The sequence below is a fragment of the Stigmatopora argus genome, chromosome 9, assembly GCF_051989625.1.
Source record: "Stigmatopora argus isolate UIUO_Sarg chromosome 9, RoL_Sarg_1.0, whole genome shotgun sequence".
Lineage (NCBI taxonomy): Eukaryota > Metazoa > Chordata > Actinopteri > Syngnathiformes > Syngnathidae > Stigmatopora > Stigmatopora argus.
Window position 1 is genome coordinate 13,463,440 of NC_135395.1, and position 118,568 is coordinate 13,582,007.

The 118,568-nt window shown below is 38.6% G+C and overlaps 5 protein-coding genes and 1 long non-coding RNA gene across 13 annotated transcripts; 1 reads left to right on the plus strand and 5 right to left on the minus strand.

Annotated features, from left to right (window-relative positions):
- Nucleotides 1-10,203: 10,203 nt before the first annotated feature.
- On the minus strand, nucleotides 10,204-63,707 carry LOC144082786 (uncharacterized). Of its 3 annotated transcripts, XR_013303346.1 has the most exons (4): nucleotides 63,562-63,707; nucleotides 48,809-48,930; nucleotides 11,174-11,252; nucleotides 10,204-10,303 (listed from the first exon to the last, which is right to left on the minus strand). It is a non-coding gene; the product is annotated as an uncharacterized LOC144082786 (long non-coding RNA). The 3 variants fall into 3 exon arrangements; XR_013303348.1 differs by lacking the exons at nucleotides 10,204-10,303; nucleotides 11,174-11,252 and adding an exon at nucleotides 27,902-28,476; XR_013303347.1 differs by lacking the exons at nucleotides 10,204-10,303; nucleotides 11,174-11,252 and adding an exon at nucleotides 27,902-28,503.
- Nucleotides 63,708-66,235: 2,528 nt separating this feature from the next.
- On the minus strand, nucleotides 66,236-73,207 carry ddx41 (DEAD (Asp-Glu-Ala-Asp) box polypeptide 41). The gene is made up of 16 exons (XM_077609699.1): nucleotides 73,045-73,207; nucleotides 72,785-72,935; nucleotides 71,595-71,669; nucleotides 71,455-71,515; nucleotides 71,252-71,388; nucleotides 71,079-71,151; nucleotides 70,554-70,707; nucleotides 69,899-70,035; nucleotides 69,626-69,788; nucleotides 69,278-69,409; nucleotides 69,109-69,180; nucleotides 68,931-69,027; nucleotides 67,907-68,056; nucleotides 67,215-67,286; nucleotides 66,595-66,705; nucleotides 66,236-66,511 (listed from the first exon to the last, which is right to left on the minus strand). Exons 1-16 carry the CDS (start codon nucleotides 73,045-73,047, stop codon nucleotides 66,375-66,377), a joined length of 1,725 nt encoding a protein of 574 aa, XP_077465825.1. The 5' UTR covers nucleotides 73,048-73,207; the 3' UTR covers nucleotides 66,236-66,374.
- A 1,287-nt stretch (nucleotides 73,208-74,494) lies between these two features.
- fam193b (family with sequence similarity 193 member B) lies at nucleotides 74,495-82,584 on the minus strand. 4 transcript variants are annotated; one of them, XM_077609698.1, is made up of 10 exons: nucleotides 82,219-82,584; nucleotides 80,385-80,645; nucleotides 79,222-79,408; nucleotides 78,686-78,904; nucleotides 77,776-78,187; nucleotides 77,257-77,419; nucleotides 76,957-77,190; nucleotides 75,549-76,578; nucleotides 75,382-75,457; nucleotides 74,495-75,112 (listed from the first exon to the last, which is right to left on the minus strand). In XM_077609698.1, the coding sequence occupies exons 1-10, from the start codon at nucleotides 82,387-82,389 to the stop codon at nucleotides 75,016-75,018; spliced, it is 2,850 nt and encodes a 949-aa protein (XP_077465824.1). In that variant the 5' UTR covers nucleotides 82,390-82,584; the 3' UTR covers nucleotides 74,495-75,015. The 4 variants fall into 4 exon arrangements, with proteins under 4 accessions (XP_077465824.1, XP_077465823.1, XP_077465822.1 ...); XM_077609697.1 differs by lacking the exon at nucleotides 82,219-82,584 and adding an exon at nucleotides 82,114-82,132 and having other exon boundaries at nucleotides 78,683-78,904; nucleotides 79,384-79,408; XM_077609696.1 differs by lacking the exon at nucleotides 82,219-82,584 and adding an exon at nucleotides 82,114-82,132.
- A 692-nt stretch (nucleotides 82,585-83,276) lies between these two features.
- On the plus strand, nucleotides 83,277-88,063 carry mxd3 (MAX dimerization protein 3). Its single transcript, XM_077610374.1, has 6 exons — nucleotides 83,277-83,506; nucleotides 85,146-85,245; nucleotides 85,373-85,402; nucleotides 85,485-85,599; nucleotides 86,116-86,281; nucleotides 86,973-88,063. Exons 1-6 carry the CDS (start codon nucleotides 83,437-83,439, stop codon nucleotides 87,089-87,091), a joined length of 600 nt encoding a protein of 199 aa, XP_077466500.1. The 5' UTR covers nucleotides 83,277-83,436; the 3' UTR covers nucleotides 87,092-88,063.
- Nucleotides 88,064-88,187: 124 nt separating this feature from the next.
- On the minus strand, nucleotides 88,188-90,509 carry prelid1a (PRELI domain containing 1a). Its single transcript, XM_077610372.1, has 5 exons — nucleotides 90,368-90,509; nucleotides 89,560-89,785; nucleotides 89,375-89,488; nucleotides 89,152-89,230; nucleotides 88,188-88,771 (listed from the first exon to the last, which is right to left on the minus strand). The coding sequence occupies exons 1-5, from the start codon at nucleotides 90,457-90,459 to the stop codon at nucleotides 88,650-88,652; spliced, it is 633 nt and encodes a 210-aa protein (XP_077466498.1). The 5' UTR covers nucleotides 90,460-90,509; the 3' UTR covers nucleotides 88,188-88,649.
- A 2,373-nt stretch (nucleotides 90,510-92,882) lies between these two features.
- On the minus strand, nucleotides 92,883-97,614 carry npy7r (neuropeptide Y receptor Y7). Of its 3 annotated transcripts, none has more exons than XM_077610507.1 (3): nucleotides 97,513-97,571; nucleotides 95,931-96,174; nucleotides 92,883-95,811 (listed from the first exon to the last, which is right to left on the minus strand). In XM_077610507.1, exon 3 carries the CDS (start codon nucleotides 95,771-95,773, stop codon nucleotides 94,658-94,660), a length of 1,116 nt encoding a protein of 371 aa, XP_077466633.1. In that variant the 5' UTR covers nucleotides 95,774-95,811; nucleotides 95,931-96,174; nucleotides 97,513-97,571; the 3' UTR covers nucleotides 92,883-94,657. The 3 variants fall into 3 exon arrangements, with proteins under 3 accessions (XP_077466633.1, XP_077466634.1, XP_077466632.1); XM_077610508.1 differs by having other exon boundaries at nucleotides 96,103-96,174; nucleotides 97,513-97,555; XM_077610506.1 differs by lacking the exon at nucleotides 95,931-96,174 and having other exon boundaries at nucleotides 97,513-97,614.
- Nucleotides 97,615-118,568: the final 20,954 nt, after the last annotated feature.

Sequence of the window (118,568 nt, forward strand, 5' to 3'; positions counted from 1 at the left end):
TTGTGAGTATTGTTTACTCACCAGGAGACATGTGAATGTTTCACAAATTGGATGGTAATAATCAAATCAGACTCAAGGACCATACATCACTGAGGAAATTGTTTGCTTTGCTCGCAGATTACATTGTATTGATTGAGTCATTTCACAAAATAAAACGCGATACTATTTATTGGAGTACAATCCCACACAAAGGAGGGAGACTCATGAAAATGAAACTAAATGGAAATGCGACTGTGAGGCTGCTTCAAATCGTAGAGCGTTATTGTTTATGATCAAGTATCATCCGAATTGGGATTTTCGAAGTAATTTGGTGAAATGAAAAAGGAGGTGTGCACCTGGGAACGGCTGCCAGTCAGTTCTCTGTCCGGTAAGCTCGCACAGCGCACAGGGGAGTTCATCGTAATCGGCTCCCACTCTTATAGCAATGTCGGAAGACAATAAAAAGAGTAGAATGACTCAGCATTTTCCACAGTATTTTTTACAACAATTTTAACGCAGCGTAAAAGTTTGAGGGTAAGACTAAATTAAAATGGATAATGTTATACACAGTATTTCACAGCTAACATTAGATCTGGCCACAAAGGAGTTTAAAGGGTCATTTATCACCTCGTACTATAAATCACCTTCATGTGAAAGACTATGGTTCATAGAATCAAGTATGCAAAGTGTGAATTTATAGATCATTGAAAATATGCAAAAATATCTTTAAACAAAAAAAAAGACTTTGTGGCACTAAGTTTTTCCGACAAACAAACACAGACTTGAGCACAAGGCATGTGATAATGAGTGCAAAGGAATGACAGCCAATCTGGCATACTCGCATTAGGTTGGCTAAAACAGTATCAATATTCATGAAATGTCTGCCAGCAGGGTGGCACGGTGCCCAAGTGGTTAGCATGTTGGCCTCACAGTTCTGAGATAACTGGATTAATCTCTGGTACTGCATGGAGTACTGCATGTTCTCCCTGTGCCTGCATGTGTGTTTTCTGGGTATTCTGGTTCCTTCATACATTCCAAAAACATGCCTGCTAGGCTGGTTGAGCATGGTTGATGTGAATGGTTGTTCGTCTCATTGTGCCCTGTGATTGGCTGGCAATCAATACAGGGTGTCCCAAGTCCATGCAGACCATGGCAGGTGAGATCAATGTGAAATCACAAGGACAAGACACTCAGAGGGGAAAAAAACACACAAGACGTGAAAAACCCCTAAAATCAACCAACACTAACATTCCCGATATGAAAGCAGATAAATGTTTCCTCTTTTTTTGAAGTGCCTGCACTCCTGAAAAAAGCAAACTAAGTCATGCTTTGATAAAACAAATCCTCATCCTATAATACACTAAGAGACTTATCCTGAAACCAAAGCTTTGATATTTCTTTATGTCTACAAAGATGTGTCAGAAGGATTGCTTGAGATGGAGGAGGACTGCATTACGATACGCTGTTGATCATGGCAAGAACCCCTCTCCAAGGAGGCCTTGGGTGGCCTGTGGAGAGAGGTGGAATGAGTACAAATTGCAGGTGTCAATTCGAAAGGGGGAAACTGGTCATCTGTGAAAGAAAAGATGTATGAGCGCATGAGGATGGGTGATCCCACTCGTCTGCTAAGATTGGACACCACGACGGTGACATTCTCTCCTCCGGCATGTGACTGGACTTTAACCTCTTCTTCCATTTGGTTGTATTTCTTTGCGTTTTGCAATTTTCTGCATGTTTTGCTTCATATTTCAACTAAATATTTAGTAAGGAACCTGCATGTCTGGATGCATGTTGTATATTGTGTTTTTAGATTTGTGCTGAGCCCTGCTTCCTCCAAGTGAAGGGACATAAGAAGCAGCCATCAATCAACAGTAAGGGGAAAAAAATAAACACATTTTCCTACAAGCATGTTGAGGGACAGTCACGTCTTTTCCTCAAGGTCACATCGAACTGACAGCTGCAGGAAAGCAAATGTTGAACACCTTTTGATGCCACATTTACAAATTTGTTTAATGAGGAATTGATTTTTCCTTCCTCGCTCTCTTTACTTGCTTGGCCGGACAAAGCAGGCGGTCCCTCTAGGCCTGCTAACAGCAGGCGATTCTGCTCTGCAGGACTAACAATCAGAGAAGTGTCTTTCTCAGCCTGCAATGTAAGGGACGACTCACTGACAGGCCTTCACAGTGGAGAAAGATGGCCGTAGCCGGCACCTTGAGCGAATGCGGCAGGCTGCCGGTTTTGCACTGATAAACCTCTCCTATGCTAATGTTACGCAGACTAATGTTATGGGAACATATGGAGCTCTGTCATCAGGCTTGACTGAAAGAAGACAGAGATCTGCAAAACAAAGCCTTTGGACGCGTGAGCGACATGAAGACATCAAAGCGATTAGCGACATCGGGCTTGCCGCGCTTGATTGTGGCTGTCTGGATGAAGGAAGTATGAATAAAACATGGCTGAGGTCTTAGGTAACATGGCTGCCAACCAAATGGAGAGTTTGGCATATCAAAGCAAAACATTTATTCAGGATGACTGAGTTGAATACACAATGTAGTTTGAAGGGATGAGCCTTCCTGAAAGGAGGAAGAGGGATACAATGAATTTTACTATTATTGATGGGTTGAATATAGATGTATCTCCACTTGACTGAAATACACATAGGCTTAGTATATCTGTACCGTAGGCTGACTTTAAAGGATGACATTTAGTTTTAAAAAGTGTGTGCCTTCGTTGCCCTTTCACAATAATTCACCCTCAGATGGACATATCTTTCTCATTGGGCTCATTGAATCTCTGACCAAACTTAGATGGAAAAAGAAGCTATTGATCTCACGGTGGGGAGGAAATTCTACATCAACATGCCAGTTCATATTAATCAATGGAGGCCATACTGAACATTGCAGTATAGAATAGTAATGATTACACGCTGCTTTCTTAGAAGACTGGAATAATAACCAGGGAATGCTTGAACAAAAATAGAGAATGTGTGTAGCAAACGTGTTAAACGGATAGCCCGCAGATGTGAAAACCAATCAAGAGGTGTCTACCCCTTGTTAAAGCTCGTTGAATAATTTCCAATCACTCACCATGGTAGCGGTGGGCAAAGCTATCAAGTGAACTAATTATTTCCCATGTGTATACATGTACATTGGTGGAAACATTTAGTTGTGTTTGACAGAGGCTAATAAAAATCCTAAAGAACAATTTATCACAGAGTAAAGGACTTGTTAAAAGCAGGACATTTCTCAAGCATTACCCTGATTTAGATTCAAACCAAAACGGCGGAAGTAGTAGTTTTTGTCTGATTGTGCAATCAAACTCAATCAGATTTTGAGGAAAAGTGACCATACCGTTTATGGCCACCTTTTTATAGTCCCTGAATATTAATGTCCTTGCAAAAATCTTTGACGACCAGCCATTCTAATGTTAGTAGTTTGGCTGTCACATTTCCCTTTGCAGAGCCTTGTTTATTACACCATGGGAGAATGGCAGCACATGAGGTGGGGACCAGAACATGGCTAGCATGTCCAAGTTGAAGAATGATTTTTCTTCGTGATGTGATGGCTCAGCTTATGTAGCCAGACACTTGCCAATAACAACGCACAGTCAGGGATGGGAAAATAATGCCCCAAAGTAATTTAATTATTTTGTAAAATGTGCCCATCTTTATAATTAGTGGCCTTAAGAACTTATTAAAATGTTGTTTTAAAAAACTGTTTAATTGTATAATGGATATTTGAGGACCCAGAACATGTGGTATGTGCATGGACAGTAAGACCGACAATATGTTGTCACGTCTGTTTTGGCAATGAAGCAGACACAAGTCATTATTTTTCCACTTGACTGGCCATCAAAAACATTTCCCGTAACGGTTCTGTCATACTTTTTCACCATTAGTTTCATTTTGTTCCTCTTTACAAACTTTATAGTTATAGTTAGTTACCCAGAAAAAAACCATGCAAGCCCGAGACACATTGCAAACTGCACAGAGTGAGGACCCACCTCAGATTGAACTCTTGACCCCAGAACTGTGAGGATGACACACCAACGACCCAGTAACCGGGCCGCCAGATGTTTTATTTTTTATTTTTTAATTATTATTACTAATGGGAATGACTATTAGCTCACTGATGATGTAGTAGTACAATTGTCTAACTTTGGTTCAGGCAGTGTGGGTTCACTTCTCGCTGTATAATGACATTAAGGTGATTTGTCTGTCACTACAGTATATGTACCCTGCAATCGACGTCTTTAATGTGACATTGTGCCCTGTGACACTATCCAGTTCTTCCACCGACAGGAAGAATTTATGGAAATAAGGAGGCATGTTGCGATGGATGAAAGCTGATCATTGTCTTCCCAGTGCAGCAATCAGATGAAACCCAGCGGGCTTGAATCTAAAGCAAATGTGCCCTATAAATCTCCAGGTTTCTGTGGGCCGCTTAATGAAAACTAATAGACAGATGGTGAAAGGGGCCATCCATCGCATTGTTTCGCTGCCCACTAACGGGTTACTTTTCACTTAGGAGACTGGGTGAAGCTAACGTATCAGTTTTTCCTTTGCAAGGTCATGCGAAATGTAAACAAGCAAACAATTCATCTCAGATGAGATTTTCAACAATGCCATCCATCCTGTCCTGACCCTGAAATAATACTCCTCTATCAGATGTCTTTTTTCATGCGTCTTCAACAAAGAAAATGGAAAAGCAGAACTTGGAAAATTGATTTTTATGCCAATCTATATGTGAGTGTCTGTTTGTGCCCGCTCACCTTTTGTGGTAACTTTGCATTTAAAAGAAAAACAAAAAAAATCTATGTTGTGAAAAACCGAAGGCAACAATGCCAGCGATTGGTGATCCCATTCTCCTGATTGGCACCATGGAGATGCTCCCAAATAGAATGTGACTTTGATTTCTCACCTCATTTCACTCTCAGCTGTCAGCTAGGTTTCTGCTCAGACGACATCTCCTTCACAAAGATGCGCAGGAATGTGGAACGACTCCAAATTGAGGCAGCTGCTGCCCTACATGCCAGCCCGTCTCTGTGACATCATCACCTCCACTGCTCTCCCGAGGCTTAACAACACTCGAGCAACAACAACAGCTACAACACTTGAGTCTGAGCAATGCAAATGACGCACCGTGCCGCCTCTTCTACACCTCAGGAACCTTCTCTGCTTTTTTTTGTCGTCCTCCGTGAGCATCTGTGACCTATTTTTCTTTGATGTCTCAGCACTTTGGCTTCACCTGTGCCAACATTTCCATATGGACATATTGACTGTGCACACACCAGGGGATTAACAGAGGACTTTTTTTTCTGGGGGGAAAAAGTTTGCTCACTAAATACAATCCAATGGTGCATTGTTTTGATGGAGACTTACTCTTTTTTGTTGTTGTCAAATTCCTAATTGGTGTTTATTGGGAAACTAAAGTTCTAACAAAAAAAACAATGCAAATGTTCGCCTAAGACTACATCCGCATTCATAATGTTGGTGTATTGCAATATAATAATACATAAGCAAAAATATTGTTAATCAATTCAACAGAAGCCAGAGAGCTACAATATTAAAAAAAATACAGAAAAGGAATTATTAATTATTATTATAAGTCATGTTAAGTAGCCATAACTCACTTGTAATAAGTAACTTACTGTGAGCAGTACCAACTCATTTTCATCATAGCTAACATGATTAAATGAGATGAATTATCATACCTGATAAAATACTGGCTTTTATTTTTTTTCTTCACTATCACTCTTCAGAAAAATGAAATTCATTGTTTTTTTGTCCAGTCTATGAAACCAGATTATTTCTGCTAGGATGCACTTGATAGAGGTGTCCCTTTTTCAAGACATCTAAACGACCAGTGTTTCACTGTGTTGACTTTGACTTTTATGAAGCTTTAAACTCCCCCCCACACCATGTTTTTCCTTCTTAAAGCAATACCGCAAAAATGTGTATTAAGATTTTACAAAGCTCTATAGCACTGCTAAGCCATCAGTAAAACAAGAGCAAATACAATTAAGTAAAATGTTTACAAGGTATTGATGCCCATGTGGCCTTGTCAGATGTTGTTTGCAAATATTCCACCCCTTTGTGTCAATTTCAGTTTGTGCCACTTAATAGAACACAGCTTGCAAAATGTTTGGAAATCCTGCCATAGTTTATAATTGCATAATTTATATTAAATTGTGTTGAATGTGTCACAGTGTACCATGCGAAACAGTCCCGGCTTGAAAATGAAAGACAACAAAAGGCCGCTCCCAGCTAACGGTGATGCACACGTGTAGCCTGACCGCATACAATGAATAAGATATGTGTCCCATTCTGTAACTCTAGCCTATCACTGCTTTTGAACATGAATCCTGTTTTGAATCCCAGAGGGAGGCTTATAAAGATTGGGAAGAATAACCCGAGTCATCCGCCGGCTGACCTGTCCTCAGAATAAATGAGCTAAGGCTTCAGTATGAGGCCTTGATCCATTTAGCCATCAGGGACAGCTCTGCAACTGAATCTACTGAAAAGGCTTGCTGATGACATCTCTAATTCGTTTCTATGATCGGCCATCTCCGTTTGTGCAAGAGACACCAGCCTCTGTCCTTGTGAGGGACTCTTAGGGAAATGGAGACAGCGAAACAATCTGTCAGCAGTTGCTCAACCAGCTCACTTTGAAACCTGTTCGCCGTCGCCTCGAGGTGTCGTGAGACTTCCATGCCACCTGCTTTGGTTGTACACGCTGCAGATCGGATTGAGCTTGGCTATGAATACAGTCTCGATGAGACAGCTGGGTACTGTTAACTACTCTCCAATGTTTCATCAACAGGGATTCATGCGTTATTCATTTGCCCGCGCTGCTAGCGGGTGGCCATGTAATGACGGCTGATCACTGCGGTTGTATGCCCGTTCGAGGGTTCCACCCAGGCAAATTGTGCTCTTCATTATTCCTCACACAACCGAGAGCGAGGCACGGAGCTGTCGTCGAAGCCATATGAAGCAACTCATCAAGTCCATATCCTTGGGAACTATAGTGGATTCATAATTAAACTATCATCACAATCTCATTGAGTTTAACTCCTTCATAAAACGGACTTCAATAATTCAAATAGTAAATATGATATGAGAAGTCTTTGTTTATGATGTATGACCTGCCTGACACTCAACAGTGCTTACTTTTGGCCCCGAAGCAGCTTTGGGCGTACCGTGATCTGGAAAGGAGCAAGGCGTCTGGCAGCTACAATATTAAAAAAGCCAAAGCCACTTGTTGGCTGTGCACTATAAGTGTAAATATAGGTTCCCTTGAACAGCTGGCCAATGAATAATGGAGAAAGATTGTCCTTGGTATTCATGGGAGTGGAAACTGTCTGCCATTCAATTGAAGTTTCCAACCTCTCACTGCACTTCTCGCTCCCTTTATCTCATTATCATTTTAATACTAATTTAAATGCTTCCTTTTTCCATTGTGTTATGAAGCAACATGAAGTTTCTGTTTACCATGTTAGTATTTTACAGACCTAGAAATAAGATAACTATAGCCAATGTGTAAAACCTAGTGATGGGAAGAAAGAAAAGTACAGAGATTTTATGTTCTAGAATAAAAGATCGCAAACACATCGACAAACCATTCATGCTTCAAACTCATTATTTTGTAAAATATGCTCATGAAAGTTCCAACAACTCAACTATTGCAATGTTGGTTGATTGATTGATATCTTCAATACTTTGAGGATATTACATAAAAACAGAGACCACAGTGTGTATTAAGTTGAGGTTACAGATGAGAGAGGCAAGATAGTATTCCCCTCTATGGCCTTGTTTATGATATATATATATTTTTTTTATGTTGTCAGCTGCAAGGATGACTCATGTAAAATGTTTAGTTTGGTGCCAGTCTTATAACTGCCAACTTCTGATTTTCAAACTTTCTTTGTCCTAAAATTAAATGAGTGCTATTTATTTCTCATCCTAGTTGGATGAATCTTACTGCACGTTCAACAGCCCCCCCCAAAAAGAAAACAAATCTAAATCAAGATTCTAAATCAAATGCAACCATGGCAACAATTTAAAGTTTGCGTTATTCTGACATTTTGTTTAGCTTGCATAAAACACCAGCAAAGCATTCTAGCACTCGTTCTACATTATTTATTGCTAGATCTGTAATACACATTGCCTATGATGTTGTGAGCCAAATATGAATTAATCTGTGTGTCGTGTTAGGAAAGAGCCTTGAGAAATAAAAGAAAACGAAAACAAAACAAAAAACAGAAATGCAAAATTATAAATACTGATACGTGTTACAGCTAACACGAAAATACAATTCCTCTTTGTTTTCCTGCCTGATAGTCATCTTGAGAAGGCTTTTTGCACTTTTCCTCACTTTGGGAGGACGAGGCTCCCGGGCCCTGTGCTGCATTACTCTTGCAGCTTTTGTTCTTATCAGTCACTCCAAAGTCAAAAAGACTGCTCTCTGTTGCCATGGCAATGGTGTCTCACCATTAAATGAGAAAGGAAATAGGAAAAGGAAGTGGTCCCGTAACATACAACCATTCTCGTAGCTGATAATCTTAAATCTTTGTGTTCAGGATTTAGCCACAACCCTTTCTTTTAGAATGGATGTTACAATTGGTTCTTCACTCAAATTCTACATGAGCAAATAAATCTTTAACTTCAGCAGTAGCGGTTTGGTCACTGCAACATTCATCTTTACACTGTCTGTGCATGGTTATTGCAGAACAAAAACATTCAAAGAGCTAAAACTATATGGAGTCTAAAAACCTCATATGAAGACCTTTTCCTTTCTCTGTATGTCTCTTTTTTCCCAAGTCCTCTAAGTTGTTCATATTGATTTTTGCCTTTATAATTGGCACAATGATGTTTCAGTGTCAGATTTGAGTGTGCAATACTGAGTAGGCCAATGAATGTCAGGTCTCACGTTAGAAGTCAGTGAGACGGGCGAAATTAGTACATGCGGCGTGTGATATACACTTAGAAAAAATAAAATTCCGCTCTCAGAATAACCAGCCAAATTCCATGTGTGTTCAAAATGTTTGCACATTACATGCATTCACAGTTTAACGGTCTTCATTAGCACAAACCGAACTGACAGTGTCCCCAAAGACAATACCCTATATATATATGCATTAGCATGAAATTAACGCTTCAGCGTTGACATAATATTCTAACCCCACACTTTTCCCCTGTATTTTTTACATAAGCCAAACAAACCCAACCCATGTTCTCTCCGACTTAAAAGGAAAATAATAGAGAAAGTCAGAAACAAATGTGGTTTCTAGCAAATAAAAATTGTCTTACTTTCATATAGTACTCTACACAAATCTTCTGTGGGCAAAATGTTCTAAAACAAGAGGAACTACGGGGAAGTGATTTGAAAATGGCTGGTAATTAATGTCTTAATTAATGTAGATCCTAGTTTTAGAAATGAATCGAAACATGCCACTCATTCACATTTGTTTATTTCTATTTTATTCAAATGTGTGTGTGTGTCTTTGTGTTGGATCTCGAATAGATGAAGATGAGGAAAAACACAAACAGAAAAACAAAAAATCTTAAATCTCTAGGGGCAAAAACATGAACCTGTCATGATGTTCAAATAGCTTTTTCAAGCGTACTTATAGCTTTTAATAGTGTTTGCCTCATTACTTATTCACCAACAAAACGGGTTGTCAATTACTTCTGAATGTCGCTGTGCTGAGCTCATTCTGTTTTATACACTTCTACATTTTTAGAACAGAGTTCAAAGGTTAGGCGGGGCGGAGGGGAAATGTTTTGTGTATCCTTTGAGATGCTGGCTCTTGTCCTTAAAACATGGGGCTGCTAATGAGATTTGTCTGTGTAGCTGACACCTTTGAATTTAATCGAGCGATTATGAGAAAAGCATGCTCGACTGAGCTTGCTCACCACTCTGTTGTGTGTTGTAACCAAAACATCCATATATTAAAGCAGGCTGAGCCTAATGAACTTTCCCTTCTTATTGATGGTTCCTTTGTTGTACGAAAGGAATTTACATAATTTATTTGGATTGAATTTGCCTTCATTACAACATATCTTTTACCCATTACATCCCTTTGCTGTGATGCTAATGACAACTCGTGTACGTTTGAGTCTTTTTACGTTCTTGTTTTGTTGCTGTAAATCAGCTGTCAAAAACTGCGTTTTGTCAATGCGTTCTACACGCCACAAGATGGAGGATGATAATTATATCTCAGTATTTTTTGCTGATACTTGCAGAGTAGTCTTGGGGAGTGAGGGTGGCGGATGTGTGTGGTGGAGATTTTAGGCAGAGGAAAAAAGGAAGATGAGCGATAATAGCTTGAAGGCCGTGTCAGTGGTAGGCGGGTTTCAAAAGATATCGGGGCAGCATTGGGAGATTAAAAAAAAGGGAAAAAAAACAGGTAGAACACTATATCATCTCTTCAGTTACCACGCTTTGATATATTTTGAGGAAGGAAAAAAAATCCACTTATGTCCCTGCAATCTCTTTCCTGCATTTTTTCTCTCCTCTGACCTGTAATTACGGCATGTGATGCTCTGACAATTTAAAGTTAGAGTTGATATGATTCTGCATGTCTACTAAGTCTTGCTGGAGCTCCGACAAAGCAGAAACTTTACAATTCATGATATGACCCGAGGTTTTCCATGGTCTTCTGTTGAATCTTAATGAAATTGAATAAAACGCCTCCAAGCAAAGGGGCATTTTAGACCACATTTTGGTAATTTAGCCGACATTCTGCATGTATAATTGAAAAAAAGTCTAACCCTTATACACTGTTTGTCCTAGATATGAGGGAGAAGAAACTGGTTTTCTGCTTGGTAGGTGTATACTATGACAATACATGTAAAGTTTGTATGTGTAGTGTTTAATTGGGAAATAAATCTGTTAACTTGTTGCGTCAAAAGACAATAAGAAACCAACCACTTTAGTCATTGTAAAACACGGATGAGTAGGCTTTACTTAGTCTATTTAACTCGGATTAGGTGGAATACTTCTACTTTTAAACGGGGAGAATTTTGGGAATTGTGATCACTAAATTTCTCTCACAATTACAAGGTTTGGTTTGTCATGTGTGGATTTATTCCCCAGATACTCCTACTTACTCCCTCAGTCCTAAAAACATGCATGTTGCATACTTAGTGTTTTATAGGCAAATAACAATCTGTGGCAATTAAAATGAAACTAACCTGATAATGACGATGACACGGTAGGTGCATCTGCCTCACAGTACTCAGATAAAGGATCCAATCCCGGGCTCCAGGTTTTCTGCAGGAATAGACATTGTATTTATTAATTTATTAACTGGCTAGATCGCAAAAACATACATCATCGCTTGATTTAACAGTCTTAAATTCTCCATAGATGTGATTGTCAGTGTGAAAAGTTGTTTTTCTGTGTGTCCTGCGATTGGTTGGCAACCAGTTCAATGTGTATACATCCTGCCATGGTTAACTGGGAAGAACCCCAATCAACCCATGACCCTTGTGAAAATAAGCGATATACAAAATGTGTGAACCCCAACCTGGTGTTTACATACTGCGTGGACATCACATTTTGGGTCATAATGGCCACAATACGTATTAACATTTGGTATATGAGTGTAGCTAAATGAACCAAAATTTGATCGTAAATCCACAACTTCAATGCCATTGACAGCGCTAGACATCCGATCCATTTTAAAATGGATCGGACGTCTAACACGGTCAATGAGGTAACCGTACACTCTTTCCTTCCCTACTTTAAAGTCTTTTAATTTGTTATTCAGCAAATTTGCAATTTATGCCAAAAAGCTGGTTCTCTCCTTGCTGGTGAGCATTCCCCAACCTCTGAAACCTCAGGATGTCAGCACAACATCTTCTTACACTGACTAAAATGCTTGTAAGACAGGGTACACATGTGAATAATTATGCTTCAACACATATTAGGATTTAGTTGCTTGTGCCGGATCTAATAACAAGGACACAGCTGGTATTAAAATGTCATCTCCCCAATTCTTGCAGGTGATTAGACACAATGTGAGTTCCATGTAATGCATCGGTGGAACTGCCTGCTCACTAAACCCTTCTCTGCTTTGTCCTTTCCTGTCAGATCGTTGGTGCATGCTTTGTAACATTACTTGTAGTCCTATCGCTTGGATATTCAAATAGCCATCCACTTTCTTGGTTATGATTCATATAGTCCACATTTATACTTATGTGCAATGAATATATTGCATAGTAATTTTGGTCTGAGAAGTGGATAGAAATACTTTTCAAAGTAGGGACGATCATCTAGCAAGTACGGTTGTGTGTTGATGACAAACGGCACTACTACACACATATAAAACATAATCCTCTGAGTGATCTCATTCTGTTGACTCATTATCCATATGTGATTTTAAATCCCCCCAGTTTTGATGCCAGCTGCTATCCTCCACACAGCCCAATCGACTTGTTTTGCCTCCATCCCTCCAGTACTTATAGACCCACTGAGGCTTGTCGTCAGCAACTTATTGTAGACGAGGACACATGTCAACTTACAAGTGACTGCCACAAATATCAGATGACGCGGATAAAACACTTATCGTCTTTCATTGCTTTTCAAATGTACTCATAGACTAGGATAATGTGATTTATTTATATTCCCAAAGCTAACTTCCCCTAATTTAGTACTTTAACCGTGGATTACAGGAGTGTTGTGTTTTATTGAGCTTTGCATATTAAATGTTGTGCAGGACTTGAGTGGTGCTTTTTTCTTGTTATGAGTTTTATTTCTACCTTGGCCATAAATTATCTGACAAAGATAGTATTCAGTAATTCGTTACTTTATAAAATCAAAGTTAAAAAAAAATATTGGACACGATCATCATTAATTAACATTGTAATCGAAATGTAACATGGCTCCTTCTGGTCTAGCTGGACCACTTATCAGTACTATAATACAGTCTACTGTATATAGTCACCACTTAACTGTTTATGGAAATACATTTAACTAATTAAACTACTAACTTCTAATTAAGATGTTCTCTCCGGGCCTGCGTGGGTTTCCTCCGGGTACTCCGGTTTCCCCCCCACATTCCAAAAACATATTTAGTAGGCTGATTGGACACTCTAAATTGCCCCTAGGTATGAGTGTGAGCGTGAATGGTTGTCTTTCTCCTTGTGCCCTGCGATTGGCTCGCCACTGATCGAGGGTGTCCCCCGCCTCTAGCCCGAAGACAGCTGGGGTTGGCTCCAGCACCCCCCGTGATAAAGCGTTTCAGAAAATAAGATGAGATGAGGCTTCTAATTAAGTCCAGAAACACCGACTTATTCATGTATAAGAATACATTTTTCCGGTACAGAAATAAACCAGCAATTTTCCACTATATTATTTCACAAACTGTTAAATAAAAAGCACAACACAAACATACTCAATAACAACAATCAGTGTTGGGGCTAGTCACTCAAAAACGTCACATATATTACACATCCAGATACATTACTGTAAAAATGTCTCATGAGGGCAAGCAGTTTTAGCAGCTTCCTAGCCAGATAGCTGCTGTTAACGTAACGTAATAGGCAGTCATTGACTGCGGCTGTGGAATTTGCCAGCCCTGTACTAGCATTGAGTTTGTAAAAATATTACTTTTTATCAAAAGAGCAATGCCTTATACTGTTCATATATATTCATTTTCAACACCGCTTATCCTTCTCAGGGTAATGTTGTCAAGTTTTTCGATTTGTTTTCTTTTCCTTGATGAAAAATGTTTTGTTGGTGTGGAAAATAAGTCAGCTCTTGTAATGTGTGTACTGTGGCTTCAGTATAAGCAATTACAGCCCTGTGAAGCTTGTGGGAGTCTGGGTTACAGGACAAGGTTATCTTGGCGAGCTGCTTATCATGGAGAAAGTGGCCTGTTAGGACAAAGCAATTCAGAATTTTATTATCATTCAAATTAGAACATATAGAGGGGCTTCTATCCAATTGGTGAAATAATGGGAGTCATTTATCTAGGTCTCACCGACCTTTCATTTCCCATTCATGTCTTATTAGTGGCACATACATCATCATTCTGCCATAATTAAAAAGACAAAATGAAATTGATTGTGAGGAACAAAAAGGGTGCACGTATGTTGTTATTGTTGTAAGTTAGTTTTGTGTTGGTTTTCCTTTTAGCCCTCCACTTGGGAGTACACAGGAGACAAAAAGCATACGTCATTGTGTTTATGAGCTACAGGCGAGCCCTAGCCATAATCAGACAAAAAGCAAATCAGAGCGTCACTGATTAATGCACCATGAGACTGAAAGGAATGTTTCCCACGCTTATTAGTCTTGTTAATGGATTTTTAAATATATATATATATAAAAAAAAGAAAGTCCAGTGCCTGATTTCTGTGAAAAGCTAAGATTTCTTTCGAAAAAATGCATTTTTTTCCTGGAACGTTTTTGTTTTCCAAGGGCAAATGGCACTGGAAAAAAATATATTATTTAGTAAGAGCCATCTGACAGCATTATTAGAAATTAGAGGCGACGGTATTGTGCTACCCAAATGTCAACGAGAGCTGCACTGGGTGCTGAGCAACATGACAAAAGTGTGAGATTCCATACATGTGGAATTTTTTTTGTATTCGGAAATGTTGAATCAACACAATAACATCTGTAACAGAAAATGAGAGTATTTCATCACAGTAACAATGAGGTTTAGTATGCTTTCTCGGTTTATTTGAAGCTTGCAATGCACCAGGACTCCACAAGGGAAGAGACAAATATGGTCGAGAGTTAGTGTCAAAGAGGCTCATATTTTATCAGCAAAACAACTCAAAACAATTCTTCCCTAAACCCTCTTAAATGCTAATTGAATACTAATACAATGCCTCAGGCATGTTTTTGTCAGCAGCTTTGGCTAGTGATTTGTCTCAATCCGTCACAGCTCCGATTCTCATTTTTGGCAAACTCTTAATGTACTGCTCAATGTGCCATTGAAATTCAATTTCAGAAATCCTTCTGCTGAACAACTGCATCTTTGCCACGCCTGCGCGGCAGGAATTTCACTACATCTCGCAAGGAGATTATTTTACTTGAAGATGTCCTTGAAATCCTCCTGGTTCATGTTTATATATCTATACCGGGAACTAGGCACAAGCAAAACTTGTAATTTGCGCAACCTTGAAGGTAAACCTACTTTTAACACCTCACTCCTTCATGTGAAAATAGGTTCACCAATAAACATTACCCAGTCCTTTCTCAGGGTACTAATAAAAAAGATGGATGGCACACAGGGCTGGAGTGATTGCAGACAATTGGATTGCATGGCTATTATGCAATTTAAACAGTGCTGGCAGAACAAGCACATGTCTTAGGTTGATTTTTCTCTTCAGGTTGTCAAGAAGCAGTGGCAGAAATGGGAGTTAATTTTCCTACAACCTAACTGCTGTCAGCTCTCCCTTTTGTAGTATTTAGATGGCGTGAAGACAAGTTAACCTAATTTACTGCAATGGATTTTTTTAAAATAAATAAACAACAAAATAACATTAAATTTAATGCAGTAAGATTCAGCTAGCAATGTTAAAAAAAAAACTACAGTAATGGCGTGGGTTTGCTGCATTTATTTATTTATTGCCATGTGACCATTACCTAGAATGAAAAGGGGATTTTTTTGGGGGGGTCAGAGCTATGTTTTATGATTAAACAGTGACCAGGGCTTAAGTCTGCCTATGGGCAACAGGCAGAGGACACACCCTGAATCGGTGGCCAACCAATTGCAGGGCACAAGGAGACAGACAACCAATCATGCTCATACTCATACTCATCCACAGGGGCTATTAAGACCAGCTTACCAAGCATGTTTTTGGGATGTGGGAGGAAACCGGAGTACCTGGAGAAAACCTACGCAAGCCCAGGCAGGGGGTCGGATCATGCAAACTCAAACTCCACACAGTGAGGACCCACCTCGAATCAAACCCTCGACCCCAGAACTGTGAGACAGATATGCTAACCACTCGTCCAAAGGGCCGCCTAGTCTTATTAGTATTATTAACTTTAAACGAGCTTGATTTGACAATATGTACAGCATGTGACACACTGATACAATTGTATCAGCCGAGTATGTTTGGTACCTGACGGTCCTTTTACAGAATGATCTTGACACACAAATGCAAAATACTCCAATTAGTCATATAACACCTTGTCTGTCCCACTGACATTGCCATTATAAAGGTGAAAGTTATCTAACAAGACATGTGAAATATCTTATGAAGCACTTTCTGTCTCAGTGTCAGCCTTCATTTGCGAGCCTCACACCCCCATGTCGCGTTAAACTCCATTTACAACCTTTGAAGTTGAGCTCCGGTCCAGCCGTCGATTTCACCTTAGGGTGACTGAGCAGGTTAATTGCTGAATTTTGATTGTCATGGAGTAACAGATGAACATGGCAGAGGAAGTATGGTGTTAACAGATTGCCATTTATTGCTCTTGGCGCTCTATTGAGGCGTTATGGTGTCACAGTGGAGAGATTTTAATCACATAGGTGTGTAATGATGTAAAGCTACAGAGCATGAATGAGGATGCATAAAAAAAGAATGAACTTTTACCCTACATATACTGTGAGTCAAAAAATTGCACAGTCGCCTTTTCAAGCTGTTAGATATAAACCTGTAACTGAGGGTGACATGCAGCAACCACTCATAAAAAAATGAATCACAAAATAATAATAAAAAATAATACATTTGAATGTTGCCATCCATCAAAAGGGGCGACCTTGTGGATTTTTGAGGCCCAAAAATATTCAATACATGCTTGTGTTGAATATAAATCAACTCTTGAATTTTTGTTCTTTGCATTCCTCTTGGAAGTAGGTAGCACATTGGCCCGCAGCAAGACCCTTGCTTGGATCCTTCCAGTGCTATCTAGTATTTTGAATACTTATTATATGATATTTTCAGAACTTTTAAGTTTCTCTGGAGTATGAATCGCATCAGTAAAAAAAACTAAAATAAAAAAACATCACTAAGAAAGGAAATAAATTTTTCAAAACCACCAGACCAAGAACAGAACATTTCATTCATTGAAACGCAAATTGTAATCATAATAATCCTTTCACACATGAATTACATTTTTTTCCTTGAATGTTTTGATTAGATCCAGATAGGGTGGGGAGTGGGGTTGCTGGACTCTTTCACGTTTAACTATGCGGACCAGGCACAAACAAATACTCAACATTTCTGTATTTTAAAATTTTCAAAGCATTTCCTATAAGAAATTACAATGTCATCTTCAAGTGAGCTTTTTATTTTTTTTAAATCAGGAACTAAAGCTTTGCTGCACATTGAGATTTAGGGTCATTTTTTTATGCCTTGCTTTCTGTACAAGTCGGCCTCGGCTTACCTGTCGACTGAGGGGTCTATAAATGTTCCATGCTCTGCGTCCTGTGAGTTACAAGGCTCTGGGCAGGCAATAATTCACACCATTAAACATAACGAGGGCCTAGACATCAGCAACAATGAAAAATCCTGTCTAATCCTAAAATGATGAGATGTAAGATTCATTTCCTTAATGCATTCAAGTGGTAAGACTTTTCAAAGTGACTGACAGGTGCTCTGCCAAGAAGTCAAGACTTCAAAACTTTGCATTTGTCCTTTGAAACATGCTATAAAAACATACAGTAGACTGGATTATATTTTAAATTGGCAACACAAGCATCCCCGAAGTGTCAACAGACTTGATGACTTGAGTCAAAAATAAACAAAGCAGCACAGCAGAGATTTTTCTATATTGCTTATCCTGCTCAGGGCCTGGATTCTGTCCCCAGTGACTTTGTATGAGAGGCATGGAAGGCAATGATTCCCTGTCAGTCACAGGACTGACATTATCTATGCAGACAACCTGTCATCAATTAACCTAATATCCACTCCTACATTTACCAACATATAACGATTTATAATCCTATTGAAAGCGATAGAATATGTATTTTTGAAGTAACATTATTTTTAGTGTATGTGGGAGGAAGTGTGGGGTAAACATGCAGTAAACAATATATTTTCAACCTTGGATTCCGGATATATTCTTGGATACTGATGATTGAAAGTAGAGGTGAATCTTTATTAAAATTGCCTTATTTATTAGATGTTAATGTCAGAATCTGTTGGCAAAAACATGCTGAATATTGAAAATCTATATATGGAATGCTTGGATGAGATCAGAAGGCTTTTATGGATGCTCATTATGTTGACACTTATGCGAGAATGTTATTTTTTCAGTTTTGGACCCTTTTTGGTTTGGTAGGTTTCCTTATCAATAAATGGACAAAACTGTCTAATGCGGAAGTAAGAAATCACAACGCTGTGATACTAAGCAAACATTTCCCAAAATGGCTCTGGCTACAGAAGTCTGTTACATATAAAAAAGGTGTGTGATTTCAGATCTGGTGTTTGTTCCGCACCAGATTGCTGGTTTGTATTCGCACCACCTTAAAATGTGCAGAACATAGCAAATTAGCCCGGATCAAACAGTGCAGATGTCAATATTCACTAACTCTCTAATTGTTTTAGTGATGTGCTGTATGGTTCCCGGGTTTTTTGAACATACCACACAGACGTTTGTTTATTTTGTCCAATATGGTTATTTCAACATTTTAGGTTGCCGAACCTTGGGCTAGTTCAACTGTGGGATTACAGTTAAGGGTTAGTATCTTTTTATCAATTCGAGATCCCAACAGTGCTGGTGTGTATCGTATGCGTTGCAGTCTGAGCATCCATACTTAAACCAACATGATCCATGGCAGACCAAGAGAACCGCAATCTCGCCGCTTGCCAGAAGCATTGGGAGACAAGGATGCTGTGCGTGACATTCCGCTCAGTACGTTTCCATGGATACCACAACTGATTAGACAGGAAGTCATGCACGTGCTATCGTATGCGCAAGACAAGCAAAGCAGCCTACCATGTCTGCATGAGCCTATAAAAGTCAGAGAACAAGGGCCCAACAAAAAGATGCAGTTCATCAAAACGCAAACCTGTAGTTACTTCCTTTGTTTTCTGGCTTGCTGATTACACGGAGATGCTAACTTTATTTTTCCTTCGTCTCGTTTCCTGATGATCGTGGCATAAAATGTAGATTCGCATCTTCTCCCTCCTATCTTAATGGTCCCTTTAAATCCTCTATTCTATTTTCACATTGACTGGCAGCTTTGATTCTGCTCAGCATGCAGGCAGTGGTCGGAGCCCAAAGATCCATAATCCTCATACAGGAGAGAAGAGGATGACTTTAATGATTCAGATCTCGTCAATGAGCAGCTCTCTGATTTAAAATGAGAAATTTGAAGTCCTGCTGGAATCAGCCCCACTACTGCCACATTCAGCGCTCTTCTCAATCAATACTCATTGACTCGGGCAAGTAGGTGCTTAATCATTTTTAATCAGAGATAATCAGACATCTTGTCCATTCTGGTTAAAAGCGGACAAAATCGAGTCTCTTGAGTTCAAAGTTCTCAATTTGACATTCTGATTCTCTTTGAAAATGTCATTGCAGCGTTAATCCAATATTTATTCTAGCGTGCTGAGCTGATAAATTAGAATTGATAAACAACAGACTTTAGAAGCCAGTCTATAAGATTAAGGCTGCCTTTAATGTCCCGTGCGTACGTTGGAAATACATTAAAATGCTACAGTGTTTTCAACGGGTTGCAGCAATTAGTACTGAGCGAGCGCATCGAAACTCGTGAGCAGAAGACACTCTGTAAACTGGCAAAATGTGGGCTTTAGGGGCTTGGATCAAGACAATTAACAACATTGCCCCTCCCTGACCCTCTGCTGTACTCTAAAGTGCTCAATCACGTTCTTGTTTACCAGCAACAAAGAACAATTGTTGCTTTTAATTATTTTAAGTTCTAGGGTATAGTTGCCATTTTTTTGCTACATAAATTAATGCTCTGCGATTGGCTGACCACTAACTCAGGGTGTCCCCTGACTGCTGCCGTAGTTAGCTGGGATAGGCTTCAGCACCCCCACAACCCATGTGAGGATAAGCAGTTCAGAACATGAGAGAGAGAAAGTGAGAGAAAATTAATGCTAACTTTCAAGATACATCTCTATAGGCAAATGTTAAAAAAAGAAATGTATACACTGCATTATGGCAGGACATTGCCTTTTTGACAACACTGCTACAACGGTTTTTACAACCTCAGCCATACGGCATGCTGTGTTAGGGTTTCTGGTTACAGAGGGAATCCCAAAGTCGACACACAGGAAACAAAGGTAGCGAATGTTTGAGTCGAGGACGACTACCCAAGCAGAGGACACGTAGATCACGGTTGACAAATGAAGAACATGTCGTCAACTGAGTGTTGGGAGGCTGGCGAGACACTGATGAGGCTAGGTGAAACACAGGCTTATTCGTGCACGCAAATTATGTCCTGGGGCGAAAGCAAGAGGTCCTTAGGCGTAAATCAGAATAATCATAAAGAAATCGCTAGATGCAACTGACGGAAGAACCAGACAAGTTGATCAGGTGATGTGTTGGGGCATCCACTGGCTGATAACGTCCAACCTATCGGATAAAAACATTTCCACCTGCCCAATGTTGATCATTTTCAGGAGGGAAGGGCAGTTTCATGCCAAAGTATTTAAGTATTCCTCTTGAGTTTTACCTCTGAGCAACTCATTCACTTCGATGCCACTTCGCTTACTGGTGCCAGGGGACTTGCAGTGTTCCACATTCAGGAACACACATACAACTTAGTCCGACTGTTCGAATTTATCTGTCAAATGTGTTTGAGCGCAGCATAGATTGATGGGATAGGAGCAAGAAGTTGATATTGCTTCTATTTTGACAGCTGTATTATTAAAATGTGTAGAATCCACTTTGGGTGTGGCAGGGCGGCCTTTTGTTCTGCTCAAATGGCAATGTAATCATGGCCTGTGAAGAAACCCCTCTCACCCCTCAGAGGGCTCTCATACATCATTAACGTTCCCACATCATAGACCTGATAATTATAGCGAACGTGAATGTCACCTCGGTCACACTTTTTTACTGCGGGCGAGAGCTAAAAAGTCAGTGATCGGCCAGACGTGCCACGGGTACAATCCATGTATGTAGCGCCTATTCTGGACACGTAAATGTCTTCTGGTCTTCTGGATCTGCCCACACTTGCAAAGTGCCGATTTTTACTCCAATTGAAGCATAGGAAATAGGAAACTTGAAATATAGGGACAACTCTTATTTATTGCAAGGTTACAATTTACTTGTTTGCTACTGATGAGTGTCATAGGACTGTATCATGACATGAAACCTGTTTAGAATGTGGATGAATGCGTATCACAGATGTCAGAATCAACAGAATAGAGGTTCAAACCAATTTGGCCGGCAGTCAAGGAGGTGATCATTTGATCATTCAAACCCAGATGGGAATATTTATCAAGAAATTAGGTCATGTTCAAATGAAACGGTCAACTTTGCTGGACCCGCAATCACAATTTTGTTCCAGAGAAAAGTTAATATTTGTTCACTAGCCACAGTTGTCTTTTAGAAGCCGGGCTAGTTTAAGATTTGGATGATACATATTTTCATTTTTCTTTATTCTTCTCCATTTTATAAGAACATTAAAGCACTCCCTTGCCATTCACTGATAGTAAGATCTCTTTTTTAAAGAAGCTTATCAGATAGCTATGATCATATACTGTACTATACAGTACATATTAAGCCCTATCTAATTTTAAAATGGCTAAATAATGTGCCACCAGATATGAATACCTGCTAATACAGCTATTCATCCCCAAAAAATTCAATTTTTGGGGGACAGATGTGATCTTCATTTTGCAAAATAAGTATCATGTAAATTTCTCCTTGCTTCCCCAGATATTAATATTTTTATTAGAGATTATTTCACAAAAGGATCTATCACAAAGCTGACAATTTCTAAAATATTTGAGAGCTATATTATTCCATAAGAACTGACTGAGTCCATACATATTACAGTGTTCTTATAATTTCAAGTTCTGGGAACGCAATGATCTCGCTTTTTAATGCCACAACGCCAAGACTTAAAGCTGTAATTCTTTGCTACACAAACTGGGTCTATGTGCACCTCGGAAACTCACGAGTCCCGACTCCCTATAATAATAATGTTCCATCATATCAATTTTCCTTATATTAAATAACTAAAAACTGCTGTTTATCATTTCTTCCTCTCATGAGATGTTTGATTAAAAAAAGATTCAGCTAAAGTAAAATGTTGTAAATGTCAGAACACATTGACATTTGTCAGATACAGCTGAGAGTAAACAAGTTTTCAGGAGCTAAAAACTAAACTCCAATTTGCATCTGCACACACACAAGGCATATTTAGACATTTTGAACCATCCTTAGGGCAATTATTTTGCCGTTCCAAATTGTGTATCCTTTCCAAAAGCGTTTTACTGTGAATCCAAGGTCCTCTCTTGCCTTGCTCTCTTGAGAGACCTTCAGCCAGCTGCTCACACCTTACTGATAAGACAGTTTAACTCAAAATGAGCCTGTTTTGCCTCAACACATTTCTACCCACAAATCTTCCAGGGTTGTGGGTTTTATTGATTGCCGACCTCCCAGGAGTGTTGGTGCCTCCACCGAGCCACTCAACAACTCGACTGTGGACCGCTGATGGTTGTTAGCTTTGGATGGCGCCCACCTCGGCATATAGACTATTCCCCCGTACAGCGCTGTCTGCTTGTTAGGGGGCTACCAAAAATAGAGGAACTTATTTTTTAGCGCACATTCCTGGATGATTTAGTTGGACGGCTGGCATATCGTCACCTGGTATTTACCAAGATAGGCTGATTTCCAGAGCTGAAAGTGCACCTGCATGTGTCTATTATAAATATAACTGTGACCCAAGACCTGTCCTGTATATGTGTTCAAAAAACATAAAATAAAACAGACAACTGTGTTGTTTACCTCTACACTGTAAATTTTAGCCTTAGGGAGATGTCAAGAAACATCTCTGAGAAAGCAATTGCTGGCAGGAATATGTGCTTTAGTTGGGTTTGCCATACTGTTCAGACAGTGATTTTTTTAAGGAAAAATAATTGGTGTGATACCAACTAGTAATTAAAACACATTGATGTACAGTAGGGTTAGAAAGGTCTACCCTGCTGGGCCCAACACTATCAGATAAGGTGACCAATGTTTACAATTTGAATGAAATTGTAATTGCTAAGAACTCCCACAGGATTAAAGATAAGTGTAATGCTCGTAGGAATTCAACAGTTTCATTCAATGTATATTTGATTGTATTACGATATCATCATATCAGTAATGAATACAAAATAAATTACTTGACTCGCAAAAATTATTTTGTTTGTTCTGGGTCTGACCATTTATCCTTGTGGAAAAACTGGTTCACTTTTTTAAAATCAGGGGTATAAATTACCAATTTCATAACACTAATATGGATTTCTTTGGACAACGATATGACATCTCACAATGTTACAATGTCAGCAGGAATTGGATTGAAGAGCCTTAAATGAATTAATTAACACAATATGTAGATTACTATAAATTATGCATTTTTTTGTTTTCAAAGCGGTGTTGCCCAGTCTTAGCAATATCTGAATCTGGGTACATCAAGACAAAATACCATTGGGACATCTATAGACACGTATTACTTTAGTTAAACTAAATTGTATCTTTATTGCGGCAGGTTGACATAGTAGTTTTATAGCCTGCACACTGTCTGCTAAATGCAGAGTCACGGCGGCGTATGGTCAATGGCCTGACTTCTGATGATTGTCTTGAGTGTTTCATTGTTGTTTATTTTCAGGGCTTGTTAGCAAAATGAACCTTTTTAACCGCACATCTGCCTTTTGAAAGTGCAGCTTGTGCACAATTAGTCGCATCGGCTAGACTCTGAATAAGCACTGTCAGGCGAAGAGTGTATAAATATAACAAAGAGATCCTTGTTGTAAGTTTAACCAAAATAAAGCCAACTGTGGTAGAAAGCACTGATCTCTCACTTTAGAATATTCTTCAATGCATGAGTCAAATCAGCATTAGGAGACTGGATTTAATGAGTGGTCTTCATTTTTCAATGTGTAAAGCGCAAGCTACTACAGTTATACATAAGATATATTTGCTTGACTTACCCAGTTAATTCAGAATCCTTCCAAAAATATGTGGGCATGATCTCTGAATTAAGCACATGCAGCGACTATTGCAAGTGCACTCTGCTCTGACACTTTCCAATCTGTGATTGCCACTTGAAGATGTTGCCAAATGTGTTTTAAATTGTGGGATTTATTTCTGCATAAATGAGCAATAGCTTGGAATTCAGTTCTTTTGTGAAAATGTTAACCTAGAAAATGTCAGAGAAGAGCTGAGAATCTATCATGTGAATAGAAATAGTGGGGCCTGACAAGAAAAGTAACACATTATTTTTCTAAGAAGAAAACTAAAGAATCTTCGTTCGAGGGATGTAATGTCAGCAAGATCCAGTAAAGTTGAAAAAGCCAGCCTTGAGCAAGAATTTTAACAATTTGTCAGCTTGGCTAACTCTATCAAAGTGAATGGAGGGCAGGGAATCATTCCACCACAAATAGGCACAAGATTATTTATAAACACTTATTTTTCTAACAAGCAGAACTTGCTGCTCGGGCATGTCTAAACAATGAGAAAAGTATTTTCTTTACGGCCAAGATGCGCCAACGGATTGAGTAGAATTCATTGTATGGCTGGGGGAGAGGAAAAAAACACAAGACACGCTAGCCTTGACCCGTCCCATATCCATGAACTTATACTCTAAAGCAGGGGTCGGAAACCTTTTTGACAGAGAGAGGCATAAACAATTCCTATTTTCAAATTGAAGTCCTTGAGAACCATAATCGGAATTTAAATGTAAAAATACATGAAGATGTGACTATTTTTGTCACTTTACCACTTTTAATGCATAAAAAGTCTCTGAATTCTTTTGAAAACATTGTAACTCTGTTGCTAATCAATGAGTATCAATGAGTATGCATGCAGAAGAGTCTAATCCTATTATCTAATTCACCGACTGTAGTTTTAAAATCCTGACGAAATAGTCCATAAAATCAAACTACTTTCGAGGAGCTAATGCAAATTCCTTTTCGGTAATCTCTGCAACTAATTCAATATACTGAGTTAAGCTTGTCCATTTTGTATTTTTCCAGTTTCAGTTTCCTACGGTCATGAGGGAAAACCAGGGGACATGTTTTTTTTTTTTTTTTTCTTAAACGTATTACTGTAGAGCTAAAGAAAAAAAACATAAGAATGCATCATGAATTTATTCCAAAAAACTACAACATTTTCCATTTTGACCTGAATGAGAAACAGATCCAACACATTAAAAAAAGTAATAGTTTACAAACTTGGAATGGTAGTCAAAGGGAGGCCTGTTTTTTCAGAGGTAAATTTCCAATTAGAAGCCACTTTCCTCCATTTGTGATTAATATTTAATAAAGATCATATTGACCGGTATTTAAATATAAATGAGGTCAGGTAACACCTCTTGAAAATCGTAGACTGCACCGTGTGAAGCATCTCAAGCAAGAGTTCATTATTCTCTCAGCTCATATTTAAGAGCTTAAAAAAGCCTTTACCTTTGCAGTCTTCACTGCAGAGATGAAGAAGAAAAAACTATTCACTGAGCAAGGAATGTTACATTCCTTGCTGAGGATAGTAAGGCACCTTTTGACCTTCTCTCCACCCAAAAGAATTTAAATTTAATTAAATTTGAGATGACACAAAACCAGACATAAAGAGCTGCTGTTGGCATTTTTCTAGCCCATTGATTCCTCGTTACTGCTGTGCATTACAGCCCCAAGAACACTCATAAATCAATTCATAGCCTTTTGTCCTTTACAGAAAGAAGCTTGTCTTTTGGCTCCAACATGTCTGAGGTGACAAGAATCTATTGTTGCAGTTTGAAACAGTGCGTCACCAGAGGCCTTGGGCCAAGGACTGGATAGTGGTGGTTGGAGCAGCTAAATGGACATTGGCAAGATGATATGCAAAGTTGAGCTCTGTAAAACAAGTGATTCAGCTACAGGATTTTTTTTGGCAAGGGCTCTAAACACATACAAATGGACTGGAAACAAGCTGAAGAATGAGAAAAGCCAAGACAAGCTTTAACAAAGGCAAAACAATCTAAGATTGTTGGATTTATTACCTATTTTACTGTACTTTGAATTAAGGCCACTGGACTTTTATTTTATTTTTTTGTTAAAGACGTTATGTGGTTCCAACACATCTTTAATTGCAATATATTTCTTTTCAACTTTTAGCATTATTCATTCCCTTGCCACTCTTTCCATTGAGTACAACACTATGTAAACCAATGGTCACCCCTGAAATACTTTTGCTTTTTTTACTAGTACTTTTAGCAGTTTATTGCTGATTTATTTGCACTAATGCTCCATTCAGACCGGCCGCTTTTTGTCACGAGACAGCACTATGCCCTCACCAAATGCTGTTTTGTGTTCATCTCGACCTTTACATTGACCTGAGTAATGAAAAAGCCAAAAAGTTGTACTTTTTTTAAAAGTACAATCTACCTCATGAGAGGCGGCAAGGGTAACGTTGTTTCACAACGCCACTTTCACAGGGCGGAAGTAGGTTTCTCAGACAGTTCTGTCAAGTTAGGACTTGCAAGGTGTGACAGCCCGCAGCCCCCGATGTGGGTAAGGTGCCGCTGAGCACTGAGAGGTCAGTAAGGGCCAACCGTAGCCTGACAGCAGCCTGGGGCCACAGCTGTAGGCAAACCTCAAAAGGTCACCCCGGCATGATTGCACACCCCATCAAACTCTGAAGGCGATGCCCATAAAATCTTACGTGACATTGCCCTTTTTAGGTAGGTTGAAAGACAATCATTTTTGGGGGTCGTAAGCGCTGTTTCAAAAACTAAGTTGGGTGCCCATTTTGGTATGAGTCTTCAAAATGAATACAACAGAGTTAACATTCATCACTGAAAGGGCCAATTGAAGCTCAGATTTGTGCTTTATAGCTCATTGCATCTCCATTGGCCGCTTCTGTTTGACAAGCTGTGTAGTAAAAAATGGGAAATCAGATAGAAAAAGCAATGAATTTAATAAACACAAATCAAGACCTAGACCCTGACACGTTTTTTTCACTGGATTAAGACAAAAAATGAGTGGCAAATAAGATTCTTTGTCCTTGAATTCATCTTAAAGAACATGCCAATACGCCAGTGAATAATATTATGGTATGCTGCAAAACTACTAGATTTAATCATTCAAGAGAAACCTATCCAGTATAATTACAGACAAATATAGAGCCATTTAAAAATGTTGACTACAATGAGACCTCAAGAGCATATGATCCTGCGATTTCCAACCGATTTTTCACAATCATCCAGAAAAATATGCTGTAGAAAAAAGCTAAAATGTTGCTGCCACCACTTTTCAGCCATTCCGCTTTACAACAGGCAAAAGCCATTACTTGCACTCCTGGCTTTTTTCATTGTCGTAAAGTCATGTTGAAGGCCGTGCTGCATCGCTTTATTCCCTATCCTCATACATATACAATTCTTACAACTGTGCAGTTTGCATTGTGCTGCGAAGTAAATTAAATCGACTGGGAACAAAATTGCCACTTGAAATAACGACTGGACATTGAAGACGGAATTTGTAAAGCCTTTATACAAGGAGCAAAGTTTCTGCTCCTCATGAATTTGAGATCGACAGCTTTAAACCACAACTACACAATGTAGCAGATCATTTGAAAAGTTCCAGAATGTTTTGAACTGTAGCTCTGGATTTCTCTATGGAGTATACATTTTCTCCCCATGATCAAACAAGATTTCTGCCAATATTTGACCCTTCCATATCTTCAAAACATGCATACTGGATATACTCAACTCCATTTTTTGAGCATAATTTTTTTTTGTCCATATCAAGACGTTAAACTCATTGTTAACTTAGGGCCACAGTGCTTTTATAGTTTACTTTCTAGCCATTATCTTGTATTGTCATTAATATTCTATGTCGATGTTTTTGTGCATATCTACAGTATTGAGATTATCCTCTTTCGTGCAATGTTTTTAGTTCTATCACATGAAATGACTCTATGCATTTTGATTAATGCACTGTTTGTGTTTCCCGGCGTTGTAGCCAATTGCATTTTCTTCCTATGAGTTTCTTTCAGTCTTTCAAGTTCATTTGAGCAGCTGGAAAAGAACGGAGCAGAGTGAGCAGAGGACAAAAGGTTAAGTAGATAATATGCTGGCTGCGCCAAGCTGTCATCTGCTGCTTCAACACATTTGTTTGTTTGTTTTAGCTTCTCTAATAGGCCTTTTCGCGTGCAGTCAATTTCCAGCCAAGGCAGCGCCGTCGATGCCGGTCACTGTTCAGGGTGAGGCTGAGATCACCGTGGCCAAGGGCACGTCCGCTTGCCTGTGACTCCACTGTCAGCATTAATGCATTCAGGACAGTGCTACAAGCCTTTTCAGGTGTGTCACAAGCTGCACTGTCAGCAGATTGTAATCAAATCCAATCTGGTATTAAGAGACAGACTTGACACTTGACTCCATCTAAAGAAAACAGGCAAAGTTACCAGGCTATAAAGTCATTATAGACCCACTCATCAATGATCTTCTCTCCTCTGTGGTCACGTTAAATCTAGAGCAGCAGTGAAAAACAATTGGATTTGATGCTCCAAGAATCCCAAGTATTTAGAAGGAGTAAACAAAAACTAATGTACCTAAAAGTGCATTTAATAACAAAAAGGTATGCTAAAAAAAACATGATTTTACTTCATTCAATTTCCGGGCAACTTATCCTCACAAGATTCGTGGGGTACCCGAACCTATGGGTACCCAACATCAGTGTATAACAAGAATTGGCTGCCAGCCATTCGCAATATGATTATCCAGACACTTAACAAAGCTAGCTTTCCAATTTTATATGTTGCACACAACACAACTTTAACAGAGTTCAGTTGGGTATTTATGAAGGGAGTTAAAGGGTCACACCATCTGCGCCTGGAGTCTAAATCCGGAAAACAGTGTCCATAATTCTCGCCACAATATTTTGATAGTGCACAAATATTTAAAAATAAATAAATGAGCTACACGAGAAGCAAAATGGATTGTGACATGCTTGATTTTTTTCAACAAACAAGAAGAAATAGATTAAATTCCTGTGTATCAAAGCATTAAATTAAAAGTATGGTAAGGAAGATTCAGCTTTTTCTCCAGCCTTGAGACTTCCACTCAATATAACTCCATACTTTGATCTGTTGGTTGGAAGTAACCGCAACAAGGACACAAACACAAACACCTCAATTAATGATGCTGTATAAAACCACCAGTCAAAAAAACTTCATGTCTACCTAGCTGTCGTCTTTTTCGCCTATTCCAACTAAGAACTACACTACATTGAGTGAAGTCACTCGTGTTGTTGTAACTTCTGAGTCATGACTCATTCAACTTGGGTTAAGCAGTCATCTATGTCCATTCGTTCACATGAACGGTGTCACCTTACATGAGAAAGTGAATTCGGGAGAAAATCAATATGATAAACTGCCTCACGTTTTGTCGCGAAATTGTTTCAGTTTGGAGATCGATACGGGAGCTGGAGCTATTCATCACTGTATGAAAAACGTGGGCACCCCTGGGAAAATATACGGGCCTCCTGTTGGGGGAAAAGCAATGGGCGTAGGTAGGGAGAAATAAAAACTAAGTAAATAAATACAGAAGCCTAGAGAAAGAGGGATTTTACAGTCTTTGCAGCCTACCCTCTCCTTAGAGTCTCTGAAGAATGACATCATGGGTATTATCAGACTCTGACAGACATAAAAATAATAACCCTCACAGTGTGAGGCCCGCGTAAATTGATGTAGAGCAGCAGGCATTTGTGTGAGGTCAGTAGGAGGTTGCTGACAGCGCCACGGTGACCTTGACACGTGATATGGCGTTTATGTGTCAAAACCCCTGCCATGATCATTGGGTGACCTTAATCAAGCATCGTTTTGCTTTGCATTTAATGAAATAATATGGTTGCCTGTAAATTCTTGATAGTCCAATTCATCTTAGAATTTTGCAACCTGAATGTCTGACATTAAAATTACAAAGGGATGTTCACTGGGTAACAGGAGTCAGGTAAGTAAATATTAGAGAGCTTCTACAGTTGTAGGAAATCCAGTATTTTGAGTTGTGTACTTTAAATATACAGGGTAAGATGCAGAATTAATAATAGCATGTCCCTATGTTAGCCCGCTTCACCGATCAACATCAATCATTGTGTACTGTATGATGTAAAAAAATATATATATCATGGTGGTTTTTAAATAAAAACACAGACAATTCCTACTTACAAATAATGTAAACTTCTATGATTGTGGATGGATTTAGGGATGAAAAAATGATTATGGTTTTGTTAAATATATTGGGGTACTTGAATAAAGTAGGATGTCGTACGTGCCAGTTTTTCATGAAACTTAAACAGTGAATGAGAGAAAAAAATGTTTTATGCTAGTGATCTGTTTTTTGTGTGAAAACAAGTGCTGAAGGAAGCATTTAGAAGTCGACTGGAGGCAAAATGCAGTCCCTTCTTCATAGATTATGCAAATTCTAAAGTCTATGCAGTCATATACAGAGTGAATGTGAAGGACATGAACATTGCTCTTTTGTTTTGATTTATTAGAAAACCTGCTCTTGCAATGTGTACTTGGTATTTTGTTCGATTGAAAGATTCAATTAGTCTATACACAAGCAGAGGTACAAATACACAAAGTAATTTTGTTTGTAAATGAACTTGCTGCTAAAGAGCAAAACACAGGATGCCTACATCACTAACCATCAAATTGCATGATACATTTGCACATTACTGCTTCTGGGTGCTTTTAAAATTGAACTCAGGGGCAGCACTAAATTGCAGGTGGTTAAGGGATAGACTTTTGAATTTAAGAATTGAGTGATTTTAATTTTGACAATTAACAAATTTGAGCGTCTGATATTAAAAGCAAAGTATGGCCTTTTGTTTTGCTGTTAATTGGAAGCACGACTACCAGACAACTAATGGAAAATGTCTGTTTTGCACCGACAGTGAAATTGATTTTCTTATCTTTAGTACCCAATTGACAAGCATATAACGCTGTGTGCTTTTAAATTAATTTTGAACATGTTTTTTTTCTGCTCGAGTCTAAAACATCAGCTTCACGGTTGCAAGGGTTGGGGTTCTAATGTCAGCAAAGTGGTTAATTGTTATATACATCTGTGTATATATATGTGTGTATACATATACATAGACACATATACATATATATATATATATATATATATATATATATATATATATATATATATATATATATATATATATATATATATATATATCAGTTTTGTTCTAACAACATAATGTTATAAATGCTTTGTCTTGTTTAAGGTTTACTTTTGGGAAAGGCAATGGGAAAAAAATATGATATTCAGAATATATAAACTGTGCCAAAGGCTGAATAAATGCAAAAGTACAACAAAGTCGATTGAGTTCCACAAATCGAAAGTCTGAAAATGTTTTTGCAGGATTATTGCCGGTCAACCACCATGTAGCAAGCACATTTGAGTAATGACCAACAAATTTATTTTACAACGTCACTGAATTCATATCCACTCATTTGCAGAGGCGCCAAAGGCTATTCAAGGCAATCTACAAATCACATACTTGTCAAACTAAAACCAGGTCACGGACTCATTTTGGCCTATGTTATGCATAAGATTGTGGGGAATAAAATGATTTGTAAGAGGATCTTTAATGGATGTAAACATCCAACAAATGGCACTACTCCACTCATCTTTGCACAATGTGATATTCTAGACTCTCTTATCTAAGGTGAATTAGGACCCTTTGTCAGGTTCTGACACAACATTTTTTTTTTTATGTCTAACAGTGCGTTAGTCATTGCATCTGTGAGGTAATCTTTGATTCTGGTGCACTGACTGGTGCCCCATCCGGAAACAAGTGTTTCATTCTCTGAATAACACAGGATAAGGCAGAGTGATAAATAAATTAACAGCCATGGTTTGAGGAAGCCGTTGCTCTTGTACTTGAGCGGTAGAAGAACACTATGTGAGTCGCAAGGGAGCTGTGGCCTGAAACACACGCTCTTATGATCCAGACTGACAGGTGAAGAGGACTCAGAAAGACTGGCACGACCTGTAGTGATCAAAGTCAACAGCAAAACCTCTTTTTTCAATATTTCATAGAGCAGCACTGAATTACTACGACATGCCATCATCCAACCGACTAGTTTGATTGATACTGACTGAGTAGATGTCATCGAAATCCTGTGTGCACTTGAAATTGGATTGCCTTACGGGGGAAATCTTTTTTGTTTGTTTGTTTTCACTACTTGCTGCAAGATGAAGTAAAAAAAAAAATGCCAATGACACCGAATGATGCAATGAAGGACATGATCAGTACTTCGTGGAGGTACGGATGCTCTGCCTCAGTGTTTTATTTATTGGCATGGTTGGAGAAGGAAACAAAATGCTGAGTGGGTGAGTTTGAGAGAATGTGCCTCAGGCAGAGAGCAGGCAAAGAAAGACAAGCAAGTTTTGAAAAAAAAATCACTTGAGATTTTAAAACTGCATTTTTAAATCAACTTTTTAAGGAAGCTTGACAAATCACCGAAAGCAATGGAAATATACTTTTGGAACAGTCCAATCCCAATATAAACCACAAAACAATTGTTTCTTCCTATAAAATATCTAAGACCCAGTGCCATACTATAATTCAATTAGCTTTATAGCATTGTACTCTGATGGATGAGTAAACACTCAAAGGTAAAGCCCATAGCACGGGTCACCAACTCCAGTCCTCAAAAATAATATATAAAATATCCCAGATTTTGTGACAATACGAGGGATTGATTTGACCTGATGCATGTCTGTCCTAGTGAGTGCTTGGCAGAGAGCGTTCTGACTGGTTCAGTCAGCAAAACAACATAACTTCTCTATAAACTCTGTCTGTGAACATCTAAAGAGTTCAAACTGAGTTCCCACAGACCTGCGACAGATAGAAGATGAGCGTGAGTGTCTGCGCTCGTCCACAGTCTGGAAAGTGATTGGGAGGAACAAAGCTCCCAGGAGACGGCGCTCTAAGTGAGTACAATTCTCTGAGCTCTCCTCAAAGTACCAACCTACATGCCAGTGACCTTCTCTGAGCATGCAGGTGGAATTGGATGATTTCTTGCCATAGCTGAAGAGGAGTGGCAGGTGGCCTGAAGGAGAGCCAATCTGCTCAATCCACTTCCCGATCTTCTCATGTGGTCCGCTGTTATCAGCCAACATCACAAAACAGCATCACTTATTTATAGCCACGTGACAGGTTATCTTTCCAATCTCACTGGACATGTTGGATGAATCCATTTGCGACTGCCAATGGGATTTAATAAAAATGCAATCAGAAGTGACTCTGGATGCTTTTTCATGTTGGAAGCAAGTGATACTGACATTTTGTGTGGCATGTTTATTTACGTATTTAGTATATGTATATTATTTTTCTTTGAAGGTTCTGAAACGGTTCTTTCTTCCCGAATACAAATCTATTTTAAGTCTTTTTATTCTATTACTGTAAAGACATTAGAGATTCTCCCTTTGATGTCTGCACATGTTAGGAAGCGAGACTCTAATACGTGTTGACATGTTGAGACACCGCTCGGAGCTGCTTCATTGACCATGAATGGGAGGATGACTTTGACTACCCATCCAATGTTTGGATTGATACTGCTGGAAGTTGCAGTGCAATAAATAAACCCTTTATCTGTGATAGAGTACATTTATAATGCAGGCAAGCAAGATGTTGTTTCACAATAATCCACCCTAATAGGTCACCTAATGTTAACGTTCTGCTGTGCGCCAATATTTTCTAAATAAGTCTTCGGGATCCGTGCTTCTTTCAAGAAACATTGTCAGGACGAACAATGGCGTTACCTTTGTCTTCCTTCGTCTTCACTCTTAATTTGCTCAGCTTTGTGAGGGAAATCCTGCTCACACTGCTGTTCTATTCACAGACAAAATAAGGGAATAAATAATGAATTAAAACCCCAGGGAGGGCTTTTAAATCTACATAATCTCAAACTGTAGCGCCTTTCTTTATTGGTAACGAGGCATATTGGGTTCTGTGATGTATTTCTTGCATGACTAATTACCAAGATATGAATTATCTTGCGTCCTCTGCAATTTAACAAATAAATCCCAAGAGAGCTCATTTGATGCGAGAAATAGGCCATATTTCTTAGTGGAGAAACCACCGCGTATGTTCGGCTCCATGGGGGATTAGTGCAACCAAATCACTCCTGTAAAGAAAAGCCAAAAATCAAAGCACCGCACAACCACAGCCCTTTTTACTCGGAGGTGTATCTTAAGCTCAGACACAAAGATGACTTGGTAACAACTCCCACATATGTCAACACATTTGTATGCTTTTGAAATAGAACATTAATAATCATGATAACTCCGGCTTGGTTTCATTGTAGTCTTATGCACATCCGCTGTACTATTTGATTCTTTCAATTGATTGTATAGTGGAGCTAAACTTTTTCAATTTTCTTACAAAGTTGTGTCGAAAATTGTAACTTTTCCAAGTTAATTCTTTGTTCACTGTCAGATGTATGAATATATTAGTTGAATGTTCTGCTGTTTGAAACAATGAATGGTGAAAATGGCAATGCGAGTGCAATGAAGGCAATGAAATCAGAGCAGCTGCTCATACATTCTTTTTACCGTTGTATCGTGTAAAACAAAAGTCCATTATGTAGTTGAATTTGAACCAGTTTAGTCATCAGCAAACTTCTGTTTTTATTTTTACAGAATATATTTTTATAGCATAAATAACAGATGATTGAACGGCAACCAATCCAGTCTACCCAGGCTCTTGCCCAAAGTAGGCAACAGCTCACCCTTGGGATGAATAAGAACATGCTTTACAGTCATGTAGAAGTTTAAAGCCTAAGACCAAAAGTATTTCATCTCTACGCGCAAACTGATATTCTATGTATATGTCTAACTATTTATGCTATTAATGTCATAAATTTGATACTTGTATTTCTGTTTGGCTTCTATAGGCACTGCTGCAAGTTTATCGAAGAGGCAACTTAGGTATGTAATTGTGTCACTACTCTGCTCACAATGTAAGTGCCTCTGCGGGTGGTCACAGCACGAAATAGGCACCCTTTGCTCCTCTTCTTTTGTTTTGATGTTGTTCAACCCATCAAGTAATGGACAAAAGCAAGTGGACTCAGTACGTGGGATTCAGCCAGACACACACACACACACAAACACACCCTTGCAGTAAAAAATAAATAAATAAAAAGCTGCTGAACCTGGAAATGGAAGACAGGAGGAGGAGCAACTTTTGGCTCCGTTTTCAGACTACAATGATACAAAGGCAAATGTCAACATGTATAAAAACATGGCAAAATGTTGTGGAAATTATCCAAATGAATTACGGACGAAAACAATGTTCTGCAAAAACAGAGCGATGAGATAAACCTTTGGACACAGACCAATTGCCCAGGGGCAATGTTTACAGGTAAATGCCTGGCAGACAGTATCCAGTTAAATATTAGCTGTGAATAATCACACAAAAATGGGAAAGAAGCTGTTTCCACAGAAACTTTTCTTCCATTATGCATCTTGTAAACTGTGATTATTTAAAAATTATACATCCTAAATTTGTGAGGTTCATTATTTTTTAGAAACAGAACACAATTGACAACAATTGAATATTCAGACCACAGGCATTATTCTGTAGTCTAAAGTAGAAGGTCCCTCTGCATAAAAGGAAAAACCCCTACTGGTTTAAATTCTGAGTTTCATTTTAGTCAACATAATAAGCCATGCCATCAGGGCCGCAAAGCTGAATGCTCTTTTCCCAACAGACCTTGCTTGCTCTTCCAAAATGTGCAGTATCGCACACTGGCAAGTGGTATGATTTTTTTAAAGACAACTAGAAATAAGGAAATGTTACTCATGCAATCACTTGTATTGTTGATATAAATTTGACAATGTTGATAATTTTGGTCTGGAATCAATTCATTTACTGGACATGATTTCTAATGGAAACATTTGTTTTGGAATTTCTGTACATAAGAAGAGAAATGATCGATCATACGTAGTAACATTTGTCCATCTATTATTTTCACTTATGCTCCGATCTTGGGTCATAGATAAGATGTAGTGCATCCCATCTGAATAGAGGGAGAAGTGTCTTATATCTGTCACTCACTGGACTGACACGGAGAAGAAGGAAGAGGAAAACTGCTATTGGCCACGCAGTTCGTAAGGGCTCGGCCTGGAGCCAAAGGTTCGCTGTTTTGAGACCTGACCTGGCGATGGGAGGGGAAAATATTCCGGGAATTGGAACAGGTTGTGGAACAGATGTCAGTTCCATTCCTCAGCGCTGTCAAGGTGCCCTTAAGCAAGGATTCAAACACCCAAACACCTTACAATTTTGATTAGCCTCCTCTATTTTGACATCTCTCTCCCATGACTGTATTAGTGGGTGCACAGATTAAATCAGTGTGCCATGTATCTGCCGGATCGGAATGTGATACTCTACGGAATTCCCCATTTGTTTAATAATAACAATTCAAATAAACTATGTATGTTCAATTCTAAAAAGTAAATATGTTGAACGGCTAAGTGCACGCGGTCCCATACTTTAGAAAAATGACAATTTTTAAATTACATTATTTGTGAAGCATCCCCTTCACTACACCTGACTCCAGTTTTGCCCCAGAATTTCATTTTACATGACACCTTCGGACCAGCAGGTCAGTTATTCTGGGCTTTTCTGAGCACGCAATGGGCAGCCCTGCAGCAGCTGCTCTCCCTGGCTGAGACCACATCGGACAGACTGTGTTAATTTGCATTGACAAAGCTGTCAGACAAGAGGTTGCCTCCTGCGTGGTGATGGATGCCGACCTGGGAGGGTGGAGAGGAATAGGCAAGAGGCCCCGATAGGCGCGTACGCCCACATTTGACATGCGCACTACTGCAAGAACGTAAATTATACATATCATGATAGAATAACAACATTATGGATGGGTCCGCAGCGAAATGTTATTGATTGCCACACTACATCATTATTTGGCTTAGGGTAAGAATGCTAATGGAAGCGAATTCTAACCAACACTAAGGTAAAATGATCCAAAACAAGTTACTTTTTCTCGTAATGTTAAAAAATGTTTAGATTGAAACTGTTCCAAATACTAAATGTTGGAATAAAAAAGTAGGTGCCACATTTTGGCTTTATGGAAATGGATTGTCATTATGAAAAGTGAAAATAAAAGCCGTTGTACCGCCCCTTTACAGATTTTTCTTAAGGACGTTATTCTGTTTTTGTTTTTTCTACACCACTAACATGCTGCAGAAAAACAAATTACAAATGTAGTTCACATTTTGATACTTTTCATAGAAAAACTTTGCAGAAAGTCTACAATATACAGCATAAAAAAGTCTGTAAATTCCATTCAGATGAGGTATCTACATTAAGAATGATGCAAAAGAGCCACCATATTGCATACTGAGAACGATCACTCATTGTAGTTCAGGGACACTGTTCCCTGCTTTTGCCAAATCTGCGCCCAAGTGCGATGCCACAACAGGGATTGCCTAAGAAACTTCAAGAGTACAAAGCAAGCACAAAAGTGCAGGCAAGGAAAGGGAAGTCCAAGCCCTCTGTTCTAACTGTCATCATGGGGAGCATAAGATTTCTAGCAAATAAAATCAACCAGCTCAGAGCACGGATAAACGCAGCAAGAGTGCAGCAATTTATGCCTAACGTCAACGTGGACCCAACAGCACTGCACAGCACTGACTTCAGTTTGTTCTTTTTGTGAATAAGATCAATGTAGGATTTATCATAAAGGACCAAATATGGAACAGTGAGCGCGGGAATACATTTGTATTAACTTACAGGGGAATTGTCTTCAATCATAATCATAAATATGTACATTCCACCATCTGGTACAGTGGCAATCGCTTGTGAATATAATCCATGCACCTGTTGCCGGGTTACCAAACCTGCACTCCGATTCGCTTGTCATCGTAACTGGGGATTCTAAAAATTTCAGTCTAGACTCTACCCACTTTTGTCCAACATATCCATTGCATAGGGGACAATAAAACAATAGGCATGTTGTATACAGTAAATACCAAGGACGCATATAGTGATTTGACTGCTCCCACTTGGGTATTAGAGCAAAATTTCATGCAGTTAATGCTTTTGTATATTAGTGTTGTTCAAGAGCTTTCTTTAACCAAGAGATTTGTTGGAGGGAGATTCATGCTACAGGCCCCCATAAAGTATACTGATGGATCGAGCTCTATGATAGACATGAATAACACTAATGACCTCAAAGAATGTATCACTTGACACGCCAATTTCTGTGAGGACGTCATCATTCCAGCCAGACTCACCAGTGAGTTGAAGGAAATTCTCAATCAAGAAAAGAACCGTTTGAGTTGGTGCTGACTCAAGGTGAGAAATGCCAATGACTCAAATATGGAAAACGGGGAGAAAACTCTAAAAGGGGAACATCAGAGTCGTGAAGAGGGATGATGCACTTGGCTTAACACAAAAGGATGATCAACAGAGGGGAGAAGGCAGAGGAGTCATATACCGGGTAGGTCCAATGCGTTAAACTACTAATTCATCAGGTTTAATTTTCTTTCCACCTTGCGTTAACTGCCAGTTTGTATCCACGGCAACCATTAAACATCCTGGTGCAACACTGACAACCCCAATTACGTTCGCTTTTATGCATGATTTATCACATGATATTGACATACCCTGATGAGAAGACAACTTGAGAAACTCCATTCGAGCGGAATGCAGGTATAAATCCGAAAACCTCCTGCCTGATGACCCAAAAAAATGCTACCTTGTCCAGACCTATTTTGCTCTCATTGCACATTATGAAGCGAATGTAGGTACATGTTCTAGCCCACGCTATAAATTAACATATATATACTTATATCTCACATTTTGTTCTCAAATTCAAATGTCACTTTTAAGGTGCATAACTGTTGATAAATATTATGCACATTAACAGTTTTACGCACTACATTTAATGTTTTATAATTCATTGTATCTTTATATTGTATATCACTGTCAGGAATATTAAAATTTGTACTCTGCACAAATATTACTGTAGCATATTTAGTCTACATATTACCACACGTCAAAGTGCAACATTAATCATCTATTTCATGCTCAGATTCATTTTTGAGTGCATTTTTTTTACATACCACCTCAATGCCACCCGCTCTAGTATTATTCTTACTTTGTTGGTCATGTAGACATTGTTATGAGTGCATATATTAGAATATTGCTGCTTTTGCAGCTTAATTTCCCTTAGGGGCTGAAAACATTTTTTATCTGCAGTATCTATCTACAAACTGGAGACAAAAAAATTAATGAGCACTATTAAATTTAACTTACTAATATTTTTTTCCCAGATAGTTTCATGGTTCAGACTAAATATGTTTAAAGTTTCTTTGTTTTGAACAAATGTTTTGTTTAAGACTGTGCACTACAATTGTATTTACAAATGTAAGTTCTCAGTCAATTAGATGCATACAAGTAGACCGTAAATTATATGCAAAAAGCAATGTTGGATAATGAGATAACCTATTGAAAATCAAGGTACAACAAATCTTCTTAAATTGCAGCTGCCCTGATGAGAAGACAACTCGAGAAACTCGACAACACGTGTTGTCCTTGAACGTAATTCGCTCTTCCTACTGTCTTGGAGTGCGGCATAGAGCAACAAATGGCAAAAAGAACACATTCTTGCCTCGCACTCTTGTAACCTTACAGCAAAAAGAAAGAATACCCCCAGGTCACATGAATATTTGATGCCTTGACTGTGACAGTTGAGATGATGGAAAGAACTAAATCAAGTTACCGGACAGTAGGACAGGAAGGAACTTCCTACCCTGACTGCTTTAACTTCCTATGCAGAATGTGCTTACACCGTGTCTCCAAGGCCAACTGCTGTTCAGTCTCGTGGGCCCCCGGTGAGCAGCTCTCTGCGCCTGTCAACTCGACTAAGACCAGCCACATCAGCGGGAGTCAGAGCCAGAGCCTGGCACTGGAGCTTTTCCGTTCCTCCTGTCACCTGTCCCCACACGGGCCAAGGTGACTTTAATTCCCTCCTGTTGAAAAACTGTCTACTCAGTAAGGCAAACATCACAAAGTCAAAGACATGACCAACTAACCTTTGCGTGTCCTTTTGCATCATTCGTTATTTCTAGATTCCTGCAGTTTAACCACTACACCCCAAATTATACAAAGGGTAAATAACCTAAAATTACTCTGCCAAATAGTGATTTTTTCTTGATGTTTTTTAACAACACACCCTAATTAGCATGCTATTCATGAAAAACTCCTTTCTGTCTTACTCTTGCTTGACATGTTACGAAATCAAGAATTAATAGGCAGGGCCTTTTCCACATGACATTTTTCCCCCATCCAAATGCAATTGAAATCCTCCTTACCTCAGTGAGGGATTATTTCACCTGTCACTGTTCATTGGCTTGAGGCAGACCAATATGGCTGTCATGCCATTCAATACCTGTACAATCTCGGCTAAGGGATGTTGGGAATCCAAGTCTGCTGTTACTTTTTTTCCACTCAGTCACTTTCAACCAATGAGAAGCAGTGGCATTTGTTACATGTTCCTCGTCATTTTTAGGTAAGCTTTGTTTGTCTTGTAATAAAGACACATGTATCTTTATTATGATAACCATTGCCAACATATAGGTTATAAGATTATTTTACCAGTTCATAAAAATGATGATATGCTGAGACGTATAGCAAACTAAACTCCTCGGACATACATTTTTACATGCTATAAAGAACATACAAAGAAAGACTCGGGATATTAAGGGTTCAATTATAAATTAGATATTAAAATTAAAGATTTTTTAGCATAGTATTTTTTTAATTTGTATTAAAATACATAATTATTTATATTTTTCCAAGTGCTTATATCACTAAAATATGCACCTATTTCATTCAGGCCAAATAATTAACCTTAGCTGCAATATTTTGTCATTGAAGTGGGAATACTGGCATATAATTTCCAGGCACCTTTTGTTTTGCAGTAGCGATAGCATTAATCTAACAAAATTATAAGTGAAAAATATAAGATGAAATGTACATTGTTCAACGTATTGCCTTCAAGGACAATGTAGTTGTAGTTCATACTTAAAAGATGTTTTTTTTTTTCTTTACTGGTGCATTATAATAATATCAGAAAAATGTTCATGATCAAATCCCTTTGTGTGTGTGACACAGGTCAGCTGGTCAAATGTGGATGACTTAGTGTTGCAACACAAGTGAAATAGGTGCTTTTTGCTTCTTTTTTAAAGCTCACAATGTTGGTGTTATACCACTGCGATTTGTCTATTCTTTCACTGTAGATTGCATCCCAAGCTTTGAGCAGTCTGCAGAAAAAGGAAAAAAATAACCTCTCTACTGTCAGCACGGTGCATCAACCGGACAATAGCAGCTAAAATCCTGTTTTGGTCTCTTTTAATGGGATAAAACCCTGATGAAATGGCACCGTTGTATTGAGAGTGTAGCCACACTGAGCACAAGAAAACAGACAGTAAAAGCAACGGAGATCGTGCTGAAAGAAAAAAAGATTTTTGTGTGTTCCATTCTCTTGAGCACAGCAAGGATGATGTGCATGGGACTCATGCAGTGATAAAAGGAGAGAAAGCAGACATCAAACTATGTCGTCCACCTGCTGTCTTCCCTCCTATTCATCATGACATGAACCTGTCAAACAGGATTTGCGTTGCTCACTTCTCGCCATCATCCATTACCCAACATGAGACAAAAAAAGTAGCAATCGGCTCCAATGGACGTCGCTCTCCTACCAGTCACAAAGTCTCGAATCAAAGCTTAGACCAAAGAAAATTGAAGAACAGATGTAGCACGAAATTTATTAGTGCAACCAGTTTGTACGTGGTTTCCAACAAACTATGGGCACTCCAACACCTTGATTTGATGGCCAGCCAATCCCCGAGCACAAAGAGATGCACAACCATTCAAGGTGGTAAAGGATATACATTAATGATTCTGCTACAAGATATGCAACATCACTAAAGTTTTTATTGTCTAAACCGACAATATGTCAATGTTTAACACATCTAGTGCTGCTTTAATCAATTGTAGATGATAAAAATAGTTGCGCAATTGTTTAGTACACGTCCATTTTTTCCACCGTACTACTGCGTTGGCATTATACAATCTAACAACCTGACATGGATTCATTTGGCAGCACTCATCGCTAGACACCACGCGCCTCTCAGCATGTGGAGCCCATGCTTCAAGTTGTCCACATTTTCACCCAATTTTCAAGCTCATTTACACCATTTCTGTTGATGGCCTGCGATGACATCATCATGAATAACACCAGGGAGAGCAAGCATCTGCATAGCACTCGGTCCAAACGCTTATGAACAGTAATTTTCTTATTTGAAATTGATTTTGGGGATTTCGTCATGTTTTTCTTCAAGGGCACTAACATAAGAGACTTGTAGGAATGATGTTGATGATGCTTGATTTTGTTATTTCCTGTTTGATGCTGTATGAGAATCATTGCATCATTGCGCGACATTCTTGCCATGTTAAATTCATCAAAACAACACTTAATTGGCCCCATTTGTTGTGATTGTGCCACTTGTTTCGCTACTCTGGCCTCTTTTAACATATTTTGGGGACTGAATTCCTCACTAATGATATAAGACTCTCACCCTTGAAAGGGAAAATGTGCTCTGTCTTTGAAGATTAAAGCCAATTCATCTGAGATGAGATGATCACTTTTCTTAGAATACAATGTTTTTTTCTTATGTTACTCTTTTCTAATCCTTTAAAATATGTTATGTTCATTCATCCAGAGACCTGATAAATGCATTCCGTTCTCCTCTATTTTCAAGCTTCTTCTGAGCTGTAAGTCAAGCATGCCTTTATTCACTGTTCCTTTGCAATGAAGAAAACAAGTGTGTTTCTCCCTCCAAGCAGTGACATTGTTTATGCCGCTCATGGCAGCAATTCACCTAAAAGATACGCAGTTCTTAGGAGATTTATGAATACTGAATAGTAGAAGAACAATCAAACAGCACAAACAAATGGACCAAGTTTCCATGGCCATTGTAAATGTTTTGCGAAAGGAAAATATCAGCTATTTACTGCACAAATAATTGTTAAAATATTTTTGTTTTTGTTATAGCATACAGTATTTCACCAAGTCATCATTGTATGTACGTGTGTTAGTTAATATGGTGATAAATTGCCATTCTGTTTGAAGTGACTTCATAGTGCATCTCTTTTTATTCATCTGACTTCTTAAACTATGCTCTTTGAGAGTAAAAGTTTTATGAAGTTATCTATTTAATCTTAGTGTGAATAACACTATCAAACTGATATTTTAAAAAAGGAAAGGGAAAAAGGTCACAGCCTGTTTTATTTTTCCGATAACAAACGTAGGGTGCTTGGACAAAAGGCGCACACGCCAGTTGGAGCAATGCTATTTCAGATTAGAATGTTAGACATTAACCAAGGAGTGGACTACTACCAAGAGATGTGGAGTGATATATTTATGCTTGACGATATCACAATGACACAATCGGAAAATCAAAATGGCTACATGAATGGCGGTGCACCACGTTTTCAAAGTACAGTCAATCTGTAGTTTGGGTGAACAGTTGTGAATAGATTTTAAATCAGAGATATCACAGACTCTCCTTATTTGGAACCATTGCATTTTTGGAAAAGAGGTTGTGACCTTGGCGTTTTGCATGGTCAAGAGTTTCATTTCCTCTTAGTCGAAAGGCAGACAGACCGGCCCTCAAATAGAAAACCCACTCAACGGAAGGTTTAGTAATTGCACACTGGAAAGCAATCAGCCTCAGCAGTGCTTCTTAATTAGCTGAGAAAAAACTAACAAAAAAAACAATAGTGCATGTATTGAAGGTGCTAAGTTTTAACGGAGTACACAAACTAGTTCGGTGAAGCTTCAAGACAGAAATCCCCTCAAAATGTAAAGTAAAAACTAAAAGAGCAAAAGCAAACTTGAATGCTATACATAAATAAGAATCAACGACATAAACAGGATAAACAGATGGTCCGACAAGGGGCAAACTATTACAAAAGATTTAAATAAACAGGGGTTGATGAGACAATGAGGAACCGGCGGGTGACGTGAGAGGAAGGGGTTTGGGTGAGACGCAAGGGGGCAGACCACAATAGGTGAAGCCAATGGGAAATCACAATGACAAGCCACACAGAGGGAGATCATAATCAAAACCCCCAAATAACTTTCCAAAAGAACCCAATCCTAGCAGAAGGACCCTACAAGTCTCACTCGGCCCACAAGTCTATCACCAAGGTGTACTCGAAAGAGAGTGAGTCCTCTTTGGCTCACTCTTCACGGCCATGCTGCTTGCCATCTAGTGAACACAGATGGATCTCAGCAGGCGTCACTAGCAAGAGCATGCAAACAAACCACAATGAGTGAGGCTGAGGCAAAGTTGACGCTGTCTGGAAGGTAAAACAGATGAGCATTTAAGGTCTCTCTTTATGGAAGCCCGGGGGTGAGAAGAGGTCCCCTAATCCATTCTAATCAAGACTGCGGCAGCAACACACATGGTCTTCATTAGTAAACAAGAGAAAGAGTTGTTCTACAACAGGCAACTTGACCATAATTAGCATGGAGAGAGTCTTCTCTAGGACAAAGCCTCTGATAGGGGTCAGGATAAACAAATTTCTATGTGGAAAGGAGCCATCTTTAATTACTCATGTGATCACAAAATTTTCTTTCAGCTTTGATGAATGTTTAATTCGAAAAGTCTGTGCACATCTCTAATGGATAATTCATTGCTACCTTTTTGGAGTCTGGGGATATGTGTGTGTGTGTGTTGGGGGGGCTGGAGGTGACTCCTGCTGTGGGCAACCTCATTATTTTGCTGGGGACTAGGTACTCACATAGTTAAAAACAAAGACACCTTGAAGGAAGATCCCCAGATAAGAATACATAAATGTTCGGGATGTTCTTAAGTTGGACAAGGAGTCCTATATATATATATACTTTTTTTGCCTGAAATGTTGTTTTTTGGTATTGGTAAACCAGGAAAGTGTTCTGCCTTTCTATGAAGGAGGACTGTAGGATGTGTTCCAGCTACAAGTAACACCTTAGTAAGATCTATTCTAGGTTTCTATTGAGAAATATGTGTCGGGAAGTCAAATAGTGTAATCTTCCTCCCAGACCATAGGTTATGTAATAATGAGTGCATAAGTGTTTGTATGGGATTCTGGTCCATGAAGACCAGTGTCAGAGTTTGGTCCATATAACCAAAAGTAATACAGGCATTATTAGTGACTTCAATATTGTTTCTCATTGTTTCTCTATGTTTAACAGATTATGTCATGTTATGATGAGTTAAATGTCCTGCCAACAAGGTGAGTCTTCGCTTTTGTTCAGGGACAGAAGATGAGAATAGTCGTGACTAAATGTTCATCCAGTGAAAATAACTGTATCGTGACAACAACTTTATTCAGCGTTTAAATAAATGAATAAAAACCAATGTGGAATGGAACCACACAGCAGTGTCTATGCTTGTGTGCATGCATGCATGTGTTGGGAAGCAATTGGAGCTGATATGCTCCCACAGCTTTCTATTATTCTCTTCAATTAACTTCTAGCCAGAACATCCTATTAACTACTTTCGGATGTCCGTTAATGTCTCTGTTTGCAGTGTGTAGTTACATGGTGTGTAATAAAAGGTCAAAGCAAACGGTATTATCAAAATAACAATCTAATAACTCAGACAATGTTTTCAATAACTGCTTCAATTATTGTAATTATTGATCAAGTCACGTAGTCCAGTTCAAAAGAAGCGGTATTTCTGAAATGCAAGCTGTTAAAGTATATGTTTTTGTTGTTGTTGAATCTCTCTATTTACACTGTTCACAATTGAAAAATGTTCTTTCGCTCAGCTTGTGATTGCTGCTATAGCAGCATTTCCCCCTGCTGTGTTTATTCTATGTGCTGTGTTGCCATGCAGGCACTATTACCAGTTTGTTCTATTTCCAGGCAATAAAACCCAGAGCAGTCGACTTTCATTTATGTCTGTGAAAATGGATTTAACTAAACTGATTTGGGCTTGTCAGACAAAAACAGCAGAAGTTTGGGAACACACACAAAGTGTGTCTGCCATGTGTGCTACTCGCTCATTGCTTTATTTATTTATCTTTCAAGGTTTTAGTCATGAACATCAGTTACAAGATTATAGGTGAGGTGGTGTTGTGTTTAAACACTGTTAAAAATGCCTCTCATCTAGAGAGGACTGGTGAGGTACCATTTGGACAAAATACACTTTCTGTAAAGTCCAGTTAGATCTCGAACAGTCCACCACTCGGCATCAGGGAGTGTCTCACATTACAAAAACTGTAGTACAGAATTGAAGTTGTGCCAACAACTCATCGACAGCACTACTTAGTACTCTAAATGTCTAAATGTGACGACAAACCATTACTAATTAAAACGGTCCCAATTTACTCAAACACAAAGATGGGACAAGTCACCGGTGTGCAAAGATATTCTAACATTCGATAAATTCAGATTAACACATCACTTAATGTGTTCAGGAGGAGTCTTGCAAACTTGCAAGTGTGCATTAACAACTAAGGGTCACAGAGTTCCAAATGTCTTGTGAAAACATTTGGAATTTAATGTCGCATTCAAACCACATCCAGAGTGTCTGCACGGTAAAATGACAGAAATTAGAATAATAATTTGAACGGAGACAAAAAAAGCTCTGGAAAAAAAGAAAAAAAATACACAAAGCAATGCAATCATCTACAGGGCAATTTTCTCAGCAGGTTGGCATAGTGATAATTAGAAACATACCTTCCCTGAGGACAAGACAGCAGTACCTCCCCCATCCTTCCTATGCCATATTGAGTGCCAAGTTGATATTTCAGTTTCTGCTATGTGACATTTGGATGACTGAACAGAGGTGTCGGGGACAACCATTAGCGAGGGAGCAGGCAGTATGGAATAGTGGAGAAGTAACAGGCGGGAAAAAGAAGTCGAGGGACAAAAATCTGTTGCATTCGTCGTTATCATAGCTCCCTGTGGTTTCCCAAATGCCTCTTTTCATATCAGAGAAGGGCTGTATTAAATATGATGTTGGGCCTTTGTTCAGACTCCCGTTGGGTCCATTCAATTCCTGAACGGTCACAAAACTGACCAGAAAGAAGCTCACCAGTTTTGAAAGAATAGCTCTTTAGAACCATGAAAATATGTTGGTAATAAGAATTTGGCTGCAGAGAAGCAATGGTGATTCTTTTATAGGATACAAATAGTGTAGCACAAATCATTCATGCCATTTTCTCGCAGCACTATCAAAATCTGATGCAGCCCTACATTGCGATACTATTTCAAATACCAGGTAAGAAGAGGTTTGTGAGGAGTGTGCTCTGTATCCCAATAGGTTATCATTATGTTCCTGCCAGGATTTGATCGATATATTGTTTTGAAAAGATGTGACTGCTTAATAAAGGAAGTGAGAGGTTACTACCCAATTTTTCCACTAAAATAGTTTATCATTGGCTACCATTGTCATTGGCCTTTTTCTGATTAAAAATGAATTGGATGTCTAGCACTGTCAACGGCAAGTAATCAGTTTTTTTTTAAAGTCTCATTTGTTTACAGGAATGTTGCAATAATACTGTGTTGCTGAGAGGAAAATAAGTTTTTGATAGACACAAAATAGGCATAGCATATTTTTCCTTTCAGAATTATCTTGTTTTTCCTCTTTAATATTTGGATCATGGAATAAATTGATTTCCTGACCGATGTATCAACAATTATCGTACCATCATATTGTGAGATAATAGTTAAAGTGAGCTTTATATCGAGAGGTACCCAGAGATTACCACCCCTAATGTTGACTATTTGTTATTCCGTGCCATAACGGAGTTTAATGTAGTGTGTGAATAAATGCAAACAAAACAATCTCCGAGTAAGGAGCTGTTGAAACTTCCATGACTGTGTCATGCTTGATCTCTGGGGTCTAAATGTGGGCTACTAACTATATTGGCTAAAGCAAAAATGGATAACCTTGCTCTACAGCTTGTTAGGTGTTCAGTTTGTGGATGTAAATTTGTGCAGGGCATAACGCAAGAGATAAGCAACATTAATGAAATCCCTCCGTAAGATACAGTATCTGAAGTAGGCCACACTAAGTGACTCATGGGCACACTTGTATAATGTATGCTCGGGGGTTATGCAAGCACACTACACATGACTATTCCAGGATTAATAAGATTAAGAATAGTAGGACGGAATACACACAAACACAGTACTTAGAGTACATATTAGGGGGAAGTGAGACACATTCCTTGATTGTTCATAAATTGGTCAACAAAAGGATGGTGAACCTAAAGGCTAGGAATTGAAATGGGGAAGAAAATCCCTGAGAATAGTAAAGATGTGCAGGTCATTTTACAGGTACAGTAATAAGTTTTCAAAGTTACAAGCCATCATGTGATTGACACTTTTTAAACTGTGTTGCGGGACTTAATATGAGGTCTGAGACATGAGGAAGAGGGGAATAAAGGCCCGCTGCCAGTTCAACACACAAATATAAAATGAAAGCGCGCTAAAGGAGCTACAGTAGGCCAAGGATCTCTGGATAAATGTACTGCAGTCTGTACTCTAAATGACATTATTGCTGAATTGAAATGATATTTACAGTGTATAGAAAGTCAGTTAAATGGGAAAGCACCTTTTAATACGGAATAAACAAGAATAAACAGTAACGAAAAAAAATGGTTTCTTACCTTTCCTGCAGAATTTGGTTATGTACTGAAAGAACCGTGAACCCTGAATCGTCATAGGTTGAGACCATCATGGAGCAAGGACATGCTCCACCCTTTCCTTTCCTTATCTTTCCGTACTTTCCCTTCAAGAACAGAATTATGAAGAAATGTCAAAAAAAATAAACATCAAACTTAAGATCTTGTTTTTGTTGTTCATTGAATCATGTCAAAATATTTAATGGCATTTAATGGCAGTCTGAAAACACATTGTAAACTCAAATGATATGAAGCAGATATTTGCTTGATGTATCGCTAAATAGAAATAAGGTTTGGGGTTGTGAGAAGTGAAAACCTTAAAGCTACACAGTGTAAGGTTATATTACTGGCATTCATACATTTTCAAATCAGACAGCAAACTTTAATCAAAGGCAAATAATACTTTTTATTCATTTGTGGGTGTTGGTGCCAAGTGTCAAGATCTCACAACACTTGCAGGCTTGCTGTGTTTCTCCTGTACTAACCTCCGTCTTGTCACTCATCTTAGATAACTGTAATTTCACTCAGAAGTAAAACTACTTTTGTACTACCACACGCATGGACTGAGCATCTATTGATTGTGTTGGGAAGTTGTAGTCTGAACTTTCCTAAAAGGTCCAAGGAGTGGATTAGTGTAGGTTGTAACCCATGGACATGCTTCTCTCCCTGGACCCAGCATTCCGGTGCTGTATAATTTTTACCTCTTAGACGTTCAAGTTGGCGAAGTGGAAAGGAGTACAAAAGCAGTTAACGTAACTGTATAGCCAGAGACATTGTTTATTAGTGTTGTGATGTATCACACCATGTACACAGTGCAAAAGTCTTTTTTTCTGAAAATGGATGTGGGCACAACAATAATCTCAGTTCTATTTTCTTTCTTTTTTTTAAAATAAAATCTATTTCAGCAAACGGCTTATGCCATTCTAAACACTTTTAAAACCACAGCAACATTCGAGTGTCAGCAATACCTGCAGAGGGGACCATTACTAGCATCGCTGGCTTCAACAGATTGCTGATATTTTTCTATATCAGCGGCATGTTAGGTGTTGGAGAGCTCCCTAATGGGGTTTTACAGCTATCCGCAATTTTCATTCATTCATTTTCCAAACCGTTTATCCTCAAAGTGTTCTGGGGGGTGCTGGAACCTATCCCTGTGGGCACCAGGCGGCCGACACCCTGGATTTTTGGCCGGCCAATCGAAGGGCACAAAGAGACAGACGTCCATATATGCATACACTCATCCCTAGCAGCAATTAGAGCAAGGGTGTCAGACTCGGGTTGGTTCGCGGGCCTCTTTCACTTCAACTTGGGCCGGACCATTTTAGATATAATATTTAGATTTTTTTTTAATAAATGGATTAAAAGAACTGGATTAAAAGCCCTGAATATTCAGTTTTTTATAGATCTAAAACAATGTTTATTTTAGCTTTTTTTATATATATATATTTATATTTTACAAAATGATTTTTGAACTAAAAACAGAAAAAAAATGATTAAAAATTACAATTATTGATTTAAAAGGGGGAAAATCAGGAAATTTGATATAAATCTATACTCTTCATTTTAATTTGATCCTAAAACAGAAAGTCGGCACTCATGATTTACTTTCCCGGGCCACACAAAATGATGCGGCGGGCCGGATTTGGCCCCCGGGCCGCCTCTTTGACACACGTGATTTAGAGTGTTCAACCATACTTGTTTTTGGGATGTGGGAGGAAACTACAGTACCTGGAGAAAACCCACGCAAGCCTAGGGAGAACATCCAAACTCCACACAGTGGGGTCTGACTGAATCCCACACAATGAGGTCTGACTGACCTGGGATTGAACCCTCGACCCCAGAACTGTGGGTCTGACGTGCTAACCAGGCCACTATCAGCAATTAGTGAGCGCAAAATGAAAAATGAAGAAAACGACAAAATAGCCTCTTTCTTCTACCAGTATATCCTGTTATTTAGAGATGTCATTTCTAATATGGGTTTCCTGTAGCAACGTTCTTGTGAAACCTGTCAACATCCCCAACAATAATAAGTAAATATGGGGCATGAAAATGGAATGCTATCTATTAATGTTTCTGCTAGTTGATCCCATTCCTTTCTAAATGTTGGTAACAGCACCACTTATTCCGCTTCTTCCAGCCTCCTCTTCTTTCTCAACCTTGACCTAAGCTTCACCCATCTCATCCATCTCTGCTCACCCCTCCGACGGCTAAGAGGCTCCTACAATCACTACTTTTACTCCCCTGGCTCTCCCACTAACACTTGCAAAATGAAGATCACAATGAAGGACAAGGTGCTAATGATTGTCATACAGTTAACTGTGGTCTAGGGAATATACTGAATGTCCAAGATAAATCTTCAAGCATCAACAAGTTAACCTATACTTAAGTGCGGGGTGACAAAGGTGAGGGCTTCTGCTGAGGACAGGAAGTGTGATCATGGCTGCCTTCACTAATCCTTTTGTAATTCTTCCAGCTCACTGTTACAACATATATGGATTACACATAAATCCAACCCAATTCTGTTGCTATCCAGGTTTAACAAGTGAAAAAATCTTATATTAAATAACATCCCCTTAAAGTTTTCCTGGCAAAACAGCTGAAAAAATTTCTTGCTACCATCCAAGAATAACGAGCCCTGCAAATGATCCTTTAGCTTCTCTGCTCATTTTCGTACTAGTGATCAATTTTACCTAGGGTGTTGGACTCAATTCCTAGTTGAGTCGCCATGAGCCCGAACACATGTAAATGCGTGATTGCCTCAGATTAATACATATAGTAAGTACAGATCGAATCATTAAGAACAGTGAAAGGTAAAGCAAGATCTGTAAGACCAAAAAAAAAATATTAGACAGAACATCTCCTCAGAGAGCGTGCACCACGTTTCACTCCACAATCCCTCCAAAAAGATCTGGTATAGACAGTGGAATTGTGGTAAACTATTCTGCTATCAAGAGATACTACACAATGTGGTTTTCATGCAAGAGTTATTAGAAGACAGGTTCTTCGTCCTCTCCACAAAAATGTGTGTTTTAAGTTTTCATTTTGACTTTTGAGAACCGATGTTGGGTTAAATTGAAGTTTTTGGCCAGGATGTGTAAAGGCAAATATGAATAAGAAAGGGCAAAGCAAAACAAAACAAAATCTCCATAATTCGGATTATTTACCGTCTGGTTTGTTTTCACTATCATTTTCTGGAAAACAAATGTGCAACTTGAACTTGGACACACAGAATTAAAATCTATCCTAGCGTGGATGCAGCAGTTCAGACTGAGACATCACTGATTTCCAATCCAATTATATTAATCAGCCATAGAAAATCCATACTGAAAGTTGATGAACAATCCCTCGCAGCAAATTTCAGGGATTGGGTGATTATAATTAAAGATGGTTGTGGTTGTCACTACGTGTCACATGAAATAATCTTGTCGCAATAACCTTCTGACCGCCGTTGTGACAGAACGACTTATCAGACCATTTGATTTTTTTTTCAACCCTGAATGAGCTCAGAGTGAAGTGTCAATCAAATATGGCCACGGCTAAATAGCAGACACGAAAAAAAGTCTAGGAGGAGCTCTTTTTAGGGCATTTTGTGACAATGTGTGTCTTTAAGATATAAAAGGTCATACCCTTTTTTTAAAGGGAGGGACGTACGTGGTTTGACATGTCTTTTTAAGAGTCCTCACTTGTGATTGTAACTTTAATTCACAAGGTCAAAAATGTCAATGGGCAAAGTCTTATGTCAGGGAAAGAAGGAAGGAGTAGAGTGCTGCTGCTCCCTACTGACTGCGGCAATATCTTATTCAAAATAAATAAGACTTTGTGTTTGGAAACCATTTCAAAAGGGTCAAAATTGGTGGCAAGATTGGGATGGTATCATCAGAGAGCGTAACGTCCCAGATTTTGCAGGATGTAATCCCCTGGCAAGTGAGCGAGGATGGGTTATGATAAGATCTTAAAGCTTGTGCTTAATAGGCATCTAAAAACTGACCACCCCTGGTCCCCCTGTGGGGAAGTCTGCCTTCACAAATACTTGTTGAATTAATGTCTCACAGGAGGAAAGTAAAGAATATATATAAAAAAATTGCAGAATCTACTGTATTGCGTGGTGTGTTGTGTGTGTTTTTAAAATCCCCACTATGTTCCATATGATGTTTGTTTGTTTTTTTCCATAATGTTTGTTCTCAGAGCCCACAGGGATTCTTTAGATAGGATGTTGTGATGTTGCCATCTTGTGGTAGCTGCAGGACAGGCTTAAAGTAAGACTGATTTTCATGGTTATTCACACATTATTTGGGACAGATTTGGGTTTCAGGAAATAAAGGAGCACAAATAACTTTAAATGATGGTGTGTAATGCCCATTTTTGGTAGGTTAACTGCTGTCCCTAAGGCAATCAGAAAGAATAATCAGGCATCAATCCAATTGGAACGACAAATAAATTATCCTTTACAGGTTTGGGAAATATGCCATGGTCTGCTGAAACCTACAAAATGTATTTTTGCCACAATAACCGAAAAATGACTATGCAGAAACTAGTGTGCTTTGAGACTATTTTCCTTGTGCTAGCATTGGGGTGTTAGACAAAATGGAGTGAATTATGACCAATCTAGCTCATTTTTGACAAAAAAAAACGCCCAGACCTGTGATAGAAAGACAAAAAAAGCCCCATGAAAGCTAAGAAGAAATCTAAAATCTATTTGACATTTGATAAATGACATTCAAAAAGGAAGTGGTTATGGACTCTGCTTGAATCTGTTCATTTTTAAACCTGCTTCGACTCAGTTTATAAAAGAACATTGTGCAGTCATACTAAATTTCGGTTACTAGTTATTTTCAACTGCAATCTTTTCATTCATTCATTTTCTGAACTACTTATGCACACAAGGGGCGCTAACAACTACAATCTAGAAAATACAAAAAAAACATCAGTTTTTGTACTGGCTTTAGATCACAGTGATATTTCTTAAACTGATTTTATCGAATTTTGTATGCTTTCAAATGGAGAAACAAGGACAATGTAATTACACACAAATACATACGAAAGAAAATAATTAGTAATTATTGTGTTTTTAGTTCAGACTGTTGTCCAATTTGATTTTATAAATTAACATAAGCGGAACGGAAAATAAATCAATGATGGATGAATGGATGGATTGTTTTTAGTGAATTGTGATGTAACACATTAAGCATCTTTAGTATAGAATAAAAGCAGAAATCCCATTTGCATACTATATGCTAATAGCCCGCCTATTAGAGTATTTCCTCAATTTAGCGTTAAACATACTCCCTGCTCATTAGTGCCGTCATCCTTCAAAATGCTTAATTAATGTCTCGTATGACAACATCTATACATGTTGGACTTAGCTCCTCTTTTGCACTAGCACACCATATGGCAGATAGGAGAGCATGAAGTAGGCTCTAAAGATGCAGTCCATCAAAAGAAGAAGAAAGGCTCCAGACACTTCAGCACTATGCAGCCACACAGAAAGCTGTCACTAGTGGATTAGCACTTAACAATGCGTAATGGATGCTCAATCTATTGTTTGTCATAAGATGTATACGCAGTGTATGATGTGCATGTGTGGGAACTAAAAAATACAGTATGGAAAACATGCTGCGTTGTATGTGGTTTTTTTTTATCGCTTATTTAGATGTAAGAAAAAATATATAGATAAATATTTTTTCCGGCACCAGTGATTCCAAGTCAAGTTCACTGATCTATCACCAAATGGGCGGTGGGAAATTGTCCAATTTCATTTAAATGGTCTGAAAATGAATATCCACAAGAGTCAAATGAGTATCTTTGTTCATCTATCTATGCCAGGAGCGTATGTCAGTGACAAGCAGAGCGATTCAATTTTCTTTCACTAAATGCAGAGATCATAATTAACCTGTGTAGCCACCTGCCAGCATGACGGGCATGAAATATTAAAGACAAGATCTCACATTCTTCAAAGACGGTACGAACTTCTTTCAACGTGATCCCAGCTAAGGTCATTCTCCAATTTCTGCCAACCGTTTTCGCTCTGTGCTCAATTAAAACTTAACTTTTTGACTACAATGAGGAACAATTAGGTTACTTCCATTTTCCTCCATGGGTACTCTGGTTTCCTCCCACATCCCACATGTTGGTTTGGATTGGCTCCAGCACCCTAGCAACCCTAGTGAGGATAAGCGGCTCGGAAAATCAAAATAAATATAAAATTTGAACAAAACATTTTAAGGTTAAAATGACCCTTTTGATTAGTATTACGACTTTTTTAGAACGTTAATAATGGGGCGGCCTGGTGCATGAGGTATTAGCACGTTGGCCTCACAGTTCAAGGGTCGAGGGTTCGATCCCAGGTGTGTGGAATTTGCATATTCCTTCAACTGTCATTGTTTCAAGGTTAAATTTAGTCTTTTTAAATAAATTATAAAACCTTTCCGTATCAAAGCGAATGAGGTCCAATTAATGTAAACGATGCATGTCATAGTTGGGAAAGTTTTGAACCTTGATGCAGGTAAGTTAGGTTTCAAAACAGAAATAAACTCTATTATAAAGCTTTTGGGGCTCTGTCTACTTCCTGCAACACAAGCCACAAGTAGGCGCACCCTTGCTACAATCGTTAATACCACCCCATAGACCACCTGTGTCAAAGTGGTGGCCCGGGGGCCAAATCTGGCCCACCGCATCATTTTGTGTGGCCCGGGAAAGTAAATGATGAGTGCCGACTTTCTGTTTTAGGATCAAATTAAAATGAAGAGTATAGATGTATATTAAATTTCCTGATTTTCCCCCTTTTAAATCAATAATTGTAATTTTTTAATCATTTTTTTCTGTGTTTTTATTTCAAAAATCCTTTTGTAAAATCTAAAAAATATATTAAAAAAAGCTCAAATAAACATTGTTTTAGATCTATAAAAAACTGAATATTCAGGGATTTTAATCCAGTTCTTTTAATCCATTTATAAAAAGTATACCTAAGTTTATCTAAAATGGTCCGGCCCACATGAAATCGAGTTCACGTTAACGCGGCCCGCGAACCAACCTGAGTCTGACAACCCTGCCATAGACTATAAAAATGGTGATTTATATTAACGATTCCCTGGGCCAAATAGTTCTTCAACACCGTCATTCAATTAGCTGCATCTAAAATATGACTGCAATTGAAGGAAATTAATGAGAGTACTAATTGTGTTAATTTGCGTGCGGAATAAAACCCCAGCATTAAGATGTGTAATGAATGTGCCAGAGATGGAAAAAGAAGCACCTCAAGAGCGCTCTGTGTCTTTGCATGTGTGCATAAGTGTATGTGTTAGTGCTAATTACAGGCCACATGGCTGCCCTCACTGTTCTTCAACTATCGTGAGGAAATTAACAAGTTTCCAATAAAGTCACGCCTACTTAACATAGACAATGGTTTTTGTTTTGATGCAGCTTTAGTTTGGAAACGTAATATTCAGATGATTTTTTTAAATTATATAACAATTTATACACTCATTTATTATTCGTAAAATGAACCATTTTATCACTAGTTGAAATTACACTAATAGTTAAAGTATATCGAGAGGGACCCAGCTATGAATGCATTATATTTTACTGAAAACTTTTTCTTTTAACAAGTGGAGAAAAAAGTTTTTTCCATGTGTTTCCAATATTGGAAAATATAATACGACTAGTTTACTTTTGATATCAAAGGTTCTTTGGATGAAGTTGGAAAGGTTATTGAAAGAAGAGGTGTTTGAAATGGGTGATTTTGCTCTATCTGGCATTTGAATATGTTTTTATATCCTCAGTTTACAAAGTAAATGTGTTAGGATGTTAATTACTTGCAAGTTCACAGGGTTCAGTTAGTGAAAATATTACAAATTAAAACGATGTAAATAAACATGTTTTATGGAAAGAGACTTGTTTATTTCTTGTACGCAAATTAGCAGTGGTGGCAATAGTTAAAGTTTTTTTGGCAAGATAGCACAGCTGTTCCTAGTTGTTATTGGCTACTTTTCCACAAAGGGCACTGCCATACTTAACCCATTATCCATTATAATTATCACCCATAATTGTGTGATCTCCCTCTTTATTAATAGTTCCCACGCAGTGAGATAAGGTATATAATATATTTGCAATAACACAGCAGTTCATCTGGCCTGTACACCCTTAACGTGTATTGGCATTATGTAAATACAAAATGAGTGTAATAAACTGTGGGACAGTTGCCAATAGCATTGGTCTCCTGTATCCTTCTTTCCACCAAGACAACGTTTTGTCTACTGTAAATATAAAAATATTGTGAACTAAATGTTCTGTGTTATAAAAAATAATAGTACAGAGTAAATTGAAATAAGGCAAAAATTCACACTTATGCTGTTCTAGCAACCCCGTGGGTGGTCAGATTTAAAGTATAATAGCAGTGTGTAATCTAATAATTACACAGTTGCATGGTTTGTTTGTTTCTTTGCCCGTTTGGAAGGGATAGAAAATTAAAAAAAAACTTTTTTATTACTCCAATGCAAAATAATTAAAGAAATATGTCTTAGTTGTCATGAATATAAAAGTACTGCTGTTTTAATTTGCATTAAAACTTTAATATCTCAGTGTTGATACGGTGTTTCAATTGAATTTACATTCTTTTGCGCATTTTAATATTCTTTTATTTGCATGATAATGGAAATGTAAGATCTGTACAATAGGTAATCATTTTTACATAACTTGTCGGCCTGTTATTCGCTAGAAGTGGTGGAATGTTCACCAGCTTGGAAATTATTCATTAATTGATTCATTTTCTGGACTGCTTTATCCTCACTAGGGTCGCGGGGGTGCTGGGCCAAAGGCGGGGGACACCCTCAATTGGTAGCCAGCCAATCGCAGGGCACAAGCAGCCGGACAACCAGTCACACTCATACCTAGGGGCAATTTAGAGTGTCCAATCAGCCTACCATGCATGTTTTTGGGAATGTGGGAGGAAACCGGAGTACCCGGAGAAAACCCAGAAAGGTCCAGGGAGAACATGCAAACTCCCCACACAAGTAGATCGACCTGGATTTGAACCCAGGACCCCAGAACTGTGAGGCCGGCGTGCTAACCACTCAGGCCACCGCTTATAAATTAATGTACTAAAAAAAATTCAATTGGGACGCACAGTGAAGTGTTTAGCACGTCCACCTCACAGTTCTGCGATCGAGGGTTCAATTCCCAGTGAATTCCAACCTCTCTGTGTGTGGAGTTTGCATTTTTATCCTGTGTAAAACTACTGTGTGACCGTGGCTGACTGTGATGTCTAGACTTGCGATCTATCATACACATTTATTACACTAAACCCAGGTGGCTAGTGCGCACACACTGAAAGGAGCAGAACAATGTCTATTGAGTTAGGGAAAAAACATCTGGTAAAAACTTTGAAATCCTTCCATTCTATACCATACTACTGTATTTTTACGTCTAAAACATTTAATAACCTAGTGGCCAGCACCTCTGATGTATTATTTTTAAGTCTGTAATTAATAATACATTTGCAATACATTAAAAAAAGATAGGGTTTTTTTCAATTATTAACAAGTGAATGGCAAATTTTCTTTGTATGAACATGGAAGACAACAGTCTAAGACTAAATGTTACTACTTTTTTGGAGACCATCCACATTGTAAGAAGTAAATAAATAAATAAAAAACGAAATATTATTGTGTATTTTTTCCTCAGCATCAGACACAATTATATTATACTTGCACAATCACATTATAATGATGTGAGTTCATGTGAGACAGCCTTTTTTCAAAAGTCTTAACAATTTAACTCTCTTGACAGATAAGTTTCAATAGTTTCATTACAGTCTCCACCTCAACTTGCTCCACTGAGCATTGCAACAGTGCATCCCCTCCTAGCTGGTGCCTGCTGGGAGGCATCAGTGTCCCCCCCTGCAGGAGGTCACAAGGCGTTGACCTTCAAAATGTTCCTCACACCTCTCTGCTCGGCCCCGCACCAGATGGGAAGTGTGGCTGCATTTTTTTAAGGCAGTGCGCAGGGCTGCTGGCTGTTGCTCTGCCAGTGGGGCTGAAGGAATGAAATATTCATGCAGCCCCCAATTGAATGGACACCCCGGGACGGAGTGTGCCAATTTATTCAACTAAAAGCAGGCCTCATTACTCTGCTGGCAACCGAGGCAGGTCACGATGATTTTCTTTACTGGTGCTTAGTCATGCTTGTCACACAAACAGCAAAATAGAAAGAGAGATGCTTAATTTGTTCAAGTATGCAGTGTCGCAAACAAGTCTGATGTCGGGCGCCGGTGTTGAGGAGGTTCCTCACTTGTAATTGATGACCTAATGAGGCATAAGCTCTTGTGTCACAGAGCGGCGCATCAGTCTGAAAGTTGAGTTGCTGCGGTGAACGGCATATGGGAGACGTGGGTGACTAGTCCTGTGTTGAGGTGCCAGGGGACACCAGATGATAGGCACACAGGCCTCGGAACAGAATGTGTTCTTTGGTGTTTATCGCTCATTTGTATACAGGATCTATACGAAGGACTCACAGTAGGGCACGGCCCACAGATATCAACCAAAGCTGATTTGTCAGCACGAATGGAGTAAGATGGAGTAAGAAATGGTTGACAATGTAGTTTTTTTGTCCTTTTCCATTTGTATCTGTTTGTCAGAAGTAGAGGTAAGATCGAGCCACGTCGGGTTTGGATTCAGGCTCAAGATCTTAGTCAGAAGTCATGACTTTGTCAGAAATAAATGAAGTTCCACTAACTGTTAGATGATTTGGCAATTACATTGCAGTCTGATATAAACTGATCATGCGATTTTCACTCTTAAGAAACAGTTTCATGGCAACTCACAAGAAAAACAACTCTAAAAGGAGCACTGTATAAAAGAACAGGACCTTGACTGAATTTTTAGGTTGTATGTTGAGCCAATCAACCTTGTTCATCATACAAAAGTGAAACCAATGTGTGGATCATGATTCTTTCTGGGTAACAGACACTTAGAAAGTCATATTATCGCACTGTGTAAGGAAGTTCTATATTGTGACTCTATGTGAAGCAACTAATAAGCTGCATTTAAAATAAGAAATCAAAGATGACAGAGTATAGAAATGTCCTTTTTATTCTGCACAGTATTTCATGGGCGTATGATATGTTTGATGATCCATAAATGACTTTACTTATCAGTTACCTTGGCTTTGCTATTGACAGGTGTGTTTGGGCCCTTTGCCGTCCACCTGTTCTTTTATTATTCTTCTACAAATAGTCCTTCTAGTTTGTTTGAGAACAAACCCAGCCTGTGAGCCAATTAAGAAGAATAAGCAATACATCCGATTTTTTTTTTCCCACAAACTGCCATGACAGACACTTGTGAATCAAACTAACAACTTTTTTTATTCTCTGAGCGTTTGCCCAATGGTAAATTTTTCCCCTCGATGTCATGTCTGGGACTCATGATAATGCACAATGTACTACACAAAAAAGACGATGCTTTGTTTAATTGCTTTAACAGGCTCAGAGGGGAATGTCTGCTGCGGACTTGTCAAGAGTCAATGACACTGAAGGGGGGAGTGAACAACTAAGGGGGTGCGGTTGTATAAATAGTTGCTTGCAGGTCCCGGGGCAAACAACTTCTCAGCATTTCAGATATGAGCACCAAAACTGAACTTGTCAGCTGGACACAGTATCCTGAAGAGCACAAAAGTTGGATTTGCCCCACTTCGTTACGCGTCTTTTCCTTGACGACAAAAGCAGAGGACCAGCGTGCGGCAGAATTGCCGGCCTTGCCGGGCCGCGGAACCGCAATGGAGATCCACGAGAGCGGCCGTAGGGAGGCGGGTCAGACGCCGCCCTACTGCGGCCCACACAGACACCGGAGGGTGGCGGCCAACGCCCGGGAGAGGAGAAGGATGAACGGCCTAAACAAAGCTTTCGACGAGCTAAGGAGCGTCATTCCGTCACTGGAGAATGAAAAGAAGCTGTCCAAATATGATACCCTCCAAATGGCGCAAATTTACATCACTGAGCTCTCGGAGCTCCTGGCCGGCGTGGTCCAACATCAAACGGCGTCCGGGGACAAAAACTCCTGCCGGAGGAACATGATTCACACTCTCATCCCGGAACAGAACCCACGGACAGAGCGAAGGGAGTCTTCCCATCTTATTACACTTGGGTCGAAAAGTGAGCTCCATAAAAGTTCCTGCCAGTGCAGTGATGGAGAATCTTCTCATTTAAGTGACGTTGAAGAAAGTCAAAGTGGGAGATCTTAAATCTAATCTTAATTTTTTTTTAAATAAGCAAATGTAATTATACTTGTTTCCTATGGACATCTGAGAAGTTACAAGTTACTATCTGTGAAAATATGGCGATTTCTGTTTGTCTATCTTCTCATTTGTCTAATGTGCAACTGGGCATACAAAAACAAAACATGTCAAAAGTGGGAAAGCATTCTTTTTAAATAGGTTTTCAAAATGGTTTGTAAAGTCGTCCTAGTCTGAAACTTTCCTACGGTGTGTAGCAAAATAAATAATTGATAAAATAATAAGGAATAGCCCCTTTAAAAAAAGAATGTATAAACATGTTCTTAGGTTACTGAGCTATCAGAGGCCATTTTTGCACTTTACATGGACTAAACAACTACTAATATCATTGTTTTTGGTTACACATTATTTTAGTTTCACGTACATGTGAGATTCATGATTTTCTTTATACAATAAAAAGATGAAGCTATTTTGTGTATGCACCTTGAAATCAAGGATAAAAATGGTGACATACAAGTGATAAACAGGGATTAAGATGGTTTGCAAATAATTCGTAGGTGTCATTTTATTTCAGTGTAAAATCTGTATGTAGTCTTATTTATTTTTAAGTTTTGTTTAAACATAGCGTACACATTTGACTCGTTTTTTGTGTCACTGACGATGATGTGGTTCTTTTCATCCGTTTATGATTTTAAATAGTGTTTATCACTACTAAATGTCCAATCCATTTGACCTGGCAGGGTGGCAGCAAAATAACCATTGGTTCATTGCCTGTCACCCTCTTAACCTTCCTACGTCAAATGGATTGAATATCTAACACTGTCAATGGCAGCCAAATAAGTGAAAATGTTACTATATTAATAATATTATCTATGAATTTGGATTTACTACAATGTCTTTAAATAAATCAAAGCCAAGATATTCAGTTATTTACAAATCAGTATGTTATTTATGATTTTTTTCAATTAATTCATTATAACAAAATTACGCAAGGAAGTATTTTGGGGTTTCTTCTAAAATTATACCCATTTTTTTCGTAGAATAGCACATTCCCATGTAATGTTTATTTTATTTTATTTGATTTAATTTAACATACTTGCACAGCAAAAAATGCCCTAATTTGAACTGCAAAGTTTACAAATTGACAGTTGTTTCCAATGTTGGCAAAACACAATGTATAAACAGTTACTACTTATTCGCATTGATCCTCCTACAGAAAGTGTATTTTGAAATGGGTGTTGAATATTTTTTAGTGCTGTCTTACACTGTAATATTAATTTATTCTATTAATGTAGTGATATTGATTTGTCATGAGTTGTTTAGTGCCCATTTCAACTCAACCAAATTTGGTGAAAAGGGATTAAAAACAAAAGCGCTACATCAAATAGGTCAAATTTGGTAACATTATTTGCTAATTTGACCTTGTTGTGTGGCTAAATAAGGTAAATTATTGCACACACACACACCAGAAGCGTGCTACCACATAAAAAAAAGCAAATAAAGAGATAGACTCCAATAAAGCTAATGATGCTGCATGGTTATTTGTCACAGTTTAAGTGGTTCTCCCTACTCCACTAATAGCTTATAGTGAGGGTAAATGAGAAAAGGCCTCTCTGAAGGAGAGATGCTTGGAACTTTTCCAGTGCCATAAGTGCTTTCTGCTAGCCTGTGTGTCAAATTGGCCGAGACCTCTGTTGCAGGGACGACATCAGTGGAGGAGCTGATTACCAGATCGTCCTCATGCTCCATCTCCTTTGTGTCATTCGCAAGCTTGATATCATTCCTCACAGGAGACTTGTATAGCAGGGAACTTGCTGACATGCCAGGATCCAAGAGTAACTCGGCTACGGCCGTAGTTTTTTCTCGATTTCAGGTACCTGACCTTTTCTGAGATAGTCATAAAGCTTGTCATCTGTGATGTTATTCAGCCTCTGAGGAACGTCTCTCGCCACATTCTCACCTCCGGCGCCGTTTGCCCTAACAAGCTTTACTGTGACTACAGAGACGTCATTAAGGAGAGCTGCCCAAGCCTCCGTGTGCATCATCAACAGGTCGGCTGGTTGTGATCAGTAGGAGAAATGGAATGCGCTCATGTAATGACCTTCTGTGGGAGCTTCGTATCTTGAAGCAGGAAACGAAAATTGTTTTTCATTCAGTTTTGGCGAGAGTGCTGTCGAGCAGGAAGATGAACTTTCCTCAACACAGTGGTGGCCTGCTTCATCATCCATCATTGGCTGTTTCGAGAGGCTAATTGACTTTCGTTTTGCTCGAATTTGTAACCATTAAACATTATTTCAAAACAATTTCTGTAATGAATAGCTAGACCGAGAGTCATACAGGCAGGAAGCTAGGTATTTCATATTTTCAATGTTTTTTCCCACCACCATTTTAAATGAATATAACTTCAGCATCACATATTTATTTTATGTGACTGTCAGAATAAGGCACACTGTATACAGTAAGATAAATATATACATTTCCGTTGACAGAAATTTAAGCCATGGATCTGTACTTACCTCTAAGGGAGGGGTGGTGAACACGTGGCTCTCAAGCCGCATGTGGTTCCAAGCCAAAATAAATCTGGCTCTTTGCTTCTTATCATATTTTGTATATACTCCGGCTCTTTGTTTTGTTTTATGTTTCTCTCATTTTTATTCTCTCTGAAAACACACAAAAATTATTCAGGGCCCATTTAAAAACTAATAATAAATGATATTTAAAAAACAATTTGGCAGATTGCAATTTTTCTATGCTGCTTCTGACGTAATGTGGCTCTTTGACTCTCACATTTTAAAATGTTGGCTGTGTGTGTCTAACTTGTTCGCCACCCCTGCTCTATAGTAACAATTTGGTAACATTCCAGGATCTAAAATTATACTGCAGTTCTCCTAAAATTACTTGGTGTTCTAACTATTATGATGATTCAGCAATCAGATGTTTGACTTTATGCCAAAACTCGTGTTAGAACCAAAGTTCCTTCTAAGTTTTCATGTCTGGGAACACAGACAACCTCTACGTGAGCCATAACATAATAACATTGAATTTTTAATATCCATACATAAACCATCGTAATAAATGTCACTAAATTTGCACTTAAATGTTACCTGATTTTTCACGTCTGTCCTTTTCACTTCTCATTTTCATTCAAATGACTTTTCTGCTGAATAATGAAATGTTTGACATCAGAAAACTCACTCACAACTTTACCTTTGTAGCATTCTTTTTGCAGAACAGACTTTTCCCTCTCGGATATCAAATGATGTCCCCCAGTTCTAGCGCTTGTTCTTCTATTTGCACATACTCGGACAGCCCTTCCAACTTTAAAAATGCACAGTTGTTTTTCGTTCAAATTTGGAGAGTGGATGCATTTCACATTCACTTTAGCACAGTTAGCTTTAACCCCACGAGCAAACACTGTCAAAGCCGTGATTGGCTGCGCAGCATAATTGCAACGTATCCAGTGATTGGTTCCGCAGAATAATTGCAACGTATCCAGTGATTGGCTGGACACCCGTGACTCAATGAAAAGTGCAGTATACTATAGTATATATGTAAATTATTGTAATTAATACACTGTATGGGTTTACAGAGTGAACTGCAAAGTTCGGGTCTATTTAATAAATCTTGATTTTATAACCTCCTTAGCAAAACCATTTACTATATAAATAAATTAAAAAAATAACATTTATATATATATATATATATATATATATATATACAAATACATATACAAATATGTATATTCATATATATATAATGATATTAAAGTCAGTTCTTGGAATGTAATCATCAATTTTTTGATTCCTGCTTTTGTTATCGTTTTATTTGTTTAACTTTGGTTTTGATGAACATTTTGCATCAAGCTGCACCTTTCAAAAGGTTTAGTTTATCTTTACAAATGTAATGTTAAGTCAAAACGGTAATTAAACACTGATCAAGTAACACTATTAGAACACTCACAAAAAAACAACACCATAAACCCCCCTTGTGCGAGTCACCAGGATCTTTCTGCAAACAAGGTGAGATCGTAAACATGACACTGCCAGTGCTCCACCTTCTTATCACAACTTCCATAGAACTAAGGTGCAAGAAAATATTGAGTTTGTGCAAGGATAAGAATTGGAGAAGTAGCATATCGGGAGTTGGAGCTTCCGCAAAGTGCTATCAACTCCATTTCCCCATCATATATTGAGGAATAGTTTTTCTTGTTCACAATACCAGATAATAATGGACCTATATAAATGCATGACATTTAACAGGGAAGTCACATTAGCAGTTTACTAATAAAGTCAATGTAAAAACTGGAACAAAAATAAATAAAAGGAGCCCTTAGCTCAATATATCTTTGTTGAAAGAGCACTGCCACAACCCTACAAAAAGACATCGAGATGGCCACTAATGTACATCCTTCCACTCAAATGCTCAGAAGCTGATGATTCCATGACTCTTGTTCGAGTGGGCCTCCTGCCTCCAGCACAACAAAGTGCAATCCGATTGGCATTTACCACAGAACACTAGGAAAGGTAGATCTGCCTCGATTGTGCCTTGTGCTCTTCACGGATGAGAGCAATTTCACTCTAAGCTTAGGTGACAGACAGTTGTGGCAGTTTGGCAAGACCGGAGAGAACGTTCCGCTCGTTAGTGAGAGGTAACCTGACAGCCTTTGAGTATTGGAATGAGATCCTCAGACACAGGGAATCTTTGGGTTATGATGAATTTATGAATAGTTTCTAATTAGTTAGAGCAGGGTTGGCGAATAAGGTAGACACAAAGAGCCAACATTCTGAACTGTGAGAATCAAAGAGCCACACCTTACGTCAGAGGGAGCATAAAAAATCCAATCCGCCAAATTATTTTTTAAATATAATTTATTTGTGTTTAATGGGGGGTTAGGAGTGCCTGGATAATGAAGGCATCGTTGTTATGGACTGGCCTTCCTGTTTCCCAAACCTGAATACAATTGAGCACATACGGAACACTAACTAACCCCCACCCAGGTCAGGAATGGGACCCTAAGCAAAATATCTGTCATCTCATTAAATACAAGATTTAAAAAGTGAATCCCTGCATTTGGTCATTTAGTCATTATTCTATGCAATCCTACGAACACAATGCAGGTTTATTTAAAGGAGGTCATCATCTTTGACACTGCCCTAATGACAAAGATTACATATTGAGTTTTACCCCGCAGCCAACTGTTACATAATAGAAGATGAATTGTAGAGTCTTTTTTTCAGAATGACATTTATTTACAATGTGTATAAAAATATTATGACATCATTGCTGATGTTAGCCTTTACAAATCTGATATTTCCTTTCCCAGACACACTTAAAAGTCCATTGAGCTGTGGGCCAGGTAGTCCTTCCTCCCAATATTGGTGACTTGCTTGGTCTGCATTGCCTCCAACTTTGGGCAGTCGGTAATACGATGACCAAGACCGCCACAAAATGTGCAACCTCTTTCGCCTGGAAAACAGAATGAGTATTGTTCGTTAGAACAAATAAAGTTAAACAGAAAAATGTATATGGGTAGCTTTTCAATGACTCACCTAAAATATCAAGCATTGTTTCGTCTCCCGACTGGAGCACCTGCAGAACTGGAGGAACCTTTTGCTTTGCTTCTATAAGCAAGGCCTTCAGATCCATCAACACGGATTCATCTGTAAGCGAAAACCGAGATGGAATGCCCATATTAAATCTTTATAATTGTGAAACATAGTTGCTTGAATTTTAAGGAAAGTAGATTTGTGTATTTTTTAATAAAATCATATAGCCGAACTTGAATAAAAAAAATGAATCCGCGAAAGACTAAATGATGGTGGTTAAATGTGCAAAAAATATCAGCTTTTCAACCTACGTGCCAAATAGACTCATAATTTGATAGAATACATATAGTTGTGGTCAAAAGTTTACATACACTTGTGAAGAACATAATGTCATGACTCTCTTGAGTCTCCAGTTATTTCTACAACTCGGATTTTTCTCTGATAGTGATTGTAACTTCCAATCATTCTATCAGAGAAAAATCCGAGTTGTAGAAATAACTGGAAACTCAAGAGAGCCATGACATTATGTTCTTCACAAGTGTATTTAAATTTTTGACCACAACTGTAGATACCATTTGCAATACAAGGCTAACAATTTTGTCATTATTGGTACAGTTCCTTACCGCAGCCTTTATTGATGAACGTTGTGGCGATACCAGTCTGCCCAGATCGCCCTGTTCTTCCAATTCTATGGACTGAAATAATGTGGATAGATTTTAAGGACACATTTACACAATCAATGCAAATATAACAAAATGTAAAAATTCTGTTTGAATTTAGGAAATTGGACAAAGTCCAAATAGAAACGGATCAAGTCCACATTGAGAGTGAAACGTGGTCTGACAGTTGACTGCTAAAAAGGCGATATATGTCTAGGCAATTTCTAAATGGACATTTTGGAATCGTTTCAGATGATGTATTAGCTTCTTCTTGAAGAGGAGAGGTGGCAGCCAGACTGGCTAACCAGAGTTGATTTATGAATGATTAAGACATTCTATATATTTTTCATTTTTACTGAATATTTAAAAACCTCCTCGGTGACTTATGCAGTAGGTTAATTGATGAAATATCCAGATATAACCCATAAATTGTCATTTGTTCTCATAGAGTGGCAGACTAACTTAGCAAATGAAAGCATTTTAATTAATTGACCTTTGCTAAAGAGGTCCTCAGGTCGTTTTTATTGGGGGGAAAAATAACCAAGGTTGTGATCTCCCACTCTTTTGAACCCAGGGTTCATAAAACCCATTTTAAGGAATTTTTGAGATTGTTTTGGTTCTCTATAGACATTAAAAAATTGATAAAAGCTTCTCACCATAGTTTTCAATCTCCTCGGGCATGTCATAGTTGACTACGTGCTGGATGGCTGGGAAATCTAGACCCTTGGAGGCCACATCTGTGGCAACTAGTACATCCTTCTTTCCTTCTTTAAATGCTTCAATAGCTTTTGTTCTTTCCTCTTGATCTGAAAGAGGATATCAAACTTACAGTTGACAAAAATAAGTTGTTTAAGTAGAACTTTCAAAAAAAAAAAATCAATAATCACTCCTATTTTCTGACATGTTTAAAGAATAGACAATATGTTGATTACAGTAATCCCTCGAATATTGCGGTTAATGTAGACCGGAGATGGCCGTGATAATCGAAAAATCGCGAAGTCGGGTCACCCCTATTATAACTTGATTTTTCTTCAGTGCCGAGTCCTAGAAGCAAAAGTGGTTTCTGCTTACGAACTTCAGCGTGGATTGTCACATTTTTCTGAAATTAATAAAATAATAATAAATAAAAAAAAAGCAGAAAAATACACAAAGTTGTGAATTCGCGATTATCAAGGGATTACTGTATTCTTGTTTAATATTCATAAAGTGGAACACTAAGACTATAAAGATTGTGTCCCCTTTTTCTTAATATATTACCTGTTTAATGTGTATCACAGTTTATGAGCTATACTTGCGTTGCGAGTGGATTTTTTTTGTTAAAATTACTTTCTCCAACAGCTCAACTATCAGAACAAACATTTGTTGCAGGTGAAAAAGAAAAGCATAATACAGTATGGTCTGTTTGAAAAGCGAACGGACTCAAATCCCTGAGGCACTCTGAAAAAAGGATACAGCAACGAGGGCACCTAGTGTTAATGATGAGGATCTACAGGCAGATTAGAGTGCAGATGCCAATTATTTAGTGGTGGTTGGACCTACATCTTCTCTCAGGACTTAAATACAAAGGCAGGATGGTGGACTACTGCCCACAAACAGCCGTATAATGATTTTAAGCCCCCTGAAATTAGGGTAGTTTCTTTGAAGATGTCTATTTCCCCCGAAATTGGCCAGTGTGTGTACCTTTTCCTCCATGGATGGCCACCGCCTCCACACCCTTCAGCAGCAAATACTCATGGATGGCATCGACATCAGCCTTCTTTTCAGCAAATAACAAGACCTGTGGAAACGAGAAAGAGGTTTTAATATGTGTATACGTGCATTTTGTGCAGTCGTTTCAGAGTGTCATGTAGAAACTAACGGGAGGTGTTGTTTTCTGGAGACACTCGAGCAGGTATACCATCTTTGCCTCCTCTTTGACATATTCAACTTCCTGTTCACACACACATAAAACAGTTTCAGTCAAATTTCTGTAGTTCACATGAGGAAGTCTTCAGGAATGGAATGCGACATTAGTTTGTTGTATGGACCTGGATGACATCCAAGCTGGCAGCACCTGCTCTGCCAACATTTATGGTGATTGGTTTGACTAAAGCACTCTTGGCAAAATTCTGAATCTTCTTAGGCATGGTGGCACTATAAAGCAGGGTCTGCCTTTGACCCTAGAGGGGGAGAAAAGATTGATTATAACAACACTGTTCCTCCAAAACAAATTGTACTGCAAAGTCATCTTGTCTTTCACCATCAGCATCATTGTTTTAGCTATGCTTTAACAACTAAAACTAGGTTTTCTTGATAGGCTAAAATCGTGATCAAATGTAGGGGAAAATTGTGTCTGTTTTATGTTTGCAATCTTAATCCTTAAAGGTGGTCGTTACCTTAAAATAAGAGAAAATTGTCCTGATGTCCTCCTCAAAACCCATGTCAATCATCCTGTCCGCCTCATCCAAGGCTAGGTAGCGACAGATGTCCAGACTCACCATCTTCTTCTGCAGCAAGTCCATGAGACGCCCAGGAGTGGCTACCATCATGTGGACACCACTGCAAGACGAAAACACTTACAATGAGAGTATTTAACTACCTGGTTGTGTTATTTATTTTACACCTGCAGTCAAAGGTATTGAGACACTTCCGCATTGACCTTAACTTACTGTTTCACAACCTCCATTTGCTCCTTGACTGACATTCCTCCAATACAGAGGGCTGTTCGCATCTGAGGGGCTCCCTCTTCCTCCAGTAGTTTGCTGTAATATTCAATGATGCCGTGCGTTTGTCGGGCAAGCTCTCTCTATAAAAAGTCACAACATAGGTTGTTATTGACAAATGAAATGCTGACAGCCACTATTTTCTTAGTGAGCATTCCACACAACTCCAAACTGTGCACAACCACAAGGACTGTCGGATCTCATTTCTAAAATTCTGAACTGCTTTATCCTCACTAGGGTTGCGGGGGGTGCTGGAGCCTATCCCAGCTGACACCCTGAATTGGTGGCCAGCCAATCGCAGGGCACAAGGAGACAAACAGCCATTCACGCTCACACTCATACCTAGGGGCAATTTAGAGTGTCCAATCAGCCTACCATGCATGTTTTTGGAATGTGGGAGGAAACCGGAGTACCCGGAGAAAATCCACGCAGGCCCGGGCAAGAACACGCAAACTCCACACAGGTGGACCAACCTGGATTTGAACCCAGGTCCCCTGCTGTGAGCCCAAGGGGCTAACCACTCATCAACGGCCCGCCCCACAAGAATTGTATAGTAGTAATATCTTATTCAACTCTACAAGAGATATAGCATATGTCTTACTGAAGGACAGATGATGAGTCCATATGGTCCTTCTCTTTTAAAAAAGGGCAACCTCTTCTCCTGCTCTAGGGAAAACATGATGATGGGCAATGTAAAGACCAAAGTTTTGCCTGATCCGGTAAAGGCGATGCCGATCATGTCACGACCTGAGAGACTGCAAAATAGAGGGGAAATTTGAAGAAAGTTTAACATAACAGTATCCTAACAGTAGAGGGAGCAGATTTGTCACACTTATCTGTTTTATGAATTTAAAAAAAATTAAATACTATAGTAGAAATGATAAATTGATCAAAAGAAATGAATGAAATCACATTTGCTACAGCACTTGCAGCAATTTTAGGGTACTGTGGCTTCCCCAAGGACAATTAAACAGAAAGTAATTACGTATAATAATAAATTACAATTGTGTACAAGATAGTTGTCGGTCTTTGCAGATATTGGTTTGATCTCATATTGTGTCAATCAAAAACAGTGTGATTTTTATCAATAAAACATCTATATTTTATATACCATGCATGCACTCACACTGTGGGGATTCCTTGAATCTGAATTGGTGTTGGGTGTACAATTCCTTTCTTCTTCAAACCTTTCAGAATAGCTGAAATCATAACAGCATAGGGATAACTTTCACATTAAAAGACCCCAGTGTGCATGTGTGAATTCATGAAGTGTGGGGTCATGTATGGATTCAGTCCAACCTGGTGGGAGCTTCATCTCCCTGAAGCTTTTGATTGGAGGAGGAATGTCGTCTCCGTCAACTAAGATGTGAAACTTCTTCCTGACACGCTCATTTCTGGTCTCGGGCATATTGAGGACATAGCGTGGAGCCTTCCAGCTTCAAAGAACCACCAGGTTATGGCAAGTTGACCACAAATTAAACCGTTAAATAAAATCATCTCACCTCGTTTTGATTGGATCGTCATAAATGATACCCTTAGCCATTTCTTTCACAGACATCAAAGCTGTCAGAAAAAGGAAAACGTGATCAACATTAGTCACGTAAATGGTACGGAGTAATCCTAGTACTGTATTTTCTTTTACCTCTGCCCTCTGCAACACTTTCTAAAATCTTTTCTTCTTCTTTGAGTTGCTTCTCCTTGGCTGACTCTTTGCGTGCTGTTAATTCAAAACAAAACAGAGATAATAGTTGAAGTAAACATCATAAAAGAAGCCCATACCATGTGCACTTCCACTTATTAAGTGATAACAAATGTATACATGTACATCTATGTGTATATATGTTTATGTATGTATGTTTATGCATGTATATGTATGTTTATGTATGTATATATATATATATATATATATATATATATATATATATATATATATATATATGCAAAACGCTTTTATATATATGTACATTATATATATGTACATTTATGTGTATGTAAGTATATGTATATTTATCTATGTATGTGTATGCATATATATATTTCAGCAACACGCTTATTTACTTATTTTATATATATATAATAAGTAAATAAGCGTGTTGCTGAAATATATATACATACATATATAAATATACATACATACACATAGATGTATATATATATATATATATAAATAAGCATTTTGCTGATATATATATACAAACATACATAAACATACATATACATGCATAAACATACATATAAATGCATAAACATATATATACATACATAAACATACATATATATACATATAAATATACATACATACACATAGATGTACATGTATACATCTATGCATGTATGTTTATGCATGTATATGTATATATATATGTATATATATAAATAAGTAAATAAGCGTGTTGCTGAAATATATATATACATACACATAAATATACATATACATACATACACATAGATGTACATGTATACATTTGTATATTTATTTATTAACTTATGTCTAAAATGTATTTTCCTGTCTGTATTCTCACTCTCTTGCTACTGTGAAAATGAAATTTCCCGAATATGGGATGAATAAAATTATCTATTGTAATTTAATGTAATCTACATGGCATACATTGCATAGTGACCGAGACGATCTGGATTAGAGCCGAAATGGGTAAAATCAGATCGGTCTTTAAAAAAAATACTTTTTTTAGCTTTTTACGCATACAAAATATGTTATTCGGCATACACTTTGATTTAAAAAACCCGCATAAAATACGGGAAAATTTTACAAATTGACAGGTATGGAAAAATCCAGCAGAGCAATGTTTCATTCAAAATGTAATGGATGAAAACCTTCAGCTTTCTCCTTCAGATGTTGATGCTGGTCCAGGAGACTGACGTTGGAACGAGGACCAAGTCCTTCATCTTCATCCCGTTGTTCCTCCCCACTGTCCCGATGTTCATCATCCCCTCCTTTACCACGCAAGCGCAACATCTTCTGAATCTGTGAGATGAGCAAAAAATGTTTTATGAACTGGATGATAACTGTTATAGTCCAACTAATAGACAAACACACCATTGTACTGTGAATTGAATGAAGGTCGATAATTTACCATTTGCTGTTTACGGATTTTGACGGGAACATAAGGAACATAATCTTCATCTTCTGATCCCTCAGATCCTGAAGCTTCGTCGTCTCCATGAGATCTCTGTAAACACGAAATATTAAAAACATGTAAAACTATTCGAGTAAAGCGTAATCAAATATATTGTGAGAAAATTAATTTGTATATTGAAACTTATTTGCTGCCGAGGGCTGCAGTACTTTTGATAAACAAAACATTGTAATCTGAGGTACTGGAATATTATTATTACAATAGTTACGTTTTAAGCGTTATTTTAGCCATGTGTTTAGCCCCAACTTCGTTTAGATTACATGTAAAACATGAAAGGTTTATGAAGATCTTTGCAACAAATTCTTATAAAACCCTAAACGTCTATAGCCACTGTTTGTATTGCTAGGCATTGAGCTAACTTGTACAGCTAATGTTATTTTACTCATATTAACAGCAACTTTAAAGCTTTGATCTTACCTTTCTTAATCGATAATCGTCTTCCATCTTAGCCACCACGTTGCTCTACTATATGTGGACAAAATGGGCATTAATTGAGGAAAATATGAGACGATATTAAGGCGTAACACGCTGGGACAAATAGAGTGCGGAAGAGAGTACGGAAAGTCGTGAAGCTCAAAACTATTATCAACTTGCTATAAAAGGCACCATTTAAAATATAATCAAAATCCATATAAATATCCCGTAAAGACATATTGAGTATCGAAAGGGAATTTCATTTAAATACAAACAAATCTGGCGGAAATGCTGTTATTGGTGACATTCCTATAAATATACATTCACAACATTCATTCATTTTCTGAACTGCTTTATCCTCATTAGGGTCGCGGGGGGTGCTGGAGCCTATCGCAGCTGAGGCGGGGAGGACATCCTGAATCGGTGGCTAGCCAATCGCAGGGCACAAGCAGACTACCATACATGTTTTTGGAATGTGGGAAAAAAACCAGAGTACCCAGAGGAAACCCATGCAGGCCCAAGGGAGAACATGCAAACTCCACACAGGTGGACCGACCTGGATTTGAACCCAGGACCCCAGACCTGCGAGGCCGACACACGAACTACTCATCCACTGGGCTTCCATTCACAACATTCTATTAATGCAAAACAATGATTCTGCAAGGGCGAAAAATTGGACAATTTGTGAATTTATCTTTTGCAGTTATAGTCATCAGATAATACCTGGCTATAGAAATTTAGCTCTATTTCGAGGTGTGAATACTTTTCTAAAAACATCATCAAACCTGTGAATTCCATTGACAAAAAGTAAAAACTTGTCCCAATATATGGTCAAATAGTTTCACTCACACGCAATGCATTGCATGCCAGCAGCTCATAAGGACCAAAATAAGCACTTAATATATACAAGCTTCATAGTGAATTAAGTGGGGTTTTAAATGCAAAACGGAAATTTTCATTGTCAGCAAATAAATACAACAACACATTGCATTATTATTATTATTATTATACAATGAGTGCCTTGCTTAACATACACTTTTATAGTATAAAAATTCAGTAGCCACATGTTGGTTGCTTTTTTAAACAGTGACATTTTTAAAATGAAAATGTTTGACTGGAGCACATTGCTAACCTTTTTAACTGCATTAACTCAGTTAAAAGTGTCAGATTTCTGATTAAAAAAACATTTATTGAATGTAAGGTTTACATACTACATATGTCAGCACATTGATAAAGTGGACAAACACAATAGTTTCCCATTTTGAACTTGAACACTTTGTGAACATTGCCAAAAAAACGGTAGAGCTGGCCTGGATATTGATCCCTGGCTGACAAGCCACGGGTTCAATGTCAGTCTTTTGAACGTGGGCAATATTGTGAATAAAATCCCTCTACTCAAGAAGAAAACGGAATGAGAGTTTGCCTCAGGCCCAGCGAGCACAGCTCTACTGTCAGAGTTTATGATGTGAATTTTCACCTCCTGGCTGTTGTCATTTATTGAGCTCCATTGGAGTGGACTTTTTTGAGGCTGAAGTTGGACCAGTTCACCGCGACCTTCCGGCGGGTCTGTTTTGCGGAATCAAGACAGAACCTAAAGAGATGACAGACATTGAAGCATTTTTTTTCAATGGCACTCGTGTCTGTACAGATAATCTAAACTTCCTCAAGAGTTTTTGCTTAAATTGTCCAAACGTTCCATTAAAAGTGTTGTGGACCAAAATCAAAAGCACAATTAATCATATTTACCTAAGGAACAAATATCAATGGACACTTTAAAGTTGAAACAAATTGGTCTTCCAATTGCGGTTAGCCTTCATGCTTCAACCATTTGGATTTGCTACTTTTCTTTTCTCCACTTACCTTTTAAAGTATTCGACTTCTCTATCAGTTTCATCCATTTCCTTAGGATCCACATCTTTCGGAAGAAAGACATCATCTACAAGGAGAAATAAATCAAAAGATTGAAATGTTAAATAATCCGAGGAGATATCCAAATGAACAAACAAAATGTCAAGACTTTCCCGCACCAATAGCACCAGTAGGTTTTTCACCCTTGCTTTTGTTCTTCTTATTCTTCCCCTTAGATTGCGGCTGATGCTGTCCGTTTGCCAGGACGGCCGGATGAGACTTGCGATCGAAATCCCGTTCACATCTGACCGCACGCATCTCGATGTCACCTTTACCCTTGTGGGTATTCGAGGGGGCAATGTTAGCTCCATTAGCTGCTGAAAATCTGGATGATCTGCTCTCCTCTGCTTTTTTCAAGCCATTTCTCTGGTTGTCCGTTGCTTGACTAAGCTGTTTAAGTGCAACTTTTGAACCATTACAAATCATTTCGGCCACTTTTGACTCTGAGACTTTGTTGTTGTGCTCTGTAAACGACGGCTCCTGTTTGAGCTGTTGCTTTTTACTCTTCTTTGTCTTTGTACCGCCATTCCCGACTGTGCTGTTCCTAGGATCTGCGATATCCTCCTTTGATTTAGCCGTAACTTGGGCCGGTGTCAGTGCTGAATAGTCAGATCCGGAGGAAGTGCATTTTTCAGGGGAGCGGACTCTAATGAGCTTGGAAAGGCTGGGTGTAGTGTTCAAGCGCTGGATATCCTTGGACCCGCCCGAGAGTGCAGTGACTGTGGCTGTGGTAGTTGTGGTATTCGGGGTGTTTGTGTCCTCCCATCCATTAACTAGGTCCAAATGGTTCTTAAAGGTTCCCAACGAAAGAGGGGCCAGGTCGAGGTCGATCTGCTGCAAATCAGAGGAGCCGTTCAGATGGGACAGCAAATGGTTGCCCTCCAGCGTGGCTGCCTTTTTAGGGAAGTCATTCACGTCCAGATTGAGGTCGTACATGCTAAACGAAGCCCGAATGGAGTCTTTGATGGTGTTTTTGATCTCTTCCAGTCGACTGGTGAGAAAACTGTTGACCCGCTCAAGTTCCAGCTGGGGCCAATCCAATAACCGTGAGGCTTCAGCAGTGTCGGGCATGGGCTCATCTATGCACTCTGATGGATTAGATAGGGGATCACTGGCTGCAGTAGTCGCGTTGCTCTGTTGAGCTTTTTCCTGTAATTGACATGAGAAACTCATCAATAATTCAGAACATTGATCTTCAACTATTAAGTTAATTAAATTAAATATTTCTTATTTATAATGCTGTATTTAAACTGTCTCATCTCATTTTCTGAACCACTTTATCCCCACTAGCCAATCACAGGGCACAAGGAGACGAACAACTATTCATGCTCACGCTCATACCTAGAGGCAATTTAGAGTGTCCAATCAGCCAACCATGCATGTCTTTGGAATGTGGGAGGAAACCGGAGTACCTGGAGAAAACCCACGCAGGCCCGGGGAGAACATGCAAACTCCACACAGGTGGACCGACCTGGCCATAATCCACATTAAAAAAGAATGAAATATAAAATTTTACCGATAGCATACCTTCTTCTTTTGTTTGTGCCGAGCCCGTTTGGCCGCTTTAGCGCTGTTAATGGGTTTGGGCTCAGAACTGTTGATGAAATCTAGCAATTCATCCACATCCCGGTTGTCAATGGCACCAGACACCGTCAGTTCCGAGTCCTGGCGCTGAGGCAGCTCCTCCTTGCGTCTGGTGAGTCGTGACCTGAGCTTCTCTCGGATCTCAGCATAATTTCGACTCGTTGGAGCGGCTGGTGGCTGTAAGGCATGGATTGTTTCAGAATGAGCTTTTCACTATTTGAGGGTGGCAAAAACAGGTCGTACCGCATTGTGTCCGAAGAACTCGCAATAACAGCAGTCGCAGTACTTTCCATCCTTCTGGTTTGTGGACGAGGACGCGCAGGAGCTCCTCTCAGAGCTACTGTCTTCATCTTCCGCTTCCTCTATCTCATGCGTTGTCCACTTGTGCCCCTTACATGCCTGGTCCCTGCAGAAAAATGAATGAATACAAAAAGAACATTTTCAGAGATGATTGTAGTCCCGAATCAAATGTGTGATGGTACACTATCGCCCTTAAACGTGACCTTTTTTGAGTTTTTTGTTCTTGTTTTGTGTGTGTGTGTGTGTGTGTTGGAACACGCTGGGTTAATTTTGGAAAATATGTTGCTAGGTAGTGTAAATACCTTATTTAATGTATAGAAATTCGTGCTGATCTTGTAATATTTGTACAAACTTTCAATGTGAAAAGGCATCAATTTATTTTTAATACAGCCCGCAGTTCCCGATACAGACGTATATATTTGTATTTTTTCATGTATATAGACTTTAATTTTTTTTACTGACCTGCAGGCACCAGTTGGCAAGTTTCCTACATTTGCAGAGGCCACAGTTCCCGTGCTGTGTCCGTTACAAGGGTGGTTACAGCCTGCCACCAAGGTTCCCGATTTGTTGTGTTGTGTGTTCACAGCAGGAATGTGGGGATTTTTGCAAGGACTGGAATTATGAACTAATGTCTGACTCTCCGGACTAGGAGAAGCCCTTTTTGCTGAGGACCCATGGAGGTTAGGTACCAGAGGGGAGAAAGGAGTGTGGCCTGCGACAGCAGCGGAAGATGAAGAAGTTACGTGGTTGGGTTGTCCCAAATTGGACCTGGGCGGCAGTAGGGAGGGATGCTGGGAAGATAGGCCCGTGGGACTATTGGGGGGTACCGATAAGTCTGTGTGTTGATGATGGTCACTGGTGTGGAAGGCTTCACCTGGAAGAATCATGTCACATTTACAGGAAAACCACAGAATAATATTTTAGAGGAATCATTTGGGATGTCAAACAGATATTTGTCGCACACATATATTCTAATTTTAATTCTTCTAATGAATTGAATATATATTTTTAATATTTCTGAATTTAAAAAGGGTACAAAAAGAGTATTAGTTAAGTAATTTACTTATGGGGGCCACAAAAGATGATGCTGGGTCTAATGGCATAATTGGTCTATACCAGGGGTGGGAAAACTATTCCACAAAGGGCAGGAGTGGGTGTGGGTTTTCGTTCCAACCCGTCAAGAAGACACCTTTTCACCAATCTGGTGATCTACAAGTGCAATCAGCATGTTGTAGTCAGGGGCTTCTTTTTTTCTGCAGAAACCTCATTGGTTAAAATATCTGTACTGGAACAAAACCTGCACCCACCGTGACCCTTTAGGACCGGTTTTCCCACCCATGGTCTTTACAATTGAAAAAAAAATACTTGCCACCTGGTGGCGTTGGTCGACGACACACATTCTTGAAATGCTTTGGAGTGGTCTTGCACAGGTCATTTGAGGTAGAGAGGGGGGTCCCAACAGTCGAGCTACTGGAATTCTGGGTGAGCGGGTGACTGTAGGGGCACACTTTGGCTACAGAGTTTTTAGCAGATTTCCCGGGTGCTTCGTGAAGTCCTCTCTTCTCCTGACAGGCTGATCCTGCTGTAATACCTGCGTGTGGAAAGGGCAAGACATAAAAGAGTGGTAATGATGTCAATAATGGGAGAAAAACACAGAAAAAATACTATATCAATAGATTCAATCAATGGAGACGACATGGAGTGTAGTTTTTCCCCCACTTGATATGTATGTTTGATGGGCCTATAAAAGTGGTGACTCGCAATCAGATATATATGTAATATATAAATATTAAGAATTAGGACACAGCAGCTAATTGAACTGCATGAACCTGAGGATTGTGATTTGGTTTATGGTTTGTTATGTTGGTATATTTGGTCATGTTCAATGTCATTAAACAAGACTAAGACCTTGTTGTATGTGTAAGGAGGCATTGTGGCTGCAGTGTTCCCCTCCGTTGGTGTGAGCTGAGTTCCATAGCCCAGACAGTTTGTGGGCTGACAGGAAGGAACTCGGGTCCCAATCCACAGTACTTTGCTCTGGGTAACCATTCCCACAGCCCTGGAACTTACAAGAGGAAGAGTGTGACAATGGTACCTGCAATAAGAAAACACAGATACCATTATAAATAGGCAAGTGGGTGGTGCAATAAAATCAAAAATGTTCTCAAATTGTGCGGACTAAAAGCACTGTGAGTTCACTCCATAATCGAGGCAAATAAATGCTTCTTTTTTTTATCACGACAGTAGAATGATGCAGTAAATCCATTGAACTATTTTTAGCATTTGTTAATGCCGAAGGCAAGCTTGACATCCACAATAAAACGTCAAACACTTCAAACATTGCAGACAGTGAGGTAGTAGGTGGGCAAGAAATTTACTACAGAACCAGGAAAGAAGTAGAAATTGGAATTCAATGGCTGAACAACTTTTCAGGGGAAGAATTGTCTCTATATTTGTAAAATTTTAGAGGTTTAACCATCATCATTGACCTCAGTATATTATGGAGAACCTCAAAAATGTATTAAGAATTCAGCTTAGAGAGTTCTAAAAGGGGAGAAGAAAATTGTGAGACAGTTTTACAACTTGTTAATGCGACTGTCTTGGCTTCTCGGGTTTTTTTGTTTACAAAGCATTCCGGAGTAAACATCTGACACATGGAGGGTTTTTGATTACAAATTTCTATTTGAAACTAAATGTTTGTCTTTCTTAACACAGTACTGAAGGAATATCTACAACATAAGTCCCCATTTTTTTTGCGAGTTCCCTCGAAAATGCGGCTTAGCTGAAGCTCCCTTTCAACATATTTTTTCCCCTCACAGCTTTAGGTGAAAATACAATCAAATATGAATAGCATTTCGAAATCATTTAAATTGCATAGACATTGGAAGTCAGCGGGTGTCACAAAACTGATATTGTTTGGTTCTAGCTTTGTGTTGTCAGTAGCTTAACACACAAGCAAGATCAACAATCTTAGTAAAGATTAGACAATATAGCTTCATTAAAATTTCAGCGAAATCAAGGCAAAAAAAGGGCTTGAGACAAATGAACTAGTTCGCTTTACTTCTATTTACCCCTGTTGTCTGCTCCTGCGCGCTCCGTCTTTCCTCCTCCTCCACACTCTTGCAGCAGCTCTGACAAATCCACAGCGGCACCTCTCCGAGCAGGGACTCAGCCAACTTACGCGCTGGCGCATTCCCCAATAAGGAAGAGAGGGAGAGTGCAGGCACAGTGTCCGCCAGTTTGGTGCCGTGTCCCCCGGTCAGCCCGTTCACACAGTTTGCCCCCCAGTCCTTGAATTCACGGTGGCACAGGAGGCAGCAGCTGTACATCGGCTAAAAACAAAAAAAAGAATATGAACCTGAATTATTACAAGTAACAACACTACAAATATGTGAAATAACTTAATGAGTTTCCTCAGCCATTCATTATTTATGCACATAATATATTTGCTTTAAAAGAAAATAATAACTTACTGATAGGGGTATAAAACATTCCCATACCGGTCAACATTTACGTTTTTTCCGTATTTCATACATTTTTTGATGACTTCAAATTGTGTACGCCTTATAACAACTTCTGTACGGGATTTTTTTAAGTACTTTTTTGTCAAACCGATCTCGTTTTACCCATTTTGGCTCTAATCTGGATCATCTCGGTCACTGGTAGCAGACGAAAACGTCATCGTCGACTGCTAATAGTCATGCTTTATGTATGATATCTCATCTCATTTTCTGAACCGCTTTTTTTGCGTACGCGCAAACCCATTTCACACGTCTGCCTTTTTACCGTCAGCACGCAATATACCGAGACAGTCAATCTGTCAGCATCATACAGCGAGCGATATCTACAGAATCTTGAATTTAGTGCATACTGATTGGGCACCCCGTCTACTTTGGAGAAAATTTTAGACTTTTAACTGTGCCCTATGTGAGTAAATACTAGATGCCAAGATGCATTTGTACTTTTTTATAGCAATCATTAATAAAGGGAGCAATTGGCCAAGATTGACAGGTATGCATTTTGAATCCACTGTAATAGATCCCAATTTGGACCACAAAAATCAAAGCGCTACCTACATCAATGTCAAATGGGTCAAATAATGTTTCATATTTTTCCAAGTCACTTCATTTCTATTTGAAATGTTTGAATGAAATAAAAGGGCAATCACTGCTTCTGTGAGCCTTGTGGAATACAAAGAAAACATTGTGCAAAACATCACTTCTATTTTGTCTTCAAGTGCCTATTGAAAGTGTAATTACTCATCAACAAGCAATCAAATGCAGGGGTCTTAGTTAAAGTGACAGATGTCTAGCCATCATTCTTTCTTGTTTTCCATCAACTTTGGATTTGTTCTACATTTGAGCCCCCGTGCATTTCAGGGTGTCATTGGTGTGCACAAAAAAAATCGAGTAGTAGATACACTGTTAAAACCCCGTTATACTTTAGCTGGTAGCTTGGTTAGCCGCCGTTTCCTGTGTGTTCAAAGTGGAGGTAGTAAGCACGTTTGGCTACTAGCCGATAGCACCGCTAGCTTTGTGGCAGAGCTTAGCTGCGGCGGTTCAACTGTTGTTGTATGTCTTTAGCGTTGCAAACGCGACGACCTGTCTGGATCACAATGTCACCTGTCCGCCACACGATAGGCATTTCCACGGCCACGGTGCCAAAGCAGATGAGCAGCGTAAACAGTGGAGCACACATATTTTTGGAGCTACTTGACACACGGTTGCTGGAATTCGGGCTCTAACGTTCCCATCTAGTACTATTATTGCCTGAATGCATACGCTTTGATAATATGCATACCATTTAGATTCTATATTTGTACTGTTCCCATGAACCACGCATTATGGTGGGCGATCGAGGAGGGGGCAGCTACAGGTGAAATTGTTAAATGAGTAAGAAGATTGCCTGGTTCGCCCTGGTGGTGCTCAGCCTATCCACCACAGCAGCATCTTCGCCTCCGCCGCCGCCGCCGCCAGTTGCATCGCCGGGAGGGACTGTGTTCTTCGGTACGGTCTGCTGTCCAGGTACGAGCTCCTTCTGAGCGACGCCTTGCTGCTTGCTTTTCTTTCTTGCCATTTCGATGGAGTCCGCGATACGCTTTGGCTAAGTTTGCACCAGTTTCGGTGATTCCAAGAGCACACTTTCGGTTAGTCTCGGACCACAAAATGTTCTGTCTCTCTCCTCCAGTCAAGACAACAGTCAATATGGCGGAGGACTGGTCTGGCACACTCGGGAGTTCAGAGGTTACGGATACTACTGGCAGATCGGCTTCGACTTGTAAGTGGAAATAGAATTAAATGACAACGCGGGAATTGAAGCAAGCGCCGCCATATTTAGTAAGGGCAATGTTTTCCTGACATTACAGCAAATACCGATGAAATATTTGTAGATGATACAATATACAACTAGAACAATATGTTTTTGTTCCGTATGTTTTAATACACTACCACATTTTGCAAATTAATTTGTAAATATGTATTACTTTTAATTTAATTCATTAATATGTATTGTTCCTTTAGTAAATAAATCAAACTCAAATGTAAGAATTTTGAGCAATGCATTTAGGTTTGAGCTGAAGCGCCCGCTTCCTTTGAATTCGTAACAATGTGAACGTTTCAAGTGTTTTGTAAAAACAAATAAAAAATACTACATAAACAATGCCCTTTTGGATGACTGATAAAAACAAAACAAAAGGGGAGTGGTGTGTAGTGCCACCATAGATGTCACAAATAAAGAAAGCTAGATGCGAGGCGGCGGCGTTAACCACTGCCTGCCATCTTGAAGCAGAAAGCTAAAAAAAAAATCAAGACGCTCAAATCACATAATTTTGACACATTTGTAAGATTCATAAAAAGTATTAACGTGTATATGATTCAGGCTAGAGGCTACATATGTATATGTATCTATTTACGTGTGTGAAAGAATAACTGAGTTTTTACTTAGTTCTGAGATGTCTGACTTTATTCCTGACATTGAAGGCAGCACCAGTGTTGGGGCTCATGAGTGGTTTGAAGACGTTGCACACTTGCACAGGCAGTCACGCACAAACTGCTCCACCCACTTCAGGCTACTAAATCTTTTATTTTAGCTTGTTCTTTTGAACAAAACAAATTTAATAACAAAATGGAAGGGTCCATTTGCAACATCCAGGTGCTTCTTCGAGCTGCGGAATTCCTGGAGAGGAGAGAGCGAGGTCAGTGACTATTTATTCACAACAAACGTCAGTCTGTAGGCGGCAAAGTTGTTTATTGTCAGAACCACAAAACGCACAATGAAGCGAATGCAAACATTGTTGGCAAAGTTTACAAAATGGCAAACCGAAGAGAAATAACATGCTAAATGATTGATATGCATGAGCTGCTATTTTGGACGAGCTCTTAATTTGGCTTGAGTGACCTACATATTGCTCCCATCATTGTACTCCAAGGCGCCAATCTGGTCCAGTTCCAATTCAAAGCCGAGCCCCTTTTCGCCTTTCTGGCGGCGAATAAACATTTTAAACTAAAGGTTTTGAGTTTGCACTTTAATTCAGTGGCAGAACTTTAGCGCATTTCCGGATATTTTATTCACGCGAGGCTACAGACATTAGCCTTTACAACAACAGTGGACATTTTAAGGCGGGTGATGGCGCCAAAATCAAACTCAGCTGATGCAGATGACAGACTCGGCGCTTTGTCTTTTTGTTCGAGATGGTATACGCTTCTTTTAACGCAAGCTGTGTTATCACAAATATAAAATGAATATCAAACTTATGTTAGGAATGAAGATTAAGTTTGAATGTTGACTTAGTGGCGACTACATATTGTTTTGAGGTACGAGGTTTGAATATCTTTCCGAGTTGAGTTTGCGTGTTCTCACGCACGTAGGCGTAGCACTTGCTTCCTCATTTAACCCTTTACTCAAAACAAAGTCCACATAGCGTATCTGAATTAAACATTGATAATTATAATATAATTATTGAATTAAAACAATCACAAGTTAATAACATCGAATAATAAGGAATAAAAACAGAAATAAGCTGTGGTTATGGCCCCCCAATAACAGTCTAAAGTTGTTGTAAATATAACGTAAAATAACATTAATAGAGAATAATATTGTTAAGAATTCCCCTTTTTGCCTTGAATTTTAAAAATATATTTCAAAGAAATAAAGAGTGAGTAGTTATATTTTATCTAAGATATTTTTTTAAAAATTTTAAATTAATTCAGAAGTTTTAGAGAATTTACTTTTCCCCCTTTTTCTTATTTCAATAAATTAACAATGTAAAAAAAAAAAGAGAGCATGAGAGAAACAAAGTTTACAAACGGTAAGAACATAAATAAGAGTGCTATATTTCCCATTAAAAACATTCATTCATGTTTTTATGCTTGTTTGTAATGAAAAATAAATGTGCAACCAGTCCAAAACATGTGCAGAAAAAACACATTTTTCCATCAAAAACATTGAAAAATTTGAAATAAAAAGAAAGCATAACAATGACAAAAAAGCAGCACATTTCTTTAGCTAACGTCTTTGGCAGCTGTACAACTCTTGCCATATTAAATTGTGCATTTTATTGTGCAACTTCAGTTCACGGTAGTATCAACACACACAAAAACGACATGTGTAGACTACAACTTTGAGCCTGCAAGCTGTTTAGCAATCAGATGGCAGTCCAAAAAAAGCTCTTCAGGCTGGTGTAGAACTGATTAAATTTGCCCTGGAATTGACTGGCGACTGTACAGGATGTCAGTAATCCGCCGCGTTTAGCTCATTTACCTCCAGCACAGTCACGGCACTAACAAAACATGGATGGAGTAGTCATTTTGACATATTTGTGATGTGTTTTCCAGAGGCGGAACATGGCTATGCCTCACTACTTCTTCCCGGCCCGACTCTGTCCGATAAGAGAAGCAGACAAAAGAGCAAAAAAATAGCTCCTGGTGGAAATAGGTACGAATGAAATAACCGCATAACACTCACAGCTGACAGGAGGGTGTGGTGTGCTTGTTCAAATCTATGTGTGGGAGTTATTATCATATTTGTTTTAACTAACCTGCCTTTCATATCAATAATGCAGATCCGTGCACAACGAGCTGGAGAAAAACAGGTGAGTAATGTGATATTGTTTGGAAATAATTGACCCAATTTGGATGGCGTGCGGTTGTACAAACTTCTGCGGTGCTTTGCAGGCGAGCACAACTAAGGCAGTGCCTGGAGCAGCTCAAAAAGCAAGTTCCTCTATCATCAGACTCGATGAGGAACACCACTCTCAACTTGCTCAGGCGAGCCCAGTTGCACATCAAGGTAAGAAAATAGTAATAATTATACAACCTTGAACCGTACGTGCAACTTAAAATATATTTTAGTTACTATAAAACAAATTGTATAAATGCTACACTTATGTAAGAATAGTAATAAGTAATAACTGCTTCTTCTGCAGTACATTTGACACATTTCATTTATAGCAACTTTCCAACTGGCGGTTATTATACGTATAGTATAAATCTCTACATTTGTTGTATGTCTTCAGCCAAGGTCAAATGAGAAACACCTTTTGTATGTAGTAGACTTGCAATTTAACCATATGCATGTGTGTTTTAGGATGCTATCTTTTCTAAAATAATACCGGCAGTAGTTCCGACGTTCTGATTAAAAGGGATCGTGAACAATTCTGCAAAGGCACAATAGGCTCATGTACCGAATGATTGTATATTTTATAGACAAAAATGAGACTTTTAATAGCCCTACTTTGGTCGGTCTTTATAATTTTCCCTTTTAAGTTTGGTCCTGTCTCCATTGTCCTCGTGTGCATCACCACAGAAGCTGCAGATGCAGGATGAGCGTGCGGAGCAGCTGAAGGATCGTCTACGCTGGCAGCAGAGGGAGCTGCGGGTACGTTTGGAGCAGCTGCAGCGAGGTGCCGAGAGGATGAGGAACGACAGCCAGGGTTCCACCATGTCGTCAGAGAGATCGGACTCGGACAGGGGTGAGTTTTAAGTCCACCAAGGTTTTGTCCACAGTTAGGTATGTATTTTACCTTCTATAAGCAGTGAAAATGAAAATTATTCATAGGTATGTTCCGCAAATTTTTGGAGCCAGGGCACATATTTGAGATTCTAAACATCTAACAGTACATAAATAAAGCAAATACTCAATTAATGGTTGGCCGATTTAATGAAAACCCAAATTGATTGATAATTTATTAGCTTGGATATTATTTTAAGATAAATACTGTATGTACAGTTAAAAGAATATGGGCAATGTTGATTAGAATATTATGAGGCATCTTGTTGTTTATTGATAAAATCGGATTAGGGAAAAATGAAGATCGGCAGGTCAGGCTTTTAAGAGATGGAGAAAAATGTAATTTTGTATAAAATGGGGGAGTAAATGAGTAGTTAAGTTAAATGGGAGGATTATTTTAGTATTTACGGTACAATAATGTCAGAAGAGCAAGATGAATAGTAATGGATAAGTGTGTCTTGTTAGGCTTTCATAAGCTTTGGGACACCCAAAAAGGGGCTTTCAGATTTATGAATAGGGTTTATAGCACATTGATGTGCTGCAGCAGGCACAGTGAATGGTTATTAACAATATTGGAAATGGATCATGTATAGAGATGAACCTAAAATGCCCTTCATCCTGTTTGACAACACGCATTGTATGTTTTTTTTCAGAGGACGTCGAGGTGGATGTGGAAAGCATTGTCTTTGATTGTATGGACTCTGAAGAGCAGCATGTTTCATGCGGTGCTGCAGACCACTGTTACTCTACTATGGACAAAGCTTGGCTATGACAGCAGATCTCATCATCATGATGGCAGGGAAGAAAGGAGACAACATTCCAAAAATGAAAAGGGTGAACCAACCGCTTCTTTTTTTCTCATACAAAAGGCAGTTTTTCAACATTATTTGAATGTGACACTGCAAGAGTAATCATGTTTGTTGATTCTAAATGAGCTCTATCTATTTGCACTGAAGAGCATTTCACAACACTGTGGTAGAATATCTGTTAAAGAAATGCATTCAAAGTCATCAAGATTCATTCAGTGGCTAAGGGATTTAGTTCAAAACAACAACAGTAAAATCCCCCCACAAAAAAAGAAATGAAGATTGAGACTTTCATTGACTTAATGCCTACAGTGACTTCAGCCTTAAACTAGAATTAGTCTAGTTTCTTTTGTTTTTAAAATTCTCCTAAGCATTACAGTATATCTCAGTAAGGCCACAAGTGACCTGCACTTAAACATTAATCTTTGCTATGGTTTATACTCATCATGTCATTTTATGTTTTCTTTTGTTGCACACAAACATCCTTACATTGCACTTGTTTTTTTTCCTCTTAAGTGTTGTGATTATATCCAAAGTGAAGATGCAGGTGACAGCAATGATATGGTAGTCATTATTGTTCAATTCTATGACTGTGCCTCAAATTCATTTGGTGTACTTGCACACTCTACTGACTAGTCTGTTATGACGTCACATGTGAGAGTTTTGATGTGTGGTGGATGGAACGCATCAATTCTTGCACAGCCATCATTGCTCTTGATCACTATTAAGTTCTTTAGGTAATGGTTTTGCTGCATTACAAGTATGTATTATACTGCTCTATATTTAATAACCGAAGGCACGTTTTGCCCTCACCTTTTGTATATGCAAAATGCCTTATTACCATTTTAATGCCATTTTATGTATGCATTCAGAATTTCTCCGCCCAGTAATCTTATGTAGCATTTTTTTTAAATGGTGTAAGTTTTTTTAATGAATAAATATTTTCTATATTTACAGAATTGAACTATTTATTCAACATTAAATAAACACCTAGTTTAAAAAAAAGATGTTCATTTACCTTCAAAATTGTATTTCACTAAGGGATATAAATTTCTGATCACATTGTAGTCTTCATTTTTTCCTTTTTATTCACAATTTTTTGAGTGCTCATTTTTCTGTCAAGTGCTTCAAGGCAGCCATTTCAGTCTTCAGTTTAAATTAATACAATCACTTAAAAAAAATTCAAAGATGAGGTAAAAATCTGACATTGATTTGCATTCAACAATAATTTGATATTTGAAAAGTTGACCATAAAAGCAAACATGATGGGTATGAAGGCGACTGGAACATTTTCTAACAATTACAGCACCTGGGAGCTGATGGGTAAAGGAACACGATTAGGATGGATGACGCAGATACAAGTGAGCTGGAAAAGGCTCGACTGGGGTTGTCACATGGTCCACCCACCGCATGAGTAGTTTGCTTCCTCACAGAGGGATTTAGTCAGATCAGTCGACACAATGCATCGCTGCGCTAAGAAAGGTTAAATATCTAGTCTCCCCAAAATTCATGGCAAAGAAATCATCAAACATATTGTTTTTTCTGAGCCTGTGAGGCTAAGTCTTTGGCTTTCTCTTTAGCTGCCAGCGCTGTCTCTCTTGCGCGCTCTGTTGCCGCTTCTGCCAAACTCTTCGATGGTGTTTCACCTGCACAAAAACATCGAGAATCAATGCAAAATCTGATTTCAAAGAATAGGGACGGTTGAGTAAAATAATGATTTAAAATAAAAAACAACCTTATGAAATGTTTAGCTTACGAAACAATTCTATCTTTTCTCAGGATATGGAAAAAATTAAAGCTACAAAACGCCTTGCACATTTTAGAAAAATTATGCAAAGTTGTCAGACAATTGTCATTTGATCGATATCTCACCACATTTTTAAGTTGTGTTTCTGTGCGTATGTATGTTTTCTCAGCTGCCAAACATTTGCCTCCTCTATTCTATTCAACTATATAAAAGAACACTATGGCTGTAAAATGAATTGCGGTCACGCAGTTTACGTAGGGCATTGAATGTTGTTCATACCTTGCATTTTGGCCAGCACATATTCAAATCCCTTCATGGTCTTCGTAACACTCTTCTTAAACCCTGCAAGACCAAATTCCTGCAAAGAAGAAAGCACATTCAACTATAACAGCTCCACTTAAGCCTGGCATGCTCCATGTTATTAGAGAGCCAATTACTATTCAAAAAGCACATGCAAACAATTATTCCCTATATGTTGCTTAATATGTCATGCTCTACTAACCTGAACAGCCCTTGAGAGACCGTACACCTTGGATGAAATCCAAGCCTCTCGATCTATCACAGTCCAGCTGCTATTCTCTGGGTTAATACGATATTGGCACCGCTCTTCTACAGACTGGTAGCAAAAAAGGAAAGCATGAGCAACATTAGGTTACTTAAAGTAGCCTTTAAAAATGTTTATCATACCATGAGACGAGCATGAGTAATGTTCCACGTCAGAGTGGTCATCGTTCTGTTCTGAGGGTCCACAACGGAGTCCTCAATGATGTACGCACAACTAGCCATCTGCTTTGGAAGATAGCGCTCCATCCAGCGTGGAGCGCGCCTAGTTTTGGTCAAAAGGCGTCTGGAAATGAGGCAGTTGTTGGGAGTCACCTCTCGGAAAATGATGTCCTCAGTCAGCACATGGTTACTTGAAAAACAAACAAAACACAAACAACCAAATGATAATTACAATAGAATATTTGGACTAAACATTCAAGATAATCAGCAACTGGATGACTCGAACAATACAATGTAATCTAGTGGGAAGACATTTTTAAAATTAAGTTACATTCTGGCATTTATTTACACATTATAACATAATGTTAACATGTGCTAAAGATATTACAGATAACTTATGAGAAATAATTGTGGGATTTTTTTCAATCAAATGAACTTGGCAATTAGAGTATCTTAGTTTACTGTTTTATTCCACTCAATTGATAGGTCTTATTTATTGACATAGTTTGTAAATATTAAGCTAGTCATTTAATGACATGAAATTAAATACTTTAAACACTGCATTTCCACAGATGATTTGATAAACAACACAGTTAACTAGTTTCACATTATCCCCTACGAAAACACTAATAGGGCGTGCTCATGTGAGATCATTATGGTAATACAACCATAAATACGTTTGTCATTTAACCCTCATTAAACATGATAAGTGTAATGACTGAACTTCAATACAATGCAAATTAAGTCAATTAAGTCCTGACTTTTAACTCACCTGTAGGGATTTGGGTACCGTTGCCAGAAAGCAACGCAAACTTGGTCCCAGGAGCTTTTCAGTAAACCTGCGCAGCAGAAATACTTGACCATCGTTTCCTCCGATTAGTTTAGCAACACCCTGAGGAGAAAACCCGTAAAATAGCCATTAAGAAACTATAACTTGATTCCACATCAGAAAAGAGCAACTATTAGACTGGTCAAATCTAATTCCTATGCTTTATCTCGGTTAATGACAAACACCTTTTGCTTTTTACTTTAAAAAATATACTTAAGATCCTGTAACCTTAGGTTACCCATACAAGAATGTTGTTATAATTAATAAACGAAATAGATCTCATATCTAAAGATGTCATGAATCGCATTCTACTGCTAGCAGAGTTAGCAAGGCGCTCGCTTAGCATCCGTCAAATTATGAATGAAACTAAGCAGCAGACGTTTAACTATGGCTATTCTCATATTAGAAAAAAATAATCTTGTATAGCATAGGAAAAATACCTGTACTGTAAGGATCTTCATAGGGCGAATGTTTCTATCTTATTTTAAACCCTTACCAGTGCGTAAACCAACACTGATTTGTCCGTGTGGCAAAATATGTCAAATAACACGAGGAAGACGGAAGGTCACACCCCGACGTCATATCCGGTGAAAGTGTAAATGTGATAACTTGTTTGGACCGCATGAGGGTGGAAAAAGACTGGTTTTTATACCACTGTAAGTAAGCGAGCAAGATGTATTTTACGTAGGCGACTTTATTATTCATCATTCATTCCCCGTTTTGCTTATTCTAAGGGTCGTGGGGGTGCTGGAGCTTATCCCAACCAAACACGTGCAGTAGGCAGAGACACCTTCAATTGATTGACAACTACTCACACTCATATGTAGGGCCAATTTGGTGTGTTCCATCCGTACCATACATGTTTTGGGGATGTGGGAGAAAACTGGAGTACCAGGAGAAACCCCACAAAGACACTGGGAGAACATGCAAACTCCACACTGGAAAGTTGGAATCTACTGGGGATGGAACCATCAATCTCAGAACTGTAAGGCGGATGTGCTGATCACACATCCACTGTGCCTCTCATTATCATGAAAAAAAGCTAGTGTTTTGGGTAAATTATTAATTGTAGATATATTTTCAATCATTTTTACTATTAAAATGAACAATTTCACATGCAAATATTCAATATATGTCTACTAGTTCGATTTGTTAGTTTTTCTGTTCATTCACCAACCCACAACCAGGGCCATCCATCAGTTTTATAACTTTACCATTGCTCTAAAGGACAAAGGTAGGAATAGTTGCCGAGTTTTATTGACCAAAATGTCAACCCATATATTTTCCAGACAAAGCCAGAAATGACAAAAGACAGAGGAATGACAGCGGATAACTTCCAGACAAGAATGCTGAAACTAAACCCAGGTAGGAAGGAAGAGCAGATTTTGGCTGTGGGGTGAGATGTTTGAGCCAAATTCGCTTCTCTGTTTTGTTCTTTGAATCTGTAGTTATTCTCTATTCAATCTTAATATGCATTGAATTTGTAGAATAATTAATGAATGACCGTGAATGTAAATTTGAATGTTTGCGTCTACATATTCAGTATGTGTGTATATAAATGTACTTTTTTACTGGACTCACAGTTCTAAATTCAAGGGTTTAATCCCAGATTTGGACCTTCCTGTGGGGAGTTTACATGTTCTCCTCAGGCCTGCGTGGGTTTTCTCCGGGTACACCGGTTTCCTCCTACGTCCCGAAAATATGCATAATTGCCCCTAGGTATGAGTGTGAACATCAATGGTTCCCCTTCTACTTATATTCTGCGATTGCCTGTCCACCAGTTCAGGGTGTCCCCCCTGCCTGGTGCCCATAGATGGCTGGGATAGGCTCCAGCACCCTTCACGACCCCTGTGAGGATAAGTGGTACAGAAAATAAATGAATGGATAATCATAATGCGTCACTATTTTGCTCCAAATTGACCAGGAAAGTAGTTCTTTAGATAAATTGTCAATGGGTATGACTATAAATGGTTACATCACACCCTTGACTTTTATCAGGATAACCATAAAAATAGCCACATCATTCTAAAATACCCCGTTACAATTAAATGCTGTAGTATAGTTTTATGCTGCTAAGGATTTCAAATGTAAAAAATAAAAGCCCAGCAAAACACAGCGTATTGTTTAATTGAACAGTGCCATTGTAAACTATGTTTACTTGCCTTTAAATTATAATCACTTTTAAGCACTTCTCACTGAGGAACAGAATGCTAATGAAGTAAGCATAATGACAAGGTTCTTTAAAGAATATCTGATTCATGGCACATTGCATGTTGTTTCCCCCCCGCCCCAGTTGATCTAGGCCAAAGACTGCACATTCTATATGTGACTCTGGAGCATAAAGAAATGAGTAGGCTAAGCCATGAAATCCAACCTGTGGGTGTTTATATATCCATACTCTGGCACAGACATTTTATTTACAGGATAAGAAATACGCTCTAAACATAAGCCACAATCGTTTGCTTTTGAAATGCTTTATTTGCTTTTAAATCTTCTGGTGCATTGTCCAGAAAGCAGCCCAAAAAGTTTATGGGTGGAATTATTTAGCTGGGCAACTGGCTCTTTTTGTCACTTTGTATGGGGCTAAGAGGCCTGACACCATAAGCTGTTGTCCTTGTTGTTTCTAGCCACAATGACACAATTTGAAAGACAAGCTGTCACATTATATGATTGCCAGTTTATATCATAGGCTGTTCTTTGATAAAAACATACCTAGTAAAAAGCACATGCATTTTAGCAGCTGAGAGTTTGTAAAAATCTTGCACTTTTTCCGAGACAACCTCATTATACTTTTTTTTTTTAACATGATCCCTTTTCTCACTTCCATAATAAGGAATCATGCTGGTGCAACTGATCTGAAACACTTTCAGGTCAAAATAATTAACTTCCCGTGGAGACAGCAAAGCAGCAGCAGCAACTTTCTGTGAAGACCTAAAATAAGTACAAATGCCATTTGGTTGCCAATAAATTCCTTCACAGAAAGTCAGCACTAAAGAATCATGTTTGAAAAAATAAATTTGCCTTGTAATCAATCACAAGATGACAGCTTTTTCCTCCAGTAAGTAGGAACATATCATTCAATAAATGCAGATGACAAATCATTTGCATCAATAAGTAACACTTTATACAGATTACGGAAATAGTTAACACACTAGTGCGCATTATTTGAATACACCGCGTTCACTATGAACATTCACAAATGAAATAATTGCTTTACATAAAGCATGAAGTCAACTCGAGGCCAGGTGGTTGAAGTCAAGAGGCTACATTTACACCAGGGAAAGACTTAATCATGTCATTGATTAAATAATCGTAAGGAATTTTGTCTTTTGCATGAAAATCATTGATTGATCACATGAATTGAGACAAAATAGAGCTCACTGCTTATATGACACCAGTGTGTGCTGTTAATTCAGACTCATTGAATTAATGGAATATGTAGAACATCATGTAATGATAGCTACATTCATGCTACCCAAGTTCTCCAGCAACCATGCAGAGGCAGACTTGCCTTAAGGCAAAAACAGGCAATTGCCTTGGGACCCAAAATTTCCCAGGTTCCCGAAATTTCTCATACAACTGAATGCAAATGGTTCCTTTGACTAGAAGGAATATATTTTAGTACATCTTGCGAAGAACAAAATCATTTATTATTGTTTTCAGTGCTCTTGTAATGCAATAGACAATTCCATCATGAAATTGCAAACTTAATTCAAGATGACTGTGTTTAGCCGACACCAGCTAATACATGTCTTCTTGCCCATTGTAATAGTGTTGCTGTCAGTGTTAGCTAAGGAGAATATAGAAGAGATTGATACATTATTAATCCAAATGGTCTACTTCTAAATGATGATTAATTCTGTTGTCAATCAGTTAAAGCCTTCAGATGGTAATTTGTAAATTTATCTTGCCCAGCAAATATAGAAATGGCATACTTTGTATTAAATGATAACCATAATAATAAAATCTTTGCAGTGTACTGATGGGGAAGAGACCGATGACTCGTTAAAATCCAAATAAGTAAACCCAACACTCCATGCAGTGTTATTTTGTTTTCAATACAACACTGACATGGAAATAACTGTTCAGAACATTCGGAGAAAGGGATGGTCAAAGAGAAAGATAGCGAGAGCATGAGACATTCTCCAATTCCCTTAGAAAAAAATATTGGCGTCAAATGCCCATTGTGAATTTGTACTACAGTTGCAACATTTTCCATCATCTCCCGGGTTCTCACACGGCGGTCGGCGGGTGTCCACCATTACGACCGTTGAGCGTCAGTCGTCTCATAGACCGAGTTCTGAAGGAGCCCTCGGGATGGAAAGAATCTGGCTTATCCTCACAGCGGAAAACCATTAAGAATCCATTTCTGTAGTTCTTATTCATCCAGCCGTAGAGGAGTGGGTTGGCAAAAGTGGAACACATAGCCACAATATGGAACAGAGTGTAAATCAATTTGTACTCCTTAAACCTGAGAACCAGGTCCAAATCGCTTGCCAGTTGAAATACATGAAAGGGCAGCCAGCAGATGGCAAACACCACTACCACCAGAGCCAACATCTTGGTGGTCTTCTTGCGACGCATGATGCTATCATTGCGAGTAGATGGGCTGATGTGATTCTTCAACTTGACCCAGATGCAAATGTAAGCATAACTGATGACTGCTAGAGGGATAATGTACTGTAGAAGCAACATGGAAAGGCTGTAGATGACGCCATCTCTGCCGGTCCCGTGCGGCCACTTCTCGGAACACACGGCAAAGTTCAGATTGATAGAGGGGATCTCTTCGTAGCGGTACTCTCTGAAGATGGCCAGGGGCGCTGCTAGGATCGCCGAGATGGTCCAAGTGAAGGCCATGATGAGAAAGCTCGACTGCCACGTGAGACGTTGGCCCAGGTAGAAGATGATGCAACGGTAGCGCTCCAGCGCAATGACGGTCAGAGTCAGGATAGAAACGTGTACGCTCAGAGCTTGGGCGAACGGCACCATGTGGCACAGCAGCGCACCAAATTTCCACTCGTCCAGTAGGGTGTAGACCAGCGTGAAGGGAAGGCACAACGTGTCCACCAGCAAGTCTGCGAGCGCCAAGTTCGCTATGAAGAAGTTGGTAACCGTTCGCATGTTCCTGTAGCGGATAATCATGTAAATTACAAGCGCATTCCCCAGAAGTCCCAGCAGGATGATGAGGGAATACGCTGTGATGAGGGTGATCTGCACCGCAAGGTGTTTGGTAATGTCGGTGTGGAAGCCATGTTGGTTTGAATCCATGCTTCCGTTGGGCAAGTTCCACAAACCGCTTTCATCAGGCTCCCATTCTGCTGTGCTGTTAGATACATCGAGGGGGCTCATTTCTTCTCACCTGAGAGGGAAACGGGCCAGCTTTGCTTCTGTCAAAGACAGGAAACAACATCAGAGGAAGTCACTGCAAGAATATTAAATGTTCAATAACAATTAGTCATATTAAAGGCACTGGAATCAGAGAACATCAGAACACAATGCAAATAACCTGAACAAAGAATGGGAATTTTAGTCCTTCCACAATCAAACGCTCCAAATTGAAGGTGAACCTCAGCCCCATTATTTTTTCAATGTTAGTTTCTAACCATAAAGCAATTTCTTATTGTCCCTCATTATATAAAATACAGCTGAAACATGAAATAAACTGCAGTATCCCAAACCAGATATGTTGTAGTAAGTCGAAAATCCTTGCTGTTTTTCTTGCACTCCATACACCCACTTTTTTCTTAATCCTAGAAACATCATGAAAAAAAAACACTTTTCAGCAAAGAGCATCACAACTTGAAAACTATAATTGCTGCTTTTCATGCCTCTTGCTACAGTTTTCTGTATTTACTTCCACCTGCTTCCACTCCAAATGAAATATACTCATTAGTGGAGCACGTTCAGAGAATAATTAGTGTTATTTTTGTTAACTTTTTTGGTACATGCACATACCTACAAATTAATTATGTGCCTATCGCTACTTTTTTCTTTTTCTTTTGTGCTATTGCCCACCATGCCTTATTTGGTTTGATGACTCAATGCTGATTGGACACTCTAAATTGCCCCTAGGTATGAGTGTGAGCGTGAATGGTTGTTTGTCTCCTTGTGCCCTGCGATTGGCTGGCCAGCAATTCAGGGTGTCCCTCGCCTCTGGCCCGAAGTCAGCTGGGATAGGCTCCAGCACCCCCCGCGACCCTAGTGAGGATAAAGCGCTTCAGAAAATGAGATAAGAGAACGACTAAACAAAAATGGTGATGTAGGCAATTGGATGCACCATGTACTTTTCCGTCAATAAAAAAAGAACATTTTGGACAATAAAAGAATATTTAGCACATTAAATATCCACAACATGTCTGTTTCAGTTTCAATATACTGTAGGATTTTATTTTCCTACTCAAAAACTAACCAAACAACAGACACACAGCCTTGATGACATTTGGATTCATGCAAGGCAATGAATGCATGCATATTTCTCCAATGTGTTTGATTAAAAATGACAACGCATGCAAACGTTAGCTGCGACATAGAAAAGGCAATGTCATGCACAATAACTTGCAGAGAATGTGCATGAGGAAGTCTGCATGTTTGCTCTATTATGTTTACAACACAGCAGGCAGGCTGCAGGCGACAAATAATTGACAACGTGTTAAAGCATCCCTCTCGGATCACCCAAAATGTCCATATAGGTCATCCAAAATATAATAAATAAACCTGCTGGAGTGACAGCTAAAAATCAAAGACTCCTTTATTTAATTCCAAATCTTTCCGACTGACCACGTGTTAGAAATAGATTCATCCTACTGCGTGCGTAATTTCTCTCTATCCAAGTGAGGATAGTAGTTAGCCAAATCAATACTTCTTATGGAGCATATTGGACAGGTACGAATCGTTCTTTCCCCGTGCAACCTGTGTTTTACCTATATTTGGACTTTTTTTCTCCCTGTCATATTCCCAAATCGATCGAACAGCTGATTTTGAGGTTGCGCTGACGCAAGTGAAACGGTTCAATTTTTATCCCCGTTTTTTTTAAATGATAAGTCCTCCTCACATTCAAAAGTTTAAAAGCACATTAAGAGTGGACTCACCTTCGGCTTTATATGTCGTCTCCAAAGCGCGTCTTGACTCGACAGTGTCATGAAACAAGGCGAGATATGCCAAGCTCCTCCCAAATTGAGCGTTTAGTGCGCATCTTGGTGGCTTACGATGCGTCCCCTAGGCGGACCGCGACATCAAGTATCCGGACGCGCAAATCGGGACTAAACGAGCAAGGAAATTATCAATTACAAATGTATTCATCGTTAGTTGTGGGCCATTGAAGCATTGAACCATGATTCAACCATTGCCTGCCATTGACAACCATAGCCGTCCAATTCATTTACATCTGGAGGACTGGCTACAAATGCTCATTTTCATTGGCTTTGGCAATTCTAGATTTCCAGGAGGATTGGCAGTCGCTGCCAACCTACCTTGTTACAAGCAGAGTGGACGTCTATCACAGGAAATTGCAGCCACAAAGTTAACTACGAATGATAAATGTCCCCATAATTAAATAGACACATTTAAAAGGAGGCATTAAATGTCCCAAATATCAAAATTTAAGATATCCACATGCAAAATAATAAAATATGCTGGCTAGAAATGCTCATTTTCATTGGCTTGGCCAATTCTAGATTTCCAGGAGGACTGGCAGTCGCTACCAATCTACCTAGTTACAAATAGATTGGACGTCTCTCACAGTAAATTGCAGGCACGAAGTTAACTACGAATGATACATGTCCCCATAATTAAACAGACACATTTAAAAGGGGGACCTTTAATGTCCCAAATATCAAATTTTAAACTATCCACATGCAAAATTATAAAATATGCAGTTCCTGAGGAAATGTATGCGTCCTGAGACAATAGTATCTAAAAAAATGTTTGAAAAAATACTACTAAAATGCCATTTTTTTCTTGTCTCACGTCTTAATGACAAAATCGGAACCATGGGAATATACTTTTTGGTAGGCTGGTTGAACACTCTAAATTGCCCCGAGGTATGAGTGTGAGTTTGTATGGTTGTCCGTCTCCTTGTGCCCTGCGATTGGCTGGCCAGCAATTGAGGGTGTCCCCCGCCTGGTGCCCATAGTCAGCTGGGATAGGCTCCAGCACCCTACACAACCCTTGTGAGGATAAGCGGTTTGGAAAATGAATGAATAAAACATTACGTATTTTGCTTTACTTATTTAAATAGGAGTTTGGCTTCTTTCTGAAAAGTAACATCTAGATTCTATTTCCGAGACAATGCTAACAACATGGATTTGTAATACTGTTCCCTGCAAGTCTATTGATGTTTTTTATAACAAATTGTTCACACCAAATCTATCATGTCATAGCAATTGTTCTTTAATATGGGATAATCATGTCTTCTCTAGTGTATATGAAATGACGTTTTATTTTCCAAGAATTTTGAAGCTTAAATGCCCTCCAATTATGGATGCTCTCAGAATAAGAACATGTATTGTGTTCATCCCTAGTAATAATAATAATAACAGTAATTATAATATACATCGCGACCTCGAGAGAAAACTACTATAAGATACCCATTATAACTGTTATTATCTGCCCAGAAAGAGACTACTTTAAACTCTCATCTCGATCATTATTTTTATTATTGTTTTTGTAGTCAAATGTTCTTTTGACTACTTAACCTACTGACCAGGTATGTCTGACACATGGAAACCACACATCCTATTACATAAAAGTCAAAAACTCATGTTAATGCCTATTTTCTTTGCCTCATAGACCACCGTCGGCAGGTGGTCTCGAGGGATGACCTTATCCTGCAGCATACTAGTGTGTTTTCTTTTTTTGACAGTTCGCGATTTGTTGTCAAGATAACAGATTCCTTTCTTTAAAGAGACAACAATGCCAATTTCCAATATTTTAAACGGTTTCATAAATAAATAGCAATCAACGTTGCTATTTAAATTGTTCTGCCAAGTGTAGGTTTTGAAACTGGTCAAGGTGTGATGTCACACTGTGCTTCATGCACTTGTTGGTTAAAAAATGTCCCCCATTAAGCACATGGTATATAAATAAAGCATTATATAAATTTATAGAGGGGCATTTGCTCCCTTGCCACACTGTTCATTGTCTAGAGGCACTTTTCTCAGCTTGTGTAACAACAAAAGCTGTCCTTCTCGCTTGGTCCTCAGGCGACTTTTCCCCCCCAAATTAACTCTTTTGCATTGTCTCTAGATAATAACCTCCAACTTTGATGCCCCGTGTGAGTGTTACAGTCATGTGAGTGAGTGTTTTCTCACAGTATAAATATTTAAAAAATAATAAAGCATTTTGCAAGCAGGAAATCGAACCAATTTGTACAGGCTGACTGAACGACGCCCCTCCGAGTGTATATTTGATTTGGTTTCATTGTGATACAGCGAAACATGGTGTCATTGAAAAACAATTTTAGTTCAGATTGCCACAATATTCTAAAGTCACCACATGCATTGCCAACGACCACAAGCTTCCCACCAACACACCCTCGTCACCGATGGCCAATCAGAGGAAAGAGTATTCAAGTTGCTCTAGACAGCTGCCTATTAATGAGAAAATCTTCAAAGGGGGCAACTAAAATAGCTTGGAAAATAACATCCTGGGCAATTTCAATGCAAATTTTAGTGCAAAGCTATTAAAATGGCATTCAAGGCTATAAAAAAAAATTGGGTGCTACTTCAATGCAGTGCTACTAAACAAGTTTTGAAAATGTGTACGCCATCACATAATAACATTAGAGCCACGCCACCAAAAACAAGTCCATACTTACTATACAGTCAACAGCCGCGAGAAATAGGCCGATCCATCGTGTATGAGACAAGTCTATATACAGTACAGTGTTTTGCGGCCCCTCATAATCAAGCAGGAGGCAGCCTCCTATAATCAATTTTCCACACTGTTAACTTCCATCATGAGGATATACTAGTAGGCCTTACCCCAGCTGAAGGAGTCAATATATAGTTAGGTTTTATTTATCTCAAAATGGAGAGTAATTTGAATTCTATACAGTGATGAATATATTAAATGAAATAAATAAATTGAAAGGCCCCCTATCACGTTGGAGGGTACTTTACTGAATTTGATAGATTGAATTTTGCTAAACCTCAATCTATTTTCTTTGTAAAGCAAACAAAACAAACTGTTTTAATTCAAATTTCGCTGTTGCCCAGAATACTACAATACTACTACCGAGGGAGGTCACGGATGAACGCTAGAGACCAGCGTTTTACTTGTTTGTTTTCAAATTGTTTAATCGGAAAATGATTCATACGTGTTTTGTAGGAAATTGGAACAACAGGAATACTGCCGATAAAGTCATACTTTTTTCGTCTGAAAATATGAATGGTATAATTTAATTGGTGTGTAAAAATGCGGGAAATCAAGTTTCATGCTCATTCAAGAATGGGTCTCTTATAAAGCGTCAGATATTAGGCAGGTGCATACGATATGTAAGAGGATCTCATCATCAACTAGGCTTTTTTGTCTCAGACATTTCTATCTTGCACAAGGCAGGTCCATTAAGCTTTTGGCAGTTTAACATCATTAACTATTGGCATGAAGTCAACAGCAGCGAAAATGAGACAGATCCATCATGCAGACATATTAGTTACAACTGTCAGTATGCCTTAAAGAATACAATCTGCAGACAAAATGAAATACTTCCACATAATTAGTTACATTAGAAGCAACAATTTTTAAATGTTGAACAACTGGATTATGTCTTAAATCGCAACGTTTGGCAGGGTCCATTTTGTGTATGTTTTCTTTGTCTTGATTTCATAAGTAAATACTTAAATTTTGCTTACTAGTTCATTAAAATCTCTCATGTAATTAGATAGTTTTTTTGTATTTTTCTTGTTACCCTGTCTTTCCTGACTTGAACAATTTTAGACATAAATAAATAAGTTAAATAAATAAATAATTGAATAAACAAGCGTGTTGCTAATATATATATATATATATATATATATATATATAGAGAGAGAGAGAGAGAGAGATAGATAGAGAGATATACTATATATACTATATATATTTTGTTTCATTGAAGACACTGGCTCTTAGTATCACCTTATTTACATATTAACGATTTAGCTCTCATATTGATTGTTCTTTGCTGCATTTAGTCCTGTACTTTTTTGCCTCAGCACTTAACAGTGTCTTTGGTTTTCTTTTAAACTTTATGATTGTATCTCAGTTTTTTTTCGTACATCCTATTTAAATTCTTTTACTTTGGTGTCTCCTTCAGATTTGGCGTATTTGCACTTGCCCACATAGAACATATGAGAGACAACAATCATGCAATAGACTGTTATAAAGCTCCATATACAGGTCAGAGCCACATAATTGAGTGCTTACACGCGGTCAACAACCTCTATCATGCCTGAAGATGAGGGCATCAGCATTTAGCCGGTCCTTACCATAAATTAGGAAGCACCACATTCAGCACTTTCAGAATTGTACAATCAAGCGAGTGGTCAAGCCGAGTTCCCACAACAAAATAACTGCGATATGATCCATAGCATCACATATTAGGCAAGCCCACCCATTCCATCATCCCACGAAACAGCATTAGGAGTTTTATGCAGTGGTTGCATTCTTGGAATGAGTTTTCCTATCTTACATGTTCATGTACGGGAAATAAATGAAACTCCAGATCAGCTATAAGTCATTTATCTTTCACTTTATTTTCAGGAAGCTGTGTCGGTCACACGTAAACACTAAAGGAACTTTGGACACCACAAAATAACACCCTAACACTTTACAACAGGTGTTCAGTGCCCATTTTAAATAAAGTTCAAATGTTTGCCTAAGGATGTCAAACTCATATGGCTCTGGCCTGATCCCCATCTGTTAAAAAAGTCCTGTTAATTATTGAGGCATAAGTCATTAACAAGGGTTTTCGAACCAATTGTCTAATATGCCAGTCATGCTTTAAGCACTAACCCTGATGGGTTTTATCTTAATGACTGCTAAGTGTGGACAAACGGATTGAAAGCTTTTACATAGCTTTCTGCATCTGCCTTATCTGAAGAGTAAACCATTTGTCACCAGAGAGAGTCTTACACATCATTTATTCTTTTCACCTCCAGCTATGAAGGAACATTTATGTCTCAGGTAATGTCAAACTTTGAAGCAGCCCATATTTCATGTGCCATATTAAAACATTTTGATCGCAATTAGGCATTTCTAATTATAGTCAATGTACTATGTATATATTTATTTATTTATAAGAATGGTGAGCTGACCACCAGCAAAATATGTGAACATAATTCATACCTGTCAACCTCTGCCGATAACTGCCCTTATAAATGATTATTGATTCCCCTTACAAACCCCCAAAAAACCTTACAAACACCGTACGACTCGTACGGTGTTTGTAAGGTTTTTGGGGGGTTTGTAAGGGGAATCAATAATCATTTATAAGGGCAGTTATCGGCAGAGGTTGACAGGTATGATAATTAGGAAACTAAAAAGTTTTATTTAGTTAATGGCCCGAGAGCTTTCTTATATTGCACTTTCCTACTACTTTAGACAGACAGACAAATTAAAAAAATGGGTGAGATATTTGACTTTGAGCTAAACTTCATCCCACTTTGTTTTTTCTAATATTTTAATCTCCAACTATTAAAAGTATAGTACATCTGCTTGCAACCATGTAAATGCTTGCTCCTGAGTTAGACTAAACAACAGGAAGGTCAATCCTCTTGGACAGCTGGAATATGGAGAAGATCCGGTGGACCTTCATCTGTTTTGAGAACTAAACCTTCTATTGTAACTCGGGTCCTTGACTATCGACTTCTCACGCCTCCTGTTTTCACACCCCTCCCTTGAGCTGAGATGTCTATTGTAACTAGGGTCCTTGAAGCTAATAATTAGGAAAATGATGCGTCTAATGCCAGAATGAACCTGGACAAAGACGGGTCTGTTCGATTCTCTCTTGCAAGAAAACCACAGATGAGTCTCCTGTCGCTTTTATTTCTGCGTGCATTTGGGAATGCCTATTGGTGAACCTAACAATTACATCAATCCTTAATATTCTGGGTTTGGTCAAGAGAAAAAAAATCAAAAATGCTACTCTGCAGTAATAATTACTGCAGAATGTAGATGCCCATCTTTGGATGCTACATTCTCTAAACCAGAAACTTAATTTAAAGCAAGTATGACAAATTAAAGTCAAGAGTTTGCAGTCCTATGGTGAGGACAAAATTGTTTGTAGGGATATTTCAATAAAACTGCTTATCTGCTAAAAAGAGGTCACTTTTGTAATCCAGTTTAAAGTGTTTGATCAGGAGCCAGTGAATATGGAAGAGGATTTTCTTCATTTGCAAATAAAGGAATGCACATACTTAAAAGCTATCTCACTAAGTCCTGTAGCTACCTAAAATAGTTCAACATGAATACATGAGTTGCTATTTTTAATATCAGCATCAGGCAGACACATACAAGTTCATTTCATTGTTTGAAATTTAGGACAGGATTTTATAAAAATAAAAATTTTATTTTACAGTCACCAACTTTGATTTTTTTTCACCAAGTATCCAGGAACTAGTTTTATATATTCAACACAGCTTTGACCTTCCAGGGTTGAAGTATGTGCAAAAAATAACATTGTATGTGGAGAAATAATAATAACATTTTCTGCCAGAGGGTATTTATTTCAAATGCAGTTGTAGCAGAGAGATTGTGGAAAACTCTTTAATAGAGTTCCTGGTTCATTTTGACATTTACAAATCTGATGCTGTATTTTAGTAGATTAAATAAGATGGAATATGTTTTGATGTTACCAATAAGGAGCCATTTATCATGCACTAAAGGGCATAAAGTCAATCAACCGTGACTTGGTTTTAAGAGACCTTAGATTTGTAGATAGTTAACTAATCATAATGCAAGTAAGTCATTTAAGTTTGAGATTAACAAAGAAGACTTTGAACTGTATTAAAATTCTCTCATTCACTTCAATCATGTTTTTACATTTCAATAACAGAATGCTAGATGTATTGAGCTCTTGTATTTTTTACTTTTCTCACCCAGACTGATTATCCTAGGTGATGTTTATATTGCACAAGTGCAATTTGATTATACAGTAATGATTGTCTCAGCGGCATAAATTGGCCTTGTATTGATCCGGCCACCCTGACTTGCCATCTCGATTTATTCTTTCAATTATAAGAGCCATCCAAACCCCACTGTATGCGTACTGAATCTATTCGCAGCAAGAGCTGACTTATATCTTCTCCAAACCAGCCTGGGTGGGATATGAGATGTTTGTCCTTGCGGGAAAACTTTCGATCTCTATCTGTTCTTTGAATTGGGGTGGCAAGGCTTTAAAGAGTGCACTTGCAGAGCAATTCACTCAACAAAGCCGATTCTAATGTTTTTCACTGCCTCATACTTTGTATCGCTTAAAGTGTAAATCCTTCTCAAGCCAAACTGAGATCAGTGCTTAACATACAATCATGGATTCGGACTGCCGTGTGTTGGTGAGAATGATTTGAGTGCAGTAATCTTTTGTGGCATCTTGTTGTCACACAGTTACAAAACCCAGTGCTTGCACGCATTGGTTAGTTCTTCCTGTCTCTGTTTATTTCTGTGTGCAGTGTAGGCCATGTGGATAATGACTAAGGGGATGGAGATTGAGAAACGTCAGTCAGGCTTCTTATGTAACGGTCAATGGAGGGAAAGCATGACCTTGTAGCTGGCTCAGTTTCCAAGACAAATGTGCCTTTTTTCTTCACTCATTCCGGAGAATTGATTAAGAGGTACTGACTGTGTGTGAACTTTTCTCATTAGATGCTGGGTAAACAATTGCGTGGGATTGTTGGATTCCAACCGCCCCTTCCTTTTTCTATCATAGCTTGTCTGATAAAGAGTGAGTTCTGAATATTTAATTCAGGACTTTCTCAATAAGGTCTTTAATTTGTGTCATTGATTTTCCCCGGCATGGTGACAAGGACTGTCAGGAATTGATTAGGACTAAATGATCAAAGGAAAGCTTAACTGATTCAAAATCATAGTCCAAATCAAAGACTGCCACTATGCACTCTGCGAATTGCCTCAAGACAACTCAAATTGGGAAACCGCTGTCTATATCTTCCTAATAAGATAATAAATGGTTTCCTGGGAAATGTGAGGTCATCAGTCAGCTCCTGCCCAATCTGTGGGGTGATGCGAAGGTGGTGGATGAAACAAAACTTAAATCAAGGTTCTCACCTTTCAGACTTTTCAAGATGCCATGGAAATCCTGAATATTGCAGTGTCTCCGTTGAGAATGTTGACATATTGCAAGAAGTATTTTAAGGGAAACCGTAACTTTAATGTAAAATGAGTTTGGCACTTTTGATAATAACTAAGAGGCAGCTTTTTCGATATTATGAAAAATAGTCTTTAAAGAATTCTCCAGAACCCTAACCATCATTTATATCATTATCATAAATAGCTTCAATGATTATGAGGTAACTACACCAAATTAGGAAAATAGCTCCCACAGGCTATTTGCAATGCTGTTTTGTTGTTGCCCTAATCATGCTCCAAAGTGTGGTGCTGGTCCTGGTGAATTACAATGACTTTTATGTTTATTCCGTGGCAAAATACGACCACTCTCAAGCTACTCAAGAAATTGGCTCATCATACATATACACACAAGCACATTGCCATAATTTCAGAGGGGGGAGGAGACAAATGCTCTGAAGTAAGTCAACTTTTATGAGCATATGATCATCTTTTTGCATTCAAGTGTTCCTCTCTGTAGAGGCCAAATACCAAACAACCTGTCAAACACTGGTTGAGGAAAACCAGAATGTGGATAAAACACATGTAGCCAGATCATTCAATGTGCAATGGTAACACTTCAACCAGCAATCATATTGCACAAGGAATGGCTAACAAGTGAAACAGTTTTAATATTTGGAATAAGCTCTATCCTTTAATTTAAGTCTTTCAAGTTTGAAAACTGTCCGATGCCACTATTCCACATGGCTCAACAGTGTAGTTATAGTTTGTATAAAGGGTTCACTAGATTGCAAAGCATACCATATTCCTTGGTGAAATTTTTTATGAACACCTCATTGCAACAACCTTTGGCAGCATTGGCGTCATGCATACCTCCTGTAACCACTGAGGTATGTCTTTCAAAATAAAACCACAGTAAAATAATAACATCATTACACCACATGACTACAGCTACAAGAGGCTGTTAGTGTTAGAAAGAAACAATAAGCATGAACCATATCATACGTACTAGATTTTCTATTAAGGAATGTTGTTGGCTTACTTTTTAATTTACAATTCTAAAGTCTGATAAAATAAAAGTTAATGTCAGTTTGAGTCGATAGTATGAACTTTGATATTACAACAAAAATCAAGAAAGCACATAGCAGTAAGCTCTTGTCTGCACTATTGTCAGAATTGATTCACTTGCTGTTCATTAATTGTATCAACTAATCTGTTTGTTTGTTATTTGTGGACTACGTGGTGAGAGCTTTAAATCTCATTATACTTAATGACAATAAAAGCATTCAATTCAATAATTGTATTCATATTGGGATCATTTCAAAAGCCTGACTCAGACTGAAGACATCTAATTACCTAAAGCAAGTAATACGGATCACAGGATTAATCCAAAGACAATCTTACAAGTCTCTTTCACATAAAATATACAATAATAATTTGAATTCGGATGAAATTGAAATAAAAAAAACAACAGCACACACAGATGCCAATACACATAAGGGCTCTTTTCTTGACGTTGCTAATCGGAGTACTGCTGGGTGTCTGTACATTCTAAGTCTCTATCTCAGGCACGCCAAATTATCTCGAGCTTAGCCTCCTCACTCCCAAGATATTCATTTGTCTCTTCCTCCTGCTTTCTGTCCTCTCTATATTAAAAAAAACAGCATTTCCCAGGCCGTCTGGCTCTCTCTCGCTCTCTGTGTCATTCTCAACTTCTCTTAAGCTCCATCATCTTCTGAATGTCTGGCGAAATAGAACATAATGCCCTTTTTTCCTTTTAGAACTACAGACAAAATACAATGGTAAGGAAAACCCAACATTTCTTCGACCCGGTCTATACTGTAGATACAATTTGATCAAATAGGCTACTTCATTTGTCCCTCTCTGATTAAATCGAGCTTGCAGTCAAGCCCCTTCATAATAATTGGTCGATTACTGTAGCACTGTTTACATGCCATCTTTTATCTGTCTCCATGCATGCGTCCATGTGCAACTTATTTTTTGTGTGTCCATGCAGCACAAATACAGCGTATGTACTGAATTTCCACGTGAGGGATTTTAATTGAACAGAGAAAAAAATATGAGGGTATTTCTTACTCAGTCGTATTGTGTATATGAAGCAAATGGGTGTTCAAGTGGTTACTATGTCTGTCACGCAGTTTGGAGATTGAGTGTTCAACAACCCTTGTGAAGATGAATGAAACACATGACAGCACACAAAAATTGTTTTAGAAGATCCAATTAAGTAAACATTTATGTACCTAATTAAACACATGACCTAGTGGCTAAAGAAACAATTCAACAGTCAACCTACGACTTCACATTTTGCAATAGTTGTAATCATTAATTCACTTTCCGCACCGCTTATCCTCAGTTATCTGTCACATGCATATATTATCTATTAAGCATAAATAGTAGTTATATTGTAAAGCAAGGGTGTCAGACTCGGGTTGGTTCGCGGGCCGCTTTAACGTCAACTTGATTTCACGTGGGCCAGACCATTTTAGATATAATATTTAGATTTTTTTATAAATGGATTCAAAGAACTGGATTAAAAGCCCTGAATATTCATTTTTTATAGATCTAAAACAATGTTTATTTTAGCTTTTTTAAAATATATTTTAGATTTTACAAAATGATTTTTGAACTAAAAACACAGAAAAAATGATTAAAAAATTACAATTATTGATTTAAAAGGGGGAAAATCTGGAAATTTAATATACATCTATACTCTTCATTTGAATTTGATCCTAAAACAGAAAGTCGGCACTCATGATTTAATTTCCCGGGCCACACAAAATGATGCGGCGGGCCAGATTTGGGCCCCGGGCCGCCACTTTGACAAATGTGTTGTAAAGGATTTATTTATATTGCATCCATTTTCTCATTTGCCTTTTTAGTTCCTGTCCTTTCCCCCCTTTCTATCTTTCTGTCTCCCTTCATCATGACATCCACTGCATTGGAGTAGACCAGGGAATGCATTCAATACGCTTTACTGAACAAACACTACAGTGCATGTTTTTTTCCCTTTTCCGTGGATACAAATTGTACTTAAAAATAGATGAAAACGGCCCGGCGGAAGGTGTGGTTAGCGCTTCGGCCTCACAGTTCTGGTGTCGTGGTTTCAATCCCAGGTCGGTCCTCACTGTGTGGAGTTTGCATGTTTTACCCGGGTTTGCATGGGTTTTCTCCCATATCCCAAAAACATGCAGAAAAGGTTGGTTGAACACTATAAATTGTCCCTAGGTCTGAGTGTAAGCATCAATCGTTGTCTCTCTCCTTGTGCCCTGTGATTGGATGTCCCCTACATTTTGCCCGCAGTTAGCTGGGATAGGCTCCAGCATCCCCTGCGACCCTTGTGAGGATAAGCGGTTCAGAAAATGAATAAGTAAATAAAGCATCCGTAAAATAAAGGTTGAATTTAGAAAATAAATAATTCTTATTTTTCGTATTGCTTATCCTCGTGCAGCGGTGCTTATCCCAGCCAACTATGGGCAGTGTGCCAAATCTAATGCGATATTCTATGGTTTCGCAGGCATGGGGAGAACATGCAAACTTCACTTAGGAAAGTCTCAACCCATCGGGTAGCATAATTTATCAATTTAACCCAGGCCTTCAAACTCATGCCAGATGAACCTTCTACCCCGAGGCAGATGTGCCTTACAGCTTTTTAGAGAATGTCAGGCAGGTTTTTTTTTTTACATTGTAAGAAAATTGAACAGAGTAGAAGCTTTAGTTCTTGCCAGTTTTGTACAGTTGAGTTTCTAGAATCTTGTGGGAGAAATTATTTTGATAAAGGTGGTTCAAAAAAGAGAAGAAGAAAAAACAATAATGAAAAATGTGCTGTTCTCTATTGAACTTGAGAAGATGAAGAAAATGCATGAGGCAAGCAGGTCTGAAGTGGTCGAGCTATTCCACAGCCCCAGCTTACCAACCAAGGGGTCATTTCTTCTTGTAAAAATAACAAAGTGCCTGTAAAGTCCCATACGCCTAGTCAAAGAATCATTTTGTTTATTCCACCTTTTAAGTGTACTTCAGGACATGTTTTAAGCACCTTAGTATAGCACCAAATATTGTCTTAATTCCTAACACATGGTTAATACAACATATTCTACAGGTACTGAAACCTTTCAGACATGCTCAAGTTGTGTAGTTGTGTATATTTTTAAGGTGCAGAAGGGCTCAAATGTCATTCCATCACATGTTCACCCGCCCTAAACATTGTTAAGTGAATAATCTATAGAAAAGTCTCAACATGCATTCTCGTACTTTAAAACATGATTAGAATAAGGAGATTTTCGCAATCCTCTCTTAAACTACTGGGGATTAATTTTAAAAGTTTGTCAATAACAGTGTAATCTGTGTTTAATTAATGGTAACCTTTGGTGGTAAAAATGCTCATCATTTTAGTGTAAAGTGCACAATCCTTGTTCTTGTAGCAATACATAGTATTTTATGCAAGAATTGTAGTATCCTGGCAACACTATCCCTGTGCTGGTGCGGGGTTTTCTCTGGGTACCAGCTTCCTCCTACATTCCCAAAATAAGTTGGGTTATTTAAATCTTTAAACCAGAATGCTCAAATGTACTAGATTACATCTTTCACTTGGTTTCATCCTTTCAGGGTACTGTGAAAGTTTGCCACTCCAGCAAAAACATATTGCGAGTTGGCTGAGAATCCCGCGGGGCACAAGAGAATTGGACCACTAAACCACCGATGCTTGCTGTAAGTATACATTTTTTTCCGAGTCAGACAGGTCCTATGTGGGTGATAGGGTTGCACAGTTAAACTGCCGCCAGATAAAAACCTAATACCTGATAACAACTCCAGAGTTTTAAACACTCCGTTTATCTTAAAATAACAACACAATGGACCAAACGAATCTGATTTATCCAAAAAAGGATTCATTCAGTATAAAATTGGTGTGATTCTTTCTATGCTAAATCCCATTATCTTGCAAATCTCCTATAAAGGCTATGAATCGAAACTTTTAGGTACTTCTTGACCCTAAACTACTCCTGTAGAAGTGTGTGTATACAAAGCTATGATGATAAAAAGTCTCTCATTGTCCAGAGACTTTATAGATAAGGATATTATATTCATTTATCTTCTGTACCGCACACCGAATACTTGCGAAACTGGCCTATCCCAGCTGACTTTGGGCAAAAGGCAGACTAAACCACCCTAGACCGGTCGCCATTCAGCTGTAGCTTTATCATCCTCCCTGCAAATATTTTTTAGTTCTTAAAATCAGGCGGACTGAACTACTATCCCTTTGTATGACATACCGGTATACCAAACGTAAACAGAGCCACAAGAAAGAAGGCTAAAAATAATAACTAGTTGGAAACAAAAAATGCATGTACTTCACCTTGCTTATTATTCCTCTCAGATGAGATAAAAGTTTTATAAACACAAGAAAAGCATGGTCTTTTTCAGCATCAATTTTGAGTTTTCACCTGTATTCATTGAAAGACTCGCTCAATATTATTTATTGTTATTAAAGTCTTGCAGCATTGATTACTTTTTTTCAGCATAAAGAGCTGAAAGAGACACTGCAAAACTATTGCTTGAGGTTAGACAATCACTTTTAGAGGTGCACTTCTGCAGAACAATTAGCAGATAAGAATATATGCGTCCCTCCATCAAGGCTGTTAACTGTCATTGTACATATGTAATGATGTTTGCAGATATAGTCAGTGACCTTGATAACTAAAAAAGATAGCAACATTTGACTTTTATGTCATGGGGTTAGGGTTAGATTGTGCAGGTCTACATTATAGTCATATCCTATAATTATTAATTTGTTCGTTGAAAGCATATTATTTCTGACATGTAAAATAAATGACACGCAGTGCATTACAGTGATGTGATGACACAGAAAGCGTTAATGGAAATGAAAACACATCATGTGCGATACAGATGGAAGTTAAGTGCTCATGTTCAAGATGATGACCAGTAAATGCCCGACCCTGTGTAAACATTCTCTAGTTGTTTGACAAGCAGATCCATGTGTCTAAGAATAAGTTCATTATTTCTTCACGTGTATACTTTGGAATACGGTAAGTGTGTTTTGAGCACTCCTGGAATAACATCATAGTATTTATCCTCTTTTTATTTTCGCACTGGGCAATAGAAAAAAGCTTTGAAAGCGGTTTCGTGATTATTTCTCCCTCTTACCAAGTCGGTAAAAGAAGCTCTGCAGGCCCTTATCAATGGGGGATTCTGAGCTTTCCATCAGATCCAGTATGATGATGAGGTCTATCTGCTTGAGCACTTAAAGGAGGGGCTAGAGGAGATGGAGAAAGTCCAGCTTCATGTGGAGCAAAATAAACATGCAGCAAAAGATTGAGGAAAATAGAAGGTGTGCCAGCCGAAACACGCCACGCTCGAGGTGAAACCCTAATGACAAAATGATCATTAAAATAAGTCAAGTTGGAATGCACTGTAAAAATATTGAACATATAAAAAGCACTCTATTTATATTCAGTCTTTAGGGATTGTGTTTTCATGTCAAAGCAAAGGCTTTTTTGATTTCAAATGGGATATTTTAATTAAATTACAGTTATCAGCATTTGTCAAATCACAAGGTATTTTTAGAAGCTCTGTAAGAGAGTCCAATTATTTCAAATGATATTTAATAGATGATGACAGTGTTAAAACAGGAGCGCAATATGCAAGCATCTGAAGTGGTATTAATTGGAATAAAACTATAGTTTGTTGCTATATAGTCTATGCTTTAAATAAGGCTTTTTATTTTCCTATGTATTTAAGAGTGCTGTCCATGTTTAGACTGTTCGCAATAACTTAAAATCTTCCTTCTGAATCCAGTACTGTACATTTCTTCAAGTACTTTTACGTTGTATTAAATATTAGTGTCATAAAATTGTATTACATTTTTTTTAGAATGTGACTATTTGGGGGAAATGAAAAAAAAACATGAAGACATGCCATTCACATTCAATTCTTTGGTCATGCAGGCCACAAGACAGCGAACCCTCAAGATACAAGCATAACCAGGCGTGTAATGTGAACGCAACACTAAATAATAATTCAAGGCATCAATGAATTCACATTATAGCTCATGTAGAGATTTCATTATTCCAAAAATGTCTAAAATGATGTGCTTTATCCCAACCTCATTCAAATCAGTCCTTTCCAAAACAGTTTTAATTTCCCCCCTGCAGTCAAATAATTGCATTGTGGGAACAACACACTGTGGTTTACTGCATGTCGTTATAAAAAATAAAAAATAAATCCATCCATCCTTTTTCTAGCCGATGTATTACAACCCTGTGAATTCTGTTATATAACGGCGGTTCCTTCATAATGTTGAAGCAGAAAGGGGAGCTGGAACCTAAGCTTTCCATATCAGGAACACTGTTAGCAAGATTTGACAATTGAAATGCAGCCTCCCGCTGCTCTGAAATTGCTCGAGTAGCAAAAACACTGGGAGCGCCCGCTTTAGAAAGGTCAAAAATAAATGTGTGCCTTCCTCATGGACAGCAAATGGAATGCTTTGTGAGAAAGATTCGTGAATACAGCATTTGCAATTCTGAAAATTCGGTAAAACTTCTTGTGGCCACGTTGTATAGTTACTATGTTGAGGAAAACAACTTATATGGGTCATTTCCATCACCTAATTTGATAGTAATTACATCTTACATCATTTACCTTCATCCTTGTGCGGTCGATTGGTAGCCGGTCTTTTAGTCTCCGTCTTTTGGTCGCGGTCTTTTGGTCGCCCGCTGTCGCGGTCCGGGCGACCACAAGACCGACGACCAAAAGCCCGGCGACAAAACAAGGTAAAACAACACGGTCTATGCATCAATAAAAGCCAACAATGGCCATGAGCAGTTTCACTGAGCCGACGTGTGAGTGTATAAGAGTTTGTATGTACATGCGTTGTCCCTTTAAGAAGCTACGTCAGTCAGTGTCTTAACAAGTTCTCCAACAAAACACAATAAAAGTATGGTAAATTTGGAGCTTTTCTTTAGCCTAATAATTAATAGGGCATTAAGTATGACTAAATAATAATTCGCAGTTTGTATTTAGGGAATTTGAGCAACAATTTTAAATGGTAATTATCAATAACCTTCCGGGTGACCAAAAGACCGGCGACCAATCGACCGTGTACCTTTTCATCCCTATTTGAGTTATTTAGTAATGTTTTTTTCTCTTTTATTGTCTTCATTCTAGCGCTCAGAGCAGGTATATTTTTATTTTGTTCCAACGACTAACAGATTGTTTATAGCAAGATTGCTTGTTGTCACACATGTTTTATTTATACCGCATTAATGGCGTGTGTGCTTGGGCAAATATTGTCACAGATGTGAATTGTACAGCCCAGTCAGCAATACATGGCACGAAGAAAAATGTTTTGATGGCAGAAATCAGGTGATCATCTTTATTGCGCTTCATTACACACAAATTAGACTTGGAATGAAAACTCTCTTAAGCGTCAACAAACTGAGTTAATTGTTGCAAAGGAGAAGATGGATTCCGCTAATTAATTTATTGTTCCATGGCCTGGCCATGTTTTCAATTTAGAAAATCTTCAGTGCTGCCAGTTAATAGATCATTTCACCTGGAAGGCCCTTCTCCATTTACTTTCAAAATGGAAACAGTGAAAAAAATACAAGAGGGTCGTGGGGGTAATCATTGAAGGAGTCAGTTTGAATTCTTAGAACAAAGTAATGTAAGAAAACAACCACTGGACATTGTGGCTTTGTAGAAATAGCAAAATCTGTGTTTACACGCACCAGGCCAGACTGCAACTCAGCTACTCATCCAAGAACTGAGTTTTTGCCGATAAGGTGCTGTAACATTTGGGCAGCAGGCCGAGGGGCAATGTGTTTTTCTCTCTTCGACCCTTGAATTAATGATAGTGGCTAGAGGGCTTGACCTATCTATCTTTCACTACCCACCTGTTACCCTCCTTGAAGAATGAGCTAGCAATCAATGTAAGGCTACTCTTTTTTATCCATTAAAAGGCTGTTATATTGAGAAGAGACTAAGTACAAAATAGGGACCTCAACTGGAGATCGTATGATTTTGGTGCTTCTAGCTAAGGTGAAGAGTACTTATAGGTTAAAATGTGTGATGACTCTATGCAACAGTTTGGGAAGAGAATTTGTAGGTCTGACAGCTATTAACTGAATTTTGAGTATGGAACCCAAAAATTGCTCTCCATTTTCTTTATAATATCAGGTTTGTTACTCTTAGTGAGCAAACTATGTGTTTAATAGTTGCAATGATGCAGTACACTACAATCTCTCTCTCTCTATCCCCCTAAAAAGACCTAAAAAAAAGTATGATATACTAAATAATGAATAATATTTTGCACCCCACTTGATTTGATATTACTATAAAAGAAATGTATGAATTTTTAATTTTTGCCTTAAAATTGACCTCCATTTCTACTCTGATGAAGAATCAAAACCTCTTGAGTGTTGATTCCTTTGCTGCAGTTGTGACTGTGCACAATAGTTGAGTAGAGCTAATAAATTAAACACCATCAAAGTTTTTAATTATTGACCGGAGAGTGAAGATAGCTGTAAGGCCGACATGCACCTGGATAGGAACTTTAGGGTACACAGATTCATCTTTTGACAGAGAAACTACAAGCATAAGTACCCTCCTTGTGGTTATCTGCCCAACACACCATGGCATCCACGTCCTGTTTCCTCCTGCTGTGTAAAAGGTCAAATAAACAAAGTGACAGTGGGGATTGCGCTGAACTGCTTCGCAGTATACGGTCACACCACAGCAGGATGTCACGGACTTCTCTACCGTGTTTGGGTGTATCAAGCTTTGCAGAGGATTGAAAGCTTGGATTTAGAACTGGCACGGAAGGGATTAGACATTTTTCAATCTCGGTTTAAATGACTGCTGAATTTTAATTCAACATTTTACTAAAGGATTTTGGGGATGTCAGAGGGCATAGGCTGCAGTTCACTTGTGATGCTAAAAAGGATAAACATTGTAGAAAGTAATGGATGGCTGGATGGATAATGAAAGAGAGTAAAATGAAACATCAATACCTGGATCCTTTGAGGGAATTGTTGGCACTTGAGTGATTTTTTTACGATCTAAATGTAGCCTTATAATAAAGCACCGCATTCTCCGTATCACACTAATGAAAAGATCTTGTAACTATAAATCCATTCGGTTTATTGATTATGTATGTAAGATTATATCACACTTGCCATGAAAGCTGTTCAGCTGTACAACAACAAAAACAAAACCTACTACTACTAATACTATTCCCACTACTACCACTACTCTCACTACTGCTACTACTAATACTATTCCCACTACTACCACTACTCTCACTACTGCTACTACTAATACTATTCCCACTACTACCACTACTCTCACTACTGCTACTACTAATACTATTCCCACTACTAATACCACTACTCTCACTACTGCTATTACTAATACTATTCCCACTACTACCACTACTCTCACTACTGCTACTACTAATACTATTCCCACTACTACCACTACTCTCACTACTGCTACTACTACTACTATTCCCACTACTACCACCACTCTCACTACTGCTACTACTACTACTATTCCCACTACTACCACTACTCTCACTACTGCTACTACTACTACTATTCCCACTACTACCACTACTCTCACTACTGCTACTACTACTACTTTTACTCCCACTACTGCTACTACCACTACTGCTACTACTACTACCACTACTGCTACTACTACTACCACTACTCCCACTACTGCTACTACTACTACTCCCACTACTGCTACTACTACTACCACTACTGCTACTACTACTACTGCCACTACTACCACTACTACTACTGCTACTACTACCACCACCACTACTACTACTACTAATACTACTACGTACTGCTACTACTACTACTACTAATACTGCTACTACTACTAATAATACTACTACCACTAATACTACTGCTACTACTACTACTACTAATATTACTACTGCCACTACTACTACAACTACTACTACTACTGCCACTACTACTACTACTGCTACTACTACTACTACTACCACTACTACTACTGCTGCTACTACTACTCCTACTACTACTGTTGCTGGTACTACTACATATACTACTACTACTACTGCTGCTGCTACTACTACTACAAATTGCCACGTGTTATTATGAATGTGGACAGTTGTTTGCCCATAAAGAATCCAAAGATGTGACAAACAGATAGTGCCTTGCTCAATGGCACCTCAACAGTAGTCAGAATGCACAGAAAAAAGCATCTTAGTTAGAAAGCATTTTTCTAACAGCTAGTGTTCCCCCCCCTTTTCAACTAACTCCCGATATCCTTTTAAGTTTGCTTTTATGTTGTTGATGTCTTCAGAATTTAAGATTCATAAAGCTACGCCTGATTTAGCTTCTTCTGTTTTTATTTCTTCAGGGTAAAGCATTAAGGGCACGTAAGGTATCATTGTAGCTCTGGATAAATGGCAGGCTAGTAGACCAATGATCATCTGTAATGTCCACTGTGAAAGTACACCTCAGGGTATCAGATCTAAATGTCAACCATGTTGGTTGCTTTTCCCATCATGCAGGTTGAAATAGAAAAATATCCTTTATCAAAAGGCCTGCCCGTATTAATATCGGCAAGGTCTTACAAAGGCGTATGTTTGGGGTCAGCATGTGAAACGATGTTCTGTATAACCTTGATGAATAACCAAAGCTACGAGTAGTTTTGTAGTCGATGGTTTATTCAACTGCTGAACCTCAACAGTTATAAATTCACAAGTTCCTTTCTTTTGGGGTGTCTAGAAAGATTCACTGACTTTTTAATATTCATTAATACCACCTCAAGATTAAAGTAGGACACCATTGCTCTGTCAAGGTCTAGGTCACTGTTGGCATGTCTGCTGAAGGGGCAAAAGTTTAAGCAAAAGAAAAATGCTCCGTGTATCAAAGCATGCTTTGAGGCAGCTGGCATGGTTCATAAGGCTGGACTGACCTACTGGCATGCGCCCTGACAGTCAGCCACTTGCAAGCATACGCTACATCCTTCCTATGCCTCTTGTTGTGGGTACCATATATGTTTCCTGGCCTGCAGATGAGCCGGATGGAGTGTTGGCATCTCAAGGACAGGTCCTTGACTCTTTAAGTTGTCTCTGGGGAGTCTGCTACAATATAAACTTTTGGAAATGACACAGCAAGTACCACCACTGCACTAAAACCATTGTTTGTTTTTGTGTTTCGCACGGATGGTTTGATTTAATGCTGATGTGCACATTGTAATATTCTATTGGACACTTGAGTGTTTTCTCAAGTTTATGACATTATTGGTTTTATATTTGGGATGAGATTTGCGCACTCCCTGCATAACGTTTTGTAAAACTGTGAACATGATTTAGTGTGTTTATCTTGCTCTGAAGCTACGGAGTCTGGTGGGAGGGGGGGGGTTATAGCGGGGAACATTTTAATTACAACCATTCAATCCCAGCATTGTGCTAGAAGGTCATAGAGGTGCCTTGCCATGAGGGATCTGAAGGGAAAAAAACAGAATGATCTCACAAATTCCTGTTACTTCACACTCCCCTGATATCAGTTCTTTTGTGCCTGTTTTTGTTGCTCTATAACTAAGGGTAATGTAATTAAATTGACAATCAGGCATATCTAATTGGTCGAATGGTGGCCACATAATGTATGCAGTCCTTCATTTAAATGTCTCGTCAGGTGTCTATTGCAACCTTAATCAGGTTACTTATTGGCCCTGCTACTTGGAGTTGTACTGTGAATACAATACACTTGTACCTAGCTGCTCTCAATACAGCGCCAATGTTAAAAAGTGCTATTGTACCGCAGTATCTGATATTGGTCAACCCATTGGTGCCATC

What these genes read in the sequence shown, in the direction of transcription:
- prelid1a (XM_077610372.1), bottom strand. Translation starts at nt 90,459, where the DNA reads ATGGTCAAGTATTTCTGCTGCGCAGGTTTACTGAAAAGCTCCTGGGAC. An exon ending in CGGTACCCAAATCCCTACAG is followed by an intron (nt 89,786 to 90,367) that starts GTGAGTTAAAAG and finishes TTGTTTTTCAAG; the next exon opens with TAACCATGTGCTGACTGAGG. An exon ending in TTACTCATGCTCGTCTCATG is followed by an intron (nt 89,489 to 89,559) that starts GTATGATAAACA and finishes TTTTGCTACCAG; the next exon opens with TCTGTAGAAGAGCGGTGCCA.
- mxd3 (XM_077610374.1), top strand. Translation starts at nt 83,437, where the DNA reads ATGGAAGGGTCCATTTGCAACATCCAGGTGCTTCTTCGAGCTGCGGAA. An exon ending in ATAGCTCCTGGTGGAAATAG is followed by an intron (nt 85,246 to 85,372) that starts GTACGAATGAAA and finishes TCAATAATGCAG; the next exon opens with ATCCGTGCACAACGAGCTGG. An exon ending in AACGAGCTGGAGAAAAACAG is followed by an intron (nt 85,403 to 85,484) that starts GTGAGTAATGTG and finishes GGTGCTTTGCAG; the next exon opens with GCGAGCACAACTAAGGCAGT.
- ddx41 (XM_077609699.1), bottom strand. An exon ending in TCTGAAGGAGAAAGCTGAAG is followed by an intron (nt 71,670 to 72,784) that starts GTTTTCATCCAT and finishes TTGAATTAACAG; the next exon opens with CACGCAAAGAGTCAGCCAAG. An exon ending in AACAATGCTTGATATTTTAG is followed by an intron (nt 66,512 to 66,594) that starts GTGAGTCATTGA and finishes TCTGTTTTCCAG; the next exon opens with GCGAAAGAGGTTGCACATTT.
- npy7r (XM_077610506.1), bottom strand. Translation starts at nt 95,773, where the DNA reads ATGAGCCCCCTCGATGTATCTAACAGCACAGCAGAATGGGAGCCTGAT.
- fam193b (XM_077609698.1), bottom strand. Translation starts at nt 82,389, where the DNA reads ATGGCAAGAAAGAAAAGCAAGCAGCAAGGCGTCGCTCAGAAGGAGCTC. An exon ending in AAAACCTACTGGTGCTATTG is followed by an intron (nt 75,458 to 75,548) that starts GTGCGGGAAAGT and finishes TTCTCCTTGTAG; the next exon opens with ATGATGTCTTTCTTCCGAAA. An exon ending in GAAGTCGAATACTTTAAAAG is followed by an intron (nt 75,113 to 75,381) that starts GTAAGTGGAGAA and finishes TCATCTCTTTAG; the next exon opens with GTTCTGTCTTGATTCCGCAA.